The sequence below is a fragment of the Bombina bombina genome, chromosome 2 (assembly GCF_027579735.1).
Source record: "Bombina bombina isolate aBomBom1 chromosome 2, aBomBom1.pri, whole genome shotgun sequence".
Lineage (NCBI taxonomy): Eukaryota > Metazoa > Chordata > Amphibia > Anura > Bombinatoridae > Bombina > Bombina bombina.
The window spans coordinates 994,904,489-995,048,667 of NC_069500.1; the positions used below are offsets into that span (position 1 = coordinate 994,904,489).

The 144,179-nt window shown below is 39.5% G+C and overlaps 1 protein-coding gene across 1 annotated transcript; it reads right to left on the reverse strand.

The window, feature by feature from the left end:
• Nucleotides 1–1,199: 1,199 nt before the first annotated feature.
• FAM241A (family with sequence similarity 241 member A) lies at nt 1,200–98,721 on the reverse strand. Its single transcript, XM_053703538.1, has 2 exons — nt 98,334–98,721; nt 1,200–3,164 (listed from the first exon to the last, which is right to left on the reverse strand). Exons 1-2 carry the CDS (start codon nt 98,481–98,483, stop codon nt 2,925–2,927), a joined length of 390 nt encoding a protein of 129 aa, XP_053559513.1. The 5' UTR covers nt 98,484–98,721; the 3' UTR covers nt 1,200–2,924.
• Between the last annotated feature and the right edge of the window lie 45,458 nt (nt 98,722–144,179).

The following is a 144,179-nucleotide window of genomic DNA, read 5'->3' on the forward strand; positions in this document are numbered from 1 at the left end:
ACTATTGATGCATATATATAGTATTAAACATTTTATGAAGTTTTTGTGAGTCCAATTTCCTGTGCTCAACAGGAAATTGGAACTAATTGTTCACCTGTATATAAACCAGCCCTGTAGCCACAGCAAACACACTCAATACTTGGTTTTACTTACCTGTTTTACTTGTTTTAATGTATGCTCTTGATAAAGACGTGTAATACGTTGAAACGCGTTGAGCAAATAAAACCTTTTATCCTTTGTTGAAAGATTGTCAAGATCTTGTTTTGCTGTGCTGATGGAATCTCCTTATTTATGGAGTAAGTTACTACATTTTTTTCAATTATACACTGGATACTTTTGTCATTTGGGTCTCCATTTATAGTCCACTTTTGGATAAACCTGAAAATTCAGTATTTGACTCCAGGAACCTGTAGACTCTTGCCATCCGACGCTACGTTCCCTTTCAGCTGTAAAGATTCATCTTATGGAGTGAGTATACTGCACCCATATTAATTGGCTTCAATATATGCATCAAGCCTTTTTTTCTCTTCACTTACTAGAGAAAATCATTCAATAGACCAGCTCCATCTACTACTACTATGTATCTATAAATGCATATTAAAGGGACAGTCAACACTAAAAGTGTTATCGTTTAAAAAGATAATACTATTCCCATAACCCAGCTTTGCACAACCAACATTGTTATAATAAAATACTTTATAACATTTAAACCTCTAAATTTCTGCCTGTTTCTAAGCCACTACAGACAGCCTCTTATCACATGCTTTTTTATTTGCTTTTCACAACAGGAGACTGCTGGTTCACGTGGGCCATATAAATAACATTGTGCTCACACTCGTTAAGTTATTTAAGAGTTAGCACAGCATGGCACTAATTAGCTAAAATGCAAGTCAATAGAGAATAAATAAAAAGTCATGTGATCAGGGAGGGGCCTGTCGGAAGATACTTCGATACAAGGTAATCACGGAGGTAAAAAGTATATTAATATAACTGTGTTGGTTATGTAAAACTGGGGAATGGGTAATAAATGGATTATCTATCTTATAAAACAATAACTAATTCTGGTGTAGACTGTCCCTTTAAGTTGCAGAATGGAGAATATAAATTAATGAGTCAGTTAAAAAAATATATATAATTTATTACTGGTTTTAAACAAAGCAGATTATGTGCTTCACCACCTTAAGAGTAGATAAAAGTGGTTGCGTTTCCCAATTATTTTATTGTACGTGTGATCAACATTGCACATTTTTACATTATAAACAGTACATGTACAGAGTTTTGTGTTTTAGAAAGGATTCTTTTTATCTTGGAGATCGAGAAAACAGTGAACATAAAAAGCATAAAATATATAAATGACAAATATTTGTAACAGAGTTGTTCCAGAAGGGGTGGATTAAATGAGCCGTTATATTAAAAAATAAAAATGGGATCTAAGGCCAATTACAGTCTTAATAGTACATTACTGACTGTAAGTAAAGAGGAACAAGACATGAGAAGTATTATTTCAAATTATTTAAAATTTGGTAAATAATGCAGCAGTGAAGCCGGTAGAATACTTTGTTGCATTGGGAGGGGTGATAATAGCAGAAATAGCAAGGTTCTTATGCCACTTTACAGATCACTAGTTAAGCCTAATCTTGAATATTGTGTACAGTTCTGGGGGCCATATCTACAGAAGGATATAAACTAGAAACAGGACTGGCTACCAAAAGGGTACATAGCCTAAAATAGAAAACATACAAAGAAAAACTCAACAATCTAAATATGTATGGTTTATAAGAGAAAAGGAAAATCTGTTATATGATAGTGGGAGCTTCTAAGTAAGTTTTTAATAGGTTTTACATTGGATTTTTATATCAGTAACTGTGCATATTATTCTTTATAGTAGTGTCTATTACATGCAGTTATATGAAAATTAGTGTATACTGTTCCTTTAAACACTGAGCTTCGTTTCCCATTTGTGTTGCAGCTTTGGTAGCTTTCAGGCTGCTGTTATGACTTCCGGCATACTTGAGAGTTAAAGGGTTGTGCTTCATGAACCTGTTTGTAGTTACAGTTTGTTGACTTCTGTAAGGTGTAATCCTTTGTCTGACCTACCTGAATGACTAATCCAGAGTGTTCTTGGCCTCGTTTAACCAGATGCTTGTTTGCTTGGTTACCAGTGTATGGCTTAGTGTATTTCTGATCACTATTTGCCTACACCTCCTTTTGCCTGCTAGTGTTTCACCACTGGATTGCCTCTCATTTCTGATTTAACCCCCCCCCCCCCCCCTTACTGACACTCTCTGCAATGAAGCAGGTTTCAGATGCAGTACAAAGCTAATTTGTACAGCACCTGAACCGGTTTCCCTGCACAAAACTTTCCTGCATACGATATTCAGTTTACTACACTAGAATCCTGCTTAACTGGAAAACTGCACTGTACATTGCCTTTCTAGTTTCACTGCAAAGGAAGTATCATTTTAGATGAATATTTCCAGTGCAGTGAACAATTATTTGCTATGCAAATCAAAGGCTTATGCTTTCCATTCTCTGTATAAACCAAAAGCGGAGTAAGATTTTCTGCTTTTTAACATGACACAAATCCTAGTCATAACCTTGCATATTTTCAATTTCAAAACTGAAGTAAGGACATCAAATATTATGTTAGTATCAAATGTTATAAAACTGCTTACTGGATAGAACATTTCATAAAATCATTAACAATGAATTTTCATTACTGTTCATTTTTTTGAAAATAGGTTTAATAATTAGTTTGTCAATGTACTTTGTTACTGGACAGTAGGATAAAGTAAACATTCTTGTAACAATGTAAAATATTGCTTGTGCTATTATGTTTAAAACAAATGTACATTTTTAAGACATCTTTTAAATAATTTTTACAGAAAACAATTTATTGACCCAATACGATATGCCCTGTTTTGTTACTGTATATGAATAATGACAAGGCAAAGTATAGACACCAGTCCTAAAGCTTGTACTCCAAGGAACCACAGCATTACTGCAAAAAAGAGCAGAAGTACCGGCTCCACAGTCCTTTCACCAAAATACATTCTGGAGAAACCCAATGAGATCATCATTTTGTTAAGTTCTCCAAACAGAGTCCCCATTTTTTTATAGTCGTCCTTTATGAGGTCTGATGAGGAGTCCTGTTCTGCTGGGGCCTGTTGAGCGAGAGAGAAATAAAATGAACAGAATGACAGTGAATCACATTTAAATAAAGTTGCACCGTACAAAAACATTACAGGAAACATTTACATTTTTCAGTCTGGTTTGCGATAAACACTACACACATGGAAATAAAAATAAAACGTTCACGGTTCAGACAGCGCAAGACTTTTCAAGTTACTTCTATTATGAAATGTACTTGGTACTCTAGGTGTCCTTTGTTGAAAAGCATATCTAGGAAGGCTCTGGAGCAGCAACGCCACAAATGGGAGCTTGTAATTGGCAGCTGCACATATATGCTTCACCAGATGTGTTCAGCTAGCTTCCAATAGTGCAGACTAACACTATATTTAACCCCTTTGCACAGCTTGCACACAGTTACATGAAACAATAGTGCAATAAAATGTTTTTTTTTGCATTAAATGTAACTCATTTTATTTTGCATTTAAAAACAGTGTATTTATAAAAGTTATTTTGCAATTGAAAGCTTAGATACAATAATTTTACGGCAAAACAGTCTATTCAAATCTATTATTTTTACATCTCGGCTCGCTCCCACAGAAACTGTAAAAATGGGCGGGGCATTGTTTACAAATGGCATATTTTACTGCATTATAAAATATAACATGTAGGGTTAAAGGGACATAAAATTCAAAATATTTCTTTCAGGAATGAGATAGAAGTAAATTGGAAAGTGGTTTAAAATTGTATGGTCTATTATCAAATTTTCTTTGTTTTCCTGTATTACTTTGTTAAATGCAGGGATGTAAGCTTAGGAGCGTGCACGTGTTTTCAGCACTATATGGCAGCAGTTTTGCAACAATGTTATACATTAGCAGGAGCACTAGATGGCAGCACTATTTCCTGTCATGCAGGGTTTCAGGCATGTGCACGCTACCTAGCTAGCTATCGCTTCATTAAAGATTAACATGAGAACAATGCTAATTTGATAATAGAAGTAAAACGGAAACTTTTTTTTAAATTGTAGTCTCTATCTGAATAATAAAAGAAAAAATTGGGTTTCATGTCCCTTCAAAGTAATTTTTCACACAAAAAAAATACAATTACATAAAAAAAAAATCTTTATATACAAATTGACCAAACAAGTTGTAACTTTACATTTAAAAGGCATTAATATATCATATGTTGCTAGCCAGGGGAAAAGTTAGTAGAATGGTAATAGTATGCTCAGTGTTAAAGTATAAAGCAAAAATGTCTTTCTACCCAGCGCCTTGCCTTAAAATACATTTCCTATGGGCTGGATTTATGAAGTCTTCTCCTGCACTACGACTGCAGGTTCTCAGAAGAACCTGCAGTCAGTATTTATCAAGCAGCGGTCATCAGAACGCGGCTTCCTAACCTTTTCTCCACCTCTTAGGTGGAGAATTTCAATCTCCCCCGGTCAGACGACAGCTCCTGTCCGCACGTGATTGGTTGTGTGCGGGCAGGGTGCGGTGTTGCATGTGAGTGCAAAATAGCACTCATGTGCAATGCTGAATTCCGCCAATAGAATTCTGCCCGCCAGAGCAGAGCTGCGGTGGACAGGGGCGCATATGTATGTCCCTGTCCGCCGACGCTTGATAAATCTAGCCCATAGGTCTTGTGTGCCACCCACCTGAAAATAGTTACACAATGGAACTGTGTGCCCCACCATGTTATGTACCTAGCCATCTGTTCTCACTCTCTTGTAAACAACTAGTCGTACCCCAGTGAAATATCTCACGTTGAGTCTCTCCCTTTTTCCTCTGCTCACAGACCTCCCGCTTCAACTTCCTAATAAAACCTGGGAAATAGGGAAGGGGGATGAGGGCCAATTGATGCAAATTCCCATACTGGGTTCTCGTACACGGACCTAGGTTCAGCCATGCTACCTGAAGCCACGGCTCTCGTTTACCCAAATAAATATTTGAGTCCACAGTAAAAGCTTTTCCTAGGTTAAAAGTCCCATCACACTTAGATATGGAATCACATATCTCCACAAAGGCAAAATAATAATAATGATCCCACACATATAAATATACCACAGTTCAACAGTGAATGCTGTAAGTATGGTCAAAACACAATGTTGAAATTCTCAATCACAAGAGTGTGAAATCAGTGAAGCTGATCTATTGGCTACAGTGTAAAGAAAACACTTCAAAAAGTCCATATGGCACTTTGAACAACTTATGAATCCCGCAAAAACCTGTTGTATTTGAATTAACAAAATAATATTAGGAAGACCTTATCCAGTCTGTTAATTCTAGTGAGATGCTCTCAGTCAGTGCCAGCTGACACGGAACTCAATACTTGAGTCCTGATCTTAACCTGAATGAGATGCTGTGGTATGACCTCAAGAAACTGATTCCCACCAGACATCCATGAATATTGCAGTACTCAAACAGTTCAGAAATAGTCCAAAATTCTTCTACCATTTATTTAACACACACATAAAAACAATGTGCCAGTCTAAAAAAAGGCATGAAAGAAAAGTAATTTCCCTGCACCTTTAATACCCCCCCCCACCATTCTAACTCATTGTTTTTAAAAATAACAATCTTAACCACATGAATAATTTTACATTATCACATGATTTACATTCTGTGAAAGATAATGTGATTAGAAGTACAATAAAAACCACATACAGCACACTAGTTCCATAAATAACCACCAAGGAAAAAATTATATCAAACCCAAAATTAAAGAGAGCTAATAGTTTCACTTTCAACCTTTCAAAGCTCAATGGTTAAACTAAAATTTAATTTCTTGTTTTTTGCTTTTTGACTATTTTTTTTTTCATTTTGTGAGCTTCTGAAAATAAAGTAGTGAAGATTCTAGCCTTGCTTGATCTACCTGGCAGAACATTTATGCTTTTTTCTCCTACACAGGTGAAACTCGAAAAATTAGAAAATCGTGAAAAAGTTTATTTATTTCACTAATGCAACTTAAAAGGTAAAACTAATATACGAGATAGACTCATTACATGTAAAGAAAGATAGTTCAAGACGTGATTTTTCATAATTGTGATGATTATGGCTTACAGCTCATGAAAACGCCAAATCCACAATCTCAGAAAATTAGAATATTACATGCAATCAATAAAACAAGGATTGTACATAGAACAATATCTGACCTCTGAAAAGTATAAGCATGCATACTGTATGTACTCAGTACTTGGTTTGGGCCCCTTTTGCAGCAATTACTGCCTCAATGCGGCGTGGCATGGAAGCTATCAGCCTGTGGCACTGCTGAGGTGTTATGGAAGACCAGGATGCTTCAATAGCGGCCTTAAGCTCTTCTGCATTGTTCGGTCTCATGACTCTCATCTTTCTCTTGGCAATGCCCCATAGATTCTCTATTGGGTTCAGGTCAGACGAGTTTGCTGGCCAATCAAGCACAGTAATCCCACGGTCATTGAACCAGGTTTTGGTGCTTTTGGCAGTGTGGGCAGGTGCCAAGTCCTGCTGTAATAGGAAGTCAGCATCCCCATAGAGCTCGTCTGCAGAAGGAAGCATGAAGTACTTTAAAATCTCCTGGTAGACGGCTGTGTTGACCCTGGACTTAATGAAGCACAGTGGACCAACACCAGCAGATGACATGGCTCCCCAAATCAACACAGACTGTGGAAACTTCACACTGCAGTGTGAGCCTCTACATTCTTCCTCCATACCCTGGGTCCTTGGTTTCCAAATGAGATGCAAAATTTGCTCTCATCAGAAAAGAGGACTTTGGACCACTGAGCAACAGACCAGGTCTGTTTTTCTTTAGCCCAGGTAAGACGCTTCTGACGTTGTTTGTTGTTCAGGAGTGGCTTGACAAGAGGAATACGACATTTGAAGCCCATGTCCAGGATCCGTCTGTGTGTGGTGGCTCTTGTGAAAGTCCCCAACACTTTTGAATGGCCTTTTCCTGACAATCTTCTCCAGGCTGCGGTCATCCCTGCTGCTTGTGCACCTTTTTCTTCCACACCTTTCCCTTCCACATAACTTTCTATTAATGTGCTTTGATACAGCACTTTTGGAACATCCAACTTCTTTTGCAATTACCTTTTGAGGCTTTCCCTCCTTATGGAGGGTGTCAATGATGGTTTTCTGCACAACTGTCAGGTCATGTGTGAATATATATCAGCTTATCTGGCCTTACAAACTGCACAATATCTGAGCAAACAGAGAACTTTTTATCCTCATCATCCACAGAGGTAACATGCGTACTAGGGCCTTATACATCTAGAGATCTTAACTTAAAGGGACAGTCAACCTAAAAATTATTATTAGGTTGTTTAGATTTAATGTATTTAACAATGTTGACAGCAAACTGTAAGCCAAGTATGCTCTAAATACAGAGCATATATCGGGCCATTTTGAAATGGCTGCCTGACCCCTCCTGTCCTGATGTCACCCTCCCCTTCCAGTGAGTGTTCCAAGTCGATCCAGCACGTTCCTGTTTCACGCATGCACCGGTTTTATCAAGGGGCATTTGGAGTCAGAAAGAAAACAAACCGCTCAGTACCATAGCGGTTGTTCTATGTGGCGCACCAGTGTAACACAGCAGTTAGAGTGGTAATTGAAGTCATCAAAAGTACAGCGGTCCCACAGCAGTTTTTACAATTCCAGCTGCTGTGGGACCACTATGCTTCTGATGACTTAAATTACCACATTGCTGCTGTGTTACACTGGTGCGCCGCATAGAACAACCGCTATGGTACTGAGCGGTTTGTTTTCTTCCTGACTGATTGTGCTAGCATTGAAGGGTTAACACAAAGAAAAGGCTGTATATTAGATAAATATGAGAGGGACATATGCATCAGAGCTGGCTGAAGATGGCATCTTTCCCCTTATCATTTGTAAAGTAGCACAAGGAAAGACTCAGACAGGTGACTGATCCCAATATTAGGCGTTTGTTCGAAAGCATCCATGGGTAATGACTGAAATTATTAAACTGTCTCAGTTCAAATGACTATAAATCAACATTGTTTGTCTCAGGTCCTGACAAAGCTCATGTGCACCAGACACTATCATATATTAATGAGACGCAGCTTCTGGGGGGGAGACGGTTAACGGCACTAATCCCTCGGTATACCGGAATATCGGTAGCAAGCGTGCATGGTATTAATGAGGGATTAGTGCCGTTAACCGCCTTATCTCAAGGAGCTGCGTCTCATTAACACATGATGGTGTCTGGTGCACATGAGACAAACAGTGTTGTTTTATAGTCATTTGAACTGAGACAGTTTAATAATTTCAGTAATTACCCATGGATGCTTTCAAACAAACGTCTAAAATTAGTCTTTCCTTGTGCTACTTTACAAATCATAAGGGGAAAGATGCCATCTTCAGCCAGCTCTGATACATATGTCCCTCTCATATTTATCTAATATACAGCCTTGTCTTTGTGTTAACCCTTCAATGATAGCACAATCAGTCAGGAAGAAAACAAACCGCTCAGTACCATAGCGGTTGTTCTATGCGGCGCACCAGTGTACCACAGCAGCAATGTGGTAATTTAAGTCATCAGAAGCACAGTGTTCCCACAGCAGCTGGAGTTGTAAAAACTGCTGTGGGACCGCTGTACTTCTGATGACTTCAATTACCACTCCAACTGCTGTGTTACACTGGTGCGCTGCATAGAACAACCGCTATGGTACTGAGCGGTTTGTTTTCTTCCTGACTCCAAATGCCCCCTTAACAAAACCAGCGCATTGCGAATGCGCGAAACAGAGGAATGCGCAGGATCAACTTGGAACACTCACTGGAAACTGGAGGGTGCCGTCAGGGCAGGAGGGATCAGGGGGCCATTTCAAAACGGCCCGAGGTAGTATGTGGTTTTTCTTGCAAACTATATTTAGAGCATACTTGGCTTACAGCTGTCAACATCGTTAAATACATTATCTAAATATGTACTAATTTTTAGGTTGACTGTCCCTTTAAAGGAGCAGTATACACCAATTTTCATTTAACTGCATGTAATAGACACTACTATAAAGAATAATATGCACAGATACTGATATAAAAATCCAGTATAAAACCTTTTAAAAAAAACTTACTTAGAAGCTCCCAGCTTAGCTCTGTTGAAAAGGATAGCTGGAACACCCACTGAGAGTGGTTCTATAGCAAAAAAGCAGACTTCCCCCCCCATCCTCTGCATCTGAAAAGACTCTGCACAAACAGGAGCAAGCTGGAGTAGGTATACGTCAGTATTCTCCTAAAACTTTGGGGCTGATTAGGAGTCTGAAAATCAGCACAATGGTATTTAAAAATAAGCAAAACTACACATAAACCCCCCCCCCCCAAAAAAAAAACCTGTAAGGGCTATATACATGGATCATCTACAAAACATTTATGCAAAGAAAAATCTAGTGTATAATGTCCCTTTAACTAAAGTGCAGTTGTCTGAAACAAACAAGCTGGGATACATAGAAAAAAAAATAATGCCAAGCTGGTTTTGTATGAGAGTGAGAAAATTAAACGTAGTCAACAATTATAAAATTATATTACATTTTATAAAAATAAAAAAGTTACCTCCCCCATTTTTATATTCTTCTTGTCACTAGTATATGCAGACATCCTGTCTAGCAATCTCTGCTCCAATGGCAGAAATTGTCCTGTACTGTAAACTTAGCCACCACTGCAGACCGAGACTAGTGACATTTAGTAATAAATAAGCAAATTGGGAACTCTTAAAAGGGAAACTAAAGTTACAATTAAAGTTTCTTGATTTGGATAGAGCATGCAATTTTAATCAACTTTCCAATTTACTTCTGTTATCAAATTTGCTTAGTTTTATTGGTATCTTTTATTGAAGAGTAAAACTAGGTAGGCTCATAAGAGCTCAGGAGTGTGCACGTGTTTTTAGGACTCTCTCAGCAGTGTTTTGCAACATTGTATAGCAAAGCTACAAACAATGTTGCAAAACACTGCTGAGAGAGTCCTAAAACATGTGCACACTCCTGAGCTCTTATGAGCCTACCACCTAGTTTAATTCTTCAATAAAATATACCAAGAGAACAAAGCACATTTATCAACAGAAGTAAATTGGAAAGTTGTTTAAAATTGCATGCTCTATCTGAATCATAAAAGTTTAATTTTGACATTACTGTCCCTTTAAGGCCATTAACTCTAAAAATAAAATACTATTTAGTGAGCAGATAAAGTGAAATTTTAAATTAATTGCATCTTTTCCCTGACTGTAAATTCAGTAAAACAAACACAAGGTGATAGATCACAAGAAGTAAAGTAAATAACCTGCAAGTTACTAAAAAAAAAAAAAATTATGCTTACTTTCTTTTCTTCAGATGGAAAAAGAGTCCACATCTGCATTCATTACTTTTGGGAAATAAGAACCTGGCCACCAGGAGGAGGCAAATACACCCCAGCCAAAGGTTTAAATACTCCCCTCACTCCCCTCATCCCCCAGTCATTCTGCCGAGGAACAAAGAACAGTAGAAGAAATACCAGGGTGAAAAGGTGCCAGAAGAATAAAAAATAAGAGACGCCCCACAGAAAAATTACAGGTGGGGAGCTGTGGACTCTTTCCATCTGAAGAAAAGAAAATTATCAGGTAAGCATAATTTAAGTTTTTCTTCATAAATGGAAAGAGTTCACAGCTGCATTCATTACTTTTGGGAAAACAATAACCAAGCTATAGAATGCAAAAACGGGGAGGGTACAATAGGCAGCCCATTCTGAGGGCACCAGGCCTGAAAAACCACAACCCAACCAAACCACGCTTCATAGGAGCCGGGCAAAAGATTTAGAAGGAAAAGTCCCCAAGGACACCGACCCGCAGATAGTCCGAAAGCCTAACCAGAGACCGCAAGCAGACTTACTGAGCCAACACTCCTCCAGGAGAACTGTTGCCCAGCAGTCGGTCCTCCTACTAGTATAGTACCAAAATCCCCAAAAGGGAGAGGACAAGGGTAAGCCAAAGGGATACCCAAAGGTACAGCCAAATCCATAAAGGAAAAAAAACCCTTCAAAGGAGGGACAAATCCAAAGAGACCCGAAAGGATCCCGAGAACAAGGAGAGACGATGCACAACCAACAATAAGCAACTGAGCATCATCAAGGAGAAGAAGCATCTCCCAAACATCAGTGCAACAGCACCGAAAAAGACAGCTGAAGACAAAGTCCTCAAAATATCAGAACTCAAACAGAAAATTACAAGCCCACTCAGAAAATAAACATCTCCAGTAACCAGCTACCATCTGTCGGAAGACGCAGAGAAAACACTATCCGTAAGGAAAAAGTGGTCGGACAACCTCCAAGACAGAGGAACTCTCCAGGCAGCCAAGGCTACCCACAGATCTCAAAGGGGGAGAGGCAGAGAACCTCTAAAAAAGGAAGGCCCACTGTCAACCCCAAGACCTGAAGATGAATAACAGATCTCAGATCCTACACCTAGCCGAACCAGCCCAAGCAACAGCAGATCTGAAAGTAAGAAACAAAAGCAACCCCAAGACCAGCTCCCAAAAGGGCGGTAGAATGGACACAGCCACTCCAACCTAAAGACAAACGATCAGGGGTTAGATCCAAGGATATCTAGCAAGGACACGCGACTAAGTCTTAATGCGGAGCCATCAGCTCCCCAGATGGAAAGGAACAAATCAAAGAGTAGCCAATCTCCGAACCAGATAGACATCTGTTCCAACCTCCTGAACACAAGAGAGGCCCCTAAAAAGGGAACCACAACTCCGTGAGGAGAACGAGCCCCCTGAAGAGAAGAGTGTCGATAAACAAATGCCCCTAAGACAGGAAGTCGTAGGAAGAACCGAGAGGACACAAGGCCATGTCACTGACGAACACGGAAGATTCCCTTAAAACACATTGTGCTAGCACACATAACAGGCACAAAAGTGACAGCTGAGCAACTGCAAACCTTCCATTTGCTAGGTAGGAAGACCAACATCAAGTCACGTTAGTTGGCTGTCCCAAGGGAACCGTATTGTTTGCACAAGACAAGGCCCAAGGAGCCCCGGCTCTCATAAATCTGGCAAAATTGTAAAACAGAACAGCCAGAACAAGGGCTAAGCCTAAGTAACCTGGAAACTGGAACCCCCAGGCCAGTCCTAAGATCATAAGCTCCGGTACCATCCCACGGCGGAATCCAAAAAGAGAAAATGTGGAGTAAAACCCTCGACAACCGGAAGATCAGGACAAAAAGCCCGGGCCCCAGAAATGTTTAGATTAAACAATCTTCCAGGCACATAAGTCCCTCGTCTGATATCAAAAACAGACCTCCCAGGGAAAAAAAAAAAAATGAACCCAGATAACAAGAGCAAGAAGCCCTTGCAAGTCCTGACCCAAAGGGAAGAGACCACCCCTTGCAGGAGCCCAACACTCCAAAGAGCCAGGGCCATAAAAGGATACTAGAGCTAACAGACGTCCAAGCGACATTAACATGAATGTGCTTAAAAAGTGTGGCTAATCCCCCTTAAGGGACACAAGGCGCTGCTCATTTTTTTAACCTCAAAGGGAGGAAAGGCAGAGTAGACCTCACCTGTCTACAGTAAAGAGTCGCCACAGAGCATTAGTATGCTGAGCTAGCTGTCCAGCTAGTCACAAGCTACAGACACAAGGGGAACAATGAAGATAAGTCACCCGAACAAAGCAACATCGCGCCTCCACATCACCTCAGATTTGAAGTCAGAGGACAGTAAAACATGGGTTTGGATGCCACCTGGAAGGCAATACCTGAACCATATGAGTGGAAAACCACTAGGACCTCTTCTATCCCAAGAAGGAGATGCAGAGCATTCCTAACACCGGGGAAGGACCCCTAACCGGAGCCCAAAAGGACTCGCTGTCTAATGTCCCGAAAAAGGAACAACCAACTCCCGAAGGGAATCCAAGTCCCCCAAAGGATCCACAAGGCAAACGGAAAAAATCCAAGAGGTCTCAAGAAGAGAACCACTAAAGGAACAAGTCCAAAAAGGACAATTTCCTAAAGCAACACTGCCCGACCGGCGGAAAAGAGGCGCAAAACCCTCTAATTTTCCCATCACGTTGGAAGGAATACTCTAGGTTCCGAGGGTATCGGAAGCCACAGAGAGTGATGCAGCAAAATTCACTGACCCAGTCACCAGAGAGATGGCTATATATGACTGAAACAATCCCGAGAGCCACACGGACCTGCAAGTCCTCTTGATAATGCTTAGCTAAAACTTGTAAAACAAATAACAAGAAACATAAATAATTTTAAGAGCACTCGGCACCCTAACCTGACCAGCAAGGTATATCAGACGTCACGTGAATAAGCCGCGAGACAGAAGATCTGAACCCAAGCAGGACCAGCCTGCAACCAGGGTCATAACTGCCAAGCTGGCTAAATCCGCCCTCAGAGAGGAAGAAAAACATGGGACCAACGTGTCCCAAACAACTTCTGTAGAAGCAAAGAGCGAGTATTGATCCCAGAGAAAGTTCCGGCAGGAAACATAGCATGAAAAATAAAAATAAAATTCATCCTAACTGGCAACCCGAGGGTTAACGCCCAAGAAGAACAGAAAGATCCGCTGGAACAGCCTAACAGAAACCCTATTCTTCCACAAAACTGGGAAGGATCTCGATAACAAGACGTAAAGGAGATTACTTCATCCCCCACATGTCTAGTGAGGTGAGCCATTCAAAGGAGGAGACTGATGAGTCCCATAACCGAGAAGGATAGGGTCCCCAAACAGCTCAAAAACGTGTCTGAATAAGACACAAAGGTGAGCCCGCCTGTAACTAAAAGCACAACACTCAGGAACAGTTACACCCGCAGGGAACTGCACATGCCCTCCAGTGGCAGAGAGACCTGGGGCAATCGGGCACGAGCACAATCGCAAATAAACATCTGGACTTTGTAGACGCGCAAGCGCCAAAAAGTATGTAAATGCGAAAACGTGCCACAACCTCCGGGGGGAACAATCCACCCCTCTAAGGAGGGATACACATAACCTGGGTTATTCGCTTGTGTAGTAGTAGGGAGCGGTAGGGAACTCGCCTCCCAGAGGACAGGGCCCCCCGAGGCGGATGGCTCAGCAGTCCCTTGAATCCCCGAGCCCGAGGAGCATTAGGATGACCTAAAGAACATAACTGACTGACCTGAGTCAATGGGGCAAATTTGCATTCTTCACAGGACGAAGAATCTGAATCACAAAGTTGAACAATCTCAACATCAGCATCCTCCATAACTGGATAAAGGATATAAAAAAAATGGACTATATGTAAAACAATTTAAACGGCAGATTGAATCACGACAAACATGATTAACCCCCCCCTCAGGAGATATTAACCCTTGATTCCAAGATACTGAGACCCTCTATTTTTCATGTGAGTTCGCAGGAACAAATGAGTTACAGTACATTCATGAAGAAGTAAAATGAAACAATCTTACTGGAATTTATGCTGTGGAACAGGAACACGGCCCTTCAAGTGTGGCGAATAGTAGCCTTGCCTCTGCCATGGACTTGAGAGAAGAAAGCAGGCAGCGAAGCAAAGTTCGACAACGCTGATTGCTTGTGAAGTTTTGGTTTCGCAGAAAGACTCTTCCTGCATCTCCGGACTCTAACTTTAATCCAAGCCCTCACTGAGAGACTGACAGGATTACTTAAAACTCCCGTCCCATGTAGAAGAGTACTACCCTCCATAAGAGACGAAAACAAACTTCTGACACTTCTCTGCCAACCTCCTGGGATGAAAGGCAAAGAATGACTGGGGGATGAGAGAAGTGGGATGAGTAGCCTTTGCCTCCTCCTGGTGGCCTGGTTCTTATTTCGCAAATGTAATTAATTCAGCTGTGGACTCTCTCCATTTATGAAGAAAAATATTCGATTAGAACAGATCAGAGAACAACTTAGAGATATAAAACAGTCTATTTCATTGTTGTAATATTTATGTGTGCAGGGTCCATTACTTCCTGTCACAGCCCGACAAGAGGCTAGGTTTTCTACAGGAAAGCAAAGGAGGAGCTTCTCCTTTTAAGTGGTAGCTAAGAGACAAATTCCAGTCAGTTTCTTACCCATGATGCTCAACAGAACTTAAAGGGACATTAAACTGCTGGGCACAACTATCGTAGAACAGTTACTACTCACTATGTTATTGTATTTCATCCTGTTCCTGCAGCTCTTTTCAAATCAGTTCTGCTGTTTTAATAGCTTAAAGGTAGCAAATACAGAAGCTCCGCCTCTTTGTACTGGGCACCGCCATCTTGGAGCTCAGGTATTTTCACAGCCTGTGATAGAAGTTGTGCACACTCACAGATCGTTAATATTGTACACTTTTTACGGTTGTATAATGTGCTTCGGGTTAAAGTGCATTATGTAAAGCAGGGGCTTCTTATGTTTGCTGTGGCTGCATTGCTCTATATTATTGTTGAGTGTTTTTTTAAATATATTTTTTGTAACTGTAAAAAAAAACTTACAAAAATGTAATATGCACACTATCCTGAAGTATCTGGTATCTTTAAGCTAATAAAACAGAACTGATTTGAAAATATCTACAGGAACAGGATGAAATGCAATAAGATAATAGTAGTTACTATTCTTTTGTGGCAAGCAGTTTAATGTCCCTTTAAGTGTTATAATGGTAGTCCTGTTATCTCACTAAATGCAGAGGCTACAATGAGAATTTCTAAGTGCTCATTTTGCAAGAAAACAAGTTGCTATTTTTAACACAATCTGTTTTGTTTTATGTTTGCACTATTTCATATAGTAAAAATTCAAGAGATAATCATTGGCTAAGTACAGATGCAAAGTAATGCAAAATCTTGGGAGCCATTACTACACGGTTACTGCAACCTTTGGCTACTATTTTTTTATATTTATTTACTTACTTGGCTGATGTAGTTATCAAGTTTACAAAGGGTGAATGTGGCCTACATTGACAAGCAACCCATAGAAGTCTCCAATTTAAGGGACAGTTTACTCAAATTGTCTCCCATTTAATTTGATCCCAATGATCCACTTTACCTGCTGGAGTGTATTAAATTGTTTACAAGTATTTCCATTACCTTTATATTGGCATATTAAATTGTTTATTTAGCCTGTGGTATCCCCACCCATCCTGAAAGTTTTTGGCCTCAAGGCCAAGCTGTTTTAACACAGCCAGTAGAAGTAATTACACTCCCAGTGGGTTATAGAAGAGATAAGGTAATGAAATGTTAATTTTTCCATTGTTCTCTCCAAGTATTGGTGAATGGTTTATTGACAGATATAAGATAAAGAAGCATGTATATGTAGACAATGTGATAAAGTAATGAGATTGATTATATCTACAAGCTCAACCCATTCTATTAGGTTGTGGCTTCAAAACACTAAATCAGCTAATTCATATACACAAATAAAGCTTAAAAAGCAAATCTCATACATTTTATACTCTGAAGTTGGTAAAAAAAATGGCAACACATCAAGGGAAAAAACAATTTTACAGTATACTGTCCCTTTAAACAAAACACTCTAGTTCCCCATCTAACCTATAGTGAAGTCATTACAGTGTGATATCGTCCTCCAAACTTTTTGAAAACTTTTCATAAATAAACATTGACATTGGAAAGATGCGTCTGACTGGAGAGTTATTTGAGACAAGTGCAGTAAAGACTTTCAAAAGCAAATACAGATTATCAAGCTGATTAGGTCTAACTGTGCTCGTGTATCATTGTTCTAGCAGACCTGATCCAAGTAAAAGCATAAAATGAGGCAAGATGCGCAAATCAACACAGAGGATCAAGCAAGGTCTCATCAGTGATAGGGTTAAACTCTTGGCTTCATACAATAAGCAAATAGTTCAAGTTTAATTATGTTCAACAGAAAAGGGAGCTTTCAATTATGACAAACACAGTATTGTTAAAAAGAGCAAATGCTGGCAATACCATTTATGGTAAAAACATTGATCAGGTGAATATGTACAAAACATTGCTCTTTTTGTCTACAAAATCAAAGTAACTAACTGCAAACAAGCGGAATGATTTCATAACAAATAAAGCTGCTTTGTAAATGCACTCATTCCATTAGCTTTCGTGTTTACTATCTGCTTTATACATTCTTATCATATGAACGGAAAATTAGGTGACAGATCAGGCTTATTTACATTCACAAACCAAAAAAAACAACCCTGTTTTAAAAGCACCTTAGATCTTATGTCTTTTAGTAGTGAGGAATTCCTCCTATCATTTCATACACTGGTGTGAGACACATTTTACAAACCAGTTATGATTTAATGAGGTTTCTGGTATATACAAATATGCCAAGAAATTTTTAGATTGCTTTATACACACACTAGTATAAAATAGGACATTACAGGACTAAGGAGGGGCTGTCCCTCTAATAAAGGGACACTTTAAAAGGGACACTGAACACAATTTTTTTCTTTCGTGATTCAGATAGAGCAAGCAATTTTAAGCAACTTCAGCAATTTTAAGCAACATTTATTTGAAAAAAAGGCATCTAAGCTAAGGAGCCAGACAATTTTTGGTTCAGACTCTGGACGGCACTTGTTTATTGGTGGGTGAATTTTGATAATAGGATTAAATTAGAAAGTTACTTAAAATTGCATGCTCTATGTGAATCACTAAAGAAAAATTTTGGGTTCGTTGTCTCTTTAACCTTTTAGCGCTGTCTATTCCGTCCTAACCATGCTGGGCTTTAGCGCCGTTAGGACGAAATAGAACATCCTAACCGTTTAGCTATCCTGAAGCCAATGGGGCTTTCATGATGCGATCGTGGTCTGGAGGGCGTGCCTAGCGTCATAGGGACACCCCCCTGACCCGATCCTATCATTGAAATCTTGCGATTGCATGCACGATCATGGGATTTCAATTTGTTTACATCGTAACGTTGTTCCGACCAGGTGAAGGTCTGCATATGAATACTGGGTGCCGACATCTTAAAGCTTTGGTATGTGACAGAAGTGATCTTTCCCAGATGAGAGATGTTCCTGTTTTTTTTGACAACTGTACCTTGCACTTTTGTCTTACCTTGCACAGAACTGAGAGGAAGCTTTCCATGTTTCAAAACACATACAAAAAGCCTTCAGGAGTAATACAGAGCAATACAGCCATCGGACAAATGTACAGTTCCTGATCTGTATTCTGCATGATACCACTTTTCAAATAAAAAATGGCTTTTAAAAGAGAGCAGGAGGAACAGGAGGCTAAATGACAGTATGGTGAGCAGCAACCATATTAGTTGTGCCCAGCAGTTTTGATGTTAGTTTGGTATAACCTTAATAACCTACACTTATCTAATAAGAAAATGTTAAGACATTTATATTAGTTATGTGGACAAAATATTCATTTTCTCTGTTAAAATCCCACATAAAACATCTGTCATAGATTTTTGTATTTAACTAATCTAAGTCCAAGAAAACCTGATTTTATGGTTAGTTTGCATAAATAATTGGGTAGCTAAATTATTTCAAAATGCCACTATTTTAAATAATGGAATTAGCACAGAAAGGAAAGAACAATCACTTGAGTTGCATATACAGTTTTTGTAAATAATGTATTGGAAAGCGAGTCTGTATTAGGTCAGTAATATACTTAGGTTATCTTAATAAATACTGAGCATGGATGTAAAATGTGTTTTTCATTTGAATGTAAGTTGCATGTCTTATTACCGACGCTTTTCTTTTACCACCTCACAAGAATTGTGACGACACGCCAATAATAGTGTTTATTGCATTATATAACACATGCAATATGGCAGCATAGCCACAAATACAGCAACATTCAGGGCTCCCACCCCTTTCTCAAACTGACAAACCATCCACTAACACAATCCCACCCAGAATGACAATCACAAACATAATAAACTATTTAAAGACAAACATAACATATAACTAACATACAACTTTTCTGTTAACAGCTTGTTTGTTTATTCTGGATTCTTATTACTCAAAGTATTAGATGAATTGAGAGAGAGAAGGTCCTTATAATATGATGACAGCCATAACATTGGGGGGAGGAGACAACCTCTTCTAAAATGAGCACTTTTTTTTCTGTCTTTCTCTAAAACATCTCTGTATTATACTGCTAGACTTTCAGGATTGTCTTTTGAAAAGCTGCATGCTGAGAGAATGGTCTCATGTGGACGGAAATCAGACAGGAAAATCTCTTTCCAGTAAATTCAACAGGTTACCAACGTACCACAGCAACACTATGTAAGTGCACACACAGAGGCGTAACTAGAAACCACAGGGCCCAGGTGCAAGAATCTAAGAAGGGTCCCCCCACCGCCGCTCCCCCCTCCATAAAAAGGGTGAATTTAATACATATAATTTTTTTTATTTTTTTTTTACATTTTACACAGAAAAAAATGTGAATCAGATTACATGTCTGCAAAAGGAGGTACCATGTGCCCACAGTCTGTGAGATGGTCTGACCCCCTATTACTGTATATATATATATATATATATATATATATATATATATATATATATATAGTGACACTATTTAACCCCCCAGTACTGTATATAGTAAGTTAGTGACACAGTCTGTAATCTGCCTGTGAGATGGCTAGCCTGACCCTACCCACCCAGTACTTTATAAAGTGACCACAGTAGTCAGTGACATGGTCCACCCCCCCATACTGTATATAGTGGTACTGTATAGTGACACGGTTTACCCCCTGCCCCCCCATGCTGAAGTAACAAGGTCTGTAATTTGCTGGTTCCACAAACATACACACACATACATGCATAAATACACACACAGTCACATACATACACACAAACACCAATGGGTAAAACAGAAACACTAACCCCTGTAGTCATGTCACACTCACATGATATCAGTGTAGGCAGTGGTAGGTTAACGTTTTTTTTTTTTTATATATATAAAAAAAATATATATATTTTTTTTAAAGCTGCGCCCCCACCCTCAGGGGCCCAGTCGCACGTGCGACCTCTGCACCCCCTGTAGTTTCGCCCCTGTGCACACACCTACAGCTACTATATGCAATTTGTCCTAATACAGAGTAAACTGTGCACGTCATGTATGTGCCCACTAAAGATTTCCATAAAAGGGCACACAACTATATATTTACAGTACAGAATATATAACAGACAAGGCTTGTTATTGTAAAGTAAGTATATTTTCAGTAATTTTATACTACTGTTAAAATGACATGCTCTAATCCAGTGATGGCTAACCTTCGCAACCCAGATGTTGTAGAACTACATTTCCTATGATGCTTAGGCACTCGAGTCTAGTTAAACATCATGGGAAAAGTAGATCCAAAACATCTGGGGTGCCAAGGTTAGCCATCACTGCTTTAACCTGTTTGAGCATGTCATTTTAAGACTACACTACTGTGTTCCAAAATGTTGTACTACACTGAGTAGAGAAACACAACATATGATAAGTTTGGTTCACTCAGAATAAAATGTCCCTAGCTTCAGTTTAAACTCAATGACTCTAAAAGCCTAAAATTGGTTTCAGTACCAGAAATGACTCGGCTGTAAATGATACAACAAAGCTTTATATTTATTGGAAAAGTTTACAATCCAGTTCTGGGAGAGCAAACAAATGTTTTTATAATACCAGACACTGCAAGTCTTACAATTGTTAGTATACTCTTTAATATGCTGCTCTTAGTTACAAAGACATAATGTTAACATTATCCAAAAACACTTAACAGCAGGGGCGAAACTACAGGCTGTGCAGAGGTTGCGATTGCGACTGGGTCCCCAAGGGTGGGGGCCCAGCTTCAAAAGAAAATAATAATAATTTTTTTTACAATAAAAAACGTTGACCTGCCACTGCCTGCACTGATATCATGTGAGTGTGACGTGATGCTTCATTAGTGTCTCTGACTACAGGGGTTAGTGTTTGTTTTACCCATTGGTGTTTATGTGTGTGTATGTATGTATGTATGTGACTGTGCGTCTATTTATGCATATATATGTGTGTGTGTGTGTGTGTGTGTGTGTATGTATGTGACTGTGTGTGTATTTATGCATGTATGTGTGTGCATGTGTATGTTTGTGGAACCAGCAAATTACAGACCTTGTTACTACAGCATGGGGGGGGCGTGGGGTAAACAGTGTCACTATACAGTACCACTATATACAGTACGGGGGGGCTGGACCATGTCACAGACTACTGTGGTAACTTTATAAAGTACTGGGGCAGGTAGTGTCAGGCCAACCATCTCACCGACAGATTACAGACTGACTCACTACATACAGTACTGGTGGGTTAAAAAGTGTCACTATATACAGTAATAGGGGGTCAGACCATCTCACAGACTGTGGGCACAGGGTTCCTCCTTTTGCAGACATGTAATCTGATTCACTTTTTTTTCTGTTTTAAATGTAAAAAAAAAAAAAAAAAAAAAAAAAAAAGATATGTATCAAATTCACTTTTTAACAAACGCTAGGATTTGCCATCACTAAAAATAAACTCTAGTTTCGGTCATCACTTACTAAAGAATGGGTGTTAAACTCACCCTTTCTGTGCTGAAGTAGATCGCTAAAATCAGCGCCTCCGGCCGCCAATGGCGCAGTGCTCTTATCAAGAGGCGATGTTTCAACCTCTAAACCTATAGTCATGCTAGGATGTCAGTTTACACGCACGGCTATAGGTCTAGAGGTGAAAACGTGTCACCTCATAGGAGAAGATAGATGTGCCGTGGGCGGCTAGATGCACTGATTTTAGCGCTCTACTTAAGCACAGAAAGCGTGAGTTTAGCACACGTTTTATCAGTAAGTGAATACAGAAACTAGAGTTTATTTTTAGTGATGGTAAATCCTAGCGTTTGTTGAACGCTTGGATTTGCCATCACGTTAACATGCTTTATAGCTAGCTACATACTTTGTGACATGCAGATAGTATTTATATACTTTTTTAAAACTATCACTTTTGCAAAGATTGTTTTTACTACACAAACATTTCATATTACAATCTCAAACTGTTTAATGTCGAATAGGTCACAACAAAATACACAGAATAAACAGCAATATTACATTTTAGAAGGTGGTGAGTAAATATGTTATACTGTATTATGTACTGTAACACCTATGTCTACTGTATAAAAAGATTGGAATACATCATGTTTCTTTCCTGAGTAAAAAGGAGGAGTTGGTTATTGTTATTCTTTTAAAGCACTTGCAGAGCAATCAAGTATAAATGTGCAGTTAAGACTGGGATCAAAAGCAGTTAAAAGCATAAAAAGGTTTCATATGATAAACAACAGGAGACAGACATTGCTGCATATTGCAATTAATCATTTGGCCTGAGCCATGGAAAACAAGCAGAGATAAGCATTTTTAATAAAAAAGCATTCAGCACTTAAAGGACAGGAGTAGCACATGAGAGAAAGAGGATTCCAGTAATGTGCATTGCAAAGCATCAAAAGCCCACAAGGTAAATAATGCTGAACAGGAGAGATAAACAATAAAATGTTATTTTTCAATTGCTCTCTCTAAGGTCCTGATGATCAATACATTGTCAGACCCAAGAGAAAATGTCTTTTTGGATTTGTCAGCCTTGCAATCCGTGGGTTTGACTATATTTTCCAAGAAAGTTAGCTGAACCTCTCTGTTCCAATGAGTGGCAATGTGCGTCTCATAGTAAACAATAGGTATCACATCTTCAGCAACAGTCTGACAATATTGCAATATTGTCACACTGTGTGTGTGTGTGTGTGTGTGGGGGGGGGGGGGGGGGCTGTATTTGAAGGGTTCTTAAAAGGGACAGTCTAGTATAAATTAAACTTTAATTATTCAAATAAGACTTAATTTTAATCAACTTTCCAATTTACTTTTATCATCAAATTTGCTTTTTTTCTCATGGTATTCTTAGTTTAAACTAAACATAGGTAGGCTCATATGCTAATGTCTAAGCCTTTGAGGGCTGCCTCTTATCACATGCTTTTTAAATCTCTTTTCAACACAACACAGCGAGACAGAAAGTACACGTGGGCCGATAACACTGTTCAGGCACAGGGGGTTATTTAAGATTTAGCACAAAACAATGCTAAATTTAAGACAATCAAAGTCATGTGATCAGGGGCTGGAAGAAGGTTCCTAGATACAAGGTAATCACAGAGGTAAAAAGTATATTAATATAACTGTTGGTTTTGCAAAACTGGGGAATGGGTAATAAAGGGATTATCTATCTTTTAAAACAATAACAATTCTATGGTAGACTGTCCCTTTAACACAACATATACTGTGCATTTGCTGAAACAAAAAATGGTTTCTGTGTAGGAACACTTAAAATAATGCCTGTGTAAACTTAGTTTCACTGTTCATTCAATAGATTTCACACACTGGAAAATCGCGCCACTGATAAGCTGGCGAGACTGATATGGCTGAAAATGTGCATCCAAGAGAGAGGGCAGTGCTTTGAATATTACAAACTCACGGCTATGTTTCTCCATTATAACACAGGTTACTCCCACGGGATGAGTATATATGACTTTGTTATGTCTAAGATATCCATTGTTAATAAAGACCAAAAAACAATAAACCCAACAAAACCTTCCCATTAAACCTATAAGAGCTGTTGGATGTGGGTATAGTATACATGCATATCCAATGTTTTATTTATAAGTTCTCACTGTTATACTTATAATATTGTGACCGCACTGTAACAAACGTGTTATTGATAGAACTTGTTTGTTACTGTGCGGTCACATTATTAGAACACATTCAGAACACTGAGAACTTAAATTGGCAATAAATAAAGAAAACTAGAATGTCACGGCTACTGTCTTCTATGAAATATTAATCCTCTTCATAAAAATAAAAAAATAAGCCAAAAGCAAAATACACCATTTTTAAAAAAACACAATCATACATGTTCTAACCTTATACAATAAAATACATATAAATAAAACATTCTACACATATATACAATATACACATACAATCCCCCAGCTTCCTGTTTATTTACTATATGGTTATTTTTGAGATATTATTTGGCAGAAAATAACGAAAATAAAAGCTCTTATGTAAGTATTTGTTACTTATTTCTAATGCTCTAAAGTAAAATGAAGCTAATTAGTCTAAAATGAAAGGTACCGATCACTAAGTATTGTAAATAAAACCATTAATAAGGGCGAAGTTTGCTTTTAGCAAATCTAAGTCTAATTAAAAAGCATCAATTATTTACTTGGGTTACAGATTAGCTCTTTCCTGAATCTTCAGCAACAACCACAGCCAGCAAGATGCAGTTTACATTTTTGCCAGTTTGGCACAGATGATATTTTCTTACTCGACACAGAAATATCCAGGTATTTTCATACAGTTTACATAATCCCAACTGCTGTCAATGTGACCATTTCCTGTTCCTATATTCACAGATATGGTTTGTGCTGCAAGTCATTTGGCGGTTGATGGATTTAGATGTTATTATGATTATTTTTAGGACACAAAAAAGCAGCAAAGCTTTGAGTAAACATTCCCTGAGATACAATGAAAAATTGAGAGTGATGTGTAACAAAGAAATCAAGAGCGAAGATGCCCTGTGCTAAGTAACAGACACATTTTTAAACTTAAAGGTCAATAATAGTAGAAAAATGACATTCTCTAATTAATTTATAATTTCTAGTAAGGCTTGCAGGGGCGTGTCCTCCTACCCGTAGCGTTCTGATATTTGCCTTTGTGTAGCCATTTAGGGTTAATACGAAGTCCAAACTAATACAGCAGAATTTCATGCGCTTCTTTCCGTTTTGTGTATGCAATACAGCAGCAAACCTAACTGTCCCACACAGTAGCGGACCTACTCACCAGAGGGCCCTGCTGCAAGATTTTTTGGGGGGCCCCCAAAGGTAACTCAATTAAAAGCAAAATTAATAAAATACATTCTGCTTAATATAATGATTTTGAGGATAAATAGATGGACCTGCAACCTGCACTAATAAAAGCCACCCCCCCCCCCCCGCATTAGAATTGTACACATTCTGCACATGCCTAAGTATAGGCTGGCTGTTATGGGCCCCCTCCGGCTCTTGGGACCTGGTGCCACAGAACCTGCTGCACCAATGGTAGTTTCACCCCTGGATCTGCATCCTGTGGGATTGTCACTGGTTGGGAGGTGTGACACACTTTTTGTCAACAGTACCTCTGAGTCCCGGTTTAAAATGGATATTAAACAGTATGAGATTGTAATATAAAATGTTAAATTATGTGTAGTTAATAAACTTTGCAAAATACTTTCGTTATTTATTTTGTCACTTTCCCTGTACTTTAACTCAGAAAAGTGTTGGTTTCTAAATTCTGAGTTTCTATAAAGTAAATCAGTGCCATCATGTTTTATCTTAAAATACCACTTAACTATCTTTCATGCTGAGGTCAATTAAGTAAAGATATAAAACAGGGTATAAAACACAGTCCAAACAAGTCTGTGTGAAACATAGGATTATATAAAATTATTTCCACTGAGCCTTGTTTGCACAGAGAAAAAAACATAATTTATGTAAGAACTTACCTGATAAATTCATTTCTTTCATATTAGCAAGAGTCCATGAGCTAGTGACGTATGGGATATACATTCCTACCAGGAGGGGCAAAGTTTCCCAAACCTCAAAATGCCTATAAATACACCCCTCACCACACCCACAAATCAGTTTAACGCATAGCCAAGAAGTGGGGTGATAAGAAAAAAGTGCGAAAGCATAAAAAATAAGGAATTGGAAAAATTGAGCTTTATACAAAAAAAATCATAACCACCACAAAAAGGGTGGGCCTCATGGACTCTTGCTAATATGAAAGAAATGAATTTATCAGGTAAGTTCTTACATAAATTATGTTATCTTTCATGTAATTAGCAAGAGTCCATGAGCTAGTGACGTATGGGATAATGACTACCCAAGATGTGGATCTTCCACGCAAGAGTCACTAGAGAGGGAGGGATAAAATAAAGACAGCCAATTCCGCTGAAAAATAATCCACAACCAAAATAAAGTTTAAATCTTATAATGAAAAAAACTGAAATTATAAGCAGAAGAATCAAACTGAAACAGCTGCCTGGAGTACTTTTCTACCAAAAACTGCTTCAGAAGAAGAAAACACATCAAAATGGTAGAATTTAGTAAAAGTATGCAAAGAAGACCAAGTTGCTGCTTTGCAAATCTGATCAACCGAAGCTTCATTCCTAAACGCCCAGGAAGTAGAAACTGACCTAGTAGAATGAGCTGTAATCCTTTGAGGCAGAGTTTTACCCGACTCAACATAAATCTAGCACAAACTTACTTCACCACCTCCATAGGAGGCAAAGTTTGTAAAAACTGATTTGTGGGTGTGGTGAGGGGTGTATTTATAGGCATTTTGAGGTTTGGGAAACTTTGCCCCTCCTGGTAGGAATGTATATCCCATACGTCACTAGTTCATGGACTCTTGCTAATTACATGAAAGAAATAAAAAACTAGTTCAAACATGGGGACAGCCTTTACTTTATGGAAACCAAAAAACTTTATAGAAATTAAACTCTTGTACTTATATTTTCAATGTTTAAAAGTAATATTACTTTAAAAAAAAATACATCTATATTTATTCAAAGGCTAATCTTTGCTTTGAACACATTACTTTGTCTAGTATGTATTTATGGTTTAACATTTCTTTAGGGGACTCGCTAAGTCTCACCTAGACTGCCCATAGCCAAGCAACACCGCACATAAGCCCACCCCATCATTTATGGACCCAAACATTAAATTATCAGTGGGCCGTTGCTCAACAGATTTTAACCTTCCACATCCCAGTAAAGATCATGCAGATGTTGGAAGGTATGCAAAAGTCTTAGTTTCAAGATTAAACACTTTGGGTTTGTAATATTAAATGTCTAATTGTGTTTAGTAAACAAACTTTTCAAAATACTTTCATTATTTGACCCCTTTTCCCTGTAATTTGTCTGAAAATTAAGAACTATCCAGTCCTAAAAACATGTAATATATTATTTCAGTTGGTTCTGTTGCAAATATCTGCCCAGATAACATAACTTCCTATCAATAGGATCTCTGAAGGAAGTGCTATCCTCTAACGCAATAATAGTTCTAGCTAAAGTGGAATTGCTCCATCCGATTTAGGAATGGATTCCCAAAGTTTTAGATTAGTAACTGGAAACATTTTCTTAATTTTATGGGAAGGAAGAAAAAGATCACCAGTTTTGTTCCATTCTTTAGAAATCATTTCAGAAATTATATCAGGAACAGGGCAACATTCCACAGACTTAGTAGTAGGTCTACAAATTAAATGAAGGTGCTTTAAAGATCTATCTTCCATCAGTTTAGTTCCTGAACCCTAAAGTGGCAATACTTCCGTAAACGAGCGTAAATGCTAAACCTTAAAGGAAGTAGCCTCAGAATCCTGGTCCTCAGAGGATCATTTACCCTCTGAAGATGGATTGGAAACTCCCGAGTCTGATCCCTGAATTGTTTGGCTAGTGATATTAGGTAAATTGCCCCTAGAAGGCGAATGAGAAATCCATGGGACCCCCTGAAGGACAACCTACTTTAGATGAAACAGCAGAAGTACTCATATAAGAAAGTAACAGTTATTAGTTTATTATCAGGACAAATAATAATAATATTAAGTAATAGAGTAACAAAGAATAAATGTCCCTGACTTAAGTGTGGAGACAAGATTCAAAAGTAAAAAGCCAAACTGCTATAAAAAGAACTACACAGACTCCAAAACTTAATTAGCAATATAGCTGAAAATACTATAAAATAACCCCAGCTCCTGGTGAAATGCTCTTACCCCCTCCTGTACCAAGCTGGCAACTGGAGAAGAAAATAAGCGACCGCTGCCAAGTGAGAGGAGGAAGCGAGCGTGCAACACTGCAGGAAAAATCTTTAATGCATGCACTGACAGAGAGAGCTGCACTAGGCTATTACCAACAAGAGTACAAACAAAATTCTGAATAAAGTGAAACTAGCTCATTTGTACTGCTGCTCCAATATAAAAGCCTCTTACAGAAAGTACAATACACAGTACGTGCAGTATACATTAAATTAATAGCAGCCTAACTTGTCCTTCAAATATATTAAAAGGGACATACACACTGATATGAATAGCAACATATGGTTCCACATACACTGAGTCTGTGCTTACCTGATTAATGACCTCTGGCTATGATATACATAAAACTATGTACCTACTGTTAGCCTGTGGGCTGTGTGAGTGAAGGTACTTACCTGACAGGACATCCACTCTCTACTGTGCTTATCTAGCTGCAACTTCTGTGTACAGTAGAGAGCCCATCTAGTATTGTATAAAAGAGGATTTGCAACAACATGGCTAAGCAGAAGGAGGTTAACAACCAGTCCCAGCAACACCTGAGGCTGACTTGTGATAAAAAAAGAGCTCCCACAGGAGGATTACATTACATAGACACATACTCCCCTATAACCCTCTCTTCAAAGTTTCACCTTATAAGGGAACGCAAATCTAAAACCCCTTCACAGAAAGAATCTTGAGCACCTCATTTCTTCACCTTGTCCTGAAAAGGCAAATATAAGACTGGGGGGTACAGGGAAGAGGGAGGTATTAAAAGCTCTTGGTATGGGCTCTCTGCCTCCTCCTGGTGGCCAGGTGTTGAATTCACAAACGTAAAGACTTGTACAGCTATTTTAAATACAAAAGTAAACCAGAAGGAGCAATTTTCCCACACATTTTAAACTCTGCAGCTATTATATCAAGTAATTGGAGACACATTAAGTGGAAACTAATTTTATACTACACTGTCCCTTTAAATAAAGGGAAATCATTAAAATATGTTTCTGAATAAGCACTGGAGCATAAAACAAATACCAGATTTTTATATATGAACCATTTCATCTTCTAAGAACAGAACATTTGATGTGCAACTGAAAAGTGCTTACTTTTTTAAGTAACCGGCAATATAAATTCCTTATTTTTCTTGCTTTTGCTGTGAAAATTGTAAAATATCTTTTTTTCTTTCCGTAATAAGCTTGGCCCGAGCTCCATAGAAAATTTGTTCACCTAGGCGGCCGGTTTAAAAAATGATGGAAATTGCTTGAATCAGCTACACCCTATACAGTAATTGCTTGGAGCAGTGGGCAAACCCATTCACAGCTTGTCTTAATAAGGAAGACATAAGAGAAACACACCATTGTTTTCAAGTAGTTTTGCAACTCTTTAAGAAAGTGGCAATTTTTATTTAAGTTATGCACAAGTAAAAGAAAGGAGAAAATATATATATTCATATGTCAAAGAACATAACATTTAATTTTTATTTAAGATCCCTTGCAATATAAATTCTTAAAGAATGTTTTTTATATATATATATATATATATATATATATATATATATATATATATATATATATATATATATATATATATATATATATATATATATATATATATATAAAAAAATCAATCATGTCCCTTTAAGACATTTTGCCATTGGCACAGGAAAGATATCTGGATGAAGAAAAGTTATCAGCTTGATAAAAATATACAACCCAGATAAGAGCTTCCTGGGGAGCTAGTTTGCAACAGTTACTAAAATTGCACTTTGGCTGCTAGTTTTATGGATTCTAACTTCTAAGGTTCTTGAAAAGTTATCAATCTGCCCTAAACTACCTCTGCACTTTGTGCACTCATCACCTCCCATGAGTCTTCGATTAGTAAGTGGCACCTTACTCAAGATGTAAAGAAAAAGATTCATTCAGGCAATAAGGAGTAGACATTTAGTTAGACTCTTGTGCTTGGCACTGATAGAGTGACTGGGTGCAATCTGCACAAAATGGGCATGCATTGACCAGTACAGCAATATTTTTTTCCTGGGTGCTAAGAATGTTTATCCCCATCTCAAAATAATTTAATTGTTTGTTCTCCAAGTTCCATCTCAGAGACAAAATCTCTGCACTAGCAGAACAGACCAATAGTAGGAAGCAGCATTCTACAGGTTGCCAATGCTGAAGCAGCATATATATATATATATATATATATATATATATATATATATATATATATATATATATATATACACCTTGAGATTGTAATATAAAATGTTTAACCCCTTTAGGACAAGCACCGTACCCTTTAGTCGCTGGTCTTTCTATGGTGATTAAATTCCTAAAAGGCCGCTCTATTTCCAGTGTCCAGCGGGAGGGAGGGTATAATAGTGTTGTCTTGCCGTTATTATAACCAAGGAATCGCTTATCGACCAGCAACATACAGGGTAGGTTGTGTTCATTAAGGCGTTAATTAAACATAGTAAAGCAGCTTTGCAATATACTTTCATTATTTATTTTGCCCCCTTTAACTGTAATTTTAGATTGAAAATGATGAATTTTCCAGTTTTAAGAACTCCAAGTGCACATGGCGGACATTACAACTCTACCCCTGCCATGTAGTTGCCCCCAGCTGGCTTTAGCAGAGATACTACAAACTGCAAAACAATTGCATAATTAACAAGTGCATAATAAAAAAGACAAGGCAATAACACCTACTCTGAATTTCAAATAAGCAGCAGATTTTTTTTTTCTGGCAAATTTATTTTTTTCTCTCCCATTTTCCAGCCCCCTGTATCATGTGAAAGACATCAGCCAATCACAGACTAGTATACATATAACCTGTGAGCTTGTGCTCGTGCTCAGTAAGAGCTTGTTCCCCACAAAGTGAACAGCATGCTCTTTCTTAATCATAAAAGTTTATTTTGACTTGAGGTGTCCCTTTAATGCATTCAAAACACTTTCACAATGTTAATGTGTTGTAACTGCAAAAAATCTTGTAATTATAAGGTATTTACCGATTCTTTAATTGTCATAATAATGTTTGTTACCTGGCATCCAAATACTGCTTTTCTCCTTTCACCCTGTAACCAGTCCCAATTACCTGCTGTTACTGTTGCCAGACTGTGCAACCAGGAAAAATGCCTTTGACATTTTACCTGTGTGTACAAACGCCACCCACAATAGTATTAATCTTTGATTCTTGTGTACAGAAGGATTTTATAAGCACATACTCATCTGTATGGCACAGCTAATCTGATGGTGCATTCCTTACATTATTATATATTGCTATAATAAAGCGGATGGTAGTCGCATACAATACATAAAGTCAGCAGAGTATCTACTGGATACAAATTCTAAAAAAATGTAAAGGGACATTCTAGTATGGAGTTTGATTGGACACACAGCTTTGCAATATTTGTGCATAAACCAACTAAAAACCTTAAGAGACTGGCACTACTTACGCTGCCCTGTTGGTGATCTTTTAAGCATAAGCTGCTGTTGACTGGTGTCTGCATTCTGTGTGCATGCTGGCTGACAAGAAAACGCATTGTTCGCAGCTCTGTGAGATTGACACAAGAAGCATACTCAGATTCCTTCTTTTAAAATGCAAGATATATTGCAAGTTTTATAGTTCAAAGTATACGTCATTTTCTAAGCATGTCATACTGAAGGTTTAGTAAACAGTCTCTTAAAAGGGACAGTTTACTCACTGTAAGAAAATACTTATCAAATTGGATATCCATATAAAAATGAAGTAAATTATTTTTTTAATCTTCTAACTTCCAATGTAGCTGTTGTGAGATGTGATAGAGAGATGCCCTAACTGAAGGGCTAATTAAACACAGAACAGAGCACACCCCCTCCAATTGAATGCAATATGCAAAAGACTCTAGACCAGTGATGACTAACTTTTTTTGACCCTGAGTGTCCAAACTACAACACAAACACATCTTATTTATCTTAAAGTGACAAGAGACAGAGACACAGAGAGACAGAGACAGAGAGAAGAGATGATAAAGAGAGAAAAAAGAAGGGGATAAGAGAAAAAGAGAGGGGGGGAGAGAAAGATGGGGAAGAGAAACAGAAAAAAAGGCAGTGACTGCCATAGTGACTGAATTCCATGCTTTCAATATACTCAGACCTGATAGTGTATAGAATATATCTATGGGTTTCAAGAAGAAAACTTAAATTATGCTTACCTGATCATTTTTTTTTCTTTAGATGGAAAGAGTGCACAGCTGCATTCATTACTTTTGGGAAATAAGAACCTGGCCACCAGGAGGAGGCAAAGACACCCCAGCCAAAGGCATAAAAACTCCTCCAGTCATTCTGCCGGGGAACAAGGAACAGTAGAAGAAATACCAGGGTGAAAAGGTGCCAGAAGAATAAAAAAATAAGTGACGCCCCACAGAAAAAATACAGATGGGGAGCAGGTAATTTAAGTTTTTATTCATAAATGGAAAGAGTGCACAGCTGCATTCATTACTTTTGGGAAAACAATACCCAAGCTATAGAGGACACTGAATGCAAAAACGAGAGGGTACAATAGGCGGCCCATTCTGAGGGCACCAGGCCTGAAAAAACCACAACCCAACCAAACCCAGCTTCATCAGAGCCGGGCAAAAAAAAACCAAAAAAAAACAGAAGGAAAAGGCCCCAAGGACACTGACCCGCAGATAGTCCGAAAGCATAACTAGAGACCGCAAAGCAGACTCACTGAGCCAACACTCTTCCAGGAGAGATATCGCCCAGCAATCGGTCACAACACAACCCTTACTAGTACAGTACCAAAATCCCCAAAAGGGAGAGGACAAAGGTAAGCCAAAGGGATACCCAAAAGGTACAGCAAGATCCATAAAGGAAAAACCCCCTTCAAAAGAAGGCCATGTCCACAGAGACCCAAATGGATCCCAAGAGCAAGGGGAGACGACACCCAACCCACAAGGTGAGCAAAAGGGATAGCCAAAAGGTACAGCAAGATCCATAAAGGAAAAACCCCCTTCAAAAGAAGGCCATGTCCACAGAGACCCAAATGGATCCCAAGAGCAGGGGGAGATGACACCCAACCTACAAGGAGCAACCGGGCATCATCAAGGAGAAGAAACATCTCCCAACATCGTGCAACAGCACTGAAAAAGACAGCTGAAAACAAAGTCCTCAAAACGTCAGAACTCAGAGACTGAGCAAAAATTACAAGTTGCAAACTCAGAAAGATAAACATCTGAGCCCAGTAACATGCTGCCATCTGTAGGAAGACACAGAGAAAACACTATCCGTAAGGAAAAAGCGGCCGAACAGAATAGCAGATTGCCCAACCTCCAAGACAGAGGACACACTCCAGGCAATCCAAGCAGCCAGGCCTGCTTACAAAATCTCAAAGGGGGAGAGGCACAAAACCTCTAAAAAAAAAAAAAGGTCCACTAGCACCCCCAAGACCTGAGGATGAACAACAGATCTAAGATCCTACACCTAGCTGGACCAGCCCAAGCAACGGCAGATCTGAAAGCAAGGGAACAGAAAGGAACCCCAAAACCAGCCCCCAAAATGGCGGAAAAATGGACACAGCCACTTCAACCTAGGGAGACAATCGAGGAGGTGTTAGACCCAAGGAGATCTAGCAAAGTCACCCAACTGAAGTCTCAATACGGAGCCAGCAGGTGCTCAGATGGAAAGGAACAACTCAATGAGCAGACCAATCCCTGAACCAGATAAAACATCTGTTCCAACCTCCCGAACTCAAGAGAGGCCCCAAAAAAAAGAAAAAAAAAAAAAAGAACCACACCTCTGTAAGGAGGACAACGAGACCCTAAAAAGGAGAGCATCAATAAACACCTGCCCATAAGACAGGAAGTCATAGGAAGAGAACACAAGTCCACGTCACTGATTAACACGGAAAGAACCCCTTAAAACACCATCGTGCTAGCACACATACCAGGCACAAGAGTGACAGCTGAGCAACCGCATACCTTCCGCTTGCTAGGCAGGAAAGCCCACCATCAGATCACATTAGTTGGCTGTCCCATGGGAACAAGACAAGCCCCAAGGAGCCCCGGCTCTCAGTAAATCTGGCCAAGTTGTAAAACAAAACAGCCAGAACAAGGGCTAAGCCCAAGTACCCCGGAAACTGGAACCCCCGGGCGGTCCTAGGATCATAAGGTCCGGTAATATCCCACAGGGGGATCCACAAAGAGAAAATGTTGAGTAAAACCCTCGACAACCAGAAGATTAGGACAGGAAGCCCGGGCCCCACAAATGTTTAGATTAAACAATCTTCCAGGAACATAAATCCCTTGTCTGATATAAAAAAACAGACCTCCTAGGGGAAACTCCAGAATAACCCGGATAACAAGAGCAAGAAGCCATTGCAAGTCCTGACCCAAAGGGAAGACACCACCCCTTGCAGGAGCCCAACACTCAAAAGAACCAATGCCTCCCAAGGCCATAAAAGGACACTAGAGCTAACAGGCGCCCAAGCAACATTAACACGATTGTGCTTGAAAATCGTGGCTAATCCCCCTTAAGGGACATAAGGCGATGCTCATTTTATCAACCTCGAAAGGAGGAAAGACTGAGTAGACCTCGCCGGGGATCGAACTAGCAACCCTAGGGTTGATACAGTACAGAGTAGCCACAGAGCCTTAGTATGCTAAGCTAGCTGTCCAGCTAGCCACGAGCTCCAGACACAAGGGGAACAGTGAGGACAAATCGCCCGAACAGAGCAACAGCAAGCCTCCACATCACCTCAGATTCGAAGTCAGAGGACAGTAAAACATGGGTTTGGATGCGACCTGGATGGCAATACCTGAACCATATGAGTGGAAAACCACTGGGACCTCTTCTATCCCAAGGAGGAGATGCAGAGCATTCCAAACCCTGGGGAAGGACCCCTAACCGGAGCCCAAAAAGACTTCACAGTCTAATGTCCCGAAAAAGGAACAACCAACTCCTGAAGGGAATCCAAGTCCCCCGAAGGTGACCCAATCCACAAGGAGAAACGGACAAAGTCCAAGAAGGTCTCAATGAAGAAGAGAACAACTAAAGGAACAAGTCCAAAAAGGACAATTCGTAGGGCCTCCTAAGGAAACACGGCCCGACTGGCGGAAAAGAGGCGCTAAACCTTCTAACCTTTTCACCACGTGGGAAAGAATACTCTAGGTACTGAGGGTATCGGAAGCAACAGAGAGTGACACAGCAAAATTCACTGACCCAGTCACCAGAGAGACGGCTATTTAAGGACTGAAACAATCCGGAGAGCCGCACGGACCCGCAAGTCCTCTTGAAAATGCTTAACTGAAACTTGTAAAACAAATAACAAGAAACATAAATAATATTGCAAGCACTCGGCACCCCAACCTGACCAGCAAGGTATAATAGGCGCCACGTGTCTGAATAAGCCGTGAGACAGAAGATCTGAACCCAAGCAGGAGCAGCCTGCAACTAGGGTCATAACTGCCAAGCTGGCTAAATCCGCCCTCAGAGAGGGAGGAAGAAAAAACAGACAAACATGGGACTAACGTGTCCCAAACAACTTCAGCAGAAGCAAACAGCGAGTATCAATCCCAGAGAAAGTTCCCGCAGGAACCATAGTATGAAAAGAAAAATAAAATTCATCTTAACCGGATAAAATAAAATGACTGGCAACCCGAGGGTTAATGCCCAAGAAGAACAGAAAGATCCGACCAGCCTAAAGGAAACCCTGTTCCTTCAACAAAACTGGGAAGGGTCTCGATAACAAGACTTAAAGGAGATTACGTCATCCCCCCCATGTCTAACGAGGTGAGCCATTCGAAGGAGGAGACTGATGAGTCCCAAAGCCGAGAAGGATAAGGTCCCCAAACAGCTCAAAAACGTGTCTGAGTAGAACACGAAGGTGAGCCAGCCTGTAACGAAAGGCACAACACTCAGGAATAGTTACACCCGCAGGGATGGAACTGTACATGCCCTCCTGTGGCCGAGAGATTTGGGGCAATCGGGCATGAGCACAATCACAAATAAACATCTGGACTTTGTAGACGAGCAAGCGCCAAAAGTATGTAAAAGTGGTAGGGAACTCGCCTCCCGGAGGACAGGGCTCCCAAGGTGGATAGCTCAGCAGTCCCTTGAATCCCCAAGCCCGAGGAACAAGGCGCTCTAGGATGGCCTAAAGAACATAACTGACTGACCTGAGTCAATGGGGCCAATTCACATTCATCGCAGGACGAAGAATCTCAACATCAGCATCCTTCAGAACTGGATAAAGGATACAAAAAAATAGACTATAGATAAAACAATTCAAAGGGCACCTGACACCCACAATGGCTGGGGAACTCACCACCTCCTATGATCCAGACACCAGTGGACTAGAATTCTCTGTCGCCACAGAGTCAGGAATGCGGAAATGGGAGACCAGAACATAAACACGCCCGGTCTCAAGGTGAACCGTACAGTCCAAAAAAGCGTGCCCAATCGTAAGGTCGCGTCACTTTAAAAGGCCATTATGTTCCAAAAAGCCACAAGCCCAGTTAACACTAAACATAAGAAGATTGAATCACATAGCAAACATGATTAAAAAACCCTGTTCAATAATTCCCCTCAGGAGATATTAACCCTTGATTCCAAGACACTAAAGGAGTCGCACTGAGACCCTGTATTTTTCATGCAAGTTCGCAGGAACAATTGAGTTACAGTACAATCATGAAGAAGTAAAATGAAACGATCTTACTGGAATCTACGCCATGGAACAGGAACATGGCCCTTCAAGTGTGATGATAGTAGCTTCGCCTCCGCCATGGAATTGAGAGAAGAAAGCAGGCAGCAAAGCGAAGTTAGACAACGCCGATTGCTTATGGAGCTGTTAAAATGAGTCGGGATGGTTTCGCAGAAAGACTCTTTCTGCATCTTTGGACTCTAACTTTCATCCATGCTCTCACTGAGATGCTGATAGGACTACTTAAAACTCCAGTCCCATGCTGAAGAGTACTACCCTTCATAAGAGACTATCGAAAACTTCTGACACTTCTCTGGCAACCTCCTGGGACAAAAGGCAAAGAATGACTGGGGGATGAGGGAAGTGGGAGGAGTATTTAAGCCTTTGGCTGGGGTGTCTTTGCCTCCTCCTGGTGGCCATGTTCTTATTTCCCAAAAGTAATTAATGCAGCTGTGGACTCTTTCCATTTGTTAAGAAAATTATTATGACCTTTTATATAAAAATGGCACATGGATCGCGATATGAATGCCAATAGGAAGCCTTGGGATATGGGCAAGGTGATATTATATGCCAAGTATAGAACATATTGTGTTATTGTATTCTCCTCCCACTAGTCTTTTCTTGTTCTACAATGCTTTAAAAATGTCCTTCTCTTCCTCCTTTTTGGGAATTTATATTCCCCATTCACTGGTATCCTCTCTAATGGAACATCAGTGGGGAGGGGTATTAATAACCTAAACAATACTCTCCTCACAGCCTAGTCGATTGCACATTGGCTCAGAGGAAAGAAGCACACAGACAGAAATGAGGAGGGAAATGAGTCCCAATCAGCTACCAGAATGAAACAAACCTCAGTAATAAATATATAACCAAACATTTGTAATAATAAAAAAAGGTATCAACCTTAAAAGGGACAGTCAAGTCCAAAATAAACTTTCATGATTCAGATAGGGCATGTCATTTTAAACAATTTTCCAGTTTACTTTTATCACCAGTTTTGCTTTGTTCTCTTGGTATTCTTGGTTGATAGCTTAACCTAGGAGGTTCATATGCTAATTTCCTAGAACTTGAAGGCCACCTTTTTTCAGAATGCATTTTAACAGTTTTTCACCACTAGAGGGTGTTAGTTCACGTATTTCATATAGATAACACTGTGCTCGTGCACGTGAAGTTATCTGGGAGCAGGCACTGATTGGCTAAACTGCAAGTCTGTCAAAAGAACTGAAATAAAGGGGCAGTTTGCAGAGGCTTATATACAAGATAATCACAGAGGTTAAAAGTATATTATTATAACTGTGTTGGTTATGCAAAACTGGGGAATGGGTAATAAAGGGATTATCTATCTTTTAAAACAATAAAAATTCTGGTGTAGACTGTCCCTTTAAGAGCAAGTATTTTATTAAAGCTATTCTCCTAAAACTGTGCTCCTAAATCCGCATACGACTGAATCCCCTGATTTATTAATGCAAAGTGCGGCTAAAATTGGGCAAGTCCGACTATACATTCTTCTCACAGGTGCGTTAAAAAGGGTTAAATTTGTTAGTTTTAGACACATTTCCTAGATTCCGCCTTAGCATTATGCCCAGTTACCAATACATCATTTTTTTGCTCCTTTGGAGAACTCAAAGTACTCCTACAAATATACGCATTATAGTTCTCCATAGGTACTGTGGAGAACAGCATTAGAAATCATTATGTTTGGTTTTGAGCTCGTGTCATGTTCACATCTATTTCTGATGGAGCACTTTCTGATTCTAACAGGTCTTTCTTTGGCTAGATATATATATGCCAAATATAGAATATAAAATTGCCACGCAAAAAAAAACAGAATTTATGCTTACCTGATAAATTACTTTCTCCAACGGTGTGTCCGGTCCACGGCGTCATCCTTACTTGTGGGATATTCTCTTCCCCAACAGGAAATGGCAAAGAGCCCAGCAAAGATGGTCACATGATCCCCCCTAGGCTCCGCCTTCCCCAGTCATTCGACCGACGTAAAGGAGGAATATGCATAGGAGAAATCATATGATACCGTGGTGACTGTAGTTAGAGAAAATAAATCATCAGACCTGATTAAAAACCAGGGCGGGCCGTGGACCGGACACACCGTTGGAGAAAGTAATTTATCAGGTAAGCATAAATTCTGTTTTCTCCAACATAGGTGTGTCCGGTCCACGGCGTCATCCTTACTTGTGGGAACCAATACCAAAGCTTTAGGACACGGATGATGGGAGGGAACAAATCAGGTCGCCTAGATGGAAGGCACCACGGCTTGCAAAACCTTTCTCCCAAAAATAGCCTCAGATGAAGCAAAAGTATCAAATTTGTAGAATTTGGTAAAAGTGTGCAGTGAAGACCAAGTCGCTGCCTTACATATCTGATCAACAGAAGCCTCGTTCTTGAAGGCCCATGTGGAAGCCACAGCCCTAGTGGAGTGAGCTGTGATTCTTTCAGGAGGCTGCCGTCCGGCAGTCTCATAAGCCAATCGGATAATGCTTTTAAGCCAGAAAGAGAGAGAGGTAGAAGTTGCTTTTTGACCTCTCCTTTTACCAGAATAAACAACAAACAAAGAAGATGTTTGTCTGAAATCCTTAGTAGCTGCTAAGTAAAATTTGAGAGCACGAACTACATCCAAGTTGTGCAACAAACGTTCCTTCTTTGAAACTGGATTAGGACACAAAGAAGGCACAACTATCTCCTGGTTAATATTTTTGTTAGAAACAACCTTCGGAAGAAAACCAGGTTTAGTACGCAAAACCACCTTATCTGCATGGAACACCAGATATGGAGGAGAACACTGCAGAGCAGATAACTCTGAAACTCTTCTTGCAGAAGAAATTGCAACCAAAAACAAAACTTTCCAAGATAATAACTTTATATCAACGGAATGTAGGGGTTCAAACGGAATCCCCTGAAGAACTGAAAGAACTAGATTGAGACTCCAGGGAGGAGTCAAATTTTTGTAAACAGGCTTGATTCTAACCAAAGCCTGAACAAAAGCTTGAACGTCTGGCACAGCCGCCAGCTTTTTGTGAAGTAAAACAGATAAAGCAGAAATCTGTCCCTTCAAAGAACTTGCAGATAATCCTTTCTCCAAACCTTCTTGAAGAAAGGATAGAATCCTAGGAATTTTTATCTTGTTCCATGGGAATCCTTTAGATTCACACCAACAGATATATCTTTTCCATATTTTATGGTAGATTTTTCTAGTTACAGGCTTTCTAGCCTGAACAAGAGTATCAATGACAGAATCTGAGAACCCTCGCTTTGATAAAATCAATCGTTCAATCTCCAAGCAGTCAGTTGGAGTGAGGCCAGATTCGGATGTTCGAACGGACCTTGAACAAGAAGGTCCTGTCTCAGAGGTAGCTTCCATGGTGGAGCCGATGACATATTCACCAGGTCTGCATACCAAGTCCTGCGTGGCCACGCAGGAGCTATCAAGATCACCGATACCCTCTCCTGTTTGATCCTGGCTACCAGCCTGGGAATGAGAGGAAACGGTGGAAACACATAAGCTAGGTTGAAGGTCCAAGGTGCTACTAGTGCATCCACTAGAGCCGCCTTGGGATCCCTGGATCTGGACCCGTAGTAAGGAACCTTGAAGTTCTGGCGAGACGCCATCAGATCCATGTCTGGGATGCCCCATAATTGAGTTATTTGGGCAAAGATTTCCGGATGGAGTTCCCACTACCCCGGATGAAATGTCTGACGACTCAGAAAATCCGCTTCCCAATTTTCTACTCCTGGGATGTGGATTGCAGACAAGTGGCAGGAGTGAGTCTCCGCCCATTGAATTATTTTGGTCACTTCTACCATCGCCAGGGAACTCCTTGTTCCCCCCTGATGGTTGATATACGCAACAGTCGTCATGTTGTCTGATTGAAACCTTATGAATTTGGCCTTTGCTAGCTGAGGCCAAGCCTTGAGAGCATTGAATATCGCTCTCAGTTCCAGAATGTTTATCGGTAGAAGAGATTCTTCCCGAGACCAAAGACCCTGAGCTTTCAGGGGTTCCCAGACCGCGCCCCAGCCCACCAGACTGGCGTCGGTCGTGACAATGACCCACTCTGGTCTGCGGAAGCTCATCCCTTGTGACAGGTTGTCCAGGGTCAGCCACCAACGGAGTGAATCTCTGGTCCTCTGATCTACTTGTATCGTTGGAGACAAGTCTGTATAATCCCCATTCCACTGTCTGAGCATGCACAGTTGTAATGGTCTTAGATGAATTCGCGCAAAAGGAACTATGTCCATTGCCGCAACCATCAAACCTATTACTTCCATGCACTGCGCTATGGAAGGAAGAAGAACAGAATGAAGTACTTGACAAGAGTTTAGAAGTTTTGATTTTCTGTCTTCTGTCAGAAAAATCTTCATTTCTAAGGAGTCTATTATTGTTCCCAAGAAGGGGACTCTTGTTGACGGAGATAGAGAACTTTTCTCTACGTTCACTTTCCACCCGTGAGATCTGAGAAAGGCTAGGACAATGTCCGTATGAGCCTTTGCTTGTGGCAGGGACGACGCTTGAATCAGAATGTCGTCCAAGTAAGGTACTACTGCAATGCCCCTCGGTCTTAGCACCGCTAGAAGGGACCCTAGTACCTTTGTGAAAATTCTTGGGGCAGTGGCTAATCCGAATGGAAGTGCCACGAACTGGTAATGTTTGTCCAGAAAGGCGAACCTTAGGAACTGATGATGTTCCTTGTGGATAGGAATATGTAGATACGCATCCTTTAAATCCACCGTGGTCATGAATTGACCTTCCTGGATGGTAGGAAGAATTGTTCGAATGGTTTCCATCTTGAACGATGGAACCCTGAGAAATTTGTTTAAGATCTTGAGATCCAAGATTGGTCTGAATGTTCCCTCTTTTTTGGGAACTATGAACAGATTGGAGTAGAATCCCATCCCTTGTTCCTTTAATGGAACAGGATGAATCACTCCCATTTTTAACAGGTCTTCTACACAATGTAAGAATGCCTTTTTTTTATGTGGTCTGAAGACAATTGAGACCTGTGGAATCTTCCCCTTGGGGGTAACTCCTTGAATTCCAGAAGATAACCTTGGGAGACTATTTCTAGGGCCCAAGGATCCAGAACATCTCTTGCCCATGCCTGAGCGAAGAGAGAAAGTCTGCCCCCCACCAGATCCGGTCCCGGATCGGGGGCCAACATCTCATGCTGTCTTTGTAGCAGGTTTCTTGGCCTGCTTACCTTTGTTCCAGCCTTGCATTGGCCTCCAGGCTGGCTTGGCTTGAGACGTATTACCCTCTTGCTTAGAGGGTGTAGAACTTGAGGCTGGTCCGTTTCTACGAAAGGGACGAAAATTAGGCTTAATTTTAGCCTTGAAAGACCTATCCTGAGGAAGGGCATGGCCCTTTCCCCCAGTGATATCTGAAATAATCTCTTTCAAGTCAGGGCCAAACAGCGTTTTCCTCTTGAAAGGAATATTAAGCAATTTGTTCTTGGATGATGCATCCGCTGACCAAGACTTTAGCCAAAGCGCTCTGCGCGCCACAATAGCAAACCCTGAATTTTTCGCCGCTAATCTAGCTAATTGCAGGGTAGCGTCTAGAGTAAAAGAATTAGCCAATTTAAGAGCACGAATTCTGTCCATAATCTCCTCATAAGAGGTATCTTTATCTAGCGACTTTTCTAGTTCATCAAACCAGAAAGACGCTGCTGTAGTAACAGGAACAATGCATGAAATTGGCTGTAGAAGGTAACCTTGCTGAACAAACATCTTTTTAAGCAAACCTTCTAACTTTTTATCCATAGGATCTTTGAAAGCACAACTATCTTCTATAGGGATAGTGGTGCGTTTGTTTAAAGTAGAGACCGCCCCTTCGACCTTAGGGACTGTCTGCCATAAGTCCTTTCTGGGGTCGACTATAGGAAACAATTTCTTAAATATAGGGGGAGGGACAAAAAGGTATGCCGGGCCTTTCCCATTCTTTGTTTACAATATCCGCCACCCGCTTGGGTATAGGAAAAGCTTCGGGGGGCACCGGGACCTCTAGGAACTTGTCCATCTTACATAATTTCTCTGGAACGACCAAATTGTCACAATCATCCAGAGTAGATAGCACCTCCTTAAGCAGAGCGCGGAGATGTTCCAATTTAAATTTAAACGTAATAACATCAGGTTCAGCTTGCTGAGAAATTTTTCCTGAATCTGAAATTTCTCCCTCAGACAAAACCTCCCTAGCCCCTTCAGACTGGTGTAAGGGCATGTCAGAACCATTATCATCTGCGCCCTCATGCTCTACAGTATCTAAAACAGAGCAGTCGCGCTTTCGCTGATAAGTGGGCATTTTGGCTAAAATGTTTTTAATAGAATTATCCATTACAGCCGTTAATTGTTGCATAGTAAGAAGAATAGGCGCACTAGATGTACTAGGGGCCTCTTGTGTGGGCAAGACTGGTGTAGACACATAAGGGGATGATGCAGTACCATGCTTACTCCCCTCACTAGAGGAATCATCTTGGGCATCATTTTCACTATCACATGCATCACATCTATTTAAATGAGAAGGAACTTTGGCTTCCTGACATACAGAACATAGTCTATCTGATGGTACAGACATGTTAAACAGGCATAAACTTGATAACAAAGTACAAAAAACGTTTTAAAATAAAACCGTTACTGTCACTTTAAATTTTAAACTGAACACACTTTATTACTGAATATGCGAAAAAGTATGAAGGAATTGTCCAAAATTCACCAAAATTTCACCACAGTGTCATAAAGCCTTGAAAGTATTGCACACCAAATTTGAAAGTTTTAACTCTTAAAATAACGGAACCGGAGCCGTTTTTACATTTAACCCCTATACAGTCCCTGGTATCTGCTTTGCTGAGACCCAACCAAGCCCAGAGGGGAATACGATACCAAATGACGCCTTCAGCACGCTTTTTCAGTGTATCAGAGCTCCTCACACATGCATCTGCATGCTTTGATTCCCAAAAAACAACTGCGCATTAGTGGCGCGAAACTGAGGCTCTGCCTATGACTAGAGAAGGCCCCCAGTGAAAAAGGTGTCCAATACAGTGCCTGCCGTTTTTATTATCAAAATTCCCAGATAAAAACAACTCCTCAGAGTCACAAACCATTTAAACATGCTTATAAAACAAACGTTTTAGCCCAGAAAAATGTCTACCAGTCTTTAAAGCCCTTGTGAAGCCCTTTATAAATTGTTATTAAAATGGCTTACCGGATCCCATAGGGAAAATGACAGCTTCCAGCATTACCAAGTCTTGTTAGAAATGTGTCATACTTCAAGCAGTAAAAGTCTGCACACTGTTCCCCCCAACTGAAGTTACTTCATCTCAACAGTCCTGTGTGGAAACAGCCATCGATTTTAGTAACGGTTGCTAAAATCATCTTCCTCTTACAAACAGAAATCTTCATCTCCTTTCTGTTTCAGAGTAAATAGTACATACCAGCACTATTTTAAAATAACAAACTCTTGATTGAAGCAATAAAACTACATTTAAACACCAAAAAACTCTAAGCCATCTCCGTGGAGATGTTGCCTGTACAACGGCAAAGAGAATGACTGGGGAAGGCGGAGCCTAGGGGGGATCATGTGACCAGCTTTGCTGGGCTCTTTGCCATTTCCTGTTGGGGAAGAGAATATCCCACAAGTAAGGATGACGCCGTGGACCGGACACACCTATGTTGGAGAAATGTAAATTGTATTAGCAATTTGAATGTGTTATAATAATGACCCTACATAACCATAACAAAGTTAAAGTAAAAATGTAATCTGGTAACACACCAAAATTAATGCGCACATTTGCTCCATGTAAAACACAAAGAGAGAAAACACGGGTTTGAAAGGAAAATCAGGAGAACTTGCTTTTTTAGTGTGGAGACATTTATCATAATCCGCCCCAGCTCGCCTTCCAAACAACGTAAATTATTACATGCAATTTTTTTTATAAATTTGTGCGCACCGCTGCGCCTCTTCAAGGGCAAACTGCAAAGAACTTGGAGGAGAATACAAAGGACAATTATCCTAGCCCTTGATAAATCTCGCCCTAAGTATTAACTAGGTGTAAATATAAGGAATACTTTGTCATAATTTTATTAATAGTGACATTTTGTTCAATTATATAACTTATATAATAAGTCATTATTGTTTTATTGCGGTGCATCTCATTTGGTGTAAAAGGTTTGGAGCATTTGTATGTATATACTGGGGAACAATTAATTTATTAATGCTTCACACTTGCACACCTCCCATTCATTATGAATAGAGAGGATGGAGTCTGAGACCGAGGGCTGAAAGCCACATCTCCCACTGCTTAGGACGTCCTGACTGACCAAGTTCCTTAGTACTAAGTCTAGCACTTGTGTGCTAGTGGTGGGGGCAATGTGTGTCTGATGGCTGTCTCTGCCGGGACAGACCTATGAATTCAGGACTGTCCTGTATAAACCGGGACAGTTGGGAGGTATGCAAACTCTTGTTTAAAAAATAAATAAATAAATAAATAAAATAGGCACATCAATAATTGTACCCCTAAGCTTAAATGTGTCCTAATGTAGACAGGTCCGAGTCTTTAATTGCACCGCTAAAGAAGTGTATATAACGTAGAAAACTAATTAACCCTTTTTTTTAACAGAGATATCTGCCTTTACCATAAATGTTGACATAAAATAATAGAAATACATTTGTGGAGTCAGTAGGAGAATTTTCTGATATATGAAGCCTAACTAAAAAGCTAGAAGAAAATGGTGCAAAGGCTTCTGGGATTTGACAGGACTGTAAAACCCATGCAAAGCGAAAAGTCACAAGTTGATTTTCATGGGTAGATGATTCAGATGAATTTTAAGACTGCAATAGATTTACAAAATTAATTTACAAAAAAAAAAAAGACACCTTTTCTGGTACCAAGCAGTTTGGATAAAGGGGTTTCTACCTGTATAAGTAATTTTTTATGCACTGTCAAATATCTGGCTTCTGCAGCAAAGTTTTAGCCTATTACTCAGAATCATCCATTCCGCCTACACTGAGTCTGCGAGAAATCAGAAAGCAGGTAGTATATAAAAATAGAACTACAGAAACCAGCATAACCTTGCCTCTTACAAGAGCAGGTGCAGTGTTACCCACGAACCCTTCCACCCCCAGTCTTAAAAGAATGACAACTTTCACATAGTGGATTGACACTTATTTAAAAAGAACATGTGTTCTTTATTTAATTTTGTATACAAGTTTGCTTTCTGCATTTTAACATATACCATAAGAACAATGTACGATGTATAATGTTTTTAATCATAATTAGGAAAATATTTACAGCAACCTTGTGGCATTTAGAGTGATATTTTTTTTTTAATGGCACTCAAAATGTTACAGCGAGGACTGAAAGGCTGAACCAGTGTTTGGTGCTGTTGGTGTGGTAATCAGGCCTGGCTGTATCCTCCTCTTTCCTCCCCCTACACAGGCTCTGTGCACCATGCTCATTGAAGACCAAAGCAGTAAATAGCAGTTGGTCTCAGGACATGAAACACTTGGTATTAAAGTTCCACTAAAATCTAAATTAAAAACTTTCATGATTCAGAAAAAGCATGCAACTTAAAAAAACAAAACAGCTTTTTAATAGACTTCTGTTATCAAAACGTGCACATTCTTTTTATATGCACACTTTCTAAGGCTCCAGCAAAAGTGCACAGTATATATACATATATACATTTTGTGATTGGCCAATGTCTGTCACATGGTACATGGGAAGGGAAAACTGGATTCACTTTGAAATTCTTTTTTTTTTAAAAAACACCTACCTTTGCTTAATGGTAAACATAACACCAATCCTCCGCCCGCATCTCCTGCTGTAGTTAGCATATCGATGACTAATCCAGCTTCCTCCAATCATTGCATGCCCACGAGCTGGACGCCAAAGGGGGCACACAACGATTGGAGGAAGCCAGATTCGTTATTGATATGCTAACTACAGCAGTAGATGCAGGCAGAGGATCAGCGTTATGTCAATATCAATAACAAAACCAGCCAAACTTTTCAGAACATTAGCAAATAAGCACATGATAAATTATTCTAGAATCTATTGCAAAGCTACAATAAAATTTGTAAAGTTTACAAGACATATTAGGTAATAACCTAAAACGATAACAATACTCAGGGCTCTCACTTGTAAAAAACAAACAAAAAAAACAAAACTAATTTGCAAATATATTATGATTTCAGAAACACTCTGCTGTCTGAAAGGCTCAGATTAAGCATTTAGAAAATAGTCTCTGGGACCACGATGGATAAATAAATCTGTCATCCATAAAAATACATAACAATTAGAAAAAGAATCTTACAGCTTTGAAGTTTACAAAAACAAATAATTTACTTTATTTGTTTTTTAAATTCTTTATTTAAGTAGCAGACAGTTAACATGAATTCCATAAAAGTAATATAGCCACAATCCAAGTGGGTACATAAAAAACAAAACAAGTACAAGCTTACATAACAGTTACATTTGTGCAGCTAGGAAGTAGTGTGGAGTTGTCTCATGTGCCGCCTGATGCAACAAACAGTCAAATAAATAAAAATAATTAAAGTAGCAATCAGACCGTTAACATGAATTCCATTAATGTAATTTAGCCACGATCCAAGTGAATGCAGAAAAAAAAGAGAGCTTACATTGCAGTTACATTTGTGCGGCTAGAAAGTAGTATGGGGATATCTCATGTACCGTCTGATACAATTTTATACACCAGCAAACAATCAAATAAATAAAATTAGAAAAACTAAAAGTAAATTTATGCTTACCTGATAAATAATTTCTTCTATGGTACGACGAGTCCACGGATTCATCCTTTACTTGTGGGATATTAGCCTCCTGCTAACAGGAAGTGGCAAAGAGCACCACAGCAGAGCTGTCTATATAGCTCCTCCCTTAGCTCCACCGCCAGTCATTCGACCGAAGGTACAGGAAGAAAAAGGAGAAACTAAAAAGGTGCAGAGGTGACTGAAGTTTAAAATAAAAAAATATAATCTGTCTTAAAATGACAGGGCGGGCCGTGGACTCGTCGTAGCATAGAAGAAATTAATTTATCAGGTAAGCATGAATTTACTTTTCTTCTATAAAGTACGACGAGTCCATGTATTCATCCTTTACTTGTGGGATACAATACCAAAGCTACAGGACACGGATGAACGGGAGGGACAAGACAGATGGTTAAACAGAAGTCACCACTGCTTGAAGAACTTTTCTCCCAAAAATAGCCTCCAAAGAAGCAAAAGTATCAAATTTGGAAAATTTGGAAAAGGTATGAAGTGAAGACCAAGTCGCAGCCTTACAAATCTGTTCAACAGAAGCATCATTTTTAAAAGCCCATGTGGAAGCCACCGCTCTAGTAGAGTGAGCTGTAAACCTTCCTGGAGGCTGCTGTCCAGCAGTCTCATATGCCAAACGGATGATGCTTTTCAGCCAAAAAGAAAGAGAGGTAGCCGTAGCTTTTTGACTTCTACGTTTTCTAGAATAGACAATAAACAAAGAAGATGTTTGACGGAAATCTTTGGTTGCTTGCAAGTAAAACTTCAAAGCACGAAGCACGTCCAAGTTGTGCAACAGACGCTCCTTCTTAGAGGAAGGATTAGGACACAGAGAAGGAACAACAATTTCCTGATTGATATTCCTATTTGTAACAACCTTAGGAAGGAATCCAGGTTTGGTACGCAAAACCACCTTATCAACATGAAAAACAAGATAAGGCGAGTCGCATTGCAATGTAGATAGTTCAGAAACTCTTCGAGCCGAAGAGATAGCAACTAAAAACAGAACTTTCCAAGATAGAAGCTTAATATCTATGGAATGCATAGGTTCAAACGGAACCCCTTGAAGAACTTTAAAAACTAAATTCACGCAACGATTGGAGGAATAAACTCCATGGCGGAGCAACAGGTTTAAACACAGGCTTGATTCTAACTAAAGCCTGACAGAACGACTGAACGTCTGGAACATCTGCCAGACGCTTGTGCAGTAGAATTGATAAAGCAGATATCTATCCCTTTAAGGAACTAGCTGATAGCCCCTTCTCCAATCCTTCTTGGAGAAAGGACAAAATCCTAGGAATCCTGATCTTACTCCATGAGTAGCCTTTGGATTCGCACCAATAAAGATATTTACGCCATATCGTATGATAAATTTTCCTGGTGACAGGCTTTCGAGCCTGAATCAAGGTATCTATGACCAACTCAGAGAAACCCCGCTTGGATAAAATCAAGCGTTCAATCTCCAAGCAGTCAGCCGCAGAGAATTCATCCATCTTCTGCCTGAGAGTAAATAGTACACACCGGTACCATTTAAAACAAAAAACTCTTGCTTGAAGAAATTAAAAACTAATATTTTATCACCTCTTTCACTTTAGCCTTCCTAGTACTTAGAGTAGGCAAAGAGAATGACTGGGGGGTGGAGCTAAGGAAGGAGCTATATAGACAGCTCTGCTGTGGTGCTCTTTGCCACTTCCTGTTAGCAGGAGGATAATATCCCACAAGTAAAGGATGAATCCGTGGACTCGTCGTACCTTATAGAAGAAAAATAAATAACAAAGAACACATATGTCATAAACTATGAGAGCATTCGCCAGTCGTGTGGTTTAATACGCAGTTTGCATACCACTCCTCGTTCTCCTTGGTGCCTTTTAAACAGGGTCTACACCCCACCTGCCCCTCAGGTTCTCCATCATGAGGAATGTACTATTGCAGAAGGGAGCTAGGATTGTGTTCCTCACATTTACGGGCAGACAATAGATATGCTTCCCATATAGTTATGAATCTAGTTATTCTCTCATCTAAATCTCATTTTACGTCAGCCTTTTCTGTCAGTAGTTGTGAGTGTACAGTAGTCTGGACAAGAGAGAATGGTGGTGGTTTGTTGTGAATCCAAAACCTGAATATTAGTTGTCTAGCCAGTAAAAATTACCAAATGTATGAAAAAGCTAAATCTCTTTTCCATGCAATCTTGTTCTAAAAATAAAATTTGGTTCAGCGTTAGTGTTGTGTGGTATTTACAGGTCCTGGAGAGCCAGAAGGAGATTTTCCCCCAGTATCTCTGTAGTTTAGGGCAACGCCACAGTAGATGTATAAGGTTGGCGAAAGCGAGGTGAGGCGAATTAACATTTACTACAGATGTCTTGAGCATTGGGAACCCACTGGCTGCGTAATTTTGGAGTGATGTATGTTAAATGCATTAATTTAGTGTGGGACTCTCTCAGACTTGCTGATAGTGTCACTTTACTAACCCTTGAGAAGCTCTCTTGTAAGTAACATTTTCAATTCCTATAACGTTTTTCCCATTTGTCTTCCATTTTTGTCATGACGGCAGGTTAAATGTGTGCAATAATGAGTGAATAAATAGGGGTGATAGAGTGTATCCCGTGACGGGCTAGCGTACATAGTGAGGTAATATTAGTATTGGACCAACAATTCAGTCCCTGTGTTATGAGTGCCCGGACATGTCTGCTTTGAGAGTAGGCAAAGGTATCCCTGGCGGGTAGGTGCAAAATATTGAGAAAGTCTTTTGCTTTCTACTGGTGAAATACCAGGGTGGAGAGTCCTGGTAGGAAATCTGGATTGCCCATAAGGGGTAAGTATATACTAGAAATTTGTGAAGTACCCCATAGTCTGCATTACCTGGCCCAGGCTCTTAAGGGATCTATAACAGTATGTTTTGACTTATAGAAAGGTGGTAGGGATGAGAGTGCACTGTTTGGGAGGAATGCAGGATGATAATGTGGTAGGAGCTGTTTTTCTAGGTGAGGATCACCAAAGAAGTTGATGCCTGCAAACCAATCCACGACCAGTTTTGCTAATGTAGCCCAGTTGTACTACAGTATGTTGGGCAATTTAAATCCCCCCTTAGTTGTGGGGAGCGGCATTTTAAGAGCATTTTATCCCCTTCCAGATGAAGTGCGTTATGCTAGATTTGAGCGTATGTATGTCACGGCAGGTAAGCATAAGGGGCAACATTTGTAGGGGGTATAAGATCTTAGGAAGGACAACCATTTTCACTAAACTTATCCTTCCAGTAAGAGAGATTGGTAGACCATTCCAGTTTTTAAGTAAGCTTGTGATTTATTTTATGCTATGGTTGAAATTCAAATGGTATACGAGGTTTGGATTTACATGTAAAGAGATGCCTAGATATTTAAAAGAGCCATCTGTGACTCTAAGGCCAAATCGATCTATGTAAAGACCCTGGGCGTTGCGTAGCCAAGTCCCCTCCGATTTATCCACGTTTATTTTGTATCCTGAAAAGCAGAAGCAAAACTACAGGGGGTGCATAGGTAACAACTATGACTGGGCCCTTGAGGGTGGGGGCCCAGCTTAAAAAAAAAAATCCAATAAAAAACGTTGACCTGCCACTGCCTGCACTGATATCATGTGAGTGTGACATGATGCCTCACTAGTGTCTCTAACTACAGGGGGTTAGTGTTTCTGTTTTACCCATTGGTGTTGTAAGTGTGTATGTGACTGTGTGTGTATTTATGCATGTATGTGTGTGTGTGTGTTTGTGGAACCAGCAAATTATAGACCTTGTTACTACAGCATGGGGGGAGGGGGTAAACAGTGTCACTATGCAGTATCACTATATACAGTACAGGGGGCTGGACCATGTCGCAGACTACTGTGGTCACTCTATAAAGTACTGGGGTGGGTAGGGTCAGGCCAGTCATCTAACCGGCAGATTACAGACTGTCACTAACTCACTATATACAGTACTGGTGGCTTAAACAGTGTCACTATATATATATTATACAGTAATAGGGGGTCAGACCATCTCACAGACTGTGGGCACAGGTACCTCCCTTTTGCAGACATGTAATCTGATTAACATTTATTTTTTCTGTGTTAAATGTAAAAAAAAAAAAAAATAACCCAAAAATATGTATCAAATTCACATTTTTTGGGTGGGGGGGATAGGAGGGACCCTTTTTAGATTATTGCACCTGGGCCCTGTGGTTTCTAGTTACGCCTCTGCTGAAAAGGATCCAAATTTGAGAAAGATATTTAAAAAGGATTGGGAATTTCTGTTTCTGGGTCTGACAAGTAAAGGAGGAGGTCGTCCGCATATAAAGATAGGTGTAGTCTATGTTCTCCTAACTTACTTTAGTTTTGTATTAATAAATAAAGCAGCTGTTACGTATTCAGTGCTATTTGTAAAGATATGTGTTTTTTTTTACAACTTGCATGTTTAACATATTGGTTTGCTAACTAGCCACTGTCAGGCAAAATATGAAATTAATTAGTGACCTTTTTATTTATCATCGAGCATGATAATTCTGTGCAGCACCAGATCCTGAAGCAGACACCGACACCATGGGGACCTGGTAATTAAAGAGTGCACTTTCATCCCGTGCAGCACTGAGTCACAGCAGTGTTTATTTCTGCATGTGGACTTGGTGATGGACAGGATCAAAGCACACCCTTCAATTACCAGGTCCCCATGGTTTCTGTACCGTGTCAGGACACAGTGTTGCACACAACTGTTAGCTGCCAGCTCCTGTAAAAACATGCAACCTAAGATTCAGTTCTGTGGATTCCTCCATGCACGGTCCCCAGAGGCAATTAAACTTCCTGCAATCTCGCTGCTCAGGCCTTAGCAAGATACAAATGTAGTTCCCAGACGCGAGTTAGAGGAGCTTAGACTACCCGGCGAATCACAATGATAATCAACGTGGCAGTATAGCAGCAGTAAGTTTGATACCCAGGGGCCCTCACTGCTGTGTCTTATTAAAATATTCCGCAACTCCTCACAATTACCTAGAATTGGACACACAACAAGCAGGGCAGGGTGACACCAAGGCAAACTCCCGCTCTAGTCTGCAAGAGGAGGACAGAGGTAATGTCTTTTAGCCCCATACTTGAATAACATCTACAGTTACCATTGTGCCACGGATTTACTAATGGCACACTACATTTAAAGCACCACTTAGACAGTTGATGGGCAGTATGAAAATAGATAATGCCAGGGAATATAAATTTGTAAAGGTTTAAACACATAATCATGTTCAATCCATAACGCAATAATAAAATTACAATTTACTTCTATTTTTAAAATTAGCTTCATTATCTTAGTATCCTTTGTTGAAGGAGCAGCAATGCCCTACTGGGAGCGAGCTGAACATATCGGGTAAGCCAATAACATATGTGAAGCCACCAATCAGTATCTAGCTTTGAGTAGTGCATTGATGGTCCTTAGCCTACCTAAGTGTGCTTTACAACACAGGGTTCCAAAAGAACAAAGCAAATTAGATAATAAGTAAAAGTGAATATAGTTTAAAATGATATGCTCTGTATCATGAAATAAAACGTTTGACTTTACAGTCCTTTAAAGCATTTCAATGTAATGCTCTCCACAACCATGACGGTGAGAAAGCGGATAAAGTGCAGTAAACTAAGGGTAGCAGATTCAGAAGAAATGTAAGGAAGCATTTTTTTTGTATTTATTTTTTGTACAGAAAGGGTTGTGGATTTATGAAATAAATTTCCAATTAAGGTGGTAAACACAGGCTGTAAAAGAATTAAAAAATTGTCTGGGACATGCATAAGGGTATCCTAAGAAAACAGTACCATGTAATATGTAATTTGTTTCTTACCTACCATAAAATGCTATGTTTATGTATAAACTTGCATCCAATGTAGTGGTTCAAGGCTTGCAAATCTGCAGAAGAGGCATCTAAATGAGAAGTGTTTCCGTGTTGCTCTCACAGTGTCAATGAGCTGGCCTAAGGTTGGGTCAGGCCTGCACAAACAGCTTTGGTGTTATGGAATGTTAAGTGCTAAATATAAACAAAGCTTTCCTCTGCTGCTTTAGCCAAGAGCACAGCCTTGATTGCTGTACTTCTATTGCGACACTGCAAAAAGCCCTCCCAGCTGTCATTTTGTGCACATTCTAGCAAAGCAGTGAGAGTATGGGAAAGGCAACAGGAGCGATTATGTTACCGTTATACAACTGACAGCACTTGGTAGTGATGAAGGGAGAACATTCAAGGCTTATATCTGCTACATAATGGGGTTGTAAAATATATATGAATCTTAGGGAACAACCTGAGAGAAATGGAACAATTTTTAAAAAAGCAGAAAAATAACTTCTGTATAAATCAAGGTAGAATTAAAAAAAAATTAATGACATTTAAAAAGCTGTTTATTTTGATTTCGAGGCTAACAGGAAGTGCATGTCTGTGCACATTAGGTCATTAAAGGGACAGTAAAACCTTATAATTACAAAAATCTTCTTGCCGCATGCATTACATTGTTTGCTGTATAGTACAAGGCTTTGGTATACAGACGACTTCTGTGTGTAAAAAGTGATAACGAGGTCTGAAGAAAAATAAAATAAATATATATATATATATATATATATATATATATAAATAAATAAATAATAAAGGAGAGAGAGAGAAAATTAGAGAAAAAAAAGAAAGAGAGAGAGAAAGAGAAAGAAAGAGAGAGAAAGAAAGAGAAAGAAAAAGAGACAGAGAGAAAAAGAGAAAGAGAAAAAATATGTGTGTATATATACACACACACACGCACATACACATACATATATGAGTATCATACACACCCACACTGACTGCCATCGGATTGGATGTCAGCCCACCAAATAGCTCAGAGTGTTGATCTTAAATTCTAGACACAGGTGTATTTGTCAGCTACGATTACGGCTTTGTGCCGAAACATGTTAGCATACTTGTACTCCTTGTAATTGTGCACTGTTTTAACATGGACCTCCTGGTTTTATTTTATCCTATTTGGAATTTTCAATAAATAATTTACATACATACATACATACACACACACACAGGTGGCCCTCATTTTACAACGGTTCAATTTACACCGTTTCAGAATAACAACCTTTTTTTCCACATACATACATATATACACACACATACACACACATATATATATATATATATATATATATCAAATGATTTTCTATACATTTTATACTCTGCAACTGGTATAACAACTCATTGGACAACTCATTGAACAACTCATTGTAAAAATTAGAAAAATTACACTCTCAAATTTATTAAAGCATGTCATTTTATGACTATTTACCCTTGCAAAGGGGTTAAACACATTGTAGAAGTACCACTCAGAACCTACAGAGCACTGCTGCTACTAAGCAGAGACTGAAGCTAATTTAATTAGTAGCCTAGTTGCACAACACAGCTGTGTGACTAGTGCTGCTGATAGGTGGTGTTAACAGGGGCACTAGTCCTAAACCTTTCCAACTATAATGGCCCTTTAAGGAAAACCAATTTCACAGTTCATTGTCCCTTTAATGTTTAGGCTTAAAGGGACAGTAAACCTTAAAAATAATGTTATATAATTCTGCACATAGTGCAGAATTATATAACATTATTTAGGTGCTATAGCCATAAAACCCTTTTTTACCTTTTAAAATGTAAAAATGACAGCGCTTTTACAGACCCGCTCTCTGCTGAGCGGGTCTGTAATATTTAGTCAGCGCATCGGGCCAGCTGTATAGTCACAGCCCGGCCCGACCGCACCATAGCACTAAGTTACAGACCCGCTCAGCAGAGAGCGGGTCTGTAAAAGCGCTGTCATTTTTACATTTTAAAAGGTAAAAAAGGGTTTTATGGCTATAGCACCTAAATAATGTTATATAATTCTGCACTATGTGCAGAATTATATAACATTATTTTTAAGGTTTACTGTCCCTTTAAGCTACAGGAAAAAGGGACAAATTATAAGAAGTATATTGCAATGTTGTTTTAGTACACAATTAAAAACGGTTGAATATACAGGAAATTCAAGCAGGACAATCTGAATCACAAATAAGGTTACACCTTAATTACGTCCTTGTAATGCTGTCAGTAAGAGAGCACTATAAAATTACATTTAGACAAAAGTGTTCAAAAATAGATGAAAGCTAAAATTATACTCATGAGCAACAAATAAAAGCCATGGACCTGCAATTAACCTTTTTTAAAAACAGTAATTAAGGCGCCTGGTCTAAATACATCAGTAGCCTCTCCCATTATTAATACTCACACAATTTATTACAGGATTAAGCACATGCAGTAAAATGAAACATTTCATTTATGGGATTTTTTTTATAGCAGCTGGTTATTGCGGTTTAGCAACACATTTTTTTGCTTTCCTCACATCATATAATCTGGCATACATCTAATGACATTATATGCAGTTAGCTTAAAATGAAGGGAAAGAACAGAATTGTAATGTTAGATATCACTCAAAGTTAAAGGGATACGAAGCCCAAAAAAATAATTTTTAATAAAGTTTCCAATTTACTTCTATTATCAAATTTCCCATGATATTCTGTGTTGAAGAGATACCTAGGTAGGCATCTGGAGAACTACATGATAGTAAATAGTGCTGTTATCTTGTGCTCTTGCAAATTGATAACATTCTTGCAAAACTACTGCCATATTGTGCTCCAGAAATGGGCCGGCTCCTAAGCATCCGTCCCTGCTTTTCAACAAAAGAGAAAAAAGAAAAATTGATTATAGAAGTAAATTAGAAAGTTGTTGAAGATTTCAGGCTTTATCTAAATCATGAAAGAAAAATGTTGGTTTTCATATCCCTTTTAAAATCTATGCCAGCAGTGATTGCAACTATGTATAACACTGCTATAAACACTGTTGCAAAAACAGCTGGCAGCTGGCTAAAGACATGTGCACACTCCTAAGCTCGCCTAAAATAACTCTTAAACAAAGGATAACAAGAAAACTAAGCACATTTGATAATAGTAATAAATTAGAACTTTGTTTAAAACTGCATGCCCTATTTAATCAATTAACTTTACTGTACCCTTTTAATGGAAATGCAAAACTTAAAAAACAAAGTAATAAAATGAAAAAACATAAATTATACTTACCAGATCATTTCATTTCTGTAAAAGGAGAGTCCACAGCTTCATTCCTTACTGTTGGGAAGTACTGAACCTGGCCACCAGGAGGAGGCAAAGACACCCCAGCCAAAGGCTTAATTACCTTTCCCACTTCCCCCATCCCCCAGTCTTTCTGCAGAGGGAAAAACGAACAGTAGGAGAAATATCAGGGAATAAAAGGTGCCAGAAGAAAAATATAATTTAGGGGGCCGCCCATCAGAGAACATGGGAGGGTCTGTGGACTCTCCTTATACAGAAGGAAATGAAATTATCTGGTAAGCATAAATTATGTTATCCTTCTTAATATAAAGAGAGTCCATGGCTTCATTCCTTACTGTTGGGAAACTTATACCCAAGCTCTAGAGGATACTGAATGATAACGGGAGGGACAAAAATCGAGGCGGACCCTATTCTGAGGGCACCACAGCCTGCAAACCTTTCTCCTGAAGGCTGCTCAGCTGAAGCAAAAACATCAAACTTGTAAAATTTAGAAAACGTATGTAAGGAGGACCAGGTAGCCGACTTAAAAATCTGATCCATAGAGGCCTCGTTCTTAAAGGCCCAAGAGGAAGCAACTGCTCTAGTAGAACGAGCCATAATTCTCTGAGGAGGTTTTATGTCCCGCTGTCTCATAAACTAAGCAGATAACACTCCTTAACCAAAGAGACAAGGAAGTCGCAGAGACCTTCTGCCCCTTACGCTTCCCAGAATAGGCAACGAACAAGGAAGGAGTTACACTTCTCTGCCATCCTCCTGTGACGAAAGGCGTCTTTGCCTCCTCCTGGCCCCCAGGTTCAGTATTTCCCAACAGTAAGGAATGAAGCCGTGGACTCGCCTTATATTAAGAAGGAAAACTATACCACATCCCCCATTATATATGAACTGAAAACAAAAGGGCCACTATGAGAGTTTCTATGCATTTTTTTAAAGTGGATTTTAACTTGCTACTTTTGTATCTTCCTAAGAGACCCTTAAACAAGATTGCGCCTTCGTGACCAGGCTTTTATAGGAGGGTGCATGCACTTTATGTCCAAACATAGTCACGAGAGTCTCTATTAATAAACTTGTAACCTGGAACGAGCATTCATGACCATGAGTTCCATCATGTAGACGCAAGCACTTTAAAAGGCGCGGTTGTGAAACAGTTTGAGCTTTGCATGCATGGCGGCACGTCCCATATAAAAACCTAGTCACAAAGGCACAATACAATTTATGGATCTCGGGTAGATACAAAGTAGCAAGGCAGCAGGTCACAATATATAGTTAAAAAAAAAAAATTCTATTGTATAGAAAAAAAAATTGTAGTCGCCATTTTGTTTCTAGTTCATGCCAAAATGTAAACAATGCTTTAACAAACAATAAAAATAAATATTGTGAAAAGTTGCAAAAAGTGACCATATAGCGACAGAAAAAACATAATTTATGCTTACCTGATAAATTTATTTCTCTTGTAGTGTGTTCAGTCCACGGGTCATCCATTACTTATGGGATATATTCTCCTTCCCAACAGGAAGTTGCAAGAGGATCACCCAAGCAGAGCTGCTATATAGCTCCTCCCCTCACATGTCATATCCAGTCATTCGACCGAAACAAGACGAGAAAGGAGAAACTATAAGGTGCAGTGGTGACTGGAGTTATAATTTTAAAATTTAGAACCTGCCTGAAAAAGACAGGGCGGGCCGTGGACTGAACACACTACAAGAGAAATAAATTTATCAGGTAAGCATAAATTATGTTTTCTCTTGTTAAGTGTGTTCAGTCCACGGGTCATCCATTACTTATGGGATACCAATACCAAAGCTAAGTACACGGATGATGGGAGGGACAAGGCAGGAACATTAAACAGAAGGAACCACTGCCTGTAGAACCTTTCTCCCAAAACCAGCCTCCGAAGAAGCGAAAGTGTCAAATTTGTAAAATTTGGAAAAAGTATGAAGTGAAGACCAAGTTGCAGCCTTGCAAATCTGTTCAACAGAGGCCTCATTCTTAAAGGCCCAGGTGGAAGCCACAGCTCTGGTGGAATGAGCTGTAATTCTTTCAGGAGGCTGCTGTCCAGCAGTCACATAGGCTAAACGTATTATGCTACGAAGCCAAAAAGAGAGAGAGGTAGCCGAAGCCTTTTGACCTCTCCTCTGTCCAGAGTAAACGACAAATAGAGAAGAAGTTTGTCTAAAATCTTTAGTTGCCTGTAAGTAGAACTTTAGAGCACGGACCACGTCTAGATTATGCAAAAGACGTTCCTTCTTTGAAGAAGGATTAGGACATAATGATGGAACAACAATCTCTTGATTGATATTCCTGTTAGAAACAACCTTAGGTAAGAACCCAGGTTTAGTACGCAGAACTACCTTGTCTGAATGAAAGATCAGATAAGGAGATCACAATGTAAGGCAGATAACTCAGAGACTCTTCGAGCCGAGGAAATAGCCATCAAAAACAAAACTTTCCAAGATAAAAGCTTAATATCAATGGAATGAAGGGGTTCAAACGGAACACCCTGAAGAACTTTAAGAACCAAGTTTAAAGGGACATTATACACTCATTTTTTCTTTGCATAAATGTTTTGTAGATAATCTATTTATATAGCCCATAAAGTTTTTTTTTAAATTAATGTATAGTTTTGCTTATTTTTAAATAACATTGCTCTGATTTTCAGACTCCTAACCAAGCCCCAAAGTTTTATGTGAATACGCTCGACTACCTACTCCAGCTTGCTCCTGTTTGTGTAAAGGGTCTTTTCATATGCAAAAGAAGGGGGAGGGGGGGGAGTGTCTTATTTGCCACTTGCAGTGGGCTTTCCAGCTACCTTTTCAACAGAGCCAAACTGACAGCTTCTAAGTAAGTTTTTAAACAGTTTTATACTGGATTTTTATATCAGTATCTGTGCATATTATTCTTTATAGTAGTGTCTATTACATGCAGTTATATGAAAATTAGTGTATACTGTCCCTTTAAGCTCCACGGAGGAGCAACAGCTTTAAACACAGGCTTAATTCTAGCCAAAGCCTGACAAAAGGCCTGGACGTCTGGATGCTCTGCCAGACGTTTGTGAAAAAGAATAGACAGAGCTGAAATCTGTCCCTTTAGCGAACTAGCGGATAAACCCTTTTCTAAACCCTCTTGTAGAAAAGCTAATATCCTAGGAATCCTAACCTTACTCCATGAGTAACTCTTGGATTCGCACCAATATAAATATTTACGCCATATCTTATGGTAAATTTTTCTTGTCACAGGTTTCCGAGCCTGTATTAATGTATCAATAACCGAATCCGAAAACCCACGCTTTGATAGAATCAAGCGTTCAATTTCCAGGCAGTCAGCCTCAGAGAAATTAGGTTTGGATGGTTGAAAGGACCCTGAATTAGAAGGTCCTGCCTCAGAGGAAGAGACCATGGTGGACAGGACGACATGTCCACTAGGTCTGCATACCAGGTCCTGCGTGGCCACGCAGGCGCTATCAAAATTACCGATGCCCTCTCCTGTTTGATCCTGGCAATCAGTCGAGGTAGCAACGGAAATGGTGGAAACACATAAGCTATGTTGAAAACCCAAGGGGCTGCTAATGCATCTACCAGCACCGCTCCCGGGTCCCTGGACCTGGATCCGTAACAAGGAAGCTTCGCATTCTGGCGAGATGCCATGAGATCCAGATCCGGTTTGCCCCAACGACGAATCAGTTGAGCAAATACCTCCGGATGAAGTTCCCACTCTCCCGGATGAAAAGTCTGGCGACTTAGGAAATCCGCCTCCCAGTTCTCTACACCTGGGATGTGAATCGCTGACAGGTGGCAAGAGTGAGACTCTGCCCAGCAAATTATCTTCGAGACTTCCAACATCGCTAGGGAACTCCTGGTTCCCCCTTGATGATTGATGTAAGCCACAGTCGTGATATTGTCCGACTGAAATCTGATGAACCTCAGCTTTGCTAACTGAGGCCAAGCTAGAAGAGCATTGAATATTGCTCTTAATTCTAGAATGTTTAATTGGGAGGAGTTTCTCCTCCTGAGTCCACGATCCCTGAGCCTTCAGGGAATTCCAGACTGCTCCCCAGCCTAGAAGGCTGGCATCCGTTGTTACAATCGTCCAATCTGGCCTGCGAAAGGTCATTCCTTTGGACAGATGAACCGGTGACAACCACCAGAGAAGCGAATCTCTGGTCTCCTGGTCCAGATTTAGCAAAGGGGACAGATCTGAGTAATCCCCGTTCCATTGACTGAGCATGCATAGTTGCAGCGGTCTGAGATGCAGGCGCGCAAATGGCACTATGTCCATTGCCGCGATCATTAAGCAGATTACTTCCATGCAGTGAGCTACTGATGGGCTTGGAACGGAATGAAGGACACGGCAAGCATTGAGAATCTTTGATAACCTGGACTCAGTCAGGTAAATCTTCATCTCTATAGAATCTATAAGTGTCCCTAGAAAAGGAACCCTTGTGAGTGGTAACAGAGAACTCTTTTCCACGTTCACTTTCCACCCATGTGACCTCAGAAATGCTAGAACTATCTCTGTATGAGACTTTGCATTCTGTAAACTTGACGCTTGTATCAGAATGTCGTCTAGGTACGGAGCCACCGCTATGCCTCGTGGTCTTAGTACCGCCAGAAGGGAGCCCAGAATCTTCGTAAAAATTCTCGGGGCCGTGGCTAACCCGAAGGGAAGAGCCACAAACTGGTAATGCCTGTCTAGAAAGGCAAACTTAAGTTACAGATAATGATCTTTGTGAATCGGTATATGAAGGTAAGCATCCTTTAAGTCCACCATGGTCATATATTGACCCTCTTGGATCATGGGTAGGATGGTTCGAATGGTTTCCATCTTAAACGATGGTACCCTTAGGAATTTGTTTAAGATCTTTAAGTCCAAGATTGGTCTGAAGGTTCCCTCTTTTTTGGGAACCACAAATAGATTTGAGTAAAATCCTTGTCCCTGTTCCGATCGCGGAACTGAGTGGATCACCCCCATGATTAAGAGGTCTTGTACACATTGTAGAAATGCCTCTCTCTTTACTAGGTTTGACGATAACCTCGAAAGATGGAACCTCCCTTGTGGAGGAGAGGTTTTGAAGTCCAGAAGGTATCCCTGAGATATAATCTTTAACGTCCAGGGATCCTGCACATCTCTTGCCCAAGCCTGGGCAAAGAGAGAAAGTCTGCCCCCCACTAAATCCGTCTCTGGATAGGGGGCCCTGACTTCATGCTGTCTTAGGGGCGGGAGTAGGCTTTCTGGCCTGCTTGCCCTTGTTCCATGACTGGTTGCCTTTCCAACCTTGTCTGTAACAAGCAGTAGTTCCTTCCTGTTTTGGAGCGGAGGAAGTCGATGCTGCTCCTGCCTTGAAGTTACGAAAGGCACGAAAATTAGACTGTTTGGCCTTTGGTTTGGCCCTGTCCTGAGGAAGGGCGTGGCCCTTACCTCCCGTAATGTCAGCAATAATTTCCTTCAAGCCGGGCCCGAATAAGGTCTGCCCTTTGAAAGGAATGTTAAGTAGTTTAGACTTGGAAGTTACATCCGCTGACCAGGATTTAAGCCAGAGTGCTCTGCGCGCCTGTATGGCGAATCCGGAATTTTTAGCAGTAAGTTTGGTTAGATGTACTACGGCATCTGAAACAAACGCATTAGCTTGCTTAAGGGTTCTAACTTTGCTCAAGGCCTCATCTAACGGCTCTGTGCGAATCGCCTCTTCCAGAGACTCAAACCAGAATGCCGCTGCAGCCGTGACAGGCGCAATGCATGCAAGAGGCTGCAATATAAAACCTTGTTGAACAAACATTTTCTTAACAAGAAGTGTATTATTAGCAGAGGATTGCACCCATTAGCAAAAGGATGATTAACCCCTCAATACCCAAAACGGATAAAACAGATATCAATTAAGATTTAACGCTTTTAATCACAGTCAGCACACTGTCACAGATCTGCTGTGACTGATTACCTCCCTCAAAAATGAAATTTGCAGACCCCTGAGCTCTCTAGAGACGTCCTGGATCAAGGAGGAAGAAGCATAAAGACTGTGCAATAATTTTAACTGCGCAACAAGGCGCTAAAACAAGGGCCCTCCCACTCCAATCACAACAGTGGGAGCCCTGATATAACGGTGTCCATGCAGAAAAATATGTTAGCCATGTGGAATAAAATCATGCCCAAAGCGATTTATCACCAAAGTACCTCACAAAAACGAATAACATGCCAGTAAACGTTTTATTAAAAACAACATTTGTCTATGTCATGCAAAGCTATCACTAAGCCTGCTACCAGTCGCTACCACTGCAGAGAAGGCTTAAGTATTATTTCAGTGTTAACAGTATTTTCTCAGTCAAATTCTAGTCCCTAGAATATAACTCGACTGCGCATACATTTATCAGCCTGATACCAGTTGCTACTACTGCATTTAAGGCTGTACTTACATCATACGGTAACAGCAGTATTTTCTTAGTCAATTCCATTCCCAGAAAATAAAGTACTGCACATTCCCAGTTTCTGAAGTTACCCCACTCCTCAGAATGTCGAGAACAGCCAGTGGATCTTAGTTACGCCTGCTAAGATCATAGATAAAGAACGCAGGCAGTTTCTTCTTCCAAATACTGCCTGAGATAGAAAAACAGCACACTCCGGTGCCATTTAAAATAACAAACTTTTGATTGAAGAATAGTTAAGTAAAAACTCCAGCTCCTCTCGCGACCTCCTTCATTGTTGAGGGTTGTAAGAGAATGACTGGATATGACATGTGAGGGGAGGAGCTATATAGCAGCTCTGCTTGGGTGATCCTCTTGCAACTTCCTGTTGGGAAGGAGAATATATCCCATAAGTAATGGATGACCCGTGGACTGAACACACTTAACAAGAGAAACAGTGCACACTCTGCCCATCCAAACAACCTAAAGATGCATTTAGATGGGTTAACAGCGGTACGGATGGAAACGGATTGCGATAGTTAAGTATGTAAGACGCCAGTACTGCTAGTGACAATCAAGACAGTGCAATTAAGACTTAACAATCAAATATTAAAAACAAACCATTTGTATATGTAGGTGTCCCAAAGTGAGTTTTTTAGCTGTACATGATATCACAGTCAACACATCTACATAAGTACATGTACAAATGTAAAAGTGTGCTCTGTTCCCTGTATAAAGCCTCTCCAATAGGGATGAATGGAGCATTAATGAATCAATACCATGTATGTTAATAAAACTTTAGAATGTCTCCAATGGCCATCTCAGAGTGTGTGACATATATTCAACATATTAGACTGAAAATAGCAGTGAAATTGTGTTAAAGTTGTTCAAAATGCTCAAGTGCCTAGAGCTATCGAATTAGAAAAGCCAGAAATGAGCTTCAAAAAAATGTTAAAAAAAGTGACTTGAAAATGTATTGTGATCACTGAGGAGCTGAAAACCTGTTTTCAAAGTGTGCGAATCAGGTGAAAAATTTTACTTCGCATTTTCCAAAAAATACTGCTGTGATCAAGTAGGCTGAAAAACAAATGACAAGGTTTGATCGTATGCGCCATTCATCCATTCTAAAGTTATCAGCTTTTGAAAATCAGAGTATAAAACATAGAATTTCCATTTAAATGTAAAATTACAATGCAAACAAAAAAAAAAGCTTGAATTTGTTAGGAGCATGAAACATTTCATTTAGTTTCCTTTTTTACCTATAACTGTATTATAGCACGACCTGTAAAACCCTGTAGCCAAGGTTTCTAAAATGATCCTCCAGCTCCTTTGTCTTTTAGAATATTCTACATATCTTTATACAAAAAAACAAAACTTTCTATGGTCTTAAAAATAAGCGTGCAATAGTGACAAACTGCCAGAGGAAAGACTTAAAGGGACAGTGTTTTCTTTGAATAAATGTTTTGTAGATGATGCATTTATATAGCCTATATGGGAGAGTTTTTGGTAACAATGTATAGTTTTGCTTATTTTTATTTTTTAAAATAATATTGTGCTGATTTTCAGACTCCTAACCATGCCCCAAATTGTCAAATGCATATGCCCGTTTACAGACACTACTAGCTCCTGATTGTATAATCTGTCTTTTCATATGCAGAGAAAGGGGGCGGAGAGAGTTTCTGCTCTTCCTGCTTTTTCAGCCCCTTTCAGTGGGTGTCCCAGCTTAACCTAATCAACAGTGCTAAACTTGGAGCTTCTAAGTAAGATTTAAAAAAAAAAAAATATATACTGAATGTTTATATAAGAATATGTGCATAGTCTTTTTTATAGTAGTGTCTATCACATACAGTTATATGAAAATTGGTGTACACTGTCACTTTAATATTGTCTTGCTGCTATTTTTTGTTTATAATTATTCTGGCGCTCTCACACAAACCACATTTCCATTTGTTAAAGTTGTTGATTAACTCCCAAAAAGAAAATCCAGAGTCTGAAAATTTGCTGGATGATAATACAAGTAAATATTTCCCAAATCCTCCAAGTCACTGTAAATAGTTCATAAAACTGACCATACTCCTCAGGCTTGTGCTTCTTTCTTGATTCACCATAGGTGAATTTCCAAAAATGGACTCTCTAAACTGTCAGCGCTCCAGCTGTCACTGAGCTAGAAAAATCTCTTTTGTATCAACCAAAGACCCATCCTCACGTTACATACAGAACCTAAACTAGGGTTGACTGGAAAACTAAACACACTTTGAAGATCCAGTTCTGAAATTCTTACCATAAAAAGGGTTCACCCTCAACCTAAATTCAGTAAAATAAAGATTTAACACCAGAATAAATCTGAAACACAATCTATTATAGTAAACACATGGTAGACATAAAGATGGATTAAAAGCAAAGATTATAAAGTATTGGGTACTACCATGTTTGAACGTAAGGCGGTAGTCTAGTCAAAATTAAACTTTCATGATTCAGATAGAGCATGCAATTTTTTTTTTTTACTAACTTTTGTCTTTTGTACTCAAAACGGAACATACATATAATAAAATAATAACTAACCTAAGCTGAATAACGGCATAAAATCAACTTTTATTATTTCATCATGACGTCGCCTAATCCAGCCCTCCAATATGGGCAGTACATATACAAAAGCGCTAACCTATCATAGCTATTTTTTTGCATATAATTAACCGCTGAGTACGGCTCTTTGCGCATGCGCTCTTTAATCCAACAAACAGCGCATGCGTGTTTGCTCTGGGTGAACCCGAAATCGCCCATACCTTAAACTGAATCACGCTTGCGCATTGTTCTGCAGAATCAATGAAATAGGTTATCAAGGCATTTTATGTGCAATCAAAAAAACATAATTTATGCTTACCTGATAAATTTATTTCTCTTGTAGTGTGTTCAGTCCACGGGTCATCCATTACTTATGGGATATATTCTCCTTCCCAACAGGAAGTTGCAAGAGGATCACCCAAGCAGAGCTGCTATATAGCTCCTCCCCTCACATGTCATATCCAGTCATTCGACCGAAACAAGACGAGAAAGGAGAAACTATAAGGTGCAGTGGTGACTGGAGTTATAATTTTAAAATTTAGAACCTGCCTTAAAAAGACAGGGCGGGCCGTGGACTGAACACACTACAAGAGAAATAAATTTATCAGTTAAGCATAAATTATGTTTTCTCTTGTTAAGTGTGTTCAGTCCACGGGTCATCCATTACTTATGGGATACCAATACCAAAGCTAAGTACACGGATGATGGGAGGGACAAGGCAGGAACATTAAACAGAAGGAACCACTGCCTGTAGAACCTTTCTCCCAAAACCAGCCTCCGAAGAAGCGAAAGTGTCAAATTTGTAAAATTTGGAAAAAGTATGAAGTGAAGACCAAGTTGCAGCCTTGCAAATCTGTTCAACAGAGGCCTCATTCTTAAAGGCCCAGGTGGAAGCCACAGCTCTAGTGGAATGAGCTGTAATTCTTTCAGGAGGCTGCTGTCCAGCAGTCTCATAGGCTAAACGTATTATGCTACGAAGCCACAAAGAGAGAGAGGTAGCCGAAGCCTTTTGACCTCTCCTCTGTCCAGAGTAAACGACAAACAGAGAAGAAGTTTGTCTAAAATCCTTAGTTGCCTGTAAGAAGAACTTCAGAGCACGGACCACGTCTAGATTATGCAAAAGACGTTCCTTCTTTGAAGAAGGATTAGGACATAATGATGGAACAACAATCTCTTGATTGATATTCCTGTTAGGAACAACCTTAGGTAAAAACCCAGGTTTCGTACGCAGAACTACCTTGTCTGAATGAAAGATCAGATAAGGAGAATCACAATGTAAGGAAGATAACTCAGAGACTCTTCGAGCCGAGGAAATAGCCATCAAAAACAAAAAACTTTCCAAGATAAAAGCTTAATATCAATGGAATGGAGGGGTTCAAACGGAACACCCTGAAGAACTTTAAGAACCAAGTTTAAGCTCCACGGAGGAGCAACAGCTTTAAACACAGGCTTAATTCTAGCCAAAGCCTGACAAAAGGCCTGGACGTCTGGATTCTCTGCCAGACGTTTGTGTAAAAGAATAGACAGAGCTGAAATCTGTCCCTTTAGCGAACTAGCGGATAAACCCTTTTCTAAACCCTCTTGTAGAAAAGCCAATATCCTAGGAATCCTAACCTTACTCCATGAGTAACTCTTGGATTCGCACCAATATAAATATTTACGCCATATCTTATGGTAAATTTTTCTGGTCACAGGTTTCCGAGCCTGTATCAATGTATCAATAACCGAATCCGAAAACCCACGCTTTGATAGAATCAAGCGTTCAATTTCCAGGCAGTCAGCCTCAGAGAAATTAGGTTTGGATGGTTGAAAGGACCCTGAATTAGAAGGTCCTGCCTCAGAGGAAGAGACCATGGTGGACAGGACGACATGTCCACTAGGTCTGCATACCAGGTCCTGCGTGGCCACGCTGGCGCTATCAGAATTACCGATGCCATCTCCTGTTTGATCCTGGCAATCAGTCGAGGTAGCAACGGAAATGGTGGAAACACATAAGCTATGTTGAAAACCCAAGGGGCTGCTAACGCATCTACCAGCACCGCTCCCGGGTCCCTGGACCTGGATCCGTAACAAGGAAGCTTCGCGTTCTGGCGAGATGCCATGAGATCCAGATCCGGTTTGCCCCAACGACGAATCAGTTGAGCAAATACCTCCGGGTGAAGTTCCCACTCTCCCGGATGAAAAGTCTGGCGACTTAGGAAATCCGCCTCCCAGTTCTCTACGCCTGGGATGTAAATCGCTGACAGGTGGCAAGAGTGAGACTCTGCCCAGCGAATTATCTTTGAGACTTCCAACATCGCTAGGGAACTCCTGGTTCCCCTTTGATGATTGATGTAAGCCACAGTCGTGATATTGTCCGACTGAAATCTGATGAACCTCAGTTTTGCTAACGGAGGCCAAGCTAGAAGAGCATTGAATATTGCTCTTAATTCTAGAATGTTTATTGGAAGGAGTTTCTCCTCCTGAGTCCACGATCCCTGAGCCTTCAGGGAATTCCAGACTGCTCCCCAGCCTAGAAGGCTGGCACCCGTTGTTACAATCGTCCAATCTGGTCTGCGAAAGGTCATTCCTTTGGACAGATGAACCGGTGACAACCACCAGAGAAGAGAATCTCTGGTCTCCTGGTCCAGATTTAGCAAAGGGGACAGATCTGAATAATCCCCGTTCCATTGACTGAGCATGCATAGTTGCAGCGGTCTGAGATGCAGGCGCGCAAATGGCACTATGTCCATTGCCGCGACCATTAAGCCGATTACCTCCATGCACTGAGCTACTGATGGGCTTGGAACGGAATGAAGGACACGGCAAGCATTGAGAATCTTTGATAACCTGGACTCCGTCAGGTAAATCTTCATCTCTACAGAATCTATAAGAGTCCCTAGAAAAGGAACCCTTGTGAGTGGTAACAGAGAACTCTTTTCCACGTTCACTTTCCACCCATGCGACCTCAGAAATGCTAGAACTATCTCTGTATGAGACTTTGCATTCTGAAAACTTGACGCTTGTATCAGAATGTCGTCTAGGTACGGAGCCACCGCTATGCCTCGTGGTCTTAGTACCGCCAGAAGTGAACCCAGAACCTTTGTAAAAATTCTCGGGGCCGTGGCTAACCCGAAGGGAAGAGCCACAAACTGGTAATGCCTGTCCAGAAAGGCAAAACCTTAGGTACCGATAATGATCTTTGTGAATCGGTATGTGAAGGTAAGCATCCTTTAAGTCCACTGTGGTCATATATTGACCCTCTTGGATCATGGGTAGGATGGTTCGAATGGTTTCCATCTTGAACGATGGTACCCTTAGGAATTTGTTTAAGATCTTTAAGTCCAAGATTGGTCTGAAGGTTCCCTCTTTTTTGGGAACCACAATTAAAATTGAATAAAATCCTTGTCCCTGTTCCGATCACGGAACTGAGTGGATCACTCCCATGATTAAGAGGTCTTGTACACATTGTAGAAATGCCTCTCTCTTTACTAGGTTTGTTGATAACCTCGATAGATGGAACCTCCCTTGTGGAGAAGAGGTTTTGAAATACAGAAGGTATCCCTGAGATATAATCTTCAACGTCCAGGGATCCTGCACATCTCTTGCCCAAGCCTGGGCGAAGAGAGAAAGTCTGCCCCCCACTAAATCCGTCTCCGGATAGGGGGCCCTGTCTTCATGCTGTCTTAGGGGCGGAAATAGGCTTTCTGGCCTGCTTGCCCTTGTTCCATGACTGGTTGCCTTTCCAACCCTGTCTGTAACGAGCAGTAGTTCCTTCCTGTTTTGGAGCGGAGGAAGTTGATGCTGCTCCTGCCTTGAAGTTATGAAAGGCACGAAAATTAGACTGTTTGGCCTTTGGTTTGGCCCTGTCCTGAGGAAGGGCGTGGCCCTAACCTCCCGTAATGTCAGCAATAATTTCCTTCAAGCCGGGCCCGAATAAGGTCTGCCCTTTGAAAGGAATGTTAAGTAGCTTAGACTTGGAAGTTACATCCGCTGACCAGGATTTAAGCCAGAGCGCTCTGCGCGCCTGTATGGCGAATCTGGAATTTTTAGCCGTAAGTTTGGTTAGATGTACTACGGCATCTGAAACAAACGCATTAGCTTGCTTAAGGGTTCTAACTTTGCACAAAGCCTCATCCAATGGCGCTGTGCGAATCGCCTCTTCCAGAGACTCAAACCAGAATGCCGCTGCAGCCGTGACAGGCGCAATGCATGCAAGAGGCTGCAATATAAAACCCTGTTGAACAAACATTTTCTTAAGATAACCCTCTAATTTTTTATCCATTGGATCTGAGAAAGCACAGCTATCCTCCACCGGGATAGTGGTACGCTTGGCTAAAGTAGAAACTGCTCCCTCCACCTTAGGGACCGTCTGCCATAAGTCTCGTGTGGTGGCGTCTATAGGAAACATTTTTCTAAATATCGGGGGAGGGGAAAAAGGCACACCGGGTCTATCCCACTCCTTACTAATAATTTCTGTAAGTCTTTTTGGTATAGGAAAGACGTCCGTACACACCGGTACCGCATAGTATCTATCCAACCTACACATTTTCTCTGGAATTGCCACCGTGTCGCAATCATTCAGAGCCGCTAATACCTCCCCTAGTAACACACGGAGGTTCTCAAGCTTAAATTTAAAATTTGAAATTTCTGAATCCGGTCTCCCCGGATCAGAACCGTCCCCGACAGAATGAAGCTCACCGTCTTCATGTTCTGCAAATTGTGACGCAGTATCAGACATGGCTCTCGTGTCATCAGCGCGCTCTGTCCTTAACCCAGAGCTATCGCGCTTGCCCCTTAATTTGGGCATATTATATAATACTTCTTTCATAACATTAGCCATATCATGTAAAGTGATTTGTAAGGGCCTAGATGTACTTGGCGTCTCAATCCTACGCATCTCCCGAGCGGGAGACGCAGGTACTGACACGTGAGGAGAGTTAGGCGGCATAACTTCCCCCTCGGTCTGGTGAAAGTTTCTCTATCGGTACAGATTGACTTTTATTCAAAGCAATATCAATACAATTGGTACACATTGTTCTATTGGGCTCCACATTGGCTTTTGAACATGATGAACAAACAGTTTCCTCTGAATCAGACATGTTTAAACAGACTTAGCAATGAAACTAGCAAGCTTGGAAATCACTTTCAATAAGTTTACAAGCAATATAAAAAACGCTGCAGCGCTTCAAAAATACAGATATAATTAAACAAATCTTAACAAGAAGTGTATTATTAGCAGAGGATTGCACCCATTAGCAAAAGGATGACTAACCCCTCAATACCCAAAACGGATATCAATTAAGATTTAACGCTTTTAATCACAGTCAAGCACACTGTCACAGATCTGCTGTGACTGATTACCTCCCTCAAAAATGAATTTTGCAGACCCCTGAGCTCTCTAGAGACGTCCTGGATCAAGGAGGAAGAAGCAGGAAGACTGTGCTAGAATTTTAACTGCGCAACAAGGCGCTAAAACAAGGTCCCTCCCACTCCTATTACAACAGTGGGAGCCCTGATATAACGGTTTACATGCAGAAAATATATGTTAGCCATGTGGAAAAAATCATGCCCAAAGAGATTTATCACCAAAGTACCTCACAAAAATGAATAACATGCCAGTAAACGTTTTATTAAAAAAACAACATTTTCCAATGTCATGCAAAGTTATCACTAAGCCTGCTACCAGTCGCTACCACTGCAGATAAGGCTTAAGTATTATTTCAGTTTTAACAGTATTTTCTCAGTCAAATTCTAGTCCCTAGAAAATAACTCGACTGTGCATACATTTATCAGCATGATACCAGTTGCCACTACTGCATTTAAAGGGACAGTCAACACTTACTTTAACATGTTTTTATATTGAAAATAACAAAACGGAGGTCCGCCTACACTATACCCCTCCTGCCTTGCCGCCTTGCTTCTGTCCTAATCAGCGGCGCTAACTACTCTAATACCCGGTAAATATGGATGCCGGACTCCCCCCACCATTACGTAGCTGCCTTCTTCTTCAACTGATAAGCAAATCAGAATCCAGTCCTCGGACTGAAATTGCACGCGCTTGCAATTTCTGTCCGATGCCTGGATTCTGATTTGCTTATCAGTTGAAGAAGAAGGCAGCTACGTAATGGTGGGGGGAGTCCGGCATCCATATTTACCGGGTATTAGAGTAGTTAGCGCCGCTGATTAGGACAGAAGCAAGGCGGCAAGGCAGGAGGGGTATAGTGTAGGCGGACCTCCGTTTTGTTATTTTCAATATAAAAACATGTTAAAGTAAGTGTTGACTGTCCCTTTAAGGCTGTACTTACATCATACGGTAACAGCAGTATCTTCTTAGTCAATTCCATTCCCAGAAAATAATGTACTGTACATACCTCATTTGCGGAGGACCCCGCATGCTATTCCCAGTTTCTGAAGTTACCCCACTCCTCAGAATGTCGAGAACAGCCAGTGGATCTTAGTTACGCCTGCTAAGATCATAGAAAAAAAACGCAGGCAGTTTCTTCTTCCAAATACTGCCTGAGATAGAAAAACAGCACACTCCGGTGCCATTTAAAATAACAAACTTTTGATTGAAGAATAGTTAAGTAAAAACTCCAGCTCCTCTCACGACCTCCTTCTTTGTTGAGGGTTGCAAGAGAATGACTGGGTATGACATGTGAGGGGAGGAGCTATATAGCAGCTCTGCTTGGGTGATCCTCTTGCAACTTCCTGTTGGGAAGGAGAATATATCCCATAAGTAATGGATGACCCATGGACTGAACACACTTAACAAGAGAAAGTAGTATGTTTCAATGCCTTTTGTTTATATCAATAAATGTCATGTTCTTTATGGTATATATATATATATACACATATACACACAATATATATATATATATATATATATATATATATATATATATATATATATATATATATATATATATATAAAGATCCAAAATGAAATAATAAATAATTGATTGTTTATACTGTATATATTTATCAGTTTTAATAAATAGTATTCCCAACTTAATTTTTAATTGCTTGTTAATTCTAGGGAGACTTTTTCTTAAATATATTTTATCATTAATTCTATGTATATTCCATTTTATAAAAAGTTAATTGCTCATTAATTCTAGGGAGATTCTCAAAGTGCACGCACGCACGCACCCAACTTACCTACACAGTGCAGCAAACGCTTCTGATCCGCGATCCATAGAACGGGTCTACTGCATACAGAACTAACATGCAGAGAGTGATGTAATCAATGACGTTGCGCTATCTTGCGCATGCGCATCAAGGATAACAGTCACCATCTTCCAACCGCGGTTGTCAGCCCGGAATGGACAACGATATGATTGAAAAACGGAGTGGGTTTGGAAATTGTTAGAACTTCGGAGCCAAGTATCTTTAAAACGGCAAGTAATTGAAACAGATAGGGCATTGTAAATAGGTTGATTTTTGTTGTTTCTTTTCAGCGGTGAATGTTTTTTGTGCCTTCAGTGTCCCTTTAAGCAACTTTCTAATTTACTTCTATAATCAGTTTTTCTTTGTTCTCTTGGTATCTATTTGAATGCAAGCTTAGGAGCCGGACCATTTTTGGTTCAGAACCATGGTAGCATTTGCTGATTGGTGTCTAAATTTAGCCATCCAATCAGCAAGGTAATGAAACAAAAATGGGCCGGCTCCTATGCTTACATTCTTGCCTTTTCAAATAAAGATAGCAAGAGAATGAAGAAAACTTGATAATAGGAGTAAATTAGAAAGTTGCTTAAAAATGCCAGCTCTGTCTCAATCATGAAAGCTTAATTTTGACTAGAAAATTCCTTTAAGTTTTCTATTTATCTCTCTCTTCTGTTGAGGACAGATATAAATCAAGCAAACAAAAGAGGATTTGCAAATAAGGCTGTGTGGAAACCCTGTTAGACAATTATTTTAACAATCCTATGTACCATGCTGCCTTGTTTGCAAACTCATTTTATTGCTTGATTTATATATGTCCATAATTGTCCTCAGCAGGAGAGACCTACAAATAGAAAACTAAAATTCAAACTTAGAAACTCTGTGGAATTTAGAAAAACAACAATTTTCAGAGTTAAAGGGACACTAAACCCAATTTGTTTTCTTTCATGATTCAGATAGAGCATGCAATTGTAAGCAACTTCCTAATTTACTCCTATTATCATTTTCTTCATTCTCGTGCTATCTTTATTTAAAAAACAGGAAAGTAAAGCTACATTTAGCCACCAATAAACAAGCGTAACCCAGGTTCTGAACCAAAACTGGGCCGGCTCTTAAGCTTTACATTCTTGCTTTTTAAATAAAGATAGTTCTCTTGCTAAGAAAAATTGATCATAGGAGTAAATTAGAAAGTTGCTTAAAATTGCATGCTCTGTCTGAATCACGAAAGAAAGAATTTGGGTTTAGTGTGCCTTAAACATATATAGAGCTGCAACAACTAATCGTCATAATCAATAATAATCGATTATGAAAATAGTTGTCAACGAATCTCATAATCGATTAGTTGGTTTGCAATTAGTTGGTCTGTGCACAACAACAGCTGCTTCACTCCAATGAACTCCTGCACCTGGTATTGTGTTTTATGGTTATGTCCTTAGCCTAAAGGACATCTACTTTTCACTTTTTCAGGACAGTATACGTTTACAACTACCCCTGGCTTATGTGCAACCCAGATATAATAGTCATCATTTGGATTGTTTATATTAAATCTGGTGATTTGGAACTATGCTTTGCAAGATATAGTGCTGAGCTTGTTATATACACCTTGCCCCTAGATTGATGGGAGTTATTTAAATTGATGTGCACTATTATCTGTTTGCAACATTATTAGCGTATTGCTTGTTATTGCCGATTATATGTTCTGTATAAATAAATGTGTAAGGCTTTGTCCTGTTATTGATATACAGTCCTTAGCGCGTTTGATTTGTTTTTTTATTGTTTTTTTTATATTTTTAATAAATTGTGATATGTACCAGATTTAACCTATATGTGTATATTTGTTATTTTTAGAGCGGACTAGATATTTCCCCTAACCTTATATCTGGTTATTTACCATTGCATATAGATATTCAAGATATTTTTATGTTAGAATGAAGTCAAGGGTTACTTTATTGAGAGGCCCCTTGCCAAGGTAGAAAACACTTAGCATTGGTGAAGAGCTAACAAAGATAAATATCCCACTTTGGCGAAATTGGTAAAACCCTACTTATACACCTCAACAGCCTTTTCTCTGCTGCAGGAAATATAGCTGCAAACAGAGAGCCAGCCTTAGCCAGAAGCATGTGGACATGTTTGTTGAGATTTTTGCATTTCAATGCAAAGTTTCTGAAAGCGTTATTAACAGTGATAGTCTCATTCTAGTTCTACCTCTTTTCAAACAGGTTTTGTTTTTGTTTTGTTTAATTATAAAACTGTTCTCTGCTGCTTAAAAATTGGACAAACAGTTGTGTTAATGTAAAGTTTTAGTCTGAAGTTTATATTTGTAACACTCATTATGTGGATTTTATTTAAAATATAGGAAACAATTATTGATTCTTTTTTTTTATCCGATTAGTCTATTAATCGAAAAAATAATTGGCCGATTAATCGATTATGAAAATAATCGTTAGTTGCAGCCCTAAACATATATATTATATCAAAGTATATTAAAAAAATATGTTTAAACCATACATAATTAAAACAGTTTATAGTACATTCTCAAACTACTAATAGCCCTTAAAGTAATGGTAAATTCAACACCTTTATATTTTGCCATTCGATGTGAAGTTTAAAAATAGTTTAATTGATGGAAAAAAAACTTAAATTTAAAACATACTTTACTAACTTATCTTACTGCACGTTCCGGCAGCCCTGACACCAAGTCCCCCCCCCCCCCCCCCCCCCCGAGGTTTTCACCATTGACCAATTAAAATCCTGGCATTTTGGCATGTTTAATGTAAAAAGAAAAAAAATGGATCTTTTGCGCATTCGTTACCAACGTCATGCGCAAAAGATCTGTGGTGTTTTTTTTTTTTTTACATTGAAGCATAGCACAATTTGGATTGGACAACGGTGAAAACGTCAGAAAAAAAATAAAATAATTTATGCTTACCTGATAAATTTCTTTCTTTTGCGATGTACCGAGTCCACGGTTTCATCGTTACTTGTGGGATATTATCCTTCCTAACAGGAAGTGGCAAAGAGAGCACCCACAGCAGAGCTGTCTATGTAGCTCCCCCTTAACTCCACCCCCCAGTTATTCGACTAAAGGCCAAGGAAGAAAAAAGGAGAAACTATAAGGTGCAGAGGTGACTGAAGTTTTCAATAAAAAATACTATCTGTCTTGAATAGACAGGGCGGGCCGTGGACTCGGTACATTGCAAAAGAAAGAAATTTATCAGGTAAGCATAAATTTTGTTTTCTTTTGCAAGATGTACCGAGTCCACGGTTTCATCCTTACTTGTGGGATACCAATACCAAAGCTTTAGGACACGGATGAAGGGAGGGACAAGACAAGAACCTAAACGGAAGGCACCACTGCTTGCAAAACCTTTCTCCCAAAAATAGCCTCCGAAGAAGCAAAGTATCAAATTTGTAAAAGGTATGAAGCGAAGACCAAGTCGCAGCCTTACAAATCTGTTCAACAGAAGCATCATTTTTAAAAGCCCATGTGGAAGCCACCGCTCTAGTGGAGTGAGCTGTAATTCTTTCCGGAGGCTGCTGTCCAGCAGTCTCATAAGCCAAACGGATGATGCTTTCCAGCCAAATGGAAAGAGAGGTAGCCGTAGCCTGTTGAACTCTATGCTTTCCAGAGTAGACAACAAACAAAGAATGTGTTTGACGGATATCTTTGGTTGCCTGCAAATAAACTTCAAAGCACGAACCACGTCCAATTTGTGCAACAGACGTTCCTTCTTAGAAGAAGGATTAGGACACAGAGAAGGAACAACAATTTCCTGTTTGATATTCCTGTTATTAACAACCTTAGGGAGGAACCCAGGTTTGGTACGCAAAACCACCTTTTCAGCATGGAAAACAAGATAAGGCGAGTCACATTGTAATGCAGATAGTTCAGAAACTCTTCGAGCTGAAGAGATAGCAACTAGAAAAATAACTTTCCAAGATAGAAGATTAATATCTATGGAATGCATGGGTTCAAACGGAACCCCCTGAAGAACTTTAAGAACTAAATTTAGACTCCATGGCGGAGCAACAGGTTTAAACGCAGGCTTGATTCTAACTAAAGCCTGACAGAAAGCCCGAATGTCTGGAACATCTGCCAGACGCTTGTGCAATAGAATAGACAAAGCAGATATCTGTCCTTTTAAGGAACTAGCTGACAATCCTTTCTCCAATCCCTCTTGGAGAAAAGACAAAACCCTATGAATCCTGATCTTACTCCATGAGTAACCGTTGGATTCGCACCAAAAAAGATATTTATGCCATATCTTATGATAGATTTTCCTGGTGACAGGCTTTCGAGCCTGAATCAAGGTATCTATGACAGACTCAGAGAAACCCCGCTTTGATAAAATAAAGCGTTCAATCTCCAAGCAGTCAGTTGCAGAGAAATTAGATTTGGATGCTTGAACGGACCTTGAATCAAAAGGTCCTGCCTCAGTGGCAGAGACCATGGTGGCAGAGATGACATGTCCACCAGGTCTGCATACCAAGTCCTGCGTGACCACGCAGGTGCTATCAAAATCACTGAAGCACTCTCCTGTTTAATTCTGGCAATCAGACGCGGAAGGAGAGGGAATGGTGGAAACACATAAGCCAGGTTGAACGACCAGGGTACTGCTAGAGCATCTATCAGTAATGCCTGAGGATCCCTTGACCTGGACCCGTAACAAGGAAGTTTGGCGTTCTGACGAGACGCCATCAGATCCAATTCTGGTGTGCCCCATAACTGAACCAGTTGAGCAAACACCTCCGGATGAAGTTCCCACTCCCCCGGATGAAAAAGTCTGACGACTTAGAAAATCCGCCTCCCAGTTCTCTACCCCTGGGATATAGATTGCTGATAGATGGCAAGAGTGAGCCTGCTTAGAGACGGCAAAGAGAATGACTGGGGGGTGGAGTTAAGGGGGAGCTATATAGACAGCTCTGCTGTAGGTGCTCTCTTTGCCACTTCCTGTTAGGAAGGATAATATCCCACAAGTAAGGATGAAAACGTGGACTCGGTACATCTTGCAAAAGAAAAGGGTCTTAGTGTTGGGGCTGCCAGAGCGTGCAGTAGCAAGGTAGCAGTTAGATAAAAGTTATTAAAGTCTTGGATAGGAATAAAAAAAGATACCCCTAATGTTATATAATACTGAATTCTTTGATATATGTGATTGGTATGCAGGTTATGAGATATACCTACCTTTCCATAGAACAGACATTTTTTTCAATGAGAGCAATATCGGGCTAAACCAATGACAGCTAACCTAATGCCAGAGGTAAACAGTTATTTAGTGCCTTTTTGTCTCCCTACCTCCCTAGCTAGTGCATTTCCCTTGTTCTAGTGAATAGAACAGTAAGCTAAAAACATACAGCTGACAGATTCTATAAGGTCAATAACAGATTGATTGCAAGAGAGGTTGATGAAGGGTTAGGGAGCCCTAGAAGAAAACAGACACACAACAGTTAATCAAATAACCCAACAGTACAAAATGTGCATGAAAACAGAATCTCAGGACAAAACTTCAGACCTAGCCAGGGATCAGCTGTTACATAAAAGTTAATAATATCAGCAAGCACTTGCAATCTGGAGTTAAAGGACCAGTAAATACAGTAGATTTGCATAATCAACACATGCATGATACAAAGATAATGTAATAGAACTTAGTCTGAACTTAAAATGACTAGTAGATTTTTTTTCTGACATTTTTTTTTGTCTATTTCCACTCCTCCTGTATCATGTGACAGTCATCAGCCAATCACAAATGCGTAAATCTATATTCTGTGAATTCTTGCACATGCTCAGTCGGAGCTGGTGATTCAAAAAGGATAAATATAAAAAGACTGTGCACATGTTGTGAATAGAAGTACATTGGAAAGTTGTTTAAATTTGTGTGCTCTATCTGAAACAAGTTTAATTTTGACTTGAGTGTCCCTTTTTAATTTAGGTTACAATTATGATGTTACTGGAGAAACTAGCATTAAAACGTTGCATGTGACAATAGCATAGACTTCTATAAGGTTAACTTTCGCGGCAAATTGTAATAAAAACTTACGTTTAAGTGAGAAAAAAAAAAAAGTTATTAAAGTATGTTTTAGATTTAATTTTTTTCATCAATTAAACTAATATTTTTAAATTACACATTGACTGGCAAAATATAAAGTTGTTTAATTTACCATCACTTTAACTAGCTGCAACACAATCATGTTCACCATATTACATTGAATTACTAAGGAATTTCAAGCACGACATATGTTTGAAAAGATGTAAATGTAAGCTTGGCTCCTAAAACTTCAAGGTCTGATAAGAAAGGACGGTTTTTCCCTGTGAGACAAGATAAGCATTTGTAACGGCCTCCCTTATCTTGCACCCTAATGCTGAGTGTGCAGTGTGGGAATTTGTCACAAAAATAATTGCTACAATTGCTGCAAAGGGAGTAACAATATTTGTTCATGCTTAGCTGTAACAAAATAGCATTACACAAATAAATAAAGAGCCACAAGTCTGCAAAACAACTCACAATATGATGAATATAATAAATTTACATAGTTAAAGGGATATGACACCAACATTTTTTATCCATGATTCAATTTTAAACAACTTTCTATTTACTATTATCACATTTTCTTTGTTCTTTTGGTATCTTGTTGCAAAGCAGGGATATATACTTAGTAGCCGGCCCATTTCTGGTGCACTATACGGCAGTAGTTTTCCAAGAATCTTATCCATTCGCAAGAACACTAGATGGCAGCACTATTTCCTGACATGTAGTGCTACAGATGCCTACCTAGGTATCTCTTCAACACAGAATATCATGGCAACAAAGGAAATCTGATATTAGACGTTGGAAATTGGAAACTTTAAAAAAAAAAATGGTATGCTCTGTCTGATTCACAAAAGCAAACTTTTTGGGTTTCATATCTCTTTAGAATAACTGGCCAGGCTTACTTTTAAAGAAAATCTGAACATATAGAATATAATATTCTAACATTTAAAAACATGACATGCAAAAAAAGGCCATTGAATACTCTGACATCTTATTATCTGCTCCAAGAGTTCACATAATTTTGTTTTACTTCCATGGATCATTTGAATTAAAACACAAATAAAACTTGGGGAAAGAAGTATTTTTTCTCTTTCAATCTGTTAGCCTTGGGTGTAGAAGATTTGGTAGTGCTGATCATGTGACCACTTATGTTTCCCAGCTAGAACAAAGGCCACATTTTATCAAAGCAAAATGCACAGAAATGGTCTTATTGGGGGGACTAAAAAAGGGGCACAAAATTACATTGATATTTATCAAAAGCTGTTGTGCCAAAAAAAAGGCAGAAAGGAAGTTTGTTTGCACGTCAGTTTTGGTGCATATACTGACTGAAAATGCCTACTGTCTGTATTGAGTTCAATGGAGAGTGTAATTTGTGCGCACGTCACAACTATGTATTATAATTCGCCCTCTTTTGTCTGTAAAACAAAAGTAACACTTCCACCTTGCCTTTGGTTGGGTAACAAGCCAATGTACACTGTTGGTAAATGTATGGTGTTTGTTAAGACATATTTGAATACCTAACCTTAGCAAATAAACAAAAAATAAAAAACAAAACAACAAAAAATTACATTTGTAAACTGGATTTTTAATAAATATTATTCAATCCATACCGTGTTAGTCACCTTACTCTGCCCCCTTAGATTTTTGGTTGCAATTAGTCAGTGACATAGAGAGCGGTCCCAACCACTCTCTACGTAGAAAGGAATGCATGATCCAGAGAAAGTACATTGTACACATTTCGTTTACAAATATAAAAAAAAATTAACATTAGGGTCTGATAAAATATGCATAACATGCCGAATAAACTTATTTTGAAAGAATATTGTGACGGCTGCAGTATTTCTCAGGACTGCTGCTTATATTCCATAAGCAGCAGTCCTGAGAAATACTGCAGCAGTCACAATATTCTATTTATTAGACATGATTCTCGGCTATCACTGAAGTAAGCAGGGATTTCTGTTCAAAGATGATTGTAATAGGAACACGCACAGAGACTGTGAGGCCAACAGAAATTAAGTTTTTTTTTTTCTTGTAGTGCCGTAAGGCACACGTTGCCATTGGCTATTTAAAGATACATCACTAAAATAAAAATGATTTATGAAGGGCAGACTGAACAGTAAAGAAATAAGAAATCAAGATAAGTAATATTCTTAGTAAGGAGCATAAAAAAATATATGAATGAAACGTTTAAAAGTAGCGATCATTTAAATGATGGTTGGCAGCTTCAGCAAGTTTACCATCACTTTAAAGGGACATGAAACCCAAAACCTCTTCTATTGTTCAGACAGAGCATACATTTTTTTAAACAACAACCAGTTTACTTCTTTTATCAATTTCACTTCATTATCTTGGTATCCTTTATTGAAAGAGCAGCAATGCACTACTCTGAGCTAGCTGAACACATCAGTAAACCAATGAAAAAAGGCATATATGTGCAGCCACTTGTGAGACTACCTAGATATACTTTGCAACAAAGGATACCAAAAGAAAAAACAAACAAATTAGATAAAAGAAGTGAATTAGTAAGTTGTTTAAAATGACACAAACAGTTTAGGAGGAGAGTAAGGACTGGATTAGATTCCACAATAATTAGATGTCACATAAAAGAGATGTATATAATATTCTTTGCAGATTTATATGGAATTAAGAATAAGTTAATGTACTTTAATGTGGCTGGTGTCAGTATACTTTTTTTTAAAATGTACATTTTATGTTATGGTCGATATATTATGCACTTTCTTGGGGGGCAAATGTATTGAGGCACCATTTTAAGGCATATATCTTTAGCATTGCTAATAATCATGCAGCAGGTGTCTGGGTGCTTAAAGGGACAGTAACGTCAAAATTAAGCTTTCATCATTCAGACAAAGAATGCAATGTTAAACAACTTTCCAATTTACTTTTATTATCAAATTTGCTTTGTTCTTTGGTATCCTTTGTCGAAGACTAATTCTACTTAAGCTGATAGGAAAGCTTAGGAGTGTACATGTGTCTATAGCAGTCTATGGAAGCAGTGTTTGTTACTATGTAAACATTGTTGCAGACACCGTTGCCAGATGGCAAGACACATGTACGCCCCTGAGATCACCTAGGATGACTCTTTAAAGGGGTACGAAACCCAGATTTTTTCTTTCATTATGTAGGTAGAACATAAAATTTTAAACAACTTTCCAGTTTACTTCTATTATCAAATTTGCTTAATTCTCTTGGTATGCTTTGTTGAAGGAGCAGCAATGCTCTACTGGTTGCCGACTGAACACATGAGTGAGCCAATGACAATCGGTATATATATATATGCAGCCACCAATCAGAAGCTAGAACCTAGGTTCTTTTCTGTTCCTGAGCTTTCCTAGATAAACCATTCAGCAAAGGATAACAAGAGAAGGAATCAAATTAAATAAGAGAAGTAAATTGGTATGTTGTTTCAAATTGTATTCTCTATCTGAATCATGAAAGAAATGTTTTGGGTTTCATGTCCCTTTAACAAGGGATACCAAGAGAACCAAACAAATTGTATAATAGAAGTAAATTGGAAAGTTGTTTAAAATATTTTATTCTGTTATATGAATCTGTAGATTACTTTCATAGCATTGAAAATGACAGAAAACATTACATTTAATTATGGCATATTATTTGCCCAGACACCTGATTATTAGCAATACTAAAAAAAATTGTCCTCAGAAAAGGGCATTAGATGTGTGTTTCCCCCCCATACTAATGTATGCTCCATTTCTGGGGCAAGAGTGTATTCTGTAATACAACATGTGCATTCCTTCCATAGGATTAGGATTATTAGCATTAGAACATAACATATTAAGCCCACATTTCTGCCCTAAAAATGTATGTATGTTGAATAAAAATTTAAATGAGAATTTTTTTTTTTTAGAAAAAAATGAATATTTACAAACCTATGCATTTTTTGTCTTATTAATATAGACTAGAGTATACAGGTTATCTATTACAATATTATATATTCTATTATTCAGTTTTGAATAGGTAACATAACAATCTGCATATTTTTGTTTCATCAGGTCACATAACGCGTTTATCATCACCTTTGCAAATCGTGACTTTTTTGATAAACATTTGAGTATTTATAGACTTTCACACTGGAGATGTGTAGCAAATTAACTGCCCCTTTTTATGGCACATTAATAAATCTTCCCAGAGTGTATTTACAAGGTGGCCACATGTTTAGCTCTAAATGCTTTTATCTCTTCGGCACGGTTCAGAACTTTACCATGTTCACCACTGTGGCCATAGTTGATTATATTTAACCCCTTCTTGGCAGCTGTGTTCCTTATGTGTATGCCTGCACACTATTGTCACTGTCACAGCCAAACACTGGTCATGTCCCAGGACCTGATGTAAAAAATGTTTCTAATAACTTATGCAGGTAAGAGCAATTAACAGTGGGCAGCTCCTTGAACGGTGGGAAAAGTTTATTATTATTATTATTATGAAACCCAAACATTTTAATTCTGAGATTTAGACAAAACATACCATTGTAAAAAAAAGTTTCCTGTTTACTTCTATTATCAAATTAGCTTTGTTCCCATGGTATTCTTTGTTAAAGAGATACATAGGTAGGTGTCTAAAGCACTACATGGCAAGAAATAGTGCTGCCATCTAGTGCTCTTCCAAATGGATAACATTCTAGCAAAACTGCTGCCATATAGTGATCCAGACACGTACATGCTCCTGAGCTTACGCCACAACTTTCAACAAAAGATACCAAAAGAACAAATCAAATTTGATAATAGAAGTAAATTAGAAAAGTTGTTTACAACTGCAAGCTCTGAATTACGAAAGAAAAATGTCATGTCCCTTTAACAACAAACCACCACCCCCCAAAAAGGGGATCATGTTTGGTTCTTCATAATGTTTAGTTTTATTTTCAAGAGGTAGTAACTATTTTGGATAGCCCTACTCACTTTTCTATAAAAGCAAGCCATTTCCTAATCTGTATGGAATGCATTCATTCTTTCCACTATTATGCCACGGAATAATGATATAGTCTGACTTCTTCCATAGCTAAAAGTGGCAATATTGTATCAGTGAATATAAAGTGAATTCATATAGCATTTCAAACCTTTACTGTATTCTAAACAAGGATCCCCCCATACTTCAGCTGCTAAATAAAAACAAATCATTTCAGGTTTTCTGCGGCTCCTTTTTAACATCAGACAAAGAGCCCTTCATCTACAGGAATACATACAAAATGATTTCACTGTAATACTGCTTGCTTTTACAAACGCATACAGGGAGACTGGGTAGCTTTGTTTCCCTAATCACAGTAATGAAACACATTCAATATAAATTTGTAAGAAGCTAATTACCTAATTATTTCACGTTATGAACCCAAACAAAAATGTTCCAGAGAAATAGCTTTGCTGTATTACGGACTACTTAAACGGACAGTAAAATTAAGCTCTGCTAATGCAAATATAACAACATGAACTTTTAAACAACTTTCCAATTTACTTCTATTATTAAATTTGCTTTGTACTCTTGGAATCCCTTGTTGAATAGTAAAGCTAAGTAGGGTGATAGGAGCATGCACCTGTCTATAGCAGTCTATGAGAGCAGTGTTTGCAACTATGTATAACATTGCTATAAACATTGTTGCAATCATTGCTGCCAGATGGCTTGACCTCACTTAGGATAACTCTAAGTGAGTAAACACCTTGAGATTTTACATAAAACATTTACTTAGCAGTAACACATTTCCTGAGTCTGAAAGTTCTCCCTCAGACAGCAATTCCCTGATCCCCAACTCAGAGCACTGTGAGGGTACATCGGAAATAGCCAATAAAGCATCAGAGGATTCAGTATTCACATTAATACCTGACCTACTGCGTTTACCGTGTAACACTGGTAATTTAGATAATACCTCTGTAAGGGTAGTTGACATAACTGCAGCCATCTCCTGCAGAGTAAGAGAATTAGACGCACTAGAGGTACTTGGCGTCGCTTGTGTGGGCGTTAAAGGTTGTGACACTTGGGGAGAATTGGATGGCATATCCTGATTCTCTTCAGATTGAGAATCATCCTTAGGCACACTTTCTTTGCCTAAAATAAGTTTTTTTACAATGTAAGGCCCTTTCAGTACAAGAGGTACACAATGTAAGAGGGGGTTCCACAATGGCTTTTAAACACAGAACAATGAGTTTCCTCAATGTCAGACATGTTGAACAGACTAGTAATAACCACAATAGTCGTTAAACACTTTATTGATTTAAACAATTTTTTTTAAAAACGTGTACTGCGCCTTTAAGAATTAAAAAAGAGCACAATTTTTCCCAAACTGCCTAAAAACGTTAAAAAACGCTATATAATTAACTACACATATACAATAGTGCCAAAAATTATTGCACCCTAAGAGCAAAAGGGTGAAATTAACCTCTAAAAGATATTTATAGCAAAAAAAATTATTTGATTTGGAAAAACGACCCCTGCACCTCGTGGCGCCTACCTGCCCCCAGGGTACTGCAAAATGACTCGACAACGATCCGGTTAACAGAACATCAGTTTAGGCCCAACCGGAGCTAATGCCTGCTGCCTTCTCACTCAGAGTAAACTACGCGTCTGAGCGAGCGAAAATAGGCCCAGTCCATCATGGACGACGTTCGCATTAGCCTGTATAACCGCATGGGAAGCGGTTTAGCAATAAACCATGTGGTCCCCTAAACACACACTCTTTAAACAGCCATATTGATTATTTGTTATCTCTCAAATAAACACAACCGTTAATCTGCCTCTCCCAGTGTCTCTGATATATGCTGCAATAAGCCCTTTGCTGCATTAAGCCCAGTACTATGTCATAAAAATAAATCAACACAGGATTTTCAGTACAACCCTTTGTTTACAGGTCTACTGCTTACCCCTTCCCTTGCAGGGAAAAAATGTCAGCCAGTTCTGATATACCAAGTCTCATCAGAAATAAAAGGACTGAACATACCTCAATGCTGCTTGTAGCATGAAACCGTTCTCCACACTGAAGATTTCTCTTGTACTACCTTCAGAAGCTCTGTGGGAACCAGCATGGATCTTAGTTACATCTGCTAAGATCATCAACCTCAGGGCAGAAATCTTCTTCCATATCTTCCCTGAGGAAAATAGTACTCACCGGTATCATTTAAAATAAAAAACTTCTTGATTGAAGAAACTAAAACTAACACCTCACTTTACCTCTTCCTAGTACTAACACAGGCAAAGAGAATGACTGGATTGGGAGGGAAGGGGAGGAGCTATATATACACAACTCTGATGTGGTGCTCTTTGCCACTTCCTGTCAGCAGGAGATTAATATCCCACAAGTAACAATGAAATCCGTGGACTCGTCATATCTTTGTAAAAGAAAAAATTCATGTTCAATCAGAGACTTTAACCCATTCCATGCCATCCTAACTGTGCTGGGCTTTAGCGCCTATAGGACGGCATGGAATGTCCTAGCCATTTGGCTGTACTGAGGCCATAGGCGCTTCCTGAATGGGATTGCAGGCTGGAGGGGGTGCCTAGCGTCATAGACATCTCCACTAACATGATCCCATAATTTAAATCACACAATCGTACGAATGATTGCGTGATTTCAATTTTTACATCAGAATTTTGTCCCAATGTAGACAAATAAGACCCGGCAGGAAGGAGTTAAAAAAAAAAATATCCAAACAAACATAAGAATTTGAGATATCTGTCTCACTGCACATGTCTATGCTTAGCAAATCTAGGTAAGGGAAGGGGGGTAAATTTGACTCCAATACTTCAGAGACCTAGATGAAATTAAAGTGTTTAATAACAAATTCTGGAAACTGATTTCCCTACAGCCTTTTTACTTGGGCCAACTACATTAGTATAACCACATAGCAAATTTACAGAAAACGTGTACAATTCTGCAGACACATTCTCAACTGCTTTTCACCTGCTGTAGTCCGGAATCAAAGAACATCAACAACACAGATAACCTGAATAATCAATGTCTCTGTCCACTTTGATTCACCTGTGCTCAAGCAGAGATATCTTAACGTATTGGATGGAATAACTCAAAGGCAAAAATAAGAGACAGTTTACACCTGAATTAATTTTAAAAAGAAAAAGAAGATAACATAATACATACTGAATAGGATATCATAAAAGCTACAAACTACACATACACTAAGCCAGTGATGTTAAAGTTTGAAAATATGTTTTATAATATTAAAAGTAAATAATCCATGTAGCTGAACATATATTAACATTTTAATATACCCCCTAGCTGCCTCTGTGTTTTTCTTAGTTAAAGCATTAGAAATATGCGAGTTCTTTTTTACAGGTTCAGCCACAGAGATTATTTATTTTAATACCTGTATTATAAAACTTTACCATAACGTTTAGTGATTTTTTTTAAAGAGACAGTCTTTAGTAAATACTAACAGGGATTTTTGCTATTTCTAAGCTCACCAAGGGTATTAAATCTAAGCTAGAATGTGGCATGTCTATATCACACCAGCATAAATCATTTTATGGTAATATGGCTAAGGGCTGATAACACAAATTGCTGATTCTTTACTGACTCAAGCCTGGAACAAAGGTCACTTTTTATTCAAGTTGGTATTCAAGTTGGTGCTGAAAAGACGTTTTGCTTGTATGCTATGGGGGGGGGGGGCGTTACAGTGGCTGGTCCTATAGCAGTTCAAAACAGAAGCTCTTGTTAAAGATATTAATCCTAAAATAAGGGTAATTACCTACAATTCTAATGTTAAAAACAAAAGTCCTAGGGACTTTAAGTCTACTATAAAAAGGTCCTGGATTGTAGTACTGCACACTAAGTTAATTTCTCTCCTTGCTTTCTTGCACAAAAGTGGGCAAATCACCTACATGGTCCTTATTTGCCAATGTATTATTTTTTATTTAACATGGAATGAATATCATATCATTCAGATTTAAAGCCCATTTATTTCATTTCACTATAAAACCATCAATGTTGAGAAAGCATATTCAAGATTCACAATAAAATGTAACTTTACTGAACACACAAAACAGAAATAAGCAAGCATCAGACAACACAAACTACTATTCCCAGATTAACCTTCACTTCTGATTCCAGTAATGTGATTTTACTGAAGAAGCAAAGGAGGTTTACAGTGTCTTGTTTTAATCCCATTACATCAGGCAGTAAATGTAGCCTACATTAGAGCGCAGTTTCTTTTGAAAAAGTCTACAGGGAGCAGATGAATCACATAAAATAATTTCCTACATGCTCCAAAGAGGATCCACAAAGTGGTACAGTTTAACTATAAAATCATAGGTGATTTACATTACCACAACCAAAGGAAGGGCTGTGGATCCAGGAATTCATAGTGAATATTGTTGATTTCTCTGTGAATGCAGCTAGGTTGCTGTGTTCCCAACTAGTTGCGGTATTCTATATGCATCTATATAATAAATACATTGTCTAACTGTGAAGATGTGTTTAGACATCAGTTTTCTTCTGGCTTCTAAAGTTGCCAATACCTGTCCTACAGTTTTAAAGTTGAAGGGAAAGTCTAGTCAAAAATAAACTTTCAAGATTCAGATAGGGCATCAAATTTTATACAACTTTCCAGTTTACTGTTATTGCTTTGTTCACTTTATATTCTTAGTTGAAAGCTAAACCTAGGTAGGCTCATATGCTAAATTTCTTAGCCCTTGAAGGCTGCCTCTTATCTAAATGCATTTTGACAGATAGTGGGTGTTAGTTCATGTGTGACATATAGCTAACATTGTGCTCATGTCCGTGGAGATACCTAGGAGTCAGCACTGACTGGCAAAAATGCAAGTCTGCCAAAGGAACTGAAATAAGGGGCAGTCTGCAGAGATTTAGATACAAGGTAATCACAGAGGTAAAAAAGTATATTAATATAACTGTGTTGGTTATGCAAAAATGAGGCATGAGTAATAAAAGGGATTATCCATCTTTTTAAACAATAAAAATTCTGGTGTAGACTGTCCCTTTAACGCTGCCACCCAGCCAGTATTCCACATTTATGGCAAATATTTTTAAGGTTAATGTAAGTAACACAGGATATGCCCACAGTATTGATCTGGGAGCATACGCAGCCTCTGACTGGTGTGTACCCTCAAAGCTCATACACACTAATCAACACTTGTAATGCTCTAAGATTAGTACCTGATGCATGCCCCAGTGACAGGGGTGTATTATGGTCTAGGCCCAGGGGTCAGCAACCTTCGGCTCCCAAATGTTTTGGAACTACATTTCCCACGATGCTGAGACACTCTTTAGGCTATCTGAGCATCATGGGAAATGTAGTTACAAAACATCTGGGAGTCGAAGGTTGCTGACCCACTCTAGGCCAACAAGGCCCATGCCTAGGGCGGCACTTTACAACCCTTAAAGTGAATGTAAATTTTGATGCTAAAGTGCCTGGTTTTAATTTTTTTTTTATTAAAAACAGGGGCACTTTAATTCATCAAAATTTATTCCTGTTGTGAAAAAAAACAACTTACCTTTTAATCTTGACAGCAGCTCCAGCTTCCTCCAAGCGTTGCAAAGCCTCTTCCTGGGTCTAAAATAAGGAATCCGGCTTCCTCCAATCACGGCGTTGAATCAGACACTGATTCCCCCGGGGGGGAAGCCGTGATTGGAGGATGACCTAGCCATCATTTCTGACATCAGAAATGGCTTGCAACGACCGTAGGAAGCTGGAGCTGCTGTCAAGTTTAAAAGGTAAGTTTTTTTTTCACAACAGGAATGAAATGTAAATTTTGATTAATTAAAGTGCCCCTGTTTTTAATCAAATTTTTTAAAAAACGGGCACTTTAGCATCAAAATTTACATTCACTAAATAGAGCGTCCACATGTAACTGATTAACTACAGAAGCTCACACATTTCAAAGACATCACAAAAATGTAATATATTAGCTAATGAAGCTATTGGTTTGGGAAAGGTCAACCATATCTGTACTGTCACCTACTCACTCTCCAGATCAGGAATAACAATGGTGCCGACTACTTTAGCTTGGGAAGTGTATTGTGCAAGCGTTAAAGGGACACTAAACGCAATTTTTTTATTGAATGATTCAGATAAAGCATGCAATTTTAAGCAACTTTCTAATTTACTCTTATCAATTTTTCTTTGTTCTCTTTATTTAAAAAGCAGGAATGTGATGCATAGGAGGCAGCCCATTTTTGGTTAAGAACCTGGGTTATGCTTGCTTATTGGTGGGTAAATGTCTGCCTCCAATAAGCAAGCGCTATCCATGGTGCTGAACCTAAAATGGGTTGGCTGCTAAGATTTACATTTATGATTTTCAAATAAAGATAGCAAGAGAACAAAAACAATTTTATAATAGGAATAAATTAGAAAGTTGCTTAAAATCGCATGTTCTATCTGAATCATGAAAGAAAAAATTTGGGTTCACTGTCCCTTTAAGGCATAATAGATTGTTATCAAAGCTATGAGAATAGCAAGAACAAGCTTCGTGATTTGGTTGTTGTGAACAATTTTTTTCTTCCTGAGACAGTAGTGAATTGACAAAAAAAAGCCTGTCCATTATCAGGGTTGTTTTAAATAGAGACAAGAATGTATTACATATAAGTTAACACATGAATATTACAGCATCAGGTGTAAAAACAAATATTCAGTTTCACATACAATTCACTATCACTCCTGTCTGTCGGTGTGACTGGGAAATGCTAAATATTGTTTATACAGTGCACAACAGTAAACCACAAAGCAGCTTAAAGGGACATTGTACACTAGATCTATCTTTGCATAAATGTTTTGTAGATGATCCATTTATATAGCCCATCAATAGCCAACAAATGTGTCAACCCAACTTCAGCTTTCTTTTAATGGGTATACTTTGCCTCGATTTAATTAGCTGTGTTATGCAAAAAATACTGTTACAATTTTTGTATTATGTTACTATGTACACAAATTATTTTCCAGTGGGGAAATACATCAGCACTCCTATTGTATAATATATACAATATATCTATATATTTGTTCTTAGGTGTCCTGGTATTTAATACATTATTATTCTAAGTTTGTAAAGGGACAAAAAGTGACAGTTTCATAAACTTATGAAAATACATATATATGCACTAATACTCAAGAATCGGTTATTCCCTGGCTGATAAGGCTAACTAATGCAGTTCTACTTAGCTAAATGATCTTTCTTATTCAAAAATTGGGTAAAAAAAAAAAAAGAAGGGGGGGGGGGGGGAGAAGATTTCAGGTCAACTGCATTTATTCTGATCTGGCATTTTATACAAATTACTAAAATGCAATTTCCTGGACAATCCTCCACTGAGATTAAAGCAAATTTATAAGGATCTATTTACAGCCTTTCCTCACAGTGAACAAGCTTGGGAACCGAGTGCCATAGTCTTGACAACACTGATTGGGACACATCATCAAGGAGTGCTGCAGGACAGATCAGAGGTTCTATGTGTCGCTGTTTGGACTCAATTATATGAAGTGGGAGATCTCCTCTACAACAATACCAGTCTGCTGGAGTAGTGGTAGGATATTAGACCCTGTGTTAAAGTGACTGCATCAATTACTTAGAACCGTAACTGACTATTTAAAAGAGAAAACAAATATCAAATTTATAATCATAAAACAGATATAGATTTTATATAATCTATATACACACATACACATTTTTAAATATTTTCTTTACAACAAAGAAAAGTACGGGGAAAAGTTAATGAAATTTAAGCTCATAGTGGAAACTAATGGGTGTTGTCTGTGTCCTTTTCAAACTGCAGCGCAGGCAATAAGACAATAACCACATTTTTATTAAGAGGCAATTTGAGGATGATCAGATGTCCCGTAGACACAACATATAATAATATTTTGTCACCAGCAAAGATAGTTGGTTCATTTGTATTGGTGGCTTTATGGTATCAACAGGAAAAAAATAAAAATGGGCTCAAAAAATATGAATACAGTTTCCAGACAAGTCAACATTTTATGCTATTATATCCTATTCCCATAGTAGGAGCAGGAAGCCCTGATCCTGGCTCTCTCTAATTTTCTGGTTAACTTAAATATTAATAAAGGTTAAAAACACAGGAGTCATGGAAACTGTAGGAGCCATGAAAAGCCACATTTGCCTGTAGACAAATGAAATAGCTTTAAACACCCCCTAATTTGTTTTAATGTTGTATCCATTACTAGAGGTTAGTGACATATTTTCATGTTTGTCATAGTGACTAAATTGCTTGTACACATTAACTTTTTGATGTATCACATCAAGCAAAGCATAAGAGCATTATCCACCCTAAACTCATGTTAATTATCCTTAAATGTGCACAAAATAAAACCAGTTTGCCTGGTTCATATTTTTATAGCAACTAATATCAATGTGGTATCTCAGACACAGCTAAGAAATGGAAATAAACTCATAAAAATATTTTGGTACCAATAAAATGTATATCCAAATATGTTTATAAAAAATGTCATCTGATTTTTGGAATTATTTTCTCAGGTCATAAAACATACAACTACAAACTCAAACATATGTATGCTGAATTTAAAAGGAACACCAAAATGAGAATTACATTTCTGTGATTCAGATAGAGCATGCCGTTTGAAAAATAAATAAATCTGTAATCCTGTCCCGCACAGTATTTTTATGAGGACATATTCGGATTCACAAGTTCCTACTGAGCATGTGCAAGAGTTCTGAGTGTATACACCCTAGTCAAAAAAGGATGATCTTCGTGGAGTCATTTTAGTAATCAATGACATCAGAAGCCATCCTAAAGTAAGTCCACAGGCCAAAATAATCAAATGAGATGACTCTAGAGTCATTTACTGGATGTTCATGCTTGTGAAGTAATCATTTACCTTAGCTGATGACTTTACAAGCCTGATGATGTGCAAATTACTTCTAAAAGTAGTTTGATGCTCTTTAAAAAGGAACACACAAGTAAAAATTTAAAACGTTCATGGTTCGGTTAGAGCATGCAGTTTTAAATAACTTTCCAATTTAACAAAATGTGCAGTCTTTTTATATTTACAATTCTCCAGTCACCAGCTCCTACTAAGCATGTGCAATAAGTCACAGAATATACATATATGCATTTGTGATTGGCTGCTGGCTGTCACATGATACAGGAATGGAAATAGACAAAACTGAAATTTGTCAGAACCCCCCCGCCCCCCAAAACAAACCTACTACTTATTTAAAGTAAAGACTAAGGGGTCCATTTATCATTGTGTGGACGGACATGATCCGCTATAGCGAACCATGTCTGCCGCACATCAATAAATGCCGACAGCATACGCTGCCCCCTGCAGATTCGTGGCTAATCAGCCGCCAGCAGGGAGTGTCAATCAACCCGACCGTATTGGATCGGGTTGATTTTTGGCAATGTCTGTCCGCCGCCTCAGAGCAGGCGGACAGGTTATGGAGCAGCGGTCTTTAGACTGAAGGCTCGCCAGAAACACAGGACATCAAGCTCTGTTCGGAGCTTGATAAATAGACCCCTAAGTGCTATTACATTGTCTTTTTATCATGCATTTGTTGATTATGCAAATCTACTATATTTACTGGCCTTTAAATCATTGTTTATCAACCGCTGTTCTCAAGAACTCCTTACAGGCCAAGTTTTTTTTTTTTTATTATAGCTGAACCAAGTGCACAGGTGAAGCAATCAGCTAAAGGGTAAGAGCAGGTTAGTAACCATGGTGTTAAAGATCAGCTGATTATTTCACCTGTGCACTAGTTCAGCTATAATGAAAACCTGGCCATTTTGGTGCACTTGAGGACACTGTTGAGATCACTGCTTTAAATGACTCCAGGATGGTCTCTAACGTAATCCTGTTTGTCTTGGGCATATATATGAGTCAGTTATTCGATGATAACTGTCACATGAATTGATATAACGGGGGCAGTGAAACTTAAAGAAATGTTACAATTTGTCAGAAAATAAATCTACTGCTCATTTTAAATTCAGAGTGAGTGCCATAGTAAAAAATACAACAAAAATCTCTGCTAGGCACGTGGCCAAAAAAATACAAATATATTTTAAGAGTGCACAAGAATGCTTTGATCTGCTACTTTTACCAAAACTAGAAAAAGGATTAACTTGATTATTTTTAAAAAGGCACATCCTGACACTTAGCGTTCCCTTCCTGACAAGTTTCTAAACAACCCATTAAGCCTTCCTTCTCATAGACAAAAATACCATTTTGGAAAAAGTGCACGTCCTTCACCATAAATCTCATACATTAAAAAACGTCCAAAAAGGTCAGCCAAACAGGTTAGTCCAATCACCAATAGTAGTAAAATGTAAAGGTGGTAAATTAAAGTAAGAGCAGGTTATTGTTGCATTTGTGTTGTTTGCTAACAAAGACTTTGTTCGCAATCAATAGGCAGTGGCTTTTTCGTGGCGAAAAGAATAATTTTCAATTTGGTGCAATCACAATAAAGTATTTTCGGCTTATTCACACTCGCAAATGGGTTTTTGGATCCTCAATAAAAGCCCTATTTCTCTTTGTGTAGCTGAAAAGTTCTCTGCAATCACAATACATTTTCAAATCACTTTTCGAGCCCTTTTTAAACGGTGCACCACCCAACTGATTTTACTGACCACACGGGTAAAATGTAAGCCAATATTATGCTAAAATGAGTTAATATTTTTTTTTTAAAACTTATGGCACATATCATTAAATACATGTATGTTAAATTATGATTTAATGTGTGCCTTGGTTAGCAGAACATTTCATTTTACTTCATAATGCAACCCTGTAAAATTTTCTGTGGCGAACACGGACATATGTAAAACAATGGCCAAAGGAGACATTCCTAGATTTTTATTTACATATATGGGTATTGATTCATTAATGCTCTATTCATTCCTATTGGAGAGGCTGCATACAGGGAAGAGGGCACAGATTTACATATATGTAGCTTCCAGTACATATGTATATGTGTTGACTACATGATATCCTGCACAGCTAAGGGAATCTGTAAGAAATGTCACTTCAGGACACCAACATATGGCATGTTTTTATATTTCATTTTCAATATTTGATTGTAAGACACACTTGCACTGTCGTAATTGTCACTAACAGTACAGGAGTATTTTAAATCAGGTTTTTAAAAGGCAATCACTTAAATTTTGACTTTCATAGTTAAAGGGACAATGAACCCAAGTTTTTTATTTTGTAATTCAGAAAGAGCATGCAATTTTAAGCAACTTTCTAATTTACTCCTATTATCAATTTTTCTTCATTCTCTTGCTATCATTATTTGAAAAAGAAGGCATCTAAGTTTTTTTTTGGTTTCAGTACTCTGGACAGCACTTTTTTATTGGTGGATGAATTTATCCACCAATCAGCAAGGACAACCCAGGTTGTTCACCAAAAATGGGCCGGCATCTAAACTTACATTCTTGCATTTCAAATAAAGATACCAAGAGAATGAAGAACATTTGATAATAGGAGTAAATTAGAAAGTTGCTTAAAATTTCATGCTCAATCTGAACCACAAAAGAAATTTTTGGGTACAGTGTCCCTTTAACTATTGCAATCCAATTCTATCTGCACCACTGCTAACCCATTTAAATGCATATTTTAGGTTGTCAGGATGAGCAAACTGTGCACTGGTTTTCTATTGCTATATGTTTGCTTTTCAATATTCACAAGCATTTTTTTAAACAATATTTAAAACTATTGTTTGTTAAAGCATTGTTTTCATTTTGGCGTGAAGTAAAAACAAAATGTTGACAACGCGTTTCCATACATGGACTTATATCTTCTTTTATTGGATTTTAATATTATTTGAACTATAAAGTGTAACCCACTGCCTTGCATCGTATATTCCTAAAAGACCCTTAAATGAGACTGCACCTCCATGCAAGTACAAACATGGTAACGAGAGTGCATTTTAAAGTGCATGTGCAAACTTGAATAAACATTCATGAACCAATTTAAAAGACATCCGTACTATTAGTGACAATCATGAGTGTACAAGTTTGACTTACAATCAAATATTAAAAATGAAACATAAAGACACACCATATATAGATGTTGGTGAGAAATTTGTCCATCATGCCAAGATACCTAAGGGATGTCACACATAAAGAAAGGGTTACATAAATAGCTCATTTCATTCCTGTAACCTTAAGAGTTGTAAATGGGCTGTTGTATCAGTCAGTTTCTATTTCAAATAAAGGTGCTTTAGACACGAAAAGTCTTTTTCTGATGAAAACACGTTTGTGGTGGCGTGGTATTAACAAACAAAACGATGCAGCATTGTGATTACTAGAGAAACTCTTACCAATTTGGTCAGAAAGCAAAAATCATTTTATGGAGCAAATTTCAGATGGATTGTGATTGAGGCCTAAGTGTTTAACACACAGCAAAAGTCCCAGCAGCTCCTGAGAAGGTCCATGACAGGTGATTGGTCGCTGCATGCGCACAACAGTTTAGTTGCATACATGTTGCCTATTAGCATCATTACACACTAAAGTTACAGTAAAGTCAAAATTTATTTCGATTCTGAACTTTCCAATTTACTTTTATCAATTGTGCTTTGTTCTCTGGATATCCTTTGTTGTGAGGCATACCAGGGTAGGCTCAGAATCAGCAATGCACTACTGGGAGACAGCTGAACACACTGGGTGAGCAAATGAAGAGGCATATATTTGCAGCCACCAATCACCAGCTAGCTCCCAGTAGTGCATTGCTGATCATGAGCCAACCTAGGTAGGAATCTTAACAAAGGATACTAAGAGAACAAGGCAAATTTAATAGAAATCAATTTAAAAGTCTCATAAAATTGTATTCTCTATCTGAATCATAAAAGTTTAATTTTAAAAAGGGACATTATACACTAGATTTTTCTTTACATAAATGTTTTCTAGATGCTTCACAGCTCCCCCCCTATATCTCAGATCTTGTCTCCAGATACTCTCTCTCCTGTCCCCTTCGCTCTGCTCACGACCTCCTACTCTACTCCTCTCTTGTCACCTCATCACACTCCCGTTTACAAGACTTCTCCAGACTGGCTCCCATCTTGTGGAACTCTCTGCCTCGCTCCACAAGACTCTCCCCTAGTTTTGAAAGCTTCAAGCACTCCCTAAAGACTCTACTGTTCAGGGATGCATACAACCTACGCTAACCTTTCTTTATACCAGTTCCTCTCCTCCATCGCTATCCCCTGAACCCCCTTAGCATGTAAGCCTAAGAGTCCAGCTGTTTGTTGATCACCTTCTCAAGAGCTGACTACAACAGTGCAACTCTTGGCAGGGCCCTCTACCCATTTGATCCCTATAATTTTTTTGTTGTACTCCGCATTTGTTTATAGCGGTGCGGAATCTGTTGGCGCTCTACAAATAACTAATAATAATAATACATTTATATAGCCCATCTGGGAGTTTTTTTTTTTTACCAACAATGTATAGTTTTTTGTTGTTGTTTTTTTTAACATTGTGCTGGTTTTCAGACTCCTAACCAAGCCCCAACGTGTCAGGTGTATACATGGGTTTAGAGACCCCTGCTGGTTTTGTTTGTCTAATCTGTCTTTTCATATGCAAGGAAGGGGGGGGGGGGAGAAGTAGTATCTGCTCCCAGCCCTTTCACTAGGTGTTCCAGCTAATCTCATCAACAGTGCTAAACTTGGAGCTTCTAAGTAAGTTTTTTAAAAGGTTTTATACTGGATTTTTAGAACAGTATCTGTGAATATTATTCTTTATAGTAGTGTCTATTTCATACAGTTATATAAAAAAAATTGGAGTATACTGTCCCTTTAAAAGAAATCAAACATACAGGTCTTTCAATTTTCAATGTGATCCCTAAACCCCCCTCAGATTGTCATTGGGTTTGCCCTTAATTTTGTGCATTTATTTTTAGATAACGAAAATGTATGATTAATAACACAGATAACCATTTTGCATCGCTTTCGTGAGGTATTGATTTTGAACTTCATACGTAATAATGGCAGAAGCAGTTTGGGAGCATAATCTGTGGAAATACAAACTGACCAGTAGAAGTTGAGAAATCGTTATCTACCAAATACAAGAGTAAGATTGTGATCAATCCCATACTAAATAACATTTATAGCACTTTATTTTTGCATGAAACTTTCCAGTTTACAAAAAAAAAGCCCAAAACAAGCACGTTGATTATAATTAAGCCAAGGTATTACTTTTCATACAGTGAAATTCACCTATGACACATACATGTGTTCCAGAATACTACAGTACTATCTTTTTCATGGTCTTTAATTTGTCAATCAGTAGCAAACAGAAAATACCATTGATCTGCCTTGAAACAAAAGCAATCTCCAGGAGAAATTAAAAAAGTATTAATAAGCAAGCCACCAATCAGCAGCTAGCTCCCAGTTCCTGAGCCTACCTAGGGTGCTTTTCAACAAGCAATACCAAGAGAGCAAAGCAAAATAGACAAAATAAGTCATTTGGAAAGTTGTTTAGAAATGTTATTCTCCATCTGAATCATGTAAGAAATTTGGGTTGACATTTAACATGGTAAACGTAAATGTATTATTACATCCTAAAAAATCCTAGTGGTAAGAAACATACACCCACAGGTTGAATTTAAAAATATGCTCAAAATTCAGAGATACGTCCAACCTCAAGCTATTAAATGGAGATGATTCACTAAGGTTTTGAAAGGGACACCAATTTGAAAGATGATAGCAGTTCCCTAAATATAAGAAACAAACTGTTCTAAATACTATTGTTGAACCTACAGCAGTGACTGTATTTAGCAGCAAAGCACTGATAAATGCATTGACACTACAGAAGTGTTCTATTTCCTGCAGGGTAACACTCTCCATAGCTGCCCTCACCTGATTATCCCCTTGCAGGGCGCTGCTGCCTGGTACTTTGCGCATGGTCACCGCGCTGTATGACTCGGCAGAGCCCTGTCTGCCAGACTGAACCCCGGATCCCCGCTGATCATGCTCCATACACCTGCCCACAGATCCGTTGTGCTCCATGTCCAGCTGTCACTGCTCGCATTGCCTGAAGCAGCGCTCGTGCTCCTGGGGCAGGATTCCAGTCCCACCCCCTCCTCTGAGCCGCGCCCTGAAGCCTCTAAAGTGTGACTGTGTTCCTACTAGACTTAGTGTGACACATTTAGATACATACACCCTGCTGTAAGAGCAGTTCCTTGCCCCCCTCCTGTGCCCTATATCTGACTGGACACGAGTGACTCCGGGGCAGCGTCTGCAGTCACTGCACTGTTTCCTGCGCGGGAGCGCGCCTAGCTGGCAGCAAGGAGCGAAGATCATGTGAACATAACGTTGTATACACACAAAACGCGGAAGGCTGCGTTACGCGCTTTTCCAGTGAAATAACACGGAATTATAATAGAATGTAGTTGGGATTATAAACGTCAATTTAATGCGAGGTCGTACTGCTAAGGTTAGGGTTCAGAGAGCGAGTGTACAATTTTCCTATGTGGAGCTCTGGCTGAGTATTACCCCAAATTGTTTTGTTATTGCAAGTTACCGACATTGTCAGCTTTTTTTATACGGAATTTCTCATGGTCAGAATAGCAGGACATTTAAGTTGTGGCCCCTGGGGTCCCACAGATAAATATTTTAGAAGTGTTAAAGGGACAGTCTAGTATAAATTAAACTTTCATTATTCAGATAGGACTTTTAATTTTAATAAACTTTCCAATTTACTTTTATCATCAAATTAGCTTTTTTCTCTTGGTATTCTTAGTTTAAACTAAACATAGATAGGCTCATATGCTAATTTCTAAGCTGTTACGGTTACCCTTAGTCTCGCTGAGAGATGGACCGCTTAGTAGCCTGGATCCCTATTGCTGAAGAGGGGAGAAGCTGCTTTCCATAGTATTCTATATGAGTCTCGCAAATGTAGAATAATCCCCCTTAGCTGTAGTACAGCTAGGATACCCTTCTGCCCACAAAAACGAGTCAACGCTGCGATTGAGGGTCAACCAAGAACTCAGGACTGGGATGCCAAGCCTGCTTTTTATTGAGGTTACATGCACACAGGGCACTCCCAGGGGGGGAAGCATAAAATCCCCCATCACACATTTAGATAGAGAGACAATGTCCTTTGACAGGCCACAATAGGATTACAGTACTTCAGATAACAAGTTACACATAAAAAAACAATGCAGTCCATCTTATCAATTAGCAGTCTGACTCCGGAGGTGATTAGACAATGGGAATGTTTTATCACTAAACTTAATTAGAGCTGAGGCCAGCAAACTTGTATTTAGAAAATAGTTTCTAAAAGCTGAAAAAAAGTTAACTCTTTATGAAATGATACTTGTTACGGTTTTCTTGGAGCCCTTCTTAGGCGCTGGCTTGGCTGGTTCAGGCATTGCTGCTGGGAAATAAGCTCTTCACAACAAAATAACTAATGCTTCTGTAACAGTGCTCCCTTTCTGTGGAACACTCTGGCAGACATGGTCTGACCCCTTTTCGGGGCAGACTAAGGCTGTCCAGACCGCTGGTTATGCGGGGCTGAGGTCGGTTTGTCTGGACAACCCGTCGGCGTTGCCATTCTGTTTCCCAGGTCTGTAAGTAATGGTGAAATTGAAGGGTTGCAACGATAAACTCCAACGTAATAGCCTGCCGTTATCTCCAGAGACCTAGTTCAGCCACACCAACTAGTTATGGTCGGTGACCAGAGTGAACTCCTGCCCATATAAATAGGGAGTCAATTTCTTTAATGCCCACACCAAAGCCAAACACTCCTTTTCGACCGCTGCATAGCTGACTTCGCGGGGCAGGAGCTTCCGGCTGATGTAGGCAACTGGATGCTCCCCTCCATCTTCACCTACTTGGCTGAGGACGGCTCCCAGCCCGAACATGGAAGCATCTGTATGGATGATAAAACGTTTGTTAAGGGCTGGGGCCGCCAAGACAGGAGTGTTAATTAGAGCATTTTTGAGAGCCTGGAAAGCCGTTTCACAGTGGGGAGACCACAGGACCTGTCGAGGTAAGTTCTTCTTGGTCAAATCAGTCAGGGGTTTGGCAAGTGTGCTGTAGTCTGGTACGAACCGTCTATAGTACCCTGCCATGCCCAGGAAGGCTAGGACCTGAGTCTTAGTGATGGGGGTGGGCCAATTGGCGACAGCTTCTATCTTGGCCGGCTCTGGTCGCTGCTTTCCACACCCCACCCGGTGACCCAGGTACTGTACCTCTGCCATCCCAAAGTGGCATTTTTCTGGCTTCAGAGTCAGGCCAGCAGCCCGGATCTGATCCAGAACCATTCCTACGTGAGCTAAGTGGTCCTCCCAGGACTCACTGTGGATCGCTATGTCGTCCAGGTAGGCGCAAGCAAAACTCTGGAAGCCATGTAGCTGGGGCATTCTTCATCCCAAACGGCATTACCCTAAACTGATATAAGCCGAATGGGGTGACGAATGCCGACTTGGGGATAGCCTCCGGGGCCAGGGGAATCTGCCAGTAACCTTTGCAGAGGTCAATAGTGGTCAGGTAATTTCCCCTGGCTATACGATCAAGTAGCTCGTCTACCCTGGGCATAGGGTAAGCGTCCGTCACGTTTTTTTCATTGAGCCTCCGATAGTCTACGCAGAACCGGGTGGTCCCATCTTTCTTGGGCACCAAGACAACTGGGGAGGCCCAGGGACTATTGGAGGGCTCAATTACCCTGAGTTGGAGCATCTCATCAATCTCCTTCTTCATTCCTGTCCTAACTGCTTCAGGGATTCGGTACGGAGCCTGGCGCAAGGGAGCTTGTCCCGGAGTATCTACCTGGTGGGTAGTTAAAAGTAGTGTACCCTGGCTTCGGGGAGAAGGTGAGGTGTTTGGACTGTAGGAGTTGGTTGAGCTGCTCCCTTTCAGTGGGGCTAAGTCGGTCTCCTATCTGAACCTGAGCCACTATACCTGTGGGGAGACTCTTTTCTAATAGGTCTGGAATGGGTAGACTGTCGGGGTCTTCCTGAGGGGAACAACATACGGCGTCACGTTCTCTGGTCGCTCAAAATATTCCTTGAGCATGTTTACATGGAATGTCTTTCTAAGATTGTTGTCGTGGCAGCTAGCTATCACATAAGTGGTGTCTCCCCTTTTCTCTACGATTTGGTAGGGAACCTGCCAGGATGCCTGCAATTTGTCTGTCTTCACCGGCTTAAGTACTAACACCTTTTGTCCTATGGTGAAGATTCTCTTTCGGGCCCCCCGATCGTGCCATACTTTCTGTCTTCTCTGGGCCGACTGGAGATTAGCCCGCACGGATTTGGCTAATTGCTCCATTCGATCCCTGAGTTCCAGCACGTATGGCATAATGGGGACACCGTCAGTGTCCATCTCTCCCTCCCAGTGCTCCCGGATCAGGTTTAGGGGTCCCCGTACCTTTCTTCCGTAGAGCAACTCGAAGGGAGAGAACCCTGTCGTTTCCTGGGGCACCTCCCGATAAGCAAATAGGAGGTGCGGCAGGAAGCGTTCCCAGTCTCGGTATTCCTGAGTGAACGTCTTGAGCATTTACTTGAGGGTCCCATTGAACCTCTCACACAGCCCGTTCGTCTGGGGGTGGTATGGGGAGCTCAAGAGGGACTTAATTTTGCAAACCTGCCAGAGTTGTTGGGTCAATTCAGCCGTAAATTGGGTGCCTCGGTCGGATAGGATTTCTTTTGGAAATCCTACCCGGGAGAACACCTGTACTAGTGCATTCGCTACCGTATCCGCTTGTATGTTGGATAGGGCGACAGCCTCTGGGTACCTGGTAGCGTAGTCCACTATGGTAAGAATGTAGCGCTTACCGGAGGGACTAGGGGTAGCCAGTGGTCCCACTAGGTCAATAGCAGCCCGGCTGAAGGGTTCCTCTACAATGGGCATATTTACTAGATGGGCTTTAGGGTGATCGCCTCGCCTTCCTACTCGTTGACACACATCGCAGGTGTTACAGTAAGTTCTAACGTCAGTGTGTACCCCTGGCCAAAAGAACGTGTGAGTAATGCGGTGTAGGTTACGGGTTACGGCTAGGTGGCCTGCTAAGGGGATGTCGTGGCCTATCTTGAGGATTTCTTGACGGTATTTGTGGGGCACTACCAGCTGTCGCCTACGCTTTCCCCTTTTCTCTGTCCAGCGGTATAGTTTCCCTTTTTCCCATAAGAATGTTTCGTTATCTGCCCCGCCCCCTCCGGTCTCTGCTCGTTCCCGGTACTTTTGTAAGGTCGGGTCAGTCTTAGACTCTGTCTCGAAAGCATCTGGGGTGTCCCAGGGTATGGGGCCTAACATGTCAGGCAAGGTCGGGGTAGGTCTTACCTGTGTCTCCCGCACTGGTGAGAGCTCTCGCTCCGTCCGGGCTTGGGCCCATGTAGTCACTGGGTCCGCCTCGTTGTTGCATACTGGAGCATAGGCAGAAGTCATGGGGCCCAAATCGTTGCCCAGTAGTACTTCGGCAGGTAAATTATCCATTATGCCCACGTTCACAGCCCCCTTTCCCGCTCCCCAATCAAGATGCACTTTAGCTGTAGGAATTTTGCACATATCCCCCCCCGCCACTCTAACGGCCACAGTCTGTCCGGATCGCTTGTGCTCCGGCACCAAATGACTCTGTACCAGCATGATAGTAGCCCCTGTGTCTCTCAATCCCTCGGTAGATCGCCCCTCGAGCCATACCTTCTGCCGATGGTGCTGGCGGTTATCTGAGGCAGTATATACAGGGTCCGTCTCGTGAAGCGGCCCCAAATATTCCTCCATAGGGGCCTCTTGGTTAACACACTTGGCCGGACGATATGACCCAGAGGGGTAATTGTAATTCCTGGGTGTCTGGTGCGTATTAAGAGGGCAGCTAGCCATGAAATGCCCTGGTTGCTTGCATCGGTGGCAAGTCGGTCTGGGATGCTCAGAGCTGTTATTGGGTGGTCCTGAGTGTCGGGCGAGCCCTGCGGGCACCGGGGCTCAGAATTCAGCATGAGGGGGTGCACGGTAAACCTCTCTGGGTTCGACCCGTGCTGGAGCTCGGTAGTTCGTGGGTTCGTGAAGACGGGAGTCATAATGTTCATCGGCCAATTTGGCTGCTTCTAAGGTAGAAGGCCGCCTGTCTCGCAGCCATTCCTTCCCTTGCTGTTCCATGCCATTATAAAAATGTTCTAAGAGAAACAATTGTAAAATCTCCTCACCAGTCACCGCTTTACTTCCGCTCATCCAGTGATTTGCCGCTCTCCGCATTCGGTGCGCCCATTCCATATGGGTATCGTTAGGTTTCTTTTTCGTGCCCCGAAACTGTCGGCGATACGTGTCCGCAGTTACTGCGTACCGTCGCAACAGTGTCTCCTTAACTAGCTCATACTGTGTCACTTCCTCAGCACCCAGAGTACGAAAGGCTTCCAGGGCTCGCCCGGATAGTTTCCCAGACAATATCGTGGGCCACTCTCTGTTGGGAATCTGGTGCAGGGCACATTGCCTTTCGAAGTCCGCCAAATATTCATCAATCCCTGTCTCGCTCTCTAGGAAGGGTCGAAATGCCGCATAGGGTATCTTGGGCCTCCAAGCATTTTCGACAGGGATGATTACCTGCGGGGCTTCAGCATTGCGGTGTGCGTTCGCTAGATTGAGTTCGTGGGCTCGAGTCTCTCGTATATCCTTGTCCGCTTCCGCCATCAACTGCTGTACCAATTCCATGGAGGGGTTCGGCCCGTACAGTGAGAGCCTCTCCCGAACAATCCTGGTTTTTTCGTCACTAATCGTGGTCGGTGTTTCCGCCATTGTGAAGCTCTGATCCAGTTCGGTCAATTCTGCGATCAGCTCTCTCCTCGGCCGGTTGCTGGCGTACACCCTCTACTTTCAAGTAAATCCTTTAGGGTTGTACGCTTCAATTTTTCGTAAGCGCTCTCCATCCGTTCTGTACCTCTCCTAGGAAATCCAGGAAAATCCCACCGCTGCTACTTACTGCGCATGCGCACTTCTTACGCTAACTGCGCATTGCTATATGACACTACGCACCGATCGGCTAAAACCAGGAGCTGAGTATTCTCATATAGCAATGCGCAGTTACCGTAAGCGGTGCGCATGCGCAGTAAGTAGCAAAGACTTAGTGTAGATGTCGGGAGCGTGCGGTACATATTTCACATAGGGCGCATGGTGAGCTGATCATTGGCTAAAAGCGTTGTCAATCAAAGCTGCACCGGTGAAAAAATATAGAGAGGCTGTTTGAAACACTGAACGGAGAGGGAAATAAAATCGGCATTACAGAGTGAATAAATGTTTTTTTATTTATATAAGCACATCGATGTGCTAGTTATGGTAAAAGAAAAACGATTATGTATTGCACAACAGATGACTTTACCATCACTTTAAGATTTAGCACAAAACAATGCTAACTGCAAGACAATAGATAATAAACAGTCACAGTCATGTGATCGGGGGGCTGGAAGAAGGTTCCTAGATACAAGGTAATCACAGAGGTAAAAAGTATATTAATATAACTGTTGTATTTTATGAACACACCTAACTACAATAACTGTGTTGGTTATGGAAAACAGGGGAATGGGTAATAAAGGGATTATCTATCTCTTAAAACAATAACAATTCTATGGTAGACTATCCCTTTAAAGGGACAGTATACACTCATTTTCATATAACTGCATGTAATAGACACTACTATAAAGAACAAGATGCACAGATACTGATATAAAAATCCAGTATAAAACTGTTTAAAAACTTATTTAGAAGCTCTCAGATTAGCTTTGTTGAAAAGGTAGCTGGAAAGCCCACTGCAAGTGGCAAATAAGACCCTCCACCGTCTTTTGCATACGAAAAGACCCTTTACACAAACAGGAGCAAGCTGGAGTAGGTAGCTGACGGTATTCTCATAAAACGTGTGGGCTTGGTTAGGAGTCTGAAAATCAGAGTAATGTTATTTAAAAATAAGCAAAACTATAAAACATTTTTTAAAAAAAAACAACTTTATGGGCTATATAAATAGATAATCTACAAAACATTTATGCAAAGAAAAAATGAGTGTATAATGTCCCTTTAAGGTCTGTATTTAAATTTATGGCTATGAATACACACCCAGGGATCAAATCACTACTGCACATGTGCTACTGGCAACCAAGGGTATAAAATGACTGCTCCGTTGTGAAAAATATACATGGTGGGAATGGGATCTGGAACAGTACTTTAACCCCTAAGCAGTTGTTAAACGCATATCATTGCAGGGCTACTAGTGTTTTATTAAAATTACATACAAATTAGAGCATGTTATTTTTCCACTATAATGTCAATTTAAATGTCCCAAACATAATTGAGGGGCAGCATGTGCAATAAGGAGTTGTTTGTTGTATGCAATTGCATCAGAAGAGTGACTCAAGTCAGTGGTTGTTTATGTGGGGGCCAATTTATCAAGCTGTCAATCTGCCCCAATGCATTTGTTTTTCCCGCAAGCCTTTAGGCTCGCCAGAAACAGGAGTTAAGAAGCAGCGGTTTTAAGATACAAATACCTGATAATAATAATTCGGACACTAGGAGTACATTTCTAGGAGGGGGGCAGTTGCCCCCCGCCCCAGTTATCCAAAAGTATGTCCATCATAGAATAGGAAGAAGGGCTGGGATCTTAGTAAGTATTAGCAAGGATACAGTTCAAGATACAGAAAATTGTGTATATTGGATTTAATTTATGATCATACCTTCCTAGCTAATACTTCCCTAAGTGAAATTAATACAAAGCAATGTAAGATACAAGTTGAGATAAAAATACAATAGTGTAAAAAAAAAAAAGGCAATTTTTTTTGCTCTCAATTTTCCAGAGTCTGACTAGTGTCTATCTATCATGTAATGAGACTAAGGGGTAGATTTATCATAGTGTGAGCTGATGTGATACAATGTAGCGTATCATGTCCGCTGCACATCAATAAATGCAGACAGCATATGCTAGCAGCATTTATCATTGCACCATCAGTTCTTGTGAACTGCTGGTGCAATGCCGCCCCCTGCAGATTTGCGGCCAATCGGCTGCTAGGGGGGGTGTCAATCAACCCGATCGTATTTGATCAGGTTGATTTCTGTCCACGGCCTCAGAGCAGGCAGACAAGTTATGGAGCTGCGGTCTTTAGACCGCTGCTTCATAACTTCTGTTACCGGCGAGCCTGAAGGTTCGTGCGGAAACAGGGTCATCAATCTCTATACAGAGCTTGATAAATCGGCCCCTAAATGTTAGGTGAAGTCTTCAAAGCACATTTCAGTACATCTGAAAAAGAAAATTTTCTATTGCCGAAAGATGCCACAACAGAGTAAAATGTACACAGAACTGAAAGACTTTTAACCTATGGTAATATAGCCATAATAATGTAAACATCTAACAATGTCCAGCTTATACAGCTGCCATCAGCAAGTATCAAGAACAACCAATGGGCAGGATCTTAGGAACAGTATGTGTAACAACTTTGTCTTTGATAAATACCAGGTAAGGGTTATCCTCTTATATTGCCTGGGGATCAGAACATGTATTGCAAATGCAATGGCAACCACAACAAATATAAAAACAAGGAAGAAACTGAAGTGGTTCAAGCAGTGATTCCATAAGCATTTCAAGTAACAGACAAATTACAAGGAGGAATAATTGATCTTCAAATAGGAAGAATATGGCATAAAGTCTGAAAAAAAAACTGTTGGCTGGATGCTGAGCCCATCATTCTTGATTTGCAGGTATGGACAAAACGTTAATTTTAAGTGTAGCAAAACTGAATGCAGAAAACCACCAGGAAGAAAATGGAGCAAGTGGAATAGCATAAAATATGCTGTAGAGAAATTGTTCTGTACCATCCAAAAAAAAAAATGTATCCCACATTTTACAGCAAGTTAATCAGCAACCAGACTTCTATTTTCAGTTTATGAGCATCCTCTTAAAATATTGGACCCCTTAAAAATCCACAATCTTGAAAGGAAGTTGAAGAGTTATCTGTTTCAGTGCTTGAAACCACATCCTTATTGGCCAATGCGATAGAAGTTAAATAAATATAAACCCTTCTCAATTGCTCTGTGTGGGGCCAGCATAGACTATACATTAAAGGGACATTATACACAAATTTTCATATAACTGCATGTAATAGACACTACTATATATAAGAATATGCACAGATACTGATCTAAAAATCCAGTATAAAACCTTTTAAAAACTTACATAGTAGCTCCTAATTTAGCACTGTTGATGAAGTTAGGCTGGGACACCCATTGAAAGGGTTTGAGAAAGCAGGAAGAGCAGACACTCCCCCCTTCCCTGCATATGAAAAGGTCCATTAAACAAACAGGAGAAAGCAGGAATCTGTAGACTTTAGTCTACATCTGATGCTTTGGGGGTTGGTTAGGAATCTGAAAATCAGTCCAATGTTATTTAATTATATGCAAAACTATACATTGTTACAAAAACACTCCCAGATGGGCTATATAAATGGATCATCTACAAAACATTTATGCAAAGAAAAATCTAGTGTTCAATGTCCCTTTAATACAGAAAATCTTTCTAGACCAGGGTTGGGGTGTGTGTTGGGAATACTAAATGGTTTTATTTTTTGGCTCGTATTATTTAATGGCACCCAAAAGTGGTCATAAGCAGTGGGTTGTCTTGGAAGAAAATATTAAATCTATCTAATGGCTTGGAGACCACTGTTGATTTCCCACTAAAAAAATAAAGCATCTAGTCCTTTTAAATCCATTAACTAAAACTATTCTTACTGATTTGAATATAATTCTTACTCATGCACCAGGTATTTCGACCATCCCCTCTTTTTTGAAAGCCCTCTTAAAATACCCAAACTTTCCTTTCTAGTTTTTTCATAAGATGGGTAAGATAAACAATATAGACTCCAAACTACCAGTTAACCTAGTGTTACAATGGAAAGCTCAAAAACTTTAACAATCTGAAAAATTATTTCAAAATTGGTTGTCATGCTTCCATTTGAAACATTTTATAGAGTTACATCCTCATTAACATAATGTAATCAAGTTCTTAACTCCTTTAGAAAATTCTTGCCTTAATCAAATATTATCCTGACATCTCCTTTCCTTCTACCATTTTCTTATTCAAAAGCTTATACCAATATTCATTCATATACTGTTAAATGGGATAATGAGATCAACATGACTCTTTCACATGAACAATGGCATCACATCTTTATTTTTTCCTTTAAGGCCTCCCGTTTAATTTCAAATATATAAAACTAAATTCTCACAAGGTGGTAACCCAACATTTACACCACATTTATCTTGTCATTCTGGACCTGTGTTGGAGGGCTTGTGCTGAGAAGAGAACCCTGATGCACATCTAGTGGCAATGCTCACTTATCCAACCTTTTTGAAACAATGTTATCACATACATAGAACAGGTACTTCACATTTCTGTAGATACATCTCATTTGGCAGTTTTGTTAAATATACTAATCTCTCTTCCCTGTTTATACAGGAAATCTGTTTTTTAACCCCTTAATGACCACAGCACTTTTCCATTTTCTGTCCGTTTGGGACCAAGGCTATTTTTACATTTTTGCGGTGTTTGTGTTTAGCTGTAATTTTCCTCTTACTCATTTACTGTTCCCACACATATTATATACCGTTTTTCTCGCCATTAAATGGACTTTCTAAAGATACCATTATTTTCATCATATCTTATAATTTACTATAAAAAAAATTATAAAATATGAGGAAAAATTGAAAAAAAATACACTTTTTCTAACTTTGACCCCCAAAATCTGTTACACATCTACAACCACCAAAAAACACCCATGCTAAATAGTTTCTAAATTTTGTCCTGAGTTTAGAAATACCCAATGTTTACATGTTCTTTGCTTTTTTTTGCAAGTTATAGGGCCATAAATACAAATAGCACTTTGCTATTTCCAAACCATTTTTTTTTTTCAAAATTAGCGTTAGTTACATTAGAACACTAATATCTTTCAGGAATCTCTGAATATCCATTGACATGTATATATTTTTTTTTAGTAGACATCCCAAAGTATTGATCTAGGCCAATTTTGGTATATTTCATGCCACCATTTCACCGCCAAATGCGATCAAATAAAAAAAATTGTTTCACAAACTTTAGGATTCTCACTGAAATTATTTACAAACAGCTTGTGCAATTATGGCACAAATGGTTGTAAATTCTTCTCTGGGATCCCCTTTGTTCAGAAATAGCAGACTTATATGGCTTTGGTGTTGCTTTTTGGTAATTAGAATGCCACTAAATGCCACTGCGCACCACACGTGTATTATGCCCAGCAGTGAAGGGGTTAATTAGGGAGCATGTAGGGAGCTTTTTGGGGTAATTTTAGCTTTAGTGTAGTGTAGTAGACAACCCCAAGTATTGATCTAGGCCCATTTTGGTATATTTCATGCCACCATTTCACCGCCAAATGCGATCAAATTAAAAAAAACGTTACATTTTTCACAATTTTAGGTTTCTCACTGAAATCATTTACAAACAGCTTGTGCAATTATGGCACAAATGGTTGTAAATGCTTCTCTGGGATCCCCTTTGTTCAGAAATAGCAGACATATATGGCTTTGGCGTTGCTTTTTGGTATTTAGAAGGCCGCTAAATGCCGCTGCGCATCACACGTGTATTATGGCGAGCAGTGAAGGGGTTAATTAGGTAGCTTGTAGGGAGCTTGCAGGGTTAATATCACATTTAGTGTAGAGCTCAGCCTCCCACCTGAAACATCAGACTCCCTGATCCCTCCCAAACAGCTCTCTTCCCTCCCCCACCCCACAATTGTCCCCGCCATCTTAAGTACTGGCAGAAAGTCTGCCAGTACTAAAATAAAAGCTATATTTGTTGTTTTTTTGTGTTTTTAAAAAGCATATTTACATATGCTGCTGTGTACTATCCCCCCCTTAGCCCCCAACCTCACTGATCCCCCCCCAAACAGCTCTATAACCCTCCCACTCTAACTTAATATGCGCCATCTTGGGTACTGGCAGCTGTCTGCCAGTACCCAGTTTAGAAGAAAATATGGGTTTTTTTTTATTTTTATTAAAATTTTCTGTAGTGTAGCTTCCCCCCACACAAAACCAACCCCCCACCCCTCCACGATCTATTTTTGTGCTTTTGCACAAACAAGATTTGGACATTTTTTCCTAGCAATATTTTCCATAGTGTAGCGGTTCCCACCCGCTCCCGCCCCGTGCACGCGCCCACCCGCCAACCTCCGTGCACGTGCGCGCTCCCGCGCGCCCCCGCACACGCCCCCTAACGGCCCCGCCTCCGATCCCGCCCCCCTTGATGTCAGAGGATACACCGATGGCCGCCTACCCGCCTCCCAAGTCGGCTCCCACCCACCAACGATACCGGCCATCGATGTCCGGTGCAGGGAGGGCCACAGAGTGGCTCTCTCTGCATCGGATGGCCATGTAAAGTTATTGCAGGATGCCTCCATATCGAGGCATCACTGCAATAACCGGAAAGCAGCTGGAAGCGAGCAGGATCGCTTCCAGCTGCTTTCCACACCGAGGACGTGCAGGGTACGTCCTCAGGCGTTAACTGCCTTTTTTTTGAGGACGTACCCTGCACGTCCTCGGTCATTAAGGGGTTAAGATTATGGTCAACTGTGCTAAAAAATAATGCCAAAATATTGGGAACAATAACATATTCCAGCAATGATAGAAAGGTGGAATCTGGTGTATTTCACAATATCGTTAGAGAAAAACTTGAGAATGCTGGAGAATTATTAGTCAGCACTTGTTTCCTAAATACATAACTTCTTTGTTTACAAAAGATGGGGACATTTCTCTAATACCTATCATTTTCTCCTATCAATCCCACCACAAATATACATAGGAATTTCTTAATAATTTTCTATCTAAGTGGTTTACATGGGGTGTAACCAACCCAGATGAGGATATACAAATTGTATGTCTGGATCCCAAGTGGCCATAGAATCCTGGTAGATGACAGATCCTTTTAATTGTGGAAAAAAATGCTAGGGTAAGTTGCCCTTTCTCCTTAGACAGCTGCTTTTATCCTCCTGTGTGTATTATTTTTGATATTTAGATATTTTCACTTATATCTGATATGTTATTTTCTACGTCTTTACAAGTATATATTATTATGATGTGTTATAACTGTCCTTGAACTTTGTTGGAAAACTTTTTATTATTATTATACTACAAAGAAAAGGTTTCTTTCCTATGGTTAGATGGGAACCTCTAAAAACATAATTTATGCTTACCAGATAAATTCCTTTCCTTTCGGATAGGCAGAGTCCACGGCTCCATTCCTTACGGTTGGAAAATACAGCACCTGGCCACCAGGAGGAGGCAGACACCCCAGCCAAAGGCTTAAATATCGCTCCCACTTCCTCATTACCCCAGTCATTCTGCAGAGGGAACAAGGAAAAGTAAGAGAAACATTAGGGTATAAATGGTGCCAGAAGATAAAATAAATAATAGGGGATCGCCCATAGACAAGAAAAAACGGATGGGGGCCGTGGACTTTCCCTATCTGGAAGAAAAGGGATTTATCTGGTAAGCATACATTATGTTTTCCTCCCTAAGATAGGGAGAGTCCACAGCTTCATTCCTTACTGTTGGGAAAACTGTACCCAAGCTCCAGAGGACCCTGAATGAATAACGGGAGGGAACAAAAAAGAAGAGGCAGACCATATTCTTAGGGCACCACAGCCTGCAAAACTTTTCTCCCGAAAGCTGCTTCAGCTGAAGCAAAAACATCAAACTTGTAAAATTTAGACAAAGTATGTAAGGAGGACCAGGTAGCTGCCTTACAAATCTGATCCATATAGGCCTCATTCTTAAAGGGGAAGCCACTGCTCTAGTGGAATGAGCCATTATCCTCTCAGGAGGACGATGTCCCGCTGTCTCGTAAGCTAAGCGGATGACACTCCTTAATCAAAAAGATAGGGAAGTCGAAGTAGCCTTCTGTCCCTTACGCTTCCCTGAATAGACAACAAACAAAGAGGAAGATTGTCTAGACTCCTTAGTAGCCTGAAGATAGAACTTCAAGGCGCGAACCGCATCCAAATTGTAAAGTAAGTGTTCCTTTGATGAAGGAGGATTAGGACACAAGGAAGGAACAACAATCTCCTGATTGATGTTGCGATCTGACACAACCTTAGGAAGAAAACCTAATTTAATACGTAAAACTGCCTTATCTGCATGAAAAATCAGATAAGGGGCTCACATTGCAAAGCAGAGATTCCAGAAACTCTGTGCACAGAGGCAATAGCCAATAAAAAGAAAACCTTCCAAGATAACAATTTAATGTCAACGGAATGCAGAGGCTTAAACGAAACCTGTTGCAAATTCCGAAAAACAAGATTTAGGTTCCAAGAAGGAGCCCCAGATCTAAACACAGGTCTGATCCTAATCAGAGCCTTAACAAAGGACCGCACGTCTGGAAGCTCAGCCAGTCTCTTGTGCAATAAAACCAACAGGGCCGAAATCTGTCCCCTCAGGGAACTAGCAGAAAGGCCCTTCTATAGCCCATCCTGGAGAAAACATAACTCTGTGCCAGGAAAAACCACGCTCTTCACACCAGAATAAGTAGGTCCTCCACACCTTGTGGTAGATACGCTGAGTAACTGGTTTATGAGCTTGAATAAGAGTAAAAATGACGCTCTCAGAGAAACCTCTCTTGGCTAAGACTAAGCATTCAATCTCCATGCAGTCAGCCTCAGAGAGTCTAGATTTTGATGAACAAATGGACATTGTATCAGCAGGTCTCTGTGACAAGGTAACTTCCATGGAGGAGATGAGAACATCCCCACTAGATCCACTAACCATGTCCTTCGCGGCCACTATGGAGCAACCAGGATTACTGATACCCGCTCCTGCTTGATGCGGTCCACCACTCGAGGAAGAAGCGGTAAAAATATATGAGTTTGAACCTCCAGTGCGCTGCTAGTGCATCTATTAGATCTGCTTAGGGATCTCTCGACCCGTACCTGGGTAGCTTGGTATTGAGATGGGACGCCATGAGATCTATCTCTGGTGTCCCCCACTTGCTGCATATCTCTGCAAACACCCTGGGATGGAGAGACCATTCCCCTGGATGGAAGGATTGCCTGCTGAGAAAATAAGCTTCCCAGTTGTCCACACCCGGAATGTGGATCGCTGACCATGAACAGCTATGGACCTCCACCCACTATAGAATCTGGGATACTTCCTTTATCGCCAAGGAACTTCTCTCGTTCCTCCCTGATGGTTTATGTAAGCCACCAATGTTATATTGTCTGATTGGAATCTGATAAAATAGGATGAACCCAGAAGTGGACAAACCTTTAAGGCCTTGAAAATTGCCCATAGTTCCAAAATACTCCTCCGGAGTCCACAACCTCTGTGCCTTCCGGGCACCCCAAACAGCTCCCCATCCAGATAGGCTTGCGTCAGCAGTCACAATCTGTTCTTAAGAAGCATGTCCCTCGGGACAGATGATCTGGACAGAGCCACCAAGAGAGCGATTCTCTTGACCGGCTGTCTAATACAATCTGTTGAGACATATCTGAATGATCGCCGTTCCACTGCCTCAGCATGCACAGTTGTAAAGATCTGAGATGGAACCTGACAAAAGGAATGATGTCCATGCAGGACACCATGAGACCAATCACCTCCATACACTGAGCCACAGAGGGACTCAAGGAGGTGCGGAGGGCAAGACATGCCAAAGTTAGCTTGCAACATCTCTGGTCTGTTCCTCATGGATATGGAGTCTATTATAGTACCCAGGAATTCCACCCTGGTACATGGGATAAGAGAACTCTTTTCCAAGGTTATCTTCCATCCATGTGATCGAGGAAGACTGAGAAGTGACTCTGAGAATTCTTCCGCAAGAGAAAATCATGGTGCTTGCACCAGAATATTGTCCAAGTATGCAATACCCTGAGTTCTGGCAACAGCTAGAAGAGCCCCCAGAACATTCTTAAAGATTCTTGGAGCAGTAGCTAGGCCAAACGGAAGGGCAATGAACTGGAAGTGCTGGTCCAGGAATGCAATCCTCTGGAACTGAAAGTGTTCCCTGTGGCTTGGAACATGAAGGTAAGCGTCCTTCAGATCTATCATCGTCATAAACTGGCCTTCCTGAATTAAAGGAAAGATGGACCTTATCGTCTCCATCTTGAAGGAAGGGACACTGAGCAATTTGTTTAAGCACTTCAGGTCAAGAATTGGGTGGAAAGTTCCCTCCTTCTTTGGGACCATGAAAAGGTTTGAATAAAACCTCAAACCTCTTTCTTCAATAGGCATCGGTACAACAACTCCCGAACGCACCCTAGAAAGGCATCCCTCTTTTCTGGTCTGGTAGACAGATTCAAGAGAAGGAATCTGCCCCTTGGCAGATGAGATTTGAAGCCTATCTTGTATCCCTGAGATACCACCTCCAGGACCCACGGATCCTGTATGTCTTGAACTAGGCGTCTGAAAAAAGAGACAGTCTGCCCCTACACAATCCGATCCCGGATTTGTTTTCAGTGGGCTTCTTATTCTGCTTGGATTTATTCCAGGACTGAGCCGGCTTCCAAGCACTCTTGAGTTCCTCGGGCTTGGAGGAGGATTGTTGTCGTTGGGATTTGTCAGAACGAAAGGAACGAAAATTAGAAGATTGTCGTCCCTTAGACTTGTTCTTCTTATCTTGCGGTAGGTGCCTGCGGTAACCATAGAAATAATGGAGTCCAGGCCTGGACCAAATAAAATCTTTCCCTTGAAGGAAAGAGATAGGAGTCTGGACTTAGAAGTCATATTCGCAGACCAAGACTTCAACCAGAGCGCCCGACGGGCTAGGACCGCAAAGCCAGAGGCCTTTGCATTTAGGCGAATAATTTGCATGTTCGTATCACAGATAAAAGAATTAGCAATTCTCAGAGCTTTAATTCTGTCTTGAGTATCCTCAAGGGGAGACTCCACCTCAATGAGTTCCGACAAAGAGTCGCACCGGTAGGTAGCCGCTCCGGCAACTGCGACAACTGCAGCCGCCGATTAAAACAAAAATCCTGTATGTTGAAACATCTTTCTCAGAAAAGTTTCCATTTTCTTATCCATCGGCTTTCTCAATGAAGAACTATCCAGAAGAGGTATAGTAGTACATTTAGCAAGCATAGAGATAGCACTATCCACCTTAGGAATGGAGCCCTACAAATCCAGTTGAGAGTCCGGGACCGGGAACAACTTTTTAAAAGGGGGAAAAGTAAGAACCAATTCTTTCCCATTCATTCTTAATAATGTAAATGTTCATAATTCTAATATATTGTGTCAGTTTTTTTAAGGTAAGCTAGTCTTGCTGATAAAATGAAAACCTTGCAAAAGAGAACAAGAGATTGGCTGTGGGAATTCTAGGCAGTTCTAGAAGCGTGACCTGCTTTTTCATGCCCTTTTGAACTATTTAAGAGTTTCCCTATTTTAAAGCTTAGTAGGTTGTCTCATTTTTATTTTTGTTTTGTATTTCTCAAACTTTTATAAAAAAATGTGCATGTGGCCTGTTATATAGGGGGTGTTATTTCATATACTTTTGGTATTTGGGCCCAAATAATTTTGACCTGAGCAGTGTGTTCATAACCTAGGGGACTGTTGCCATGACAGCACTACATAGTTACATGTATAATTATCCATAGTTTAATCCCAAACAGGATTGTATAAATGCTTTCGGTACAGTAAGAATGCATATACACGGTTGGTACAGTGAGATTGCCTAAACATGGTTGGTACAGTGGAATTAAATTTTGTGGCTCATTAGTTTTAATGGTGGGTTTCAAAACTCCTGGACAAGTCGTGACCATTTTTAATGCAAGATATTAATATCCCATACTGCTAATTTTGTTTTGAAACCAGAAACATTTCAAAATAAAAACATGTTTTTTTTAACAATAAACAAACATTCGGTGTACAATATATAATATTAGTTTAGAGAACTGCCATATATAACCACATGGACATTGCTGGTCTGTCTTTCACTTTGACATCAGTTCTCTAAACTAAAACTAATATTATATATTGTACACCGAATGTTATCGGTTTCCTCATTATGGTATTTAACCTAGGGAATATATATATATATATATATATATATATATATATATATATATATATATATATATATATATATATAGGTTAGATTGATGTTATGTATATGTATTTTTCTTTCTCCTATGGCCATAGGTTTATTCTATTTTTGTTTTATGTAGTTAGGGTATTGTGAGTATGCTTTTGTGCTCCAGATGATGGTAATTAATAAAACGATAATTTTTTAAATTAGAGGTGTGCATTTGTGAATCCTTGCCTTGTCCTTGATGTTGTTAACCCATTTGGTGCCATATATCTAATGTACAGATGGTAATTGAATAGGAAAGTGCTGGCTAAGGAATTCTTGTGTTGTTTTTCAATCTTTTTCTTGTTTTTCATACTGTTTCAGACTTATTTGAATTTATTGATTCCTCCTTGCACCCTTAGACTCAGACATTAGTAGTCTTAGGTTTTCCTACTAACATCATATTAGATCGGGTGTTCTTAGAGCTGGTTTGACTGGCACTCACAGGAAGTTGTGCTGTTCCCAGAGCCACAAGCAGTTAACCCCAGACAGGTCTGGGTGCAAGAACCATAGGGAAAATTACAAAACAAATTAATACAACACACAGAGAAAACCCAGCACTCACTTACAAGCTCTCAGCTAAGATTTAAAAGCAAAAATGGAAAGGTTAGTCATCGCATCTGGCCAAATGGGACAAGCTCAGGTACCACGTCAAGGTCCTTTCCAATACCTGAGACCCTAAAACAGCCACACAATGCAAGCTTTCAAATCCAAACAAACTGAAAACAAGGGAAGGGTGCACAGGAATATGTAACCACCCTAGACATATACAAAACACGGAAGGGAACTGCACTCTCATACCGGACCGGGTACACATCCCATGACCCTGCAACATGCTCAGCCCTGGGTGCCACTGGCACTCACAGGAAGCTGTGCTGTCCCCAGAGCCACAAGCAGTTAACCCCAGACAGGTCTGGGTGCAAGAACCATAGGGAAAATTACAAAACAAACCTGTCTGGGGTTAACTGCTTGTGGCTCTGGGGACAGCACAGCTTCCTGTGAGTGCCAGTGGCACCCAGGGCTGAGCATGTTGCAGGGTCATGGGATGTGTACCCGGTCCGGTATGAGAGTGCAGTTCCCTTCCGTGTTTTGTATATGTCTAGGGTGGTTACATATTCCTGTGCACCCTTCCCTTGTTTTCAGTTTGTTTGGATTTGAAAGCTTGCATTGTGTGGCTGTTTTAGGGTCTCAGGTATTGGAAAGGACCTTGACGTGGTACCTGAGCTTGTCCCATTTGGCCAGATGCGGTGACTAACCTTTCCATTTTTGCTTTTAAATCTTAGCTGAGAGCTTTTTAGTGAGTGCTGGGCTTTCTCTGTGTGTTGTGTGTATATATATATATATATATATATATATATATATATATATATATATATATATATATATATATATATATATATATATATATATATATATATATATATACATACATATTCATATTTAGACATGTATAGTATGTATCTCTATATTATAGCCATTTTGTTGCCTTTTTTTCTAACAGCTCAGATCTCATATCTTTGAGCCTTTATAATTTTTGTGTGCAATTTTTATTAGAGAGTGTTATTATGAGTGTAAGTGTAATGTCCCTGTGAGTGGCAAGATGTCTCCCATACAAATAATGAGAGCTGATAGAAAAAAAAAGAGAAAATTGATGGCACTACTTAGTTTAATTTATTCAAAATTGAGAGATATTGCCATTGGAGATTTCTATTAGGCCTTAAATATAATATTTATCTGGCTACTAGGTGTTGTGTATCTGATACAGCATTAACCAAAACAACTAAGAGAAGTTGAGAAAAAGAATACACTTTAGCACTCAAATCCATCTGAGATAATGTGGTTGGTTACGTCACTATACAAATTAAAATCACACTTTATTGAAAATAGTTAAAAATGGGTAAACTTAAAAACAAAATGCTAGATACGGACTGGTAACTGGGATAGAAATGATAATAATCTTAGTAAAAAGCTGGATTTGATATTATCCATACAAATATATAGTGTCTAATTCACCCACTGGATTGCTAAGTTATTGCAATAATTACTATGTGGCAAACAGATATTGTAGTAAGAATGCCAGGAATTAATAATATGTGTAGTATGGTTGGGCCAGATGTATGTTGAAATTAGTACTGTTGTGCTTAGGTGCAAACTTGAACCAACGTTTGGAACATTAAAACTAATATGAGCAATGCATAGACCCACTCCTGAAATATATAGATATGAGAAGTAAGTGTTCCCACAAATCTCCTAGCCCCAGTTGTGGACCAATATCATAGGCTCAGTTGCATATGCAATAGAAGTAAACGTCTATCTAGGTGTGCTTATACTCCAAATATAATTTGTATAACTTCTCAGTGTGTTCCTTAAAACGGACAGGCGAGTTGTATTGCTGCCTTTTGTTTTCGTTATGGGCACTATAAAAAACACTGTGATGCTGTTTGGCCTGTGCAACACCCCTGCTACCTTTCAGAGATTTGTCAATGACATTTATGTGATTTCCTGGACATTTATGTAGTAGCCTACTTTGACGACATACTCATTTATTCCTCTGCTGTACAACAACATTATGATTATGTGAGAACTGTGCTTTCCCATCCACAAGGTAATTGTCTATACACTAAACTGGAAAAATGTATTTTTAACACTGACTCAGTAGAATTCTTAGACTTCGTCTTAGCACCTGGAGAGACCATATGTATTCCAAGAAAATTGAACTCCAGACAGTAAAAAAGCTATTCAACGCTTTGTTGGCTTCACAAAATTATACAGAAAGTTTATAAGGGACTTCTTTAGTGTTATTCAACCTATTACAGTCCTTACTAAGAAGACTGTCAAATTTCACTGGACTGAGATAGCAAAACAAGCCTTTAATAAACCAAATGACTTTTCACCTCCTCACCCATTCTGATTTTACCTAAACCACGACATTGATGCCTCTGAGACAGCCATTTGAGCAGTATTATTTCAAAGAACTGGTGACAAGGATTACCACCACCCTGTGGCCTTTCTGTCTCTATGATGTGACGGATAGAGAACTACTTGCCATAAATAACAGCGTTCGAGGAATGGAGACATCTACTGGAGGGGACCGATCACCCTATTACTCTTTTCAAGGACCATAGAAATTTGGAATACTTACGTTCAGCTCACAGACTCAAAGCCAGAAAGGCCGGTGGGCACTCTTCTTCAGCCGCTTTCATTTTTTCATTACATATCAACCAGGAGCCAAGAATGGCAAAGCAGAATCCCTATCCTGTATTGGAGAAGACAGAATCAGAGCCAACTACTATTCTGCAACAAGAATATTTTCTAGCAAACAAAGCTTCCTTACGGGACACTATCCATCTAAAGACTCTAAATCCTGAAGATGCTCCTAGTTCCTCAGAAACTATCCAGCATCCGGAATTCCACATTCCGGACAGTAAGGTAGTAGTGCCATTATCTGTAGTTCCTAAGGTCTTACATTATTTACACATAATAAGACTGTTAATTAGTCAACAGTTCTGGTGGCCTGGCTGGCAAAAAGGTATAAAATCTTATGTACAATCTTGTCCTGTGTGTATAATTAACAAAGCCTCACAATAACCTCCTTCAGGTCTGTTAGAACCACTTCCTGTGCCAAGCAGACCATGGGCTTAAATTGCCATGGACTTTATAGTTGATTTACCCTCTGCTCAAGCCTATACTTCAGTTTTCTAAAATGGCCCATTTTGTTGCCACCAAGGATGTACTTGATGCAGATCACACAGCTACCATTTTTCTGCGTGAGGTTTTCTGGCTGCATGGTTTACCAGATACTATAGTATCTGATAGGGGTCCCCAAATACCGTCTAAATTCTGGACAGCCTTTTGCAAATCACTGCACATTCAGCAGACCTTATCTACCGCTTTTTATCCCCAAACAGATGGCCAAAATTAGCGCATGAATCAAACTTTGGAGCACTAACCCAGATGTTGTTCTACCATATATTCAAGATGACTGGGCTTAATACCTTGTTTGGCTGAATTTGCCTATAATAAACAAGTTCATAGATCTACGTCCGTGTCCCCTTTCCTTTGTACCAATGGGTACCATCCAACCATGTTACCTGGCTCTCCTCTCCAAAGCTCAGTTCCTGCTGCTGATCAATGTTTACAGGAGGCTCACAATACTTTTTTTTAGAAAATGATATCTCCAGTCACAGTTCGTCTCCAGTTGCCATCTTCCTATTGCATCCATTTAGTTTTTCATGTCTGCCTTTTCAAACCTGCAGTGCCAGACCACTTTCAATCTTGTAAGCCACCTTCTCCAGGGCCTGTCATGGTGAATGGATCAAAAGAAAATGAGGTTAAAAAAATAATTAATGCCAGACTTCAGAGAGCAAGTCCAAAATACCTCATCCATTGGAAAGAATATGGTCCTGATAAGAGATGTTGGGTAGCAGCATCTAAGTGCATGCTCCTGCACGTATCAGAGACTTTAAAAGGAAGCATCCCAAGCATCCTGTCATCCCCAGAGGTTACGCCTAAGGAGTGGGCACTGTTAAGGGACTCACAGGGAGCTCCCAGTTTGGCCCCTCTGGTCCCCGCAAACGCTGAGTGTCTTCCATCTCAGTGTCCCCCCCCTGTAAGTAAAATGTGGACCCTTTAAATCTAGTCACGTGCACCTAGAGAACTGCAGCCGCAGCTGAAGGAGAACCAGAGTCTCCTTCAGCTGCTGCTGCAGCTCTCTAGGCACACATGGCCACACGCTGCCTAGATTTAAAGGCGCTACATCTTACTTACAGGAACTCCCACCCGGAGGACTCGGGATTTGGAATTCCTATAAAATTTCACTTAGCCCATTACTCTGAGCTGAGTTATTGCCTTCCAACTTTGTTCTTGGTTCCTGTGAAGCAAAAGCATACTTACCTGCTACCTGTGTATGCTCGCCTTGTTCCAGAGAGTCTTGCATACTTACCTTCTAGCTGTGTATGCACACATTGTTCCAGAGACCAAGCATACTTACCTGATACCTGTGTATGCTTACCTTGTTCCAGAGACTAAGTATACTTACCTGATACCTGTATATGCTCACCTTGATTCATAGACCAGGCATACTTAACTGATACCTGTGTATGCTCACCTTGTTCCAGAAACTCTTGCATACTTACAATGTACCTGTGTATGCTCACCTTGTTCCAGAGACCAAGCATACCTTTCTTATGCTCACCTTGTTCCAGAAACCAAGCATACCTACCTGATACCTATCTATGCTCACCTTGTTCCAGAGACCAAACATACTTACTTGATACCTGTGTATGCTCACCTTGTTCCAGAGATCAAGCATACACAATATTGAAAGTTCGGGTTTTTGTGCTTGTCGAGTTAGCGCACACGCAAAAAAAAATAACTCTCAACTTGTAATACGAACACTACCCGACGCTTATGAAAAGCTTATTTTGTAGCGGAGTTAGTGCGCAAGCGATAAATAGCACTCCACTTGTAATCTAGCCCAGAATGTTGTGCATCCTGATTTTAGTACAGCACGTACAAGCTATCAGAAAAATGTGTGCAGACACAATACTAGAATAAACTAATTTTAAAGAGCATTATCATATTAAATAATGTTTGTACTGAATGTTCCTAACCTTTCTGTATGTACATTTTTATACACATCTCAGTAAGTACAATTCTCAACATGATCTACTATGTAAAAGCACCACCAAATAAAACTTATTGGAACATTCTTGAAAAAAAATCTCTTATAGTAGGAAGGAAGCACATTGTTACAACGACAAGAAATTGCTTATTTGGGTTTGCCAGACCGTTGGTCTGGCGAAATATTCTAAAAAAAAGTGGGCTGAACCTTGTTGTGCTGATGAGTGGTGATGTATCTCCCATAGGATATATTGGGGATTGCAACTTAAACATAAATCTACTGACATTGATATAGGCAGCGGGATGGGCGGTGCTGTCTTTAAAGCATGTGCATTTGTGAAAATAAAAAAAGTTTTTTGTGTAGTAACACTTCAAATAATGGATATGCAAATTCGGTTTCACTGTACGTTCACTAGGTTTGTCACACTGGGAAATATCACCACTGAAAAGCAGCCGAGACTTATATGGCTGAAAATGGATAGCTAAGAGGGAAGACAGTGCTTTGAATATTTGAAAATCACGACACTGTTTCTCTATTAAAATGCAGCTTACTCCCATGGAGGCCTGCTGTCTCTAAACTTCTATCTCTTACCACCTCTTTAGGTCTGTCCCAGTGGATAACATCTCCAACACACTGTGAAGGCAACTCCATAGACCTGGTCTTCACAAATCTCTGTGCTGTTTCCAACTCCCTTAACTTCCCCTTTCCTCTCTCTGACCACCATCTATTAACTTTCTCTCTTACTCTAAATGCTACATCTTTGCAGGCCCCCAAAAGACTGCTACCTCACAGGAATTTAAATGACTTGCATCTCACAGACTTGTCCACTCAACTGAGTCCTCTGCTCTCTGACATTTCATCCCTCTCTTGTCCAAACCTCGTGACTCTACAGTATAATTCTGCACTAAAATCAACACTTGACAAAACGGCAACCGTGGCACACTAAACAGACCAGATATCTTCAGCGATGCTCACGGGCTGCTGAACGGCTGTGGAGGAAATCACGCACCTTTGCTGATTTCCAACATTATATATTCACCCTTAAGTCCTATAATTCTGCGCTCAGCCTGGCCAAACAAGTCTATTTCTCCTCCCTTGTGTCATCTCACGCATCCAACCCCAGAAAACTGTTCTCAACCTTTAACTCCCTTCTATGTCCGCCTGCCCCCCCCGCCCACTACCAACCTCACTGCTCAAATTATTGCTGATCACTTCAAAAATAAAATTGACACCATTAGAAAAGAGATATGCACCTCGCACCCCACAAACCCAGCGATCCTACCCACCCCTTCTATTAACAAAAATCTATGCTACTTCCCTCCTGTAACAGAGGAAGAAGTCTCTGCACTCCTATCCTTGGCTCATCTCACAACCTGCCCACTTGACCATATTCCTTCACGACTTATTCCTTCTCTCTCTGCTTCACTAACCTCTACCCTAACTCATCTCTTTAACCAATCTCTCACTGCTGGCACATTTCCTGACACATTCAAGCATGCGTCAATCATACCAATCCTAAAAAAGCCCTCACTTGACCCCTCCACACCACCTAACTATCGACCAGTCTCCTTACTTCCCTTTGCTTCAAAATTATTGGAACGACTAGTCTATAATCGGCTAACTCAATTTCTCACAACTAACTCCTTACTTGATCCACTACAATCTGGTTTCCGCCCTAAACACTCAACAGAAACCGCTCTTGCTAAAGTAACAAATGACCTGTTATCAGCTAAAGCAAAAGGCCATTACTCCTTACTGATTCTTCTTGACCTGTCCGCAGCTTTTGACACAGTTGACCATCCTCTCCTCCTAAAAATACTACATTCATTTGGCATCCGAGACACAGCCCTCTCCTGGTTTGCATCATATCTTTCAAACCGCTCGTTTTCAGTTTCCTTTAACAACATATCTTGTGATCCTATGCCTCTCTCAGTTGGAGTACGGCAAGGCTCTGTCTTGGGCCCCTTGCTTTTCTCTCTTTATACATCCTGCCTTGGAAAACTTATAGCCTCCTTTGGATTCCAGTACCACCTATATGCTGATGATACCCAAATCTATCTTTCCTCTCCGGATATCTCTCCCTCTTTACTCAACCAGATTTCTGACTACCTCTCTGCAATTTTCTCTTGGATGTCTTCACACTACCTCCAACTCAATATGTCCAAAAATGAGCTGCTTCTTATCCCCCCCTCTTCGAGACATCCGACACCTGACATTTCTCTGATGGTTAGAGACTCTATTCTCAACACCTCACCCCAGGTCCGCTGCCTTGGGGTCACACTAGACTCAGAACTCACATTCAACCCACATATACAAACACCAAATCCTGCCGTTCACACCTACGCAACATTTCCAGAATTCGTCCCTTCCTTACTCAAAAACTACAAAAATACTTACTCATTCCCTCATCCTGTCACGCATTGATTATTGCAATCTACTCCTAAATGGCCTTCCAAAACACAGCCTCTCCTCCCTCCAATCTATTATGAATGCTTCTGCTAGACTCATCCACCTAAGTTGACGATCTACATCAGCTGCTCCGCTCTGCCAGTCTCTACACTGGCTCCCCATACACTCCAGAATACAATTTAAAGTATTAGCCCTAACCTACAAAGCACTCAACAGTCTAACTCCCAACTATATTTCCTCTCTCATCGTGAAATATTCCCCATCCCGTCCTCTTCGATCAACCTCTGACCTACGTCTCTACACTCCTGTTAGCTCTGCGTCTCACTCCCGCCTCCAAGACTTCGCACGTGCTGCTCCTGTCCTCTGGAACTCTCTAGCCCGCTCCATTAGACTGTCTCCAACCTTGTATAGCTTCAGACGATCCTTGAAAACCCACCTATTCAGAGAGGCTTACCATCTCTCCTCCATCCCGCATCTGAACCAAACTAATACATGTACATCAACTGCCTGACTCACTGCTGCAAATACAACCGATGTAACAAGCTACCCCAACCTTATGTCTCTGCACCCTAGACCTATAGACTGTGAGCTCTCCGGAACAGGGCCCTCTTCCTCCTGTGCTAGATTTGTTTAGTTTTGTTATGTTTTGTATTTTATCACAAATCTTTGTCATTGTATACCCCTATCATTGTACCCAGCGCTACGGAATTTGGCAGCGCTATACAAATAAATGATAATAATAATAATGGAACGCCCTTGACACTCCCACAGAACACCTATATATTTGTCATGTCTGTGATCTATTTTGTTAATAAAGACAAAAATAAAAGACTGTCAGGAAATATTGGATGGAAGAAAAGGCAGCCTATGCCCAGTGCAGCATTCCTGTTTCCCCACCCACAAAAAATGCAAAAATAAATAAATAATCCACTAGATAATGGCTCTATGAGCCTCTCTGTAAGGGAACGGTCTGAGTAGCCTAGACAGAGCAAAGCAAGCCATAGCCGTTAGCCCTCTACAAGTCTGCCAAGTGTCAAATATAACCTAAGGCTTCTGTGCACTGCACATTGGCCACAAAGAGTCTGGCTGCAAGTTAGTACTGACCCTGTTGCATACACAGTGATCACCCATGACCCTCCCCAATAGTGCCAGTCCTCAAATGTTGTCGGACAGCCCACCAGGAAATCCCCCTGTGTAAGTCAGTCCAGTCCTATAAATAAATAAATAAATAAAAGATCTGTCAGGCTAAACAGCAGTGGATATTTTATTTAGGTAACTATAATATGCACAAGTACTACAGATATGTCTACAGATATGTCTCAGTGTTTACAATACATAGTAACCATGGACAGAGTAGTGAAATGAATACCCCTTTAAAGAGTTAAATGAAAGGTTGTGCAGTTTCCAAAGTAAATAAATTATCTAGCATCTACATGGTTAACGTAAACTGCTGGGTGTGGCAGACATAACTGGATATGATCTGAATGTGCTCCATTAAGTTGAACCTGTATAGTTATGATTAATAACAGTGTGACATAATTGTTGGCTACTATTTTTGTAACTTTTATTTGATCTGAGAGATGAATAATTTAACAATAAAATGTGGTCAGCTTCTATGTTTCATGTTAAAAAGATTTTGTAACAAATCATTGCTTTAATGTTAAATAAAAGTTAATTGGTATTACAATGCAATATAAACAAAACGGGTATTTATAGCTTCTCTATTAGTGAATATTTCTGCTTTTCAGTTTAAATTTATATTTCAAAACATGTATGTATTGACCCAGGGAGCAAATGCGACGCATACTGATGATTGTTCTGAAGTATGTTCTCTCAACACAAGGTTCTGTTTGCACCTTTTATGCCGTTCTTCATTTGTCTCCAACACCTATTAGTTCTCCTTTTTATACGCCACCTAAAAGTTGGCGAAAATTATTTGTGGAAGTATATTCACAAACGTATTGATTGATTCATTAATAACTTGGAAAAGTTGCATAATAAATGACTGAGAATGGAAAATCCGCACTAGAATTAGCTATAAACGATTTGATGTGAATGGTGAATTAAGGCATATTCCCTGAAACTATCAATCCATTACTTTTAATAGAGTTGGCTGGTTGATAAATTCTATAAGCGGACATGGATACGGAAATAAATGCGGATCACAAGTTGAAGCTTTAATAAATGGGGCACATAGTTTGGAATTGTTGTGTCATCCATGAACCAGTGTGAAGTAGCTCTAGTAATAAGCATCAAGCAAAAACTGTGCTAGTGATTAGCCTGGAAAATAAATTCCAGCTGCTATTTGTACTCTTATTCATTTGACTAAAAAAAAAAAACTGAAGTGACATGGATTCCCACCATGCTGGTACAGATTAAAATAGCACGGAACTATAACACAATTTAATGGCTTCTCATATTAGCTCCTTTTTAATACAATTAATCTTATTAAAGTATTTATTTCAAACATCCTATTTTGTAGCTTTATCAACAAATAATAGTGAACAACAGTCCACAAGTAACTATACAAAATAGCTTTTGGTGATTATTTCATATTTAAGCTATTGGCTTTAAATTCTTCCCCCGATGGCTTTCCGCCATCTTGATCAAGTGGACTTATACTCAAGCGATAGTCTAGGATTCGATAACATTTGCATGTTGTATAGCACAGATGCGCAAAATACCACACATGATAGAGTTCTATATAGACATGCAGTAAAATAAATGTATATTTTCTGAACACAAAGCTGTGCGCTAAGCTGAGAGTGTGCTATGCTGATGGTGCACATGTAGTGGAGTTTTTCATGTAGTTCTGTGCTAAACTATTAAAATATAGTATATAATGGTTTACTTCAGGTGTAAAAAAGCATAGGGCACGCTAAAAAAGTTTTGACCATGTTAAGATGCTTTAGTTAAAATTTAACCATCCACTTTTAATACTCAATTGTTTGTTATTCTTTGCGTGAGATTGTGTAAATTATAACGCACCCTGCACAATTGCTCTCCCCTTGTAATCTAGTTTAAATGTTAAAATGAACATTCCAGATCAAAATTAAACATTTCTGGGCTGGATTTCAAGTTGCGTGCAAAAGTAAGCGCATTTTTCCATTAAAGAATTGAAGCAGAAGAAGGAATGTGGAGGATTAGGGTTTCCGAATATTAAATATTACAACTGGGCCTTTATGGTTAAAATTGTAAGTGACTGTATTACTAAGAAAAACACACCGCTAGATTTAGAGTTTTGTCGGTAAGGACCTGCGGTGCTAACAAGCCTTTTTTTTCCAGTGCACCCTTAAGACAACGCTGGTATTACGAGTTGTCTGAATGGCTGCGTTAGCCTCAGAAAAGGGAGCATTGAGCATAATTTAGCTCCACTTCAACCCTCAATACCAGCGTTGCTTACGGTAGCGGTAAGCTGGAAAAACGTGCTCATGCACGATATCCCCATAGGAAACAATGGGGCTGAGCTGGCTGAAAAAAAACCTAACACCTGCAAAAAAGCAGCGTTCAGCTCCTAACGCAGCCCCATTGTTTCCTATGGGGAAACACTTTCTAAGTCTACACCTAACACCCTAACATGAACCCCGAGTCTAAACACCCCTAACCTTACACTTATTAACCTCTAATCTGCCGCCCCCGCTATCACTGAAACCTGCATAATGTTATTAACCCCTAATCTGCAGCTCCGGACACCGCCACCACCTACATTATCCCTATGAACCCCTAATCTGCTGTCCCTAACATCGCCGACACCTACATTATATTTATTACCCCCTAATCTGCCCCCCCAACCTCGCCACCACCTACCTACACTTATTAAACTCTAATCTGCCCTCCCTAACATCGCCACCACCTACCTACAATTATTAACCCCTAATCTGCCGCCCCCAACGTCACCGCTGCTATAATAAAGTTATTAACCCCTAAACCTAAGTCTAACCCTAACACCCCCCTAAGTTAAATATAATTTAAATATTTACTATAAGTAAATAAATTATTCCTATTTAAAACTAAATACTTACCTATAAAATAAACCCTAATATAGCTACAATATAACGAATAGTAACATTGTAGCTATTTTAGGATTTATATTTATTTTGCAGGCAACTTTGTATTTATTTTAACTAGGTAGAATAGCTATTAAATAGTTAATAACTATTTAATAGCTACCTAGTTAAAATAATTACAAAATTACCTGTAAAATAAATCCTAACCTAAGTTACTATTACACCTAACACTACACTATCAATAAATTCATTAAATAAATTACCTACAATTATCTAAACTAAAATACAATTAAATAAACTAAACTATAGTACAAAAAAAACAAAACACTAAATTACAAAAATAAAAAAATATTACAAGAATTTTAATCTAATTACACCTAATCTAAGCCCCCTAATAAAATAAAAAAGCCCCCCAAAATAATAAAATGCCCTACCCTATACTAAATTACCAAAGTAATCAGTTCTTTTACCAGCCCTTAAAAGGGCTTTTTGCGGGGCATTGCCCCAAAGTAATCAGCTCTTTTACCTGTAAAATAAAATACAAGACCCCCCAACATTACAACCCACCACCCACACACCCCTACTCTAAAACCCACCCGATCCCCCCTTAAATAAACCTAACACTACCCCCCTGAAGATCACCCTACCTTGAGCCGTCTTCACCCAACCGGGCTGAACTCTTCATCTGATGCGGGCACAAGTTGTCCTCCAGCCGGGCAGAAGTCTTCATCCTATCCGGGCATAAGAGGACATCCGGACCGGCAGACATCTTCATCCAAGCGGCATCTTCTATCTTCATCCTTCCGGCGATGAGCGGCTCCATCTTGAAATCTTCTTTAAATGACGTCCTCCAAGATGGCGTCCCTCGAATTCCGATTGGCTGATAGGATTCTATCAGCCAATCGGAATTAAGGTAGGAAACATCCGATTGGTTGATTTAATCAGCCAATCGGATTGAAGTTCATTCCGATTGCCTGATTGGATCAGCCAATATAATTGAACTCGCATTCTATTGGCTGATCCAATCAGCCAATCGGATTGAACTTCAATCCGATTGGCTGATTACATCAGCCAATTGGATTTTTCCTTCCTTAAATCCGATTGGCTGATAGAATCCTATCAGCCAATCGGAATTTGAGGGACGCCATCTTGGATTACGTCATTTAAAGGACCAGTCATTCGTCGGGTAGTTGTCGGTAGAGCTGGATGTTCCGTGCCGGAGGTCTTCAAGATAGAGCCGCTCATCGCCGGAAGGATGAAGATAGAAGATGCCGCTTGGATGAAGATGTCTGCCTGTCCCAATGTCCTCTTCTGCCCGGATAGGATGAAGACTTCTGCCCGGCTGGAGGACCACTTGTGCCCACATCGGATGAAGAGTTCATCCCGGTTGGGTGAAGACGGCTCAAGGTAGGATGATCTTCAGGGGTGTAGTGTTAGGTTTATTTAAGGGGGGATCGGGTGGGTTTTAGAGTAGGGGTGTGTGGGTGGTGGGTTGTAATGTTGGGTGGGGGTCTTGTATTTTATTTTACAAGTAAAAGAGCTGATTACTTTGGGGCAATGCCCCGCAAAAAGCCCTTTTAAGGGCTGGTAAAAGAGCTGATTACTTTGGAAATTTAGTATGGTGTAGGACATTTTATTATTTTGGGGGGCTTTTTTATTTTATTAGGGGGCTTAGATTAGGTGTAATTAGATTAAAATTCTTGTAATATTTATTGTAATTTAGTGTTTGTTTGTTTTTGTACTATAATTTAGTTTATTTAATTGTATTTTAGTTTAGATAATTGTAGGTAATTAATTTAATTAATTTATTGATAGTGCAGTGTTAGGTGTAATTGTAACTTAGGTTAGGATTTATTTTACATGTAATGTTGTAATTATTTTAACTAGGTAGCTATTAAATAGTTATTAACTATTTAATAGCTATTGTACCTAGTTAAAATAAATACAAAGTTGCCTGTAAAATAAATATAAATCCTAAAATAGCTACAATGTAACTATTAGTTATATTGTAGCTATCTTATGGTTTATTTTATAGGTAAGTATTTAGTTTTAAATAGGAATAATTTATTTAATTATAGTAAATTTATTTCGTTTTATTTCAATTAGATTTAACTTAGGGGGGTGTTAGGGTTAGACTTAGGTTTAGGGGTTAATAACTTTATTATAGTAGCGGCGACGTTGGGGCGGCAGATTAGGGGTTAATAATTGTAGGTATGTGGCGGCGATGTTAGGGAGGGCAGATTAGGGGTTAATACAATTTATTATAGTGTTTGCGAGGCGGGAGTGCGGCGGTTTAGGGGTTAATACATTTATTATAGTGGCGGCGATGTCCGGTCGGCAGATTAGAGGTTAATATGTGTAGGTAGGTGGCGGCGAGTTTGAGGGGGCAGATTAGGGGGTAATAAATATAATATAGGTGTCGGCGATGTTAGGGGCAGCAGATTAGGGGTTCATAGGGATAATGTAGGTGGCAGCGATGTCCGGTCAAAAGATTAGGGGTAAAAAAAAATTATTATAGGGTTTGCGATGTGGGGGGGCCTCGGTTTAGGGGTTCATAGGTAGTTTATGGGTGTTAGTGTACTTTGTAGCACTGTAGTTAAGAGCTTTATGTTCCGGCGTTAGCCCATAAAACTCTTAACTACTTTTTTTTTTTTGCGGTTGGAGTCTTGGCGGTAGAGGCTGTACCGCTCACTTCTTCCAAGACTCGTAATACCAGCATTAGGCAAATCCCATAGAAAAGATAGGATACGCAATTGGCGTAAAGGGATTTGCGGTAGCCTCGAGTCGCGGAAAGAAAGTGAGCGGTAGACCCTTTCCTACCTGACTCTAAATACCAGCGGGTGTTAAAAAACAGCGTTAGGACCCTTTAACGCTGCTTTTTAACCCTAACGCAGAACTCTAAATCTAGGCGCTAGTATCTTGTACACAGATTGAGGACAATTTGGTGACACCTTATTCGCTCAGTGCTTTAATTCATTTGGCTGTGAAAGATATCCCTCAAAACCTCAAAATAGGAAGACAATTGTAAATATAATTATAGCTTGGAATAAATATTGTAAGGAACTGTAAATCAATAACAGACAGTCACAATATCTAACTATTTGTAGGAACCCAGATTTCACTCCAGGAATATCCTCAGATATTTTTTGAAAAAATGGAAACAAAGAAGCTTGGTTTCGTTGGTGCAAATCGAAGACACAGATCTAAAAATATCCAAAACATTTAATGCCCTAGCCCAAGAAATTCCTCTTAGGAATTTTTTGCATACTTTTGAATTAGACATTACTATGAGACCTTAATTAAAAAATATGGACAGGACTGGTCCCTGGGAGAGATTGATTCAGAACTGCAGTTAACGATAGTTGGCATTAGCGCAGTATCCATTTGGTACAATTTATTCCTCCAAAAAGCTGGACAGGAATGTTTAAACAAAATATATCAGAAATGGCTAATATAGTTAAATGAGATTACAGTAATTAACATTGTGGAAAGTATTAAGTTAGTACGGAGAACCACAATCTCAAATCGGTGGCGAGAATCACATACACAAGATTTACATAGAGCTTATCTGTCACCACTAGATATGGCTAGATGGAATGCTAAAGATATAATGAAATGTTCTAGGTGCAATTTGAGAGGGGCAACCTTAATACATTGTTTCTGGGAGTGCCCTAAAATCCAGAAGTTCTGGAATCACTTCAGTTATTGATTAGTTAAATAGGTTTCTGGAGAAAAAAAATTCCTTGAATAAGAAACAGATATTTTTACTTTATAAAAAGACATATGCCCGGGAAAATAGTGATTTGATTAATACAGCAATCCTCTTAGGCAGAAATATGATTCTGAAAACATGGAAATCTAGTTATAGCCCTGGCATAAACATTGAACAATTTGAGGTGGATAAATTAATGAGAAAGGAGTTAGGATTTTTTTCGGAAATGGCAAAAAGTTATTTTATAAAAGGAAGTGGGTGGGCCCAGCGCTAGTTATTACACCTACAGCTCTCTTCAATAGGTTGCCTAGTCAGCCTAAAATGTGTCAATTAAGTGGATAAGTGAAGTGAGTGCCAATAAGGAAGAGGTGGGAGTATATGGTGTTACAATTGTATTTTACACAGTGATTTATATCACAAACAAGATATAGAACGAAATTTAAAACATATTAGAAATCATGGATCCATGAATACATATAATAAATATAAATGTCATATGCAAGTACATAAAAAATAGAAAATAAAAATATATTCACAAATAATTTAAAACCACGGCATTTTGAAAAAAGAGTAGTTATTAAATAATGTTTCTTGAGGTAAGTGTCCCAGATAAGGATGTGTACAAACAGTCCAATTAGAAAATCCCAATATATAGGATAGTCCCAATGATAAGTATGGTATATGTGTCCAAAATAGTGAATACGTTGAAGTGTCCAAATAAATAATATTTGGTGAAAGAAATACTCCTTATGTTGTTTCGTGTTAAAAAGCCATAGAAAATGTGATCTCCAATAGTCAAAAATGACAAAAATGCAAAAATTCAAATATACAAAATTTATAAAAAATAGAAAAAAATAGAAAAATTAGAAAAAATCAGAAAAAATCAAATTTAAATGTGATCAAATTGTGTTATGTGATAAAAAAGTGGAGGTAATTGGTTAGTGATAACTTGTATTTTGAAATCCCATTGGTTGTTGTAGTATATCTAAAAGTTCCTGTGGAAAAAAAGGGAAAAGAAAACAATACTGTAGAAAATTTGAAAACTTATTAAGGGTATCAGTAATTATCTCACCAGTTAGATGTCAATGCGTTTCGTCCTGATAACAGGCCTTTTTCAAAACTGTCTTGAAAAAGGCATGTTATCAGGCCGAAACGCATCGACATCTAACTGGTGATATAATTACTGACACCCTTAATAAGGAGTTTTCAAATTGTCTACAGTATTGTTTTCTTTTCCCTTTTTTTCACAGGAACTTTTAGATATACTACAACCTCTGCCTTATTGGTGCTCACTTCTCTTATCCACCTAAAAAGTTATTTTAGCCTGCCCAGACGGAGTTCAAAGACAAATTACAGCTCCCTTTAGGAAGTCTGAGTTCTTTTATATGTCAGTCCTTACAGGGAGGTTTCCAAATGCATGGGGAGATTAATATATGACGATTAGGTCAGAGATTCTTACCCTACCCAGTATTTTTATTAGCATATATTCTTATTGTTTTTGGGGTGTTTTTTTCCTCCTTCCCGGACGTCTTGACCAGGTCAGACTTCAGGGAAGAGAAAAATGAAACTGTCCTATTTTAGAGCTGGTTTTGAAGGACAAGATTCCCCCCCCCCTGGGTTTGACATCTCCGCCACTGTTTTGTTTTTTTTTGCTTTTTTTTCGGGCATCAGGAGAGATTTCAGGTTTCATAGGACACACTACCTGGTCAGGACATGTTAGAGACATATTTTTCAGGTAATAAGATGTATGGCTTTATTTTTTATCAGCAAAATAAGTTCTATACAAATAGTCTGTTGCTCGTGTCCTCCCTATTCTGGCAGTGTAGATCTGTGAAAGAATACTGAATATTTTATGTTGTTCAAAGCAATTAAGAAGTGTTACTTTGCCATTAATGTTATTACCGATGGATGATTTACTGTAAAATGAAACATCAATAAAAAAAAGATATAAAAAATAAAAAAAGCTGAGCGTGTGCTATGCTGATGGTGCACATGCAGTGGAATTCTTCATGTAGTTCTGTGCTAAACTATTAAAATATAGTATATAATGGTTTACTTCAGGTGTCAAAAAGCGCTATATTCTAAAGCTCTACTTGTGCTCGAGCTCAACACCTACCTCACCAGAAGCGCAATGGGCATTTTAATAGTATAAAAGTATAAGGCACACAAAAAGTTTTGACCATGTTAAGATGCTTTGGTTAAAATTTAACCATCCACTTTCAATACTCGATTGTTTGTTATTCTTTGCGTGAGGTTGTGCAAACGATAATGCACCATGCACTATAAATTGCTCTCTGCTTGTAATCTAGCCCAAAATGTTAAAATGTACATTCCAGATCAAAAGTAAACATTTCTGGGCTAGATTACAAGTGGCATGCAAAAGTTAGCGCAGGACACGATAAGCAATATCTATTCCGTGCTAACTTGCATGCATATTACAGTAATTAATAAAGTAGTCATTGGGTTAGCATGACTGAAGAACTAGCATAAATGTGTACCAAACACAACAATAATACATTAGAATAAAGTGTTACACACATATATACAGTTTCTGATAAAAAATAATCATATAAATATATATTTTTTTATAGATAGCTCTCAATATTTTTTTTTTAACAAAAGACATCAAGAGGAAGAAGTACATTTGATAATGTATAGTAAACCCAAATATTTTCTTTTATGATTCAGATAGCGCATGCAATTTTATGCAACTTTCTAATTTGTGTGAAAAAGCAGGAATGAAAGCTTTGGAGCCAGCCCATATTAGGTTCAGAACCTGGGTTGCGCTTGCTGATTGGATGGCTAAATGTAGCCACCAATAAGCAAGCCCTATCCAGGATACTGAACCAAAAATAGGCCGACTCCAAAGGTTTAATTTCTGCTTTTTAACATAAAAAATGAAAAGTTAAGTGCACAGGATAAACACCATATAGTGCACTATTTATTACAATCAGGAATGTTTCACAATATATATATATATATATATATATATATATATATATATATATATATATATATATATATATATATATATATATATATATATATATATATAAAATACCCCAATACCCTTATGGACCCTACTTAGAGAAAAACCCTCAAAGTATAAGGTATGGTCTGCTGATGTTATTCATAAACTCCACTCTTGAAAATATTCCATATACAGTTAATCAAGATGAGACTGCTACACTATGAACCACAGTGCTAACTAGCCACTAAGTTGTCTAAATGTCTGTGGCAATATGCATTTCATGGTTATATAATGATTCCTTAGGTGCTCAAAATGTTGTTTTTAATGCTTTTCTTTCAAGCTACGTCAAAACCTTACGTTACAACCAGACAATGTGTTATTTCTCTTAGAAACCAATAAGTATAAGGTAATTAGTATAAAAATCACCCAAATCAAAATGACTGGGCAAATAATTGTATCTAATAACATGCAAATATGGGGATAATCATTATGACATTTAAATCTTTTTGCAAACAAATAATGAATAATATTAAAAAAAATGAAAAATTGCAACTGCAAACATGACATATAAAATTTGTATCTCTCTATGGGCTGGATGCTTAAGAGATTGTCAGACCCACGAGAAATAGCCTTTTTTGTCTCACCAGTCTTGCAATCCATGCTTCTGGTAGTATTTTATAAAAATGTGGACTAAACCTCTCTGTCTTGATGAGTGGTCATGTGTCGTCCATAGGAAACAATAGGGATCTATGTTTAGGGAAAAATCCACCCACATTGCCAGTGATCTCGGATCTCGGCAGTGGGGTGGGGGTGTGTATTTAAAGCATGTTTACTTAACGTACGCTGTGTGTTTACTTAGACTAAAAATGGTAAACAAAAAACTGTGTAGTAACAGTTCAAATGATACATATGTAAACTAAGTTTCACCGTATATTCAGTACATTTCTTACAATTAAAAATTTCGCCAGTGAAGAGCTGGCAAGACTGGTATGGTTGAAAAGGGTGAAATGATGGAGGATAGTCCTTTTAAAATGAGAAACTCCCAGCGATGTTTCCCCATTAAAATACAGGTAAATCCCATAAAACGCCTATATATTTGCTATGCATGCAATCAACATTTTTAAGAACAAAAAAAAAACCCCACCTTAATAATAAACCTCCAGGAGCTGGGGCAATTTGGGTATATTATAAATTTATATATATACCTGGATTCCCCCAACTGAGGCCTAACCCAACGCTACCTTGTAAGTTGCCTAACACAGGAATGGGTACGACGATTAGCTCGGAAATCGGCATCAATATATTTTTACTTATAAATAAAATATGTTTATGTTATTTATATTTGTTTTATGGGTCATGTAACCTTTTGGTTTAAACAGAATATGATTGTAATTTATAACTGAAATTACTGTATCTGATGAGAATTTTATATGCCACAATTGCAGTTGCAAATTTTAATTTTTTTATTATTATTCATTATTTTTATAAAAATTTTTTTAACAAGATTAATTGTCATAATGATTATCCCCAAATTTGTATATTGTTAGATACAATTATTTGTCTGCTCACATTGATCTGGGTGACTTTTGATACTAATTACTTTAATGTTACAGGCTGCTACGAGAAATAACATGGCATCTGGTTGTGACATAAGGTTTGGGCATAGCTTTAAAGAAAAGCTATAAATACAACAAGAGTAAGAGAGGGAGTTTTGAGCCTCTGAGGAAGTGGTACAACCATGAAACCCCACTACCCTTACTTCACAACGCTGTAGATAGCGCTTTTTATACTATTGATGTATTTATTGTTTTTACCAATAGTGTTTATAAATATTATACCTCTTCAGTCTACTTAGTGGCTAATTACGACTGTCATTCATAGTGAAGCAGCCTCCCATTTGATAAACTATATACTGAATCATTCCAATATATCTACTTTTACTTGCTATACTTATTCCAATCGTGCACAGTTATTTAAGGGGATACGGTTTATGTATGTGTGTAAATATAACACAGAAATAGACTGCACTCTCAAACCAGACTGGTTACACATCCTGCAGATTTCACCAGCACTCACAGCCAGTTGCATAGCTTTCATTGACTAAGGCAGTTAACAAGCTTGGGTGCAAAGCCCATAGGGAAAATTACAAAACAAATGAATCAACACAACACACAAAAATCTGGCACTGTCTTGCAAGCACACAGCAAGATTAAAAGGAAAAAAAAGGGAAGAGTTAGATACAGCATCTGGCCAAATGGTTTAAGCCCAGGACCACATCAAGGTCTTTTCCCTCTTGAGTACCTATCTACAGCCACGCAATGCATGCAACAGACTGAGATACACTCAAGTGTGCACAGGCCTTATGTAATTTCTCTAGACACATATAAAACATGGAAATGGACTACACTCTCAAACTGGACTGGGTACACATCCTTTGTCCCTGCAAAACTCATAGCCCTATTTTATATATACTATACGGTGCCGATTTACTAAGACATTTTTTTCCCGCCTTTGTCCTCAGCTGAAGCACACTGGGAGCACACTCCAACTTTGCATATACAGTACGGTACAATCGAGGGAACGAAGGGAGGCGCATTTACAAGCCACATACCAAATGAAGGAGATGTCTAAAGATGCCTATCTGACTCACGCACAATACTTACCTCATAGGGATTGAGGTGGAAAACTGTGAGTACATCCCCTTTTGGGAGAATTTGGACACGCTTTACCAGAAACTTTGCTTTTTTACTCTTCTATGGACATTTCATATAATAACGTTGGAGCAGCATATTTTGTATTTTTGCATTTGCTCTTATCCATCTATATATCCATATTGTTTATTATCACGGTAGAGCGTTATTGCATATTGCTTACTATAAGCTATTTGTGTGATTCCTGTGTATCTGCATAGCGCTTTATATGGTTTCCACTTTTTTCTTTGCATGTTTTCTTTTTAGGAGTATCTGGGAAAAGGGTACTCCGCTCTTGTGGTATTTTAATATTTAGTAGCTGGTGAAGAGGCACAGATTCACTTGGTCTAATATTACATATATAACCATTTAGTGATTAGACTTCCACTTTCTACTGGACTAGTACTTTCAGTATATATTAGGTTGAATGCCACTTATTATTTTTGTTTAAGTGTGACTCAGGTACTTTTATCATAAGATATTTTGCTATAGTTATCTAGCTGTGGTAATTCTGGGAACAGCTGCATATATATATATATATATATATATATATATATATATATATATATATATATATATATATATATATATATATATATATATATTATATGTCAAAGTCCCAAAAGGATAAGCACAGTCCTTCTTAAATCCAATGATTGCCAGGGTGCTCATCTAAATGTAGAAATGTAGCAAGTAGAAAAAACGGCACTCTCTGGACTTGATAAAAATATTACCTTTATTAATACCTGTTTAAAAACGACATAACATTTCGGGATTCTTACAATCGCTTTGTCAAATGCCTATACATGATTCACCTCAGTGAATCTAAAAACATATGTTTGCATGAACATCCAGCCAAGTTTAAATTTATCTTAGAAAAACTGTGAACTCCACAGGCGTCTCACGTGTATGATGTCATCACGTAACGCCACTCACGCTCGTACACGCATGGAGAGCGGTTACCCTGGTAACCATGTAAACAAAGCGACGCAACACAAGACAGTTAAATGCTGTACGTAGCCACAATACACACACCCCTATTGGCAACCCCAGCCTACCTATATATGCCACAAATGTGACGCCTCAGGAGGTGGAGGTCCAATGTTAGGATGGATGTCATGGCAACGTATCATGTTAAATCCGCTCACAGCGGTTATACACTTTAAAAATTATATGTATATACATTGCCATTAGTACCTAACAAAAAGTGCTTACAAATCAACATAGCAACATGATACGTTTCCATGACATCCATCTTAACATTAGACCTCCACCCCCTGGGGCGTCACATTTGTGGCGTCTATAGGGAGGCTGGGGTTGCCAGTAGGGGTGTGTGTATTGTGGCTATGTACAGCATTTAACTGTCTTCTGTTGCATCGCTTTGTTTACATGGTTACCAGGGTAATCGCTCTCCATGTGTGTATGAGCATGAGTGGCGTTACGTGATGACGTCATACATGTGAGACGCCTGTGGAGTTCGCGGTTTTCCTAAGATACAATTAAACTCGGCTGGATGTTCATGCAAACATATTTTTTTAGATTCACTGAGGTGAATCATGTATAGGCATTTGACAAAGGGATTGTAAGAATCCCGAAACGTTATGCCCATTTTTAAACAGGTATTAATAAAGGTAATATTTTTATTCAAGTCCAGAGAGTGACGTTTTTTCTACTTGATTATATAAATATATTAATAACGGGTCTTCTCCATAGCAGGCCAGTCACATTAGCCAACATATATGCCCCCAATCTTGAACAATGTTCCTCTTTCAAAAAAGATTTTAATAAAATCTTAGAGATCCAAGTGGGAGTTTTATTTCTGGGCGGGGATTTCAACATACCTCTAGATCCCAAACTATATACTTGTGATGGCTCCTCCAGCACTCCTCATAGAACAATTAAACACATCCCTATGTTATCCATGACATTTGGAGTATACTTCACCCATCCTCCAAAGACTACACTTTCTACTCACACTCAAGAAGTACACAAAGACAGATGACCTATTCACTGACTTGATAGGCCTCACCATTACCCCACATTGAAAAGTTAAAAACATTACTTGGTCAGATTATGCCCCAGTTAAATGCTCTATAACTTGGCCTTATACACCGATTACATACTATCGCTAGATTACAAGTTTTGCGTTAGAGGCTATGCGGTGCTAACATGCAGTTTTCTCTCACTGCTCACTTACCTACAGCGCTGGTATTACAGGTTTTAACTCTGCGTTAAAAGGCAAGAAATGAGCGTTGAGCAAAATTTTGCTCCTTACCGAACTTCAATACCAGCGCTGCTTAAGTCAGCGGTGAGCTGGTTGTACGTGTTCGTGCACGATTTCCCCATAGGAATCAACGGGGAGAGCCAGCTGAGAAAAAGTCTAACACCTGCAAAAAAGCAGCGTAAAACTCAGTAACGCAGCCCTATTGATTCCTATGGGGAAATAAAATGTATGTCTACACCTAACACCCTAACATGAACCCCGAGTCTAAACACCGCTAATCTTACACTTATTAACCCCTAATCTGCCACCCCCGGCATCGCCGACACCTGAATTATACTTATTAACCCCTAATCTGCCGCTCCGGACACTGCCGCCACCTACATTATACTTATGAACCCCTAATCTGCTGCCCCCAACATCGCCGACGCCTACATTTTTATTAACCCCTAATCTGCCGCCCCCAATGTCGCCGCAACCTACCTACACTTATTAACCCCTAATCTGCCGCCCCGTCGCCGCCACTATACTAAATGTATTAACCCCTAAACCTAAGTCTAAGCCTAACCCTAACACCCGCTAACTTAAATATAATTACAATAAATCTAAATAAAAATTACTATCATTAACTAAATTATTCCTATTTAAAACAAAATACTTACCTATAAAATAAACCCTAAGATACCTACAATATAACTAATAGTTACATTGCAGCTATCTTAGGGTTTATTTTTATTTTACAGACAAGTTTGTATTTATTTTAACTAGGTAGAATAGTTATTAAATAGTTACTAACTATTTAATTGCTACCTAGCTAAAATATATATAAAAGTACCTGTAAAATAAAACCTAACCTAAGTTACAATAACACCTAACACTACACTATAATTAAATAAATTAACTAAATTAGCAACAATTAAATTAAATTCAATTAGCTAAAGTACAACCCCCCCCACTAAATTACAGAAAATAATAAACAAATTACAAGATATTTAAACTAATCACACCTAATCTAATAGCCCTATCAAAATAAACCCCCCCCCAATAAAAAAAACCCTAGCCTAAACTAAACTATCAATAGCCCTTAGAAGGGCCTTTTGCGGGGCATTGCCCCAAAGTAATCAGCTCTTTTACCTGTAAAAAAAAATACAAACAACCCCACCAACAGTAAAACCCACCACCCAGACCACCAACCCCCCAAATGAAATACTATCTAAAAAAACTAAGCTCTCCATTGCCCTGAAAAGGGCATTTGGATGGGCATTGCCCTTAAAAGGGCAGTTAGCTCTTTTACAGGCCCAAACCCTAACCTAAAAATAAAACCCACCCAATAGACCCTTAAAAAACCTAACACTAACCCCCTGAAGATCGACTTACTGTTCTGAAGACCGGACATCCATCCTCAAGGAAGCAGCAGAAGTCTTCATCCAACCGGGCCGAAGTCCTCAACAAAGCTGGGAGAAGTCTTCATCCAAGCTGGGCGAAGTGGTCCTCCAGACGGGCAGAAGTCTTCATCCAGACGGCATCTTCTATCTTCATCCATCCGACGCGGAGCGGGTCCATCTTCAAGACATCCGACGCGGAGCATCCTCTTCAAACGAAGTCTTCTTACTGAATGACTGTTCCTTTAAGTGACGTCACCCAAGATGTCGTCCCTTAGACTCCGATTGGCTGATAGAATGGAACAGCCAATAGAATGCAAGTTCAATCCTATTGGCTGATTGCATCAGCCAATAGGATTGTTTCTACCTTAATTCCGATTGGCTGATAGAATTCTATCAGCCAATCGGAATCTAAGGGACGCCATCTTGGATGATGTCACTTAAAGGAACAATCATTCAGTAAGAAGACTTCGTTTGAAGAGGATGCTCCGCGTCGGATGTCTTGAAGATGGACCCACTCCGCGTTGGATGGATGAAGATAGAAGATGCTGTCTGGATGAAGACTTCTGCCCGTCTGGAGGACCATTTTGCCCGGCTTGGATGAATACTTCTCCCGGCTTCAATTGAGGACTTCGGCTTGGTTGGATGAAGACGTCTTCCGCTTCCTTGAGGATGGATGTCCGGTCTTCAGAACAGTAAGTCGATATTCAGGGGGTTAGTGTTAGTGTTTTTTTAAGGGTGTAGTGGGTGGGTTTTATTTTTAGGTTAGGGTTTGGGCCTGCAAAAGAGCTAACTGCCCTTTTAATGGAAATGCCCATCCAAATGCCCTTTTCAGGGCAATGAGGAGCTTAGTTTTTTTAGATAGTATTTTATTTGGGGGGTTGGTTCTGTGGGTGGTGGGTTTTACTGTTGGGGGGGTTGTTTGTATTTTTCTTACAGGTAAAAGAGCTGATTACTTTGGGGCAATGCCCCGCAAAAGGCCCTTTTAAGGGCTATTGATAGTTTAGTTTAGGCTAAGGTTTTTTTTATTTTGGGGGGGCTTTTTATTTTGATAGGGCTATTAGATTAGGTTAATTAGTTTAAATATCTTGTAATTTGTTTATTATTTTCTGTAATTTAGTGGGTGTTTTTTGTACTTTAGCTAATTTAATTTAATTTATTTAATTGTTGTTAATTTAGTTAATTTATTTAATTATAGTGTAGTGTTAGGTGTTATTATAACTTAGGTTAGGTTTTATTTTACAGGTACTTTTGTATTTATTTTAGCTAGGTAGTTATTAAATAGTTAATAACTATTTAATAACTATTCTACCTAGTTAAAATAAATACAAACTTGCCTGTAAAATAAAAATAAACCCTATGATAGCTACAATGTAACTATTAGTTATATTGTAGCTAGCTTAGGGTTTATTTTATAGGTAAGTATTTCATTTTAAATAGGAATAATTTAGTTAATGATAGTAATTTTTATTTAGATTTATTGTAATTATATTTAAGTTAGCGGGTGTTAGGCTTAGACTTAGGTTTAGGGGTTAATACATTTAGTATAGTGGCGGCGACGGGGCGGCAGATTAGGGGTTAATAAGTGTAGGTAGGTTGTGGCGACATTGGGGGCGGCAGATTAGGGGTTAATAAAAAATGTAGGTAAGTATTTCATTTTAAATAGGAATAATTTAGTTAATGATAGTAATTTTTATTTAGATTTATTGTAATTATATTTAAGTTAGGGGGTGTTAGGGTTAGACTTAGATTTAGGGGTTAATACATTTAGTATAGTGACGGCGACGTTGATGGCGGCAGATTAGGGGTTAATAAATGTAGGTAGGTAGCGGCAATGTTAGGGACAGCAGATTAGGGGCTAATAATATTTAACTAGTGTTTGCGAGGCGGGAGTGCGGCGGTTTAGGGGTTAATATGTTTAATATAGTTGCGACGATGTCTGGAGCGGCAGATTAGGGGTTAAAATTTTTATTATAGTGTTTGCAAAGCGGGAGGGCCTCGGTTTAGGGGTTAATAGGTAGTTTATGGGTGTTAGTGTACTTTTTAGCACTTTAGTTAAGAGTTTTATGTTACGGCGTTGTACAATAAAACTCTTAACTACTGACTTTTGAATGCGTTAGGGATCTTGAAGGTAGAGGGTGTTCCACTCACTTTTTGGCCTCCCAGGACAGACTCGTAATACCCATAGAAAAAAGACTTTACGAAGTTTACGTAAGTCGTTTTGCGGTAAGGCCAAAGAAGTGTACGGTGCCCCTAAACCTGCAAGACTCGTAATAGCAGCGGTAGGGGAAAAGCAGCGTTAGGACCTGTTAACGCTGCTTTTTCAGCCTAACGCACAACTCGTAATCTAGCTGTATATGTGGAGGCTAGATGACTCCCTATTAGAAAATCCAGTTATCAGAGTTGCTATAGACAAAACAATGCTAGAATACTTAATCAATAATTCCAAACAGCTTCCACCGTCTGGGAGGCACATAAGTGCGTTCTATGAGGGAAGCTAATCAAACAAAAAGCTAAAAGGGGAGGAAGACTCAAGATCATTGGACTCTCCTTTTGTAGTAGATGAGGTATTTCGAACCATCAAAGAACTTCCATCGGTGAAGAGCCCAGGCCTGGATGGTCTGGGCACCAAATATTATAA

Bases quoted from the DNA above. Each gene is read 5' to 3' on its own strand.
- FAM241A (XM_053703538.1), bottom strand. From the start codon at position 98,483: ATGGAGCACAACGGATCTGTGGGCAGGTGTATGGAGCATGATCAGCGG. The intron at 3,165-98,333 runs GTGAGGGCAGCT...CTCGCTCAACAG, and splicing joins CCCTGCAAGGGGATAATCAG to GCCCCAGCAGAACAGGACTC.